The sequence below is a fragment of the Phascolarctos cinereus genome, unplaced genomic scaffold (genome assembly GCF_003287225.1).
Source record: "Phascolarctos cinereus isolate Bilbo 61053 unplaced genomic scaffold, phaCin_HiC Scaffold_4;HRSCAF=312, whole genome shotgun sequence".
NCBI lineage: Eukaryota > Metazoa > Chordata > Mammalia > Diprotodontia > Phascolarctidae > Phascolarctos > Phascolarctos cinereus.
In genome coordinates, this window is record NW_027555847.1 from 408,994,706 (window position 1) to 409,138,884 (window position 144,179).

Here is a 144,179-nt window from a genome sequence, read left to right on the forward strand (position 1 = left end):
TTTTTTAAATTTGGTGGACAACTCTCTCTAAATACTTGGGACAGAGTTGAAGCAGTACCGGTTAAGGCATCAGCTTTATAAATAGAAAAGCTCATAGTTCAGAATCCTTTATTTCATCTCTTTAAAGTCTTCTGCGTTAAACTGGCTTCCCTGGCTAAATAATAGGCTTTCGGGAAGGTCAGGGAAGCCTACTGGGATCCAGCTCCCCGCCTCCGCCTCCGCCTCCGCACACTCCCACTCTAAGTGGCCACTCTAAGCTTATCAGCCTCTCTGGGTAACAAGTTCATCGACCTACTTCCACTGCTCCCTACGTTAGTCTCAGGTTCTGCCACTTCAGCTATTCAGTTTTTGGGTTTTTTTTAAACTTTTCTTTTGTATTGCGAATTTAACAATTATCAACAAACATTTCAACAAAGACTACAAAGAGGATTGTATATACAACCGTGAACTTATTAGTTTAAAAAAGCATTATTAAATGTCAGGTTTGTGATAAAATTGCCATTCTTGTCCCTTTCGGAACTTTTTTTTCTCTTCTGTGTAATTTTAAAATGTTATCTTGATGCACTTCTTTTCTTTTTTGCATTTTTATCATTTTCCACTCAGACCCTCCTCCTCCAACTCCACTCCACCCCCACCCCGCCACGCACGCCTTCCCGTGTAACAGGTCACGCCAAACGAAAATACAGTCCACGTCTGAAAATAAACTCCTCTACACATGTGGTCCCGCTCCCCGGCTCACGCTTCACGGCCGCCTGGCCAATGCACCTTCCCCACTGCTCCGCAGGGAGGAAACTCAGCACCTCATCAATTTCATACCTCCTCCCTCCCCCCAGCTCCAGAGCGGAGGGCACCGAGCGGCCAAGGCCGGACGTGACGCCAGCCCCGTCGTTGATGGCGCTCAAGTTCCTTCCGGTCTCCACTGTACGCCTGGGCCTACTCCCCACCTCCACATCCCCCACCCCGCCCCCTTACCTTCTCACTTTCTTCTCCCTCTCTCACTTTTTCTCTCTCCACCTCTTCCCCCGCCTCTCTACCCTCACGCACGCCTCCACCTCGCTCTCCCCTCCCCGGCCTACCCCTCCCTCCTCCATCACCTCCCCCCGCCTCCGCCCGGAAGGCTCCAGTCTCGGGAGCATCCGCGGCTGCGTCACCGCCGCCCCCCCAGACAAGATGGACACCGCCGAGGAAGGTAACGCGCTGTCGCCTCCTCCCCGTCCGCCCCCGTGACCCCCGCACCCTCGCTCCCCCCTCGTCTCCCCGCCCCCAGGCTGCGACAATCCCTCCCGGTCCCTGCCGTCCCCGGCTCTGCCGCCGCAGTCCCTCGGGCTTCCTCGGAGCGGGGACGGTGGGCGAGAGGTCGGTTCCCTCGGCACCGGAGCAGGCGACCTGGGAACCCCGGGGCCGCCGGAGGCGCCTCCCTCCCCTCCGCTGGCCCGGCACGCGCGGCAGGGGGGGCCGCGGCAGCGGGGGACCTGCGCCCCTCCCCTGCTCTTCCCGCGGGGGGCGCGCGCCCCTGGCCGCAGGGGGATGCTGCGAATGGGGGGCAGGGGGACGAACATGGGGGGTGTCCAGCCCGGACGGACGGCGGCTCCTTCCACTGGCAGGAGGGAGCAGGGCTGGAGCCACTCACCGCGAGTACCCGACGGTGGGTCAGCCCGTGGCGGGACAGCTGGACCGTAGGGGTGGGTGGGGGCAGCCTCGCCGAAGGTGATTTGCTTCTCTTGCTCCACCTTCCCTGGGAAGGAGGGGTGGGGGTTGGGAGTGCGTCTGTGTGTGTGTGTTGGGGTAAAAGGTCTTTCCTGTAGTGCTTCTCCAGCCCATTTCTCCCCCTTTTCTCCAGGTGCTCCTTTGCTTGCGGGGGTGGCCACTAGAAACTGGACCCCTCCTCTCTTCCCCCTTCTCTTTTCCTCCACCCCCACCCTTCCAGCCATTAGGAGCCCCAAGCACCCCGGCGAGAGACGAGGACTTCAGTTTGCAAAATGCATCCCTCGCCTCGAAAATGAAGTGCTGGGGGATTTCGTTGCGGCCCTCAGTGTGCGCGATTTCCTTTTTTCTTCCCCCCCCCTCTGGAAATTGGCCTATTGCCTCTTAATCCCTTTCCCCTTGAAAAATGTCGCTAAATTTCATTGTTGACTTGGAAAGTTATGGAGGAAAACAAGTAACACCACCTCTGTCACCGGAGTGGAGTGAACTGGCCATGATTAAAAAAACAAATCTTTTGCCAGCTTATGTTTCAAAGTTTGTTAATTAAATCGGAAAAGAAAGATTAGAAAGCATAAAAGGTTAGTGGTAGGAGAGTTCCAGTTTCAAACGTAAATGTATTTTCAGTGTAGTTTCATTCCTGTGTTGACCAGCTGTGGAGCTTGACGTATACATGAAGGTATACATAGTGATGTGCTTAAAGTTAATAACTTAATCATGCATAGTAAATTAAGTATGTGCTTCAAAAAAATTTTTCCCCATCCCTTAGTAATTCATTATAGGCAAAATAATATAAGAAATTACAGAGGCAGTTGTGAAAGGACTTATGGTATAAGTGAGAAGAGAGCCTTGAGCCAGAGTTATGGTCTTGGATCAATGAGACCTTTATTTCACTACTTCAATTGTGTACCATGGACAAGTCACTTAACCAGTTCTGTTTTCTCATCTCTTGGGTAGGGATTTAATTCTTGCTGTACCTCACTCATTGGGTTATTGTAAAGAAAGTGCTATATAAATGTCATTAATCTCTTTCCATGTTCTGAACTACTTCAGAGAATTGCTATAGCTTCCAATTTATCTAAACATTTTTGGATTTGTGTATAATGCAATAAGTGTTCTGCAATTCAATGGCATGTGATGAATTGGACAGTTTCAGTCTATTTAAACAAAGTTGGATATATGAACAGTCATAATTGTTATAATTAGGTTAAAATGAACAATTGATGCCCTTTTTCATACCATAGACATTTCCTTTTCTTTTTTTGATTAGGCATTGGGGTTAAGTGACTTGACCAGGGTCACGCAGTTAGTATTATGTGTCTGAGGCCAGATTTGAACTGGAGTCCTCCTGAATCAGGGTCGGTGCTCTATCCACTGTGCCACCTGGCTGCCCCTAAAATGAACAATTAAAGAAGTCTGAGTTTCTAGTTTTTAATTTAGTAGATTTACTTGTATAGAATTCATTCAAGTTTTTGAAGTGTTCTTATGTTGTAGTTTGTCCTTAGTTCTCATAGAGGACTATGACATGAGGGAGGTAATACTGTGACCCTGCAAGTGAATTGGATTTAAGTGAGGGAGGACTGTGCAAAGTCATCAGCCTCACTTTTTCCTCCTGAGCCATCTGGGCCCAATGGCAAGATATAGATCAGACTACTGGAGATGAATTGAAGTGGAAGACCTTGGACTTTTTAATCTAAAGTCTTAAAGAGGTCAAAGTTCGACTGAGGCAATGCCCATTCAGTGATTAAGGCTAGGTAAGAAATGTGGCAGTGAATGGCCTCTTTCACCTAGTCAAAAAAATACCAGTCTGGGAAACCTTAAGGTTTCTGGCCAAAATTGAAACAGTTGCTATTTACATTCACTCTGAGCCAGTCAGGGCCTAAACCGAGACCAAGTGGATCTTGGCCTGGGACCTATTATTGGCCAATCATTGAGAGCCAGAGTGATTTGAGTTTAAGGCATGGCCCTTAAGAAAAAAAAATCTAGCCCATAAACCCCAAGATATCTTTCAAGGTTTCACAGATCATGCTTATACATTAAATGGTTAAGACGGAAATCATTGTTCTCTGTTAGGTAATATTGATAAATTATTTCATTTCTGAGACGTCTTTATGTTAGTAGTAGTGGGCTGCCTCCCCCTTCTCCCAGTATCCTTAGTATATTTTTGAAATTCCATATTGCAGTAGAAGAAGGTTCCTGCAGAAAATCTAGAAAAGGAGACCGCTGAAAGTTCAGAATGGCCATCTCTTTGTCAGTAATATTGGAAATTCAGGTTGTCTCTGAAGGAGGTGTGGTTTTTTTTTTTTTTGGCTAGGCAATGGGGTTAAGTGACTTGCCCAGGGTCATACTGCTTGTAAGCGTTATGTGTCTGAGGTCGGATTTGAGCTCAGGTCCTCCTGAATCCAGGGCTGGTGCTCTATCCCCTGGGCCACCTAGCTGCCCCCAAGGAGCTGTTTCTGAATTCAGCTTCTAATGTGAAAATTCAGGAAGACTGAATTTTCTCTTTTATTCTGGCATATTGGGTGAATTTGTAATGCAGTAGTCTTTTAGCCAGAACTTTCTCAGTAGTACCTGAGATTCACACAATGTTAGTACTAGATTGGACCTTAGAAATCTTGTTCAGTTCCTCATTTTATAGATGAGGACATACAAGAGGCTCAAGAAAGGTGACATTTAACTGCCTAATGCCATGTCAAGGAAATGGCAATTGTCAGGTCTGGAACCCAGATCTCTACTAATTCACAGTGGTGAGCTTTAAGCCCTGTAACATTTTGAAGTCCTTTCTGGGGCAGTAAAGAAATATTATATTATTTTCAATATGATTTTTGGGTTAAAATATTTTATTGTATTCTATTCCTTTGAAAATTTGCAGGCAGCATGGCATGGTGGAAAAGAAGTCTGAACGAGAGTCAGGAGATTAGAACTTGGCAAAGATACTTCAATGGTCTGGACCTTGTTTTTCTCATCTGGAAAATGGGGTGGTTCTAAATTATCTCTTAGGTTCAGTTAGGTACTAAGATTCTGTGATTCATGATAGTTCCTTTACCCATTCTTTGATTATACCAGCTAACAGTTTTGTTATGCCCGATTCCTGTAATGTATCACATTACATTTCTGTTTAGGCATTTAATTTTGGGATAGTACACCAAAATATATTATTTCATCAGTATAAGTGAGTATAGGTACTCATAGATGAAAATGGAATTCTGTCTGTCCTAGACTCATGAAATTAATTGTGACCCAAAAAAAATGTCATTGCCTAGCAGTGGCCAGTCTTGAGGTTATGAGTCTTGATGAACTAGACTGGTTTACTTTGATGTATTTTCCAGCTGGATAGGAAACGTCAGACCTCCCTTCCCCCCTTTTTTGTCTCAAAATCAGTAGAGTTTTATTCTCTTCCATTTTTTTTCCCATTAGCAGAAAATCAGAGAAAGCAAAAACTTGTGTGTATTTGCAATCATAAGTGCAACCTCATCCTTCAGAATAAAATATAACAACATCAAAATAGGGTGAAGAATGAATGGGATACTCATTCACCCCAGTGTACTTCCCAGGCAGGTCCCATCATTCCTTGGCCATTCCTCCCTCCTAGGACTTTATTATGACCTACAGAGGATACAACTAAAGACAGAATGACCTTCTATCAACTAGGTCCCTTGGTGTGAGGTCAGACAGAATAACCCAGTCCCAAATGTCTATTTTTTAAAAGGCTTTTAGCCCAGGGCAACTGTTTATAAAAATAACAGGATTCATATCAGGTACAACTTAAAACATTTTTGTTAGTTTTTAATAGGTAAAAGAAACTGAGTAGGCCTTAAGTTTCAGTGACATAGCATGGATAGTAAATAGTTGAATTTCATTTGATAACTCTTAAACTTCTGGTGATGCTGTTGGACACTGAATCATAAAATACCCCAATTTTTGGTGAATTGAAATTGCAGATTATGGAAAGGTCAGTGGAGAGACTCATAGTAGATGTAAATAAGCTGAAGTATATTATATACCCCAAAATAATTGTGTTCAAGAAGTACTATAAAAGATATAGAAATAATAATGATTGACATTTAATAGTGCCTTAAGGTTTGCAAAGCACTTTACATATATATTATCTCATTTGAGTCTCATATCAACCATGTGAGAGGTATCACAGATTTTAGTATCCACATTTTAGAGAGAAGGAAACTTGGATTATGATAAGTGAAATGACTTGCTCACTTTGGTACTAAGTATCAGAGGCAGAATTTGAACATAGTGATTGATTATTGACTCCTCTGCCAGTCAGCCTGTTGCCTCTCTGTGTGTGTGTGTGTGTGTGTGTGTGTGTGTGTGTGTGTGTGTATGAATAACCAAAAAAGGAATTGTATTGGTCACCAGGTGAGAATGAGGGATTGCATAATGTGGCCTTTAAAAAGATTTGAATGTCATAAAATTTAATCATTTTATTAATAATGGCAGTATTTTGATAAAAAGATGGTCATTCGGCCATCTCTCTATTGGAACAAAGATAATCATGGAGGTCTCCCAGTTTTTATGCCCTTTTGGAAGAGGAGTGTTAAAAAGGATGCCATCAACTCTGATTAACAGTGAATGATAGAATGAATATTACAATAAGGGACTGAGAGTCACGTCACCCTTGGACAGAGAGACTCTCTCTATACCTAGAGTACCCCTAGCCTTGGGCAATTTAGACAGAAGGATCTTTCTCCATCCAAACTTGATTAAATGGAATTCAGCAAGACTAGAGCCCTAGGGGTGGGGAACCTGTGACCTTCTAGGTCCCTGGATGTGGCCTTTTGAGTGAATCCAAGTTTTGCTGAACAAATCCTTTTATTAAGGGGATTTGTTCTGTGAAGTTTGGATTTAGTTGAAGGGCTGTACTTGAGGACCTAGAGGGCCACAGATTGCCTTGAGACCACAGGTTCCCCTACCCCTGGACTAGAGATTCCTTGTAAGGTTGGGTGGGGCTGGATAGAGCAGAGTTAGCTCAGCCTTCAGAGAGGTCTTGAAATGAGGATAGAGAAAAGGAGGAACTCTGAATCTTCCCAAATCATTAGTCAATAATCATTTCTTTCAATAATACAGATTACTAACTTGTAAGATCTCTAGAGGAAGGACCCCAACACTGGACAAATGGAGGGACATGGATGGCAGTTGCTTATAATAAGATGTTTGTGGGTTACAAGTCATACCATACCAAGAAGTTCCTCTATCAGTGTATTTATCAAAGCATTGGCATTCTGTATGTAAGCTCATGTAATACTAGGTTAATAGAACTTTAGAATTTGGATCTTCTTTAGAGATCATCTAATCTTCTAATTTTAGAGATGAGAAAACTGAGCCTGCAATTCACTGAGGTACTGCCAGTTTATTAGACAAACAGATCTTTTATTTAGGATACTATATGTGCTTTTCTAAATGAAGTTCTGCAGTATTTGAATATATTCCTTACTTATTCACTGCTACAGAGTAATTATGCATTGATATTAAACAGATAGCATTAGCTTTGCTTCTGATAAGATACTTTTATGTCAAAATTAAACCTGGTGATAGGTAAAAGTAAACCTTTAAACCTTTAAGCTTCTTGTTTTGGCAGTAGGTTCTTTATATATGCATATATACTCTACATCTTGAGTCCCCTGAAATCATAGTTGGTCAGTGCTTGATCAGAGTTCTTAAATCCTTCAAAGTTGTCTTCACAGTGTTTTTGCTATTGTATAAATTAGTCTTCTAATTCAGCCCAGTTAACTCTTTATCTGCTCATGTAAGTCTTCCCAGGTTTTTCTGTTCCATTCATATAATTTGTTTATCCATTCCCTGACTGATGAGTACCTCTTTAGTATCCAATTCTTTGCCACTAATTAAAAAGCTGCTGTAAATATTTTTTGTCTCTTTGATCCCTTTGGGTCGTAGGCCTAGCAGTGGTATTTCTGATTCAAATATTAGTAGACAGTTTAATAATTTAGAGGGCATAGTTTTTTGGCACTCTTTCAATACCGGCAAAACATTGTCTTGACATTTGCATTTATTAAACATATAAACATAAAACATGCTGAAGTATATGAATGTTTTTCAGGTGTGAAAATTGTATTAACAGTTCATGATTCTTCTAGAGAAATTTAGATATTTCCTGTGGTGTGTTTGAAAGGAAGGAGGAAAGGAAATGGGAATGGAAATGGGAATAATCTACACACTCATTGAGGTAGTCCTTGATGAGGGCTTGAAAAGAAAATAGGTAGGCTTTTATAAATTATATTCTATAGTAGATTACTTCTTTGGAGGAAAACAGTGGACTATACGACAATTCAAGAACCTACTGTGTTTATTACTGCTTATAAAAAAAAACCACTTGATTCAGTAGAACAAAACCTTGCCTTAAAAATTTTCTCCCATGAATATAACATTCCTTGAAAGATATAATAATAGAGATAATTTTATTTGAGTCTCCTACTATTAACATAAAATGAGACTTAAAGCAGGGATAAATATTTATTAAAAGTCTTTACCATTGTCAAAGAAGATGTCCACTGTAGAGTCTGACTATTGAAAGGATTCCTTGTATGTAGTGAAGTCCTCAAAGAAACTGAGATGATTGTACCAAGCCCCAGAATGTTGCATTCCAGAGTTGAGCATATTTGTACAGGAAAAATCAAGTGGATGAAAAATGCCTACTTTCTAGACTATGATGAGCATTTGGATGATGGACAACCTATTTCACAGTCAACAGTATACATGTATCTAAGAGAGACACTGCAAACAGACAGTGACCTGGTCCCAGGATAGGAGGAAAATAGTGGACTAGTTTGCCTTTGGGAAATTTGTGCAGTACTTTTAATGATCCCAAGCTTCTCCCTGGGAGAAAAAATATGTTTCTGGTGATACTATATAGCTGTGATGGAATACTGATATCTTAAGAACTAAAGTTGAGCATTGCCCAAAGGGACATGGTGGGCATAAGTAGGCTGCATTATATGCTTTTCATTTATATTACTGTTTAGTTATTTGAGAAGCAGCAAAAAGGCTTTCCTCAGGGAGAGCTATATGACTAGAAGAGGAGTTGGGCTGGTTCTGTAATTAGAGTGAGAGGTAAGTAGTGGACAATCCATGCTTTCTTTTTGCATCTGTGAAATGTCAAGGGTTCTAAAGGAAGATTCCTAGTGCATTATGTATGTAGGAGTTGAATGGGGTGGGGTCATTTGTGTAGGATGTGGGTAGAATAACCTAGCTAGAAGAACCTTAAACTGACCGTTTAATTTTCACCTCTGAAAGACATTTGGGTATTTAAGAGTAATATAGGATGAGAAGCCATGGATGAGTTACAGTCTGGACCTTTGGAGAGAGTACCCACGTGAATGAAATCCCAGATCCATTGAAGCATTGGAGAAGAGAATTGAATAGACTAAAATACTTATGTGAATGAATGGAAAATTCATTAGTGATTTGTTTGTGCCACATCTTTGGGGAAAAACATTATACTTTTTGAATGAATTTGCCACATAATTGAAACTCCCTAAGTGCTACAACTTTCTTTAGTTGATTCCTTTTGACTGGGTATCTTTCTAAAATTTAATTTACATTTCCCTACTTTGACTAAACTGAATTAACTGAATAATATTTTTTGACGACATAGAAATCACTCTCAGTATCACTTATTTTATTGTATTGCTTTATGACAGTAATGGTATCAGAAGTTATTGAATGGTGTGGGGCTGTTTGCTTCTGTGCCATATGCTCTAGATCACAGTCTTTTTGTCTACTTTTTAATAGTTGTCATATACTCACCTCTTACAGCTTTTCTAGTATGCCTGGCTCTAGCATTCTCTGGGAGTGGGAGTAGGAAACGTAAATATAGTAACTAGTGTCTTCCATCAGATTACCTTCATTCATGTTGTATGTAATTTATATGTACATACTTGCATTTTATAGCCCTGATTAAAATGTGGGCTTTTTGAGGCTGGATTGTGTTTTTGCCTTTCTTTCTATCCAGTATGTAGTATAATGCCTGGCACGTAGCAAGTGTAAATTCAGATGTGACTACGCTTAATAAAATTATTGGCAATTTAAGAGCAGATTTTGAGTGAGGATCTGCGATATTTTTCTGTGAGTGAACTACTTGAATCACAGAATTTGAGAGTTACAAGGGACCTTGATGATGCTCTAGTACTGTTGTGATTTGGGGTGCTGGGAACCCTGAAATGTAAGGGTACAGGGGGTCTGCCTCAAAAGAATTCAACCACTCAAGCTTTCTTTCATATTAGGTGGGCAAGATTCCTAGTAAATTTGCAATAATGTGATGCCAGTAGAAGCAGGTGAGATTCTAAATGAATCTGAGCACGTTAAGGAGGGTACATTGGTACTTGTATCAGAAAAGACAGTGAGAAGATCTGGATGACATTAAGGAGTGGTAAATAGCCTGGGGTGTTCTGGGTGCAGACTATGAAAGGAGTTAAGTGGTCTGGGCCAGCTCAATGAGCCACAGTGGAAAGGATTATTGTATATTTAGGTAGAAATGTGTGGAAAAGTTATGTGCTGGGTTGGTTCAAAGACATGGTCTTTTCCTTTTAGGGGTCCAGCTTGAATCCCGTAACCCTATCAATATTACCCATGTCCTACAGGAATCCCTACTGTAACATAACTAATAAGTATTTTTCCAGCTAATTTTTGAAGATTCTTTGAGAGGGAGAGAATACTTATTATCTCACTGCTCACCTGACTATACCACTTTGGGAGTTGGGACTTCTGTGACTGATTTTTTTCCGCCATGCCCTAGGAAACTTATTATTGAAATAACTTCATTATTTTTTAAGATCTGACAGCCTTGATACTCTAGTTCATCTTTGCCACCTGGAGGCCATCTCCCCTCCTCCTGATCTATATCTTACAGCTGGACCCAGATGGCTCTGGAGGAAAAAGTGAGGCTAGGGACTTTGCACAGTCCTCCCTCACTTAAATCTAGTTCACTTGCAAGTCATGGCATCACCTTCCTAATGTCATGGTCCTCTTTGAGAACAAACGGCTAACAACAACATCTTTGCCACCTATCTCTCTGATTTTAAGATGGAGCCATGAACTCCAAACCTCTGACAAACACAGATTCCATTCCCAGGCCAATGAATAGCCTGCAGCTGACCAGACGTTGTCACCAGCAGCCTCTGATTAGTTTGTAAATGTTCCAAACTTTCCCCTCACAGGATTCCCTAGCTTGCTTTATAGACTTTTGCTTCTTACGTAAAACAACTTATCTGGTGAAACTGTGAGATACCTAACGCCTCCCACCAACAGCCTAGTCGTTCTTTCTGCCTTAGTACCTTATATGAACCCAGTTCCCAGCCCCCATGTTGGATACCTCAGCACTTGCTTGTGTGGCACATACTTGCTGAGATTAAAAGACCTCCATATTTGTTGTATTGACTGTATGTGTGTATATTTATATATATATATATATATATATATATATATATATACATATATGTGTATAAAAATGTGTATATAATTTTTTTTTTTTGGTGAGGCAGTTGGAGTTAAGTGATTTGCCCAGAGTCACGCAGCTAATAAGTATTATGTGTCTGAGGCCAGATTTGAGTTCAGGTCCTCCTGACTCCAGGGCCAGTGTTCTTTCAACTGTGCCTCCTAGCTGCACCATGTATTGACTGTTTTCATTAAATTTCAGGTTGACACTTCTATTTAAGGAATTAAATAGCTCAGATATCTATTTTATAATAATTTATAAATAAGTTATTTTTGGTAATTATGTTGTAGCCTACTTACGCCCACCATGCATTGCTTCAGTATTCTTTGTGACACTAGCAGTATTGATGCTTGGGTGATATGGTGTTCTGTGTTTCAAGGCCATATAGCATCACCAGAAGAAAATTAATATTAAAGTGATGAATTTTGTGCAGGGTATAGTTTGAGATCACTGTAAGCACTGTACATTATTCAAATACACTTTGTTTTTCTCTCCTTTTTATTCCTGAGCTCATTGTAGTGGCTGTCCAAGACAAATATATATGTGTGTGTGTGTATATATGTATGTGTATATATGTGTATTATATATATTTCCACTTAATAGTATTTTATTTTTTCCAATTACATGTGAAGATAGTTTTCAACATTCACTTTTATAAGATTTTGAGTTCCAGATTTTTTTCTTCCTTCTTCCCCTTTCCCAAGATGGCAAGCAGTCTGATATAGGTTATGCATGTACAATCATATTAAACATGTTTTTGCATTAACATGTTGTGGAAGAAGAATAAGAACAAAAGGGAAAAACCACGAGAAAGAAAAAATAAAAGAAAATAGTATGCTTTGATCTGTATTCAGACTCCATAGTTCTTTCTCTGGATGTGGATAGCATTTTCTATCATGAGTCTTTTGGAATAAGACAAGTATATTGATTGACTAGCTCGGTATAGCAGACTGAAATATTTGTCTACTTGTTTTAAGCTTTTCTTGATAGATGTTATGAGAACATTGTTGAATAAAGTTTTTTCTGGTTATCTTAGTCATATAGACAAATCCACACATTTGCCACATCTAAAAATGTTTGCTATATTTGTTATCCTTCTTCCAGGAGGTGAGTAGCATGCTTCATCATCTACCCTCTGAAGTCATGGTTAGTCATTACATTAATCTTAGTTCTTAAGTCTTTCAAAGTTGTTTTTCTTTACATGTTGTTGTTATTGTATCAATTTTTCTCCTGGTTCTGTTCACTTCACTCTTCCATCAGTTCATATATATCTTCCCAGGTTTCTTTGAAACTGTCCTTTTCCTCGTTTCCTGTGGTACAATAATCCATTATATTCATATACTATAATTTGTTCAGCCTTTATTTCCCAATTGATGGTTACCTCTTTTGTTTTCAGTTCTTTTCTGTAATAAAAAGAATAACTACAAATATTTTTGTAAGTAGTTTTTCTCTCTTTGATCTATTTGGGTATAGGCCTGGTAGTTTTATCAGTAGGTCAAGGGGTATATACCCACAGTTTAGAAACTTTTTGTATATAGTTCCAAATTGCTTTCCAGAATGGCTGGCTCAATTCATGGTGCCACTAAAGATGCCTGTCTTTCCACAGCCTCTCCACCAATTGTAATTTTCCCTTTTTGGAGTTATCTTTGCCAGTCTGAGGAGTGTAAGGTAGAATTTCAGAGTTCTTTTAATTTTCATTTTTTTATTATTAGTGACTTGGAGTCTTACCTTGTAACCTTTTCAAGTTAAATAACTTACCATCAGTACGGTAGCTGACCTTCATGCCATTTTTATCCTCATTGGAGGCATCTGACATAGTTGAAAACATCATGCTAAGAAGTATGGGAGCAAGCACACAGTCCTGCTTCACTCCATTGGTGACTGGGAAAGTGCAAAAGCTTTGTCCATTATCCAGAACCCATGCAAACATGCCATCATGAAATGGGTGTACAATAATGATGAACAACCAGATTTCGCCATGATTTTCCATAAGCCCTCATGACCGACAGTATCAAAGTCCTTGGTTAGGTCAAGGATCTCTGTTCTGCTTTTGCCACTTTTTCTGGAATTGTCAGGCAACAAACACCATATCAACCATTCCTCAGCCCTTTGTGAAGCCACCACTGGCTCTTAGGTAGATGACCATCTTCTAGGTAAAGGATCAGCTGATTGAGGAGGACTGTGACAAGAATCTTTCCGGCAATGATTAAGAGAGTCACAATCACCCCTGTGATTGTCACAGGACAATCTATTTCCTTTTCCTTTAGAAAGATGGACAGTGGAGGTATCCTTGATCTCCTGGGGGGGGGGGGAGACAACCTCATATTGCTTATAAGGTGGAAGATTTCTGTCAGCTTTTGTATGAACAGTGGACCCCCTGACTTTTCGATCTCTGCTGGAATGGAATCAGTACCAAGAAAAAAGTGGTTCTTCACCAGCCAGCACTGCACCATCTATACAGGAAACCATCAGTTATAGCAAATGGTTAAAATTTTGAATGCTGTGGGTAAGTTCATTTACCTTGGCAGTATACTTTCCAAGGATATACACATAAATGATGAGATTGATGCATGCATTGCTGGAACTAGCTCAGCATTTGGAAAGGCCTGAAAAAAAGTGTCAGAAGAGATGCTGACTACCAAACTGAAAGTCTACAGAGATGTGCTGACCTCATTATTGTATGCCCGTGAAACCTGGACAATATACCAGTACCATGTCAGGAAACTGAACCACTTCTCTTTGAATTGTCTTAGGAACATTCTGAAGATCACCTGGCAAGGTAATGTCCTTTCTCAAGGACAAATATCTCAACTGCCAAATATTCAAACTCTGTTGTAGGTAGCACAGCTGTGATGAGCTGGCTGTGTTGTTTGAATACCAAACATGTTTGCCTAAGAGACTATTTTATGAAGAACTCACACAAAACAAGTGTTCACACAGAGGTCAGAAGTGGTACAAGGACACAACTTTGATATTGATTGTGAAACATGGGAGACACTGGCACAGGACCATCCAGCATGGCATGCCCACATCAAAGAAGATGCTGTGCTCTGTGAGCTAGGCAGAATTGCAGTAGCTCAAAAGAAATGTGAGATGCACAAATTTAGAGGCATCTTCATCCCAAACATTCACACAGATTATTTATGCCCAGCCTGTGGTAGAACCTTCTGAGCTTATTTTGGTCTGATTAGCCACAGTTGGACACACTATACATTGACACTGACATTGTGATGTCATTTGGTCCTCTTCCAAGTACAAAGGTCAACAATAATAGTGATTTGGAGTATTTTTTTTTTAAATTTGGCTGATGTTCTTTCTTCCTTTGAGAACTCTCTTTTCATATCCTTTGACTATATCTATTGGGGGCATATCTGTTATTCTGAATAATTAAGTGAGTTACTTATAGATCTTGGCTGTCAGATGTTTATCAGAGAAACTTGCTGCAAAGATTTTTTTCTCAGTTAACTGTTTCCTTTATAATTTTAATGCATTGATTTTGTTTGTCTAAAAACCTTCATTTTTTTGTAACCACAATTGTCCATTTTATCTTTTATAATCCTCTGTATTCCTAGTTTAATCCCAAACTCTTCCCCAAGCCATAATTCTGCTTTTTTTTTTTTTGTGAGTCAGTCAGGGTTAAGTGACTTGCTAAGTCACAGAGCTAGTAGGTGTTAAGTGTCAGAGGCTGGGTTTGATCTCAGGTGCTCCTGACTCAAGGCCAGAGCTGTATTCACTGTGCCACTTAGCTGCCCCCCCAAGCCAGAATTCTGAAAGGAATTTTCCCCCTTGTGTTTTTCATTTGTTTATAACATGACTTTTTATATCTAGAGTGTGTATCTGGTTAGAGCTTAATGTAACATGTAGTATGAGATCTGATCCTAATTTAATATCTGCCATTTTTTGTTGACTATTGTGAGCCCCTTATCCCAGTAAGTCTTGGGTTAATCAAATACTAAGCTAGTAGTTTTGTTTTCTTCCATATAACTTAACCATTCCACTAATGAACCTCTCCTTTTTAATCAGTACGAATTGTTTGGATGATTACTGCTTTGTAGTATAGTTTTGAGATCTGATCCTGCTAGGACCCCTTCCTTCCCACTTTTTTTTTCATTATTTCCCTTTAGAATCTTGACTCTTTTCTTCTTCTAGGTGAATTTTAATCCTTTTTTTCAAGTTCTCTAAAGTAACCATAGGGAACCGTCTTATGAGGTCCTCCTGCTACTTAGGCAGGTCAGCAACCATTCTTCACTTAAAGTGTAATAGGATCATGACATCGTAGATCTAAACCTGGAAGGAATTTTAAAGGTCATTGAGTCCAAGCCCTTTATTTTACATATGAGAAAACTGACACCAGAAAGTTTAAATGACTTACCAAGAGTCACACAGTGTCTGAGGTGAGATTCAAATCCAGGCCTTCCTGATCGCAAGTCCAGGAATATCCACTGTACTGTATTTACTTTCATTAATAGTCTTAGAGTTGTCTGGGGACATTGAGAAGTTGTTATTTGCCCAAGGTCTCACATTTAACCTAATATGTGTGAGACTTGAATCCAGGTCTTTTGGATGAGGCTGACTTTTTTTGTCACTATACCCTGCTTTCTCCTGGTCATTCAGCAAACCCGCTTAACTATTTGCCAGTCACTGTGCCAAGTAAGCCCTGGTAATATAAGTGAAGTCAAAAGTGTGCCCTGTCCTCAAAGAGCCCATGTTCTAATGGGAGAGACCTTGTAAAATATCTAGCTACATAGAAAAAAAAACATATATATATACACACACACAGAGTAGATGGAAGGTAATCATAATGGGGAAGGCACTAGTAGCTGGGGATCGTGGTAGTAGTAATGGACCAGGAAAGGATTCCTTCAGAAGGTGGGATTTGAAGTGAGGCTTCAAGGAAGCCAGGAGGAGGAGATGTGGAAAGAGAGCATTCTAAGCATGAGACACAGCACATGTAAAAGCATGAAGGTAGGAAATGGATGTCAGGTGTGAGGAGCAGCACGTAGGCCAGTAATGTTGGTGTGTAGTGTATGGAGGGGAGTAAAGTATAAGGAACCTGAAATAGTAGGAAGGGATCAGAATATAAAGAGTTTGAAGTGCCAAACCAAGGTTTCTATTTGTTCCTGAAGGTAATGAAGAGCTACTGGAGTTTATTAAATAGGGGATGACATGGTCAGATTTTCAATTTAGAAAAATCTGTTTGACAGCTGGAGGATGGATTGGAGTGGGGAGGTAGAATAATTAGAAAGCTTTTCAGGTAGTCCAGGATAGAGGCCCTGAAGTACAATAGTAACTGTTAGTGGAGAGATGTGAAGGTTGAATCATAGTAAGTAATTGTATGTAACACTTTAGGTTTTGCAAAGTACTTAACATGTGCCACATTTTATCCTGAGATTAGCTCTCAGAGCAAAGTATTCCAGTAACAGAGCTGGTCTTCCAGTAGAAGTCTAACTTTTTCTGTGAATGATGCAACCAGAAGAGAATTGCATTTATGACAAAGCCTAGGTAACTACCCCAAGGGACAAAGTTAATTTCACTGTATTGTCACTTCTTAGCTCTAGTTAAACTTTGGTTTATTTTGGTCGATAGTTATAGCAATGGAATGCTATATTTGAATTTAAAAATATTGTTATTACTTAGTGTTTAAATAGTCCTCAATTTGGTAAAACAGTTTTGCATTTATTATTTAGTTATTTGTTGAAGCAAAACTGTGAAGTAAATATTTTTGTCTTATTGATGAAATGTCAAAAAAAAAAGCACCTGGATTGTGGTGCAGTAGAAGAGGTGATAGATTTGGAGTCAGTCCATTAATTACCTGGAATTTATTAAGTACCTACTATGTGCTAAGGATTGAGGTCACAAAAAAAGGCCAAAACAGAATAAATTAAGGGTTATCTCAAAAATGAAGAAAAAGGATTGTTGTAGAAGGGGAGGTTTTATGTACACAGCAACAGCCACATTGTGTGATGACTGATTTGATAGACTTAGCTCTTCCCAGCAATGCAAGGATATAAGAGAACTCCAAAAGACTTGAGATGAAAAATGCTATCCATATCCAGAGAAAGAACTTTGGAGTCTGAATGTAGATGGAAGCATACTATTTGCTTTTCTTTGCTTTTGTTTTTTGTTTGTTTGTTTTGTTTGTTTCTTCTTTCTCATGGTGCTTCCCATTAGTTCTAATTGTTCTGTACATCATGACTAATGTGGAAATATGTTTAATGTGAATGTATAAGTAGAACCTATATCAGATTGCATGCTGTCTTGGGGAGGGGGGTAGGAGAGGGAGGGAAAGAAAACTTAAAATCTTATGGATGTTAATGTTGAAAACTTAAAAATAAATTAATTATTAAAAAAAAAGAATAACACTAAAAAAAAAAGAAAGGGGAGTTTTTAGCTGAGACTTGAAGGGAGCCAGAGAAACTAAGAGGTGGAGATGGGGGCAGATGGAGTGGGGCAGAGTATTCCATTCATGGGAGATAACTAGTGGAAACACTTAAGAGTCTAGAGATGAAGTCTCTTGTTCAAGGATTAGCAGGGAGGCCAGTGTCAATTGGATTGAAGAGTGCATGGAGGGGATTGAGGTATAAGAAGACTAGTAAGGTAGGGTGGGGCCAGGATGAAGAGCTTTGAGTGCCAAACAGAAGATTTTATATTTGATCCTGGTGGTGACAGGGAGCCACTGGAGTTTATTGAATTAGGGACCTGTGCTTTAGGAAAATCAGTTTGACAGCTGAATGGAGGATTGATTGAAGTGGGGAGAGATTTGAGGTAAGAAGACCAGCCAGCAGGTTACAACAGTCTAGGCATAAGGTAATGAGGGTCTGCACCAGAATATTGGCAGGCTAAGAGAAGAGAAGGGGCTATATATGAGCGATATTACAAAGGTGGAAACAACATAACTTGAACACTGATTGTATGTGGAAGATGAAAGTGAGAAATCAAGGATGACACCTAAGTTCTGAGCCTAGGTTACTGGGGGGATGATGGTGTCCTTGACAGTAATAAGGAAGTTGGGAAGAAAGAGGAAGGATTGGGGGGGGGGGGATATGAATTCAGCTGTGAACAAGTTGAGTTTAAGCTCTCTATTAAAATTATAAAAGAGCAACTAAGTGGAGCAGTGGATAGAGCCCTGCCCTGGGGTCAGGAGGACCTGAGTTCAAATGCGGCCTTATACATGATACTAACTGTGTGACCTGAGGCAAGTCACTTAACCCCAATTACCTTTTAAAAAAAAAAGGAAAGAAAAAAAAGATTTTTCAATTAAGAGACTGAGTTTGAATTGATAACCCCTAAAGTCCCCTTTCTCTCAAAATCTGTGATCCTATTTATCTGCTGCTTATACTCAGCTCCTGTATCCTGTTCTGTTTTTGGAGGGTGGGGAAGAAACCAGTATAGAATCCTGTATAATTTTACTTTGAATTGTTATATTTCTTTCATTTGTTAGTTTATTCACCAGATATTTATTGAAGACCCATCCCACCTAAGGCATGATGCTAATAGGTGCTCTACATATAGTTAGGCTTTCCTGAAAGTGCATTAGAAATATATTATTACTCAAAGTCTACACTTTGAGTGCAGTCCTGTTACACTTTTTACTTAGATATAATTTAGATGCTTACTAGATTGCATTAAGATTTCCTACAGAAAGGTAAATCACATTTCAGGGGAAGGAACTACTCCAGCAATTATTTTGGTATACTTATAACATTACCTTCATTCTTTTTTAAAGGTATGCTTCTTACCAAGATTTAGAAACATTTCCTCTCTCTTCTTTGTTCCCTTTCATGTGTCTTAGCCTCCATCTTGCCTTCAGCTAGTCAGTCAGCAAATACATGTGTGCCATGCTCCATGTCTCCTCCTCTTAAAATGTAAGGCTCTTTTCAGGCAGGGACTGTCTCTTTTTGTTAACTGATATATAGCTATATAGATACAGTTTTATATATATATCTTGATAAATGCTTGTTGACTTTCTCTCTATTGTGCTGGACTGGAGAGATAGAGATGAAAATAAACACGGTTTGCCCTTAAGAAACTCGCATTCAGTTAAAGGAAGTAACATGTATATGTATAATTCTGTACCAAAAAAATGCAAAGTAATTGTGGGGAGCCAGCAGTAGCTGGGGGAATCAAGAAAAACCTTCTGTAGTATTTGGGGGCAGCTAGGTGGTGCAGTGGATTTGAACCTGAGTTCAAATCTAGGCTGAGACACTTAAAAGCTGTGTGACCCTGGGTAAGTCTCCTAACCCCAGTTGCCTTAAAAAAAAAAGTAAATGGTACTTGAACTAAGATTTATAGGAAAGTAGGGATGCTAAGAGGCAAGGGAAAAGAGGGAATGAGTTTTAGGTATGAGGAGGACACAGATACAAAAATGGAATGGCATAGATAAGAAGAACAATAAGAATGCTCATTTTATTGGACTAGTATATGGACATAATATATGGAAAGGTAACTTGGAGCCAGGTTGACAAGGGCTTTAAATGCCAAAAAGGATTTTATATTTGATCCTCAAGGTAATATATCGCTGCAAGTTTATTGAACAGAAGAGTGGTATGACTAGTGGTGTGGTTACTTCAGGAGAGTGATTCTCAAAGTATGGTCCTGGGTATGATATGACTGTTTGGCAGTACAACTAGCCATATTACTTGTGGTTCAATCATTTAGTTGTGTCCAACTTTTCGTGATCCTGTGGACCATATTATACCAATACTGTCCATGGAGTTTTTTTGGCAAAGACACTGGAGTGGTTTGCCATTTCCTTCTCCAGTAGATTAAGGCAAACAGAGATTAAGTGATTTGCCCCGGGTCACACAAGCTAGTAAGTATCTAAGGTCAAATTTGAACTCAGGTCTTCCTGACTGCAGAACCAGTGCTCTATGCGCTGAACTAATTAGCTGCTTAGCCATGTTACTAAGCAAGTCTAAATTTGGATTTTATCTAGGCCAAAATTATGACGATAAGGCTCCTATGACTGGAGCTCAGGCTAATAGCAAATAGTTTTTTAATGACATCCTATCTCACCTGGTTTTTAAAAATAGGGACATTTCAATAATAACTCATTTATATACATAATTAAGGTTTAAAAAACTGTTGGCTCACAGCATCCTGTGGGTAGGTAGTGTAAATAATATCTCCATTTTGTAATTGAGGAAACTGAAGCTCAATGAGGTAACTTTCTCAAGGACACATAGCTACTAAGTGTCTGAACCAGGAGTTGAAATATTCCTGACTCCAGATCTAGTGCTCTACAACATGATGCTGATTTCCTTCTTTCTTTCCTTCCTTCCTTCCTTCCTTCCTTTTTTCCTTCTATACAACATAGTTAAAATCCAAGCAGTCTAAGCAGAATATCTAAGAATGTTGTGATAAAGTTAGGAAAATAAAGCAGTAAGACTTACTAGAACATTGAACAATACAATTCAGAAAACATTTGTTGAAATGCCTACTATGTGTAACACATTGTGCTCTGCTAGTCTCTGGGAATGCATAGAAAAAGAGGGTAATGTTTTAATGCTCAGTTTGGTGAGAGGGTGAATGCAGAATGCTCAAATAAGCAAATACAAAGTAATTAAAAAGGTAGAGAGTAATAGCTATAGTGAGGATTAAGAAAGGCTTCATGTAGGATATGGTATCTGTAAGAGGCTAAGCTCAGGTGGGAGTGCGTTCAAAGTTTATTTGCCAGTAGAGAAATATGGAAATGGGAGATGGAGTGTCAGGTTCTTGGAACAGCTTGTAATCCAGTTTGGTAGGCATGCATTGTATGAAGGGGAATAATATGAACGACATTAGGAAAAATAGGTGAGAGCCAGATTATGGAAATGTTAAATGCCATTTAACAATGCAGTAAAATTATGGAAGTGTTAAATGTCAGGCTATTTTGGAAGCAGTAGGGAGCTACCAAAGATTTTGTGATCACAGCAGTAACCTGGTCAAGATTATATTTTAGGCATATAGCTGTGTAGAGGATAAACTGGAGAGGGGATGCTTGGGGAAAAAAGCTATAAATTAGGAAACTATTATAATCCAGGAGCGAAATGATATAAGCTTGAACTAGGATGGTGAGTGTGAGAATGGAGAAAAGGAGATGGAGTCGAGATGTACAGTATAGTGAGGGTCCACAAGACTTGTCAGCTGAAATGAAGTGTGGAAAGAGGGAGACAGAAGAAACAAGAATGACTTCACCATTATCATCCTGGGTAACATGAAAAGTGGTAATACTCTCAGTAGAAATAGGGGGAATCTGGAGGATCTGAAGGACTAGAGTTAGGAGAGAGATTAGAGCTTAGATATGTTGATTTTGGAGTCAGCATTGTAAGGCTGATAATTGATTTCATAGGAGCTCTAAAAAATGGAGGGGGGGAGGGAAAGAGGAAGAGAAAGGGGCATATACACACACATACACGCAAGTTCCCTTCTAGAGAATGGAGGGACAGAGACAGGCAGATGCATACACACAGATACTCTTGGCTCCAGGCACTTTCTCTGGCTGACTTCCATGCATGGAATGCGCTCCCTAGTCATCTCTGTCCCCTGGCTTCCCTTTAGTTCCAGTTAAAATTCCATCATCTACAGGAAGTCTTTTCCAACCCATTTTAATTGTAGTTCCTTCTTATAATTATTTCCGGTTTATTCTGTATGTAGCTTGTTTGTGCATATTTGTTTGTTTGTTGTCTTCTCCCATTAGATTGTGAGCTTCTTCTGGACAGGGACTGACTGTCATTTGCTTCCTTTTGTATCCCTAGTGCTTACTTAGCACATTGCCTGGTACGTAGTAGACACTTAATAAATATTTATTAAATAACTGTGCAGACAGAGACAGAGAAACAGGCCCAGGATAGAGCTTTTATTGATTGAGGAATAATCACCTAGGCAGGAGAACCAAGGACCAATAGTTTTAGGAAAGCTTGAGGGAGGAGAGTATTCAAGAAGGTCATGGAAAAGTCAAATAGGGCGGCTAGATGGCACAATGGATAGAATTCCAGGCCTGGAGTCAGGAAGACTCATTTTAGTTAATTCAAATTTGGCCTCAGATACCTACTAGCCATGTGACCCTGGGAAAGTCATTTAACCCTTTTTGCCTCAGTTTCCACATCTGTAAAATGAGCTGGAGAAGGAAATGGCAAACTACTCCAGCACCTTTGCCAAGAAAACCCCAGATGGGGTCACAGAGAATCAGATTCCACTGAAAAACAACTGGACTTAGACCTTGGAAAGAAGTCTGGGTTAATAAACATCTTCAAGTGAAAGAAAATATTAGGCTTGTTTGTGTACAACCCCTTTCTACTCACTGCTAAATTTTTAGTGAATAGAAATATGTACTATGCTCCACACTAATATATTACCCTTAAATTTTGGATTTTAATTAGAGATACTATAATGGTAGCCACTGATTGATACTGGCTAGCCATTATGAAGTTATGGAGGTAAAGGAGACAGACAGAGAGGTCTGCATACACTAGAGATAAGGTCTGGCCAGGTGTACACTGTAGAGGATTCTAGTACTCAGGGACTTAGATCCAAGATGAGATCCTAGACCCACACAGGCATACTATAGTGCATGGCATAGGAACAGGTGCCAATTAGAAGTTTTGTCCCTCACTACTCATGTTCTAGTCACAGATCCAAGGGGGACTGAGGAGAATACCTGTACCTAGGCATGTGGTTCAGTGGTGTAGGATGGTCTTAGGTCTTAGCTTGTATAGCAAGTATGGAGAATATTAAGCCAGCATCGGTGGTATAGCTCAGACCCCAGGATCAGATCAGGGTTTCAGGATTAGTTTCTAGCCCAGTACTGTAGAAGAATTAACAGAGCAGAAATCCTAGCCTATAGTTTTGTTGCTCTAAACCAGCAGAACTTTTCAGTGGGCCAATAGGAGCTGAGTCCAGCAGTAGTCTGCTATTACTTAGTCCCAAACCCAGGTCAGGAACTTGTAAAACTCAAACCAGAGATCAGATTCTTCCTTGAATTAGATCATTTCCCGAACCGACTGCAAGCTAACAGGTTTCTAGCCTGAGCAGTCTCTGAAAGCCTAGAATAACACAACACTCAGGACCCTAAGAAAGCATCAACCAAACCAGCAAGACTTTTCCTCCAGAAAGGTGCAGAGTTCAGTCTTAACATCAAGTTCAAAATCAGGAAATAGGCTAGAAGAATGAGCAAATAAACAAAAAAGAATCTCATCATAAAAAGCTATTATGGTGACAGGGAAGCTCAAGATATAAAACCACAATAAGTCTATATTATAGCTATATAGAAAGGAGATATAGATATGGATATATCCTTTGCCTTCTACAATACTGTATTTCAAGCTCTCCACTCCTTTAGAGTGGTGGCTGCTAAATCATGTGTGATCCTTACTGTGGTTCCTTGTTACATGAATTCTTTCTGACCATTTCCAGTATTTTTTCTTTGGCGTGGAAGCTCTGGATTTTGACTAGAATGTTCCTGGGAGTTTTTAGGTGTTTTTAAGGGAGTTTTGGGGGTTCTTTCAGGCAGTGACCCATGGATTCATTCTATTTCCATTCTATCTTCTGATTCTTAGAGATCTGGGAAGTTTTCTTTTCAGATGTCTAAAAATAGGATGTCAAGGCTCTTTTGTTTTTTTAAATCACGGCTATCAGATAGTCCAGTGATTCTCATGTCAAGTCACTGGCTTCTGTCTGATCCATTTTAATTTTAATTTTTAAAGAGTTTGTTGCTTGGACAAGGTTTTGTATTTCTTGTGCCATACTGTTAATTCCTTCTCCAGTTTCTTCTTGTATAACTCTCATTTCTTTTTCAATTTAAAATAAAGTCAAAAGATTGAAAAAATAGAAGAAAATATGTCTTTTAGCAAAAACAACTGACCTGGAAAACAGATAGGGGAGAAAAATATTAGAACATTATCTTGATCATGATTTATTCGCGCAAATTTAGGTTTTACTGCTTATTTTACACCTAAAGACTAACAATGGAGGATAAAAATTAGTGTATTCATTTTAATTTGCTTAATGAAGTCAGAGCATAACTCAGTCATTATTACTAGTTAGTAAATGATATCTTTGAATTTCCCCATGGTCTTAGATTTCCCTCTGAGTTGAGTTGAGACTCAACCTCTGTCAATATTTTCATATGAACAAGTTATATAGGGTATGTCTTAATCCAATAAATTATTATGTTACAACAGAAATTATAAAATTGCTTAATAATGTACTAATTGTTTTTCCCCTTTGGATTTTAGTATTTGTTTGATTTTCATCTAATTGCACAGTGAAAGCCCCTATTCATATGATTGCACTTTCTATTTACTAGAGTTTTATACCATTTTCTCCCCGACCTCCAAAAATAGCAGCCTGGGAGTAAGAACTTAGCTGGGAAGTTGGAGCAGTACCAGGAAGCAGGAAGGAGAACTCAGAAATGAACTTGGTGATCTTTATCCTTTATCCTCCTCTCCTTTAACTCATGTTCTCTCTCCAATTTCTATTCTGGTAATTCATTTTTGAATTGTTTTACATTTTGTGAGCTATTGCAAATGTATGTTAGCGCAAAAGTACTGTTGCTGGTTAACGTTTAAGCCATATTAAAGCACAAATCCACATTTGGATGAATCTTTTTTTTTAAGGCAGTTGAGGTTAAGTGACTTGCCCAGGTCACACAGCTGGTAAGTGTCAAGTGTTTGGTCTGAAGCTGGATTTGAACTCGGGTCCTCCTGACTTAAGGGCCAGTGCTCTATCCACTGCACCACCTAGCTGCCCCCAATGAATCATTTTTCAAAGGAAATCTTTTGGTAATTTGGTTATATCCACTGCATTGGGAAGCCAGAAGTAAAGTTTTCACTTCTGCCTCTTAGGTTCCCTGGCTTCCTACAAGGCCAGTTACTATGGGATGCCTTTCCGATCCCATTTTTTCCTCTTGTCAAATTACCATGTATCATCTTATGTTACTGTGTAGCCTACCAGCATAACATAAGTTCCTTGAAGTTATGAACTGTATTTGATTTGGTCTTTTTATCCCCAGCACTTTGCACATAATTGGTACTTAATGAATAATGATTGAATCAGGCTAAAGCGATGTTGGAAGTAATCCAAGTAGCAACGGAAGTGAATTAATAATTTCTCAACAATGAAAATAGTAGTAGTAGTAGTAGTAGTAGTAGTAGTAGTAGTAGTAGTAGTAGTAGTAGTATTTCTCATGACTGCTAATGAAAATTTTCTTTGAATCTAAAAAAACCCTACCTAATTTTTAACGTTATAAATTCACCCATAAAATGGAAGTGGATAGCAGAGTGGTTTAAAAACCTAAACCCTACAATATGTTGTTTACAAGACACATACAGAGTGAAGGTAAGGGGCTGGAGCACAATCAGTTATGCCATAGCTGAAATAAAAAAAAGTGGGAATAGCAATCATGATTTCAGACAAAGCAAAAGTAAAAATAAATCTAATTAGACAAACAGGGAAACCACTTTTTGCTAAAAGGTACCATAGACAATTACATAAGACCACTACGCATTGTATATGTACCGAATAGTATAGCACCCAAAAGGTAAATGAGTTACAGGAGGCAATAGGCAATAAAATTATGCTACTGGGGGACCTCAGTTTTACCTTCTCAGAGCTAGATCTATATAACTAAAAAATAAACAAGAAAAGAAGTTAAGGAGATGAATAGAATTTTAGAAAAGTTAGACCTCTGGAGAAAATTGAATGGGAATGTGGATAATTTTGATTACATTAAATTAACAAGGTTTTGTACAAACAAAATCAAAGCAGCCAAGATTAGAAGGAAAACAGGAAATTGGGGGGAAAATTTTACAGCAAGTTTTTATGATAAAGGCTTCATTTCTCAAATGTATGGAGAATTAAGTCAAATTAGAATATGAGTCATTCCCCAATTGATAAATGGCCAAAGAATATGAACAGGCAGTTGTCAAAAGAAGAAATCAAAGCTACCTATAGTCATATGAAAAAATGCTCTAATTCACTATTGATTAGAGAAATGCAAATGAAAAAGTCTAAGGTACCACCTCACACTTATTGGCATGATTAAAAGGAGAACAACAAATGTTGAAGGGAATGTGGGAAAATTGAGACACTGTTGGTGTAGTTGTAAAGTGATCCAACTATTCTGGAGAGCAGTTTGGAACTATGCCCAGAGGGCTATAAAACTGCATATCCTTTGACCCATCAATAGCACTACTAGTTTTGAATCCTAAAGAGACTTTTTTTTTTTTGCTTTTTGGTGAGACAATTGGGGTTAAGTGACTTTCCCAGGGTCACACAGCCAGTAAGTGTCAAGTGTCTGAGGCTGGATTTGAACTCAGGTCCTTCTGACTTCAAGGTCAGAGCTCTATCCACTGTGCCACCTAGCTGCCCCTCCAAAGGGATTTTTTTTAAAGGGAAAAGACCTTTATGTATAAAAATGTTTATAACAGCTCTTTTTGTGGTGGCAAAGAATTGGAAGTTGATGCCTATCAGTTGGGAAATGGCTGAACAAGTTATGGCATATGATGATGATGGAATACTATTGTACCCTAAGAAATGATGAGCGGGATGCTTTCAGAATTACTTGGGAAGACTTACTTGAACTGATGCAAAGTGGAATGTGCAGAACCAGGAGAACGTTGTACACAGTAATAGCAATATCGTACTATGATCAACCTTGAATGACTTAGCTATTCTCAGCAATAAAGTGATCCAAGACATTTCTGAAAGACTTAGGATGAAAAATGCTATCCATCTCCAGATAAAAAACTGATGGAGTCTGAATGCAAATCGAAGCATATTTTTTTACTTTATTATTTTTTTCTGTGTTTTTTCTCACAACATGACTAATGTAGAAATGTTTTGCACAATTGTACATGTATAACTTCAAATTGTTTGCCTTCTCAATGGGGGGGTGGAGAAGGCAGGAGGAAGAGAATTTGGAACTCAAAATTTTTAAAAATTAACATTAAAAAAAGTTTTTTATTCAGTTGGAAAAAAATTTAGTTTTATCTAGCCATTTCCCAGTTGATGGGCATCTACTTTATTTCCAATTCTCTGCTATCACAAAAATGTGCTGCTATAAATATTTTGGTGTATGTAGGAATTTTCTTCTTATTAATGATTCTCTTGAGGTATAAGCCTAGTAATGGAGTCTCTGGTTCAAAGAGTATAGACATTTAGTCACTTTATGTGCATAATTCCAAATTACTTGTAACATTTCACAGTTCTGACTGTATATTAGTGTGACTATTATTCCCGCAATCCCTCCAGCATTGAGTGTTGCTATTTTTGTCATCTTTGCCATTTTACAGAGTGTGAAGTAAAACCTCAGGGTTGTTTTGATTTGCATTTCTTTCATTATTAATGATTTGGCACATTTTTTCATGTAGTGGTCAATACTTGACAATTCTTTGGTTAAAAGTTCATATCCTTTAACTACTTATGTATTGGGAATGGCTTTTAGTGATATATATTTGTTAATTGTTTATTTATCTTGGATACCAAACCCTTTTCAGAGATACTTGATATAAATATTTTCCCTTTTGACTCCTTCCCTTCTTATCTTAGGTGCATTCATTTTGTCTGTACAGAACTTTTCAATTTCATCTGATCAGAGTTATCTAGTTAATCTTTTATTTGCCTCTCTTTCTCTCTTATTTGGCTAAGAATACATCTCCAGCCCCTAGTTGTGAGATATATGATATGTTTCTCTTCTAATTTTTTTTTTGTAGTATGATCTTTAATATTAAAGTCACATATCCATTTAGAATGTATTGTGGAATGTAATGTAACCCTAATTTGTGCCAATATAATTAACCCTAATTTCTGCCACACTGTAATTTTTGCAGCTGTTTTCATTTAACAGAGAGGTTTTGGGTTGTTTTTTTTTTTGCCTAGGTCAGGCATGGGGAATTACAGGTTTTCTACTTTATTTAAAACTGGGTTATTGACTTCTATTTTTTCAGATTCTCTCCTGTCTAGTTTGTTCCATTAATCTGTCTATTTTTTAACAAATGGCAGATGCTTTTGATGATTGCTGCTTTATAATCTAGTTTGAGGTCTGGAAGTCCTTTTTCCCTTTAGTCTGTATTTCTTTCCCTTGCTATTCTGTATCTTTTGTTTTTCCAAATGAATTTTGTTATTATTTTAACAAATTCTACATCATTGGTAATTTGATTGGTATGACATTAAAATGTAAATTAACTTTGGTAGTATTGTTATTTTTATTATTTTGGCATGGTCTAGCCATGAGCATTGAATATGCTTCCAGCTATTTAGGTTGTTTTTTTATTTCTTTAAGGTGCACTTTGTAGATTAATCTTACAAGCCTTTTGTGTACTTTGATAGGTTGAGCTCCATATTTTATCTATTTTATAGTTATTTGGAATGGGATCTCCCTTTCTACTTTTGTTTCTTGGATTTTGTTCTTATTATTTAGAAATTCTGTTAATTTTGAGGTTTTATTTTGTAGTTTACAGCTTTATTGTAGCTATTGATCATCTCCATAACTGGTTTCTCAATCCATGGCAGCTCAAAACTAGCAAATTGGAATAGTAGCATGGTGAAGAATGTAAAAGACAGATATTGTTGTTCACATCAAAGGGACATAGAAATATTATTAAAAAGGAGAACTCAAAAAGGATGGTTGGGTGGCAACATACCATAAAAAATTTTTATAATGTTGCATAGTAGCACAGTAAGTGTTGTTCATAATTATGACCCAGAAAGCTTGATAACATATTTTTATGTTCTTTTTTAAGAGGGCAAAGGAAAAAGTATCATTCGGAATAGTTTGAATAAAGCAAAATTTGTTGCTTAAAATGATATTTATCAGTTATCTAGGAAATTTGCTTAAATTTTCATTGCTGATGATGCTGTATAAAACAATGTGCTATTCTTTCTAACAGAATTATAGATTGTGAAGAGGTACAGATTTTACAGTTAAGAGCCATGCGTGGTTTTGAGCTCTTGAATATCACTAAGATAATGGAATAGGGAAGCTTGGAGTAGGGAACCTTGGAAGATTTGTTAATTTGCTTTATGTCATAAGATTGTTATGTCTATGTATAATTTTTGTGGCATTAATCTTCATGTACCAGATTATTTTTAAAGAGAGAAGCAGTGTGGTATAGTAGAAAGAGATGATAGTCTTTCTTTCCCTGACCTGGTCAAACATTGAGGTCAGTTCTGGCCATCTACATTTAAAATTTTTTTCAATTAAAATCTCTCTCCACTCCTTCAAAGAAAAGAAAAAGAAAACCCTTATAGTAAATATGCATATTCGAGAAAAATAAGTTTCTACATTCTGTACACCATATTTTAAATGGAACATTAATACAGTTTGTCCAGGAAAACCAGGATGAGGTGTAGGTAGTGACTCAAAATCAAGTCATACATGGATCAGTTGAAAGAATTTAAAAGGGTGCCATGTGGAACAGGATTCAACTTATTCTAATTGACGCCAGAGCGTATAACCAAGACAAGTGTTTGGAAGTCAAAGAAAGTTAGATTTTCACTCAATATAAAGAAAAAGTTCCTAATAGTTAGATCCCAAAGTGATATAAGTGTTTTTGAAAGGTAGGCAGTTTTCCATTACTGGTGGTCTTTAAGAAAAGGCTTAGTGACAACTTGTTTAAACATTCCACTTTTAACTAAAAAAATTTTTGTGATAGGGATGATAATGATGCAAGTCAGAGGCTCATTTTATGCTTAATTCAGTTCCTTCTCATGCAAATAATAGACATTTGATCCTTGAATGCATTAAACAAACCTTTTTATGTTTTTTTTAACTGTGTGAATTGGTTGAGAAATTGTTCGTTTGTCCCAGATGAAACTAAGTTAATTTTTAAACTGAAGATAATTTCCATAATCTTTGTCTGAGCTTTCTTTTTGTGGACAATTATGGAACACAGGGACTATTTCATGTTTTGTTCTCTGCTAGGCAGTGGGGTTTAAGTGACTTGCCCAGGGTCACACAGCTAGTAAGTGTCAAATGTCTGAGGCCAAATTTGAACTCAGGTCATCCTGACTCCAGGGCCGGTGGTCCACTTAACACACCTGACAGACGCACCCACTGCACCACCTAGCTGCCCCGACTATTTCATTTTTGTCTTTGTATCCCTAGTATCTAACAAAGTGTTAATACACACTTGTTGATTGATTGTTGAAATCTTCAAGATGTAGCCTCCTTTTAAAGCCTTTCTAGATCTCTCTAGTTAGAAATGATCTCTCCTTGAAGTCTCCTATGCCAGTGTGTTGGCCTTATACTCATTTACGTTCCAAAACACGTCCTGGGTATGTGTTTCTATGTCTTAAACCTAGTGTCTTACTTTCTTTTGGAGCCTCAGCCTGTAGGCACTTGGTAATTGTTTGCTGAATTGAATTGTATGGAAGACATACCTACATAGGATCATAGAATTCTCAGAAAGGGATTGTTTAATTCTTTGAATTGTATCTTTAGTACCTAGCATATAATAGGTGCTTAATAAATGTTCATCAATTGAGTGATTTATTGACACTGGATATAAGGCTGGCAGCATCCTCAGAGATGAACTAGTCCAAATCCTTTATTTCATAGATGAGAATAATCAGGTTAGTCAATTGAACCTGATCTGCAAGGTTTCTTTTAATTCTTATTTAGTGAAATCACAAGTCACTGTAGTTTTGTATTGGAAAGCTAGTTGTATTTTTCTGCAAAAGGAATGTAGAAATTAAAAAGGAGAACTTTTGAATTAAAGAATAATAGGAGATATCTTATAAATGAAATCTTTAACATACACAGATTGAATGAAAATACAACTATAGTGTTTCAAGGGATTAAAAAGGAAAGATGCATTTAAATATTTTTTTTTAATTTCGATGTAGAAATCCTTTTAAAAGAGTAAAATAGGACTTGCCTCCCTTCTTAAATCCCCGGTTTGGATAACTGACTTTTAACCATCATTTCAAAATCTTCTTTATTAGATTTTAAGAGAAAAGAAACAATTTGACCCAAAAAAGTCTCTTATTACCAGTTAATATGCATGAAGTTTGTTTGATGTATATTTGGGAGTATAATACATTTTTACTCACTCAAAAAGTTGCTAAAGGTTAGAGACATTGTCTGTGCAGAAGTCACTATTTCAGATAAGGATAAGCTATGATTTTCTTTAATTAGTTTTCTGTGCTTTTAGAGAGGCTAGCATCAGAAAATTAATTTCTTTTGTGTATAATATGCCAAATACTATAGCTACTGCTATTCTACCAGAAAGGTCATCAAATAAACTTTCCTTGTATTTGTCCATTGACACTGTATTCTTTTGCTGTTTTTCATACCCTGTGCTGCCTTTTGTAAATTTGCCATTATTGGATAGTAGATATATAAACAGAAGGTGCCATTTCTGCCCTTACCTACATGAAATTCTTTGTTGAATCTAGTTATTTTATTCTCATGAATTAGATTTTCATTAAGGAATAAACATTTTAGTGTCAGATTTCAAAAGTTTTAATTATGTGCATGCCAGCCTATTACTATTTTAAAGCATAATGTCTTTCCTAATGTGCTATATTATAACATTTCTAGATTTCTTTTTACAAAGATGGTTAAGCCAAAGATGAATGAGTTTTTATTCTTGATTAACAGACATTTGTAGGGTGTGTCGATCAGAAGGAACACCTGAGAAACCGCTGTATCATCCGTGTGTATGTACTGGCAGTATTAAATTTATCCATCAAGAATGGTGAGTAGACTTTTTAGAAATTACATTTCAAAACTCCTTTTTAATGCTAGTATAAATTGATGTTTAATTGTATAAACCCCTTTATTTTTAATATTATTATCTGTTGGGATTTAAAAAACTTAGCTACTTAAGTATCTCAGATTTTCATAGGGAGAAAAGAATATAGAGTAAATATAATTAGTGTCATGGACTTAAAACTACTGTATTTATATTGTCTTTTAGGTAAGATTTTTCTCAGTTTATTTTAAGCCGTTAGCCAATTGGCAAAACAGATTTCTTCATGAGAAAATTTCTACCCACTGAATTAATTTAAAATATCACACACATGCACACATATCATTGAATAGGAAGAGAAAGCATTACATTCTTATAGGGGTAAGATATCTGTTATATCCAGACTTTTCCACAATATCTGAATTTAGGAGTTTATAGCACACAGACTAAGGCAAGGACATGAACAAGGTCACTTCAGTCAGGCTGGATTCAGAAAATGGGCAACATTTTGGACCTGACAAGATACAACTTGACGTTATGGGAAGTACCATAGAGGGAAGTCATATTTGCTTCCTTATTTCAAGCTTCATGAAAAGGACTATTAAGCAGGATTCAGTGATACCAGTTCATTTCATATGAAATAACAGTTACTCAGTAACTGTATACTCAGTACCCAGTAGCTAATAAGTAGTTACAGAGTATCTACTCTGTGCTATGTCTCTGTGCAAGATATAAAGATAGGATCAGTGAGAAGAATTTGATATCATAAATACCATCTAGAATTAGGGAAAACTCACAAAATTTGAGAGTTGGAAGAGACATCAGTGGCCATCTAGTCTAACCCATATGTGAAAGGAATCCCAACTGTGAGAGATCTGATAAGCAGTTATCCAGCCTCCACTTGAATATTTCCTAAGGAGGAGGGAACCCAACAATGATGCTTTCTTCCCAGTTTTGTGATTCTAACCATGACATTATTATATGATGTTTTGAGGGAAAACATGAAAATCTTGTGAAAAACATCTTAAAAGATTAGCTTTATGCCCCCAAATTGCTAACTTCCCTAATAAAATTTTATGGATATATCATCCACGTATTTATCTAAATACTTCTTGAATTTATATTTTCAGCTTTTACTATCTGTTGGAGGTAAGGAATTCTATGTGTTGACTACCTGCTGGGTAAAGTAGTATGTGTGCACCAATAAGAAATTAAAAGCTTTTTGAAGATAAACACAGTGTCTTACTTATCTCTGTACTTAACACTGTAACTTGCAAAATGAATTGGTGCAAAATAAATAACTAGTGCAAAATAAATGTTTATTTACTTTTTATATATACTAGACTCTTTCAAATTTTAGAGTGTTTTCTATATCTAGTGTGGGCATATCTTGACTGGTATTGATCATTGGTTCTGCAAAAAATTTTGTTGCCAGAACAGCAATACAGAGGAATAAGTGATTGCTGGGAACATTATTTTAAATAGAAGCTCTGCTTTTCATTTGCTTGTAGTAGTGACTTCCTTTGGGCTGGGTCAACAACAGTTTTCTGATTGGCTTCAGAAACCACTCTCTACCAGTATGCCCTGGGTCTTGGGATTTGTAATGAAAGAGGACAACCACTGTTTACAATAGTTTCTCCACAGTGAAATACCAGACTTTGATTATTTGATATTATTTTGAAATAATGTTGATTAGGAAATTATATTACATATGTCTGTCTTCTAGTATTTGATAAACTATCAGTAAAATTCAAGAATTTAAAAAATTTGACTCCTCTACCTTTCAGCCTTTGCAGACTGAAGAGTTCTAATTATTTGTTCTTTTCTCATGTAGCATGCCCTCCAGTTTCTTAGTTGCCCTGCTTTGTGTCTTCTCTAGTTGTGCGGCACCTTTTTGAGTAAGGCTTTAAGTAAGAATTGTACAGTTTTTCCAAGTACAAGTACAAATATCACAGGTTTGAACAAGAAAACAGACACATTCTTTGATGATGAATTTTACAAATCTATGAGTGTAGAAATAATATTATTAGCATTAGACACTAGGTAATGTAGAGAAACAGAGTGGTATAATGGAAATAACACTTAGGATCCCTCATCTGTTAATTGGAGAAACTGAAAATAACTAACTATTTCAAGTAAATTTTTAAGTGTCATAAAGAAATAGGAACTTTAGTTACATAAACAAAAGATAGTTGTTGGGGAAGAAAATAATAGTCTAAGATTCTGAACATTATAGTGCTGGATGAAACATTTGAGAGCATCTAATTCAATATTTATCAGTCCATTGAGGTTTTTCTGAGGCCAGATTGTTTTTGATTTTTGCCTGAAGTAGTTTTGGTACTTGTAAGTAATTATATATTACTTGCCCTTATGCACTTTGTGCTTAAGCCAACCTGGCCTCTACTTGCTGTTTTCCCTATACAACATTCCATCTTTTGCCTCTGTTCCTTTCAGGCTGACCCCCATGTCTGAAGCATTCTCCCTTCTTACCTTTTAGAATTTCCAGCTCCCTTCAAAGCTCAGCTCAAGTGCTACCTTCTACATGAGGAAGCTTTTCTTAATTCCCAATTGTAATTTCTTATTTATGAACATTCTCTGTCCCCTCCAGTAAAACATTAGCTCCTTCAAGACAGGAGCTGTCTCATTTTTATATTACCCTCCACACCTGGCATCTAGCAGGCACTTAATAAATGCTTATTGATTAATATACAACCAACTTCATAGTTTTTTGGTTTTCATTTCAATGGCTTTTTCTTCTGACTATATCACTGAAGCTACTATTAGATCTTTAACTGGAAACTCTAGCACTTGGCACATATTCAGTTGAGGAGGTGGGAGTTTGTGCTTCTTCCCTGTGACAGTCCTCTCTGCCTTGTGGTACTCCTGTAGTCCCATGCCCCTCTGTGACTACCCTGTGGAGGAAGACACTCTTCCTCTCCCTTTAACTCTTACCCCCAAGGTTCCATTTATTACTCTGGTATCATTATATAGTTATGCAAAATGTTATGTAGTCATACGAAATATCAAAATGGAGTGTTTTGAAGACAGGGAAAGCTTTTTGTGAAAAAGTGAAAATTATACTTATTATAAACCTAAACTTTGAACATGTGTTTTGTATAAAAATATACCATTTCTGCATTATAATTTATAATTTATAAATATTGTGTTCTAATTTCAGCTTAGTTCAGTGGTTGAAACACAGCAGAAAAGAATACTGTGAACTATGCAAACACAGATTTGCTTTCACACCAAGTAAGTTTATAGTATTAACAACTTTTACTACCTTTTTGTGTATTGCATCCTTGCAGCTTTCAACTTGAAACTGAAAAGTAATATTAAAACCATTATCCTTCCCCTTCCTTTCCTTTTCTTTTATCCTGTTCTTATCCTTTCATATTTCATTCTTCTTTGATTTTTAGTATAAAAAGTATTCTGAGCTCTTTTTTCTTCTTACCTAGTTTGTTTTTAAAAACATCACATATTTGATGTATTATATTACCAAATCTATTATGTCTTTATTTAGTTAAATATCTAAAATATTGAATTAAATTCAACAAACATTTAGTGCCTTCTAAGTTTAAGGAGCTATCCTAAGTGCTAAATATACAAAGGCAAAAGTACAATACTCACTTGCCCTCAAAGAGTCCAAATTATGCCTAAGTGAATATTTTGCATCTCACACGTATGCTTGCTCAGTATTTAATAAAATTTTGATACACTTTATTAAGCAGGAATAAGTTCCTTATCCATTGAAAAGAAGGTGTGGGGTCAACTAATCAGCACTCTTCCCCCCATACCATCACTTTTTAAGTAATTGTAATGAAATAGGAACAGCCATTAAATTTATGTGTGGATGTGTGGATGTTTTTTCTGGGCCATAAACTTTGCAAGGATTAAATTTTCGAGTACATTGAGTCACTAAAGTATGTGTAGTAGAAATGAATATTATTGACCTCATGTTTTTTTTTTCACTGGAAAAAATTAATTATTGGTGAAAGAAGCTTCTCATTTCTTTGATAAAGTATAGTTATATTACCATCTGTGGAAATTCATATACCTAAGTGAGGTGAACTGGATTTAGTTCTGGCTCTGCCACTTATCAGTACATGCTAGGATTCAGTTTCCTCATCTTCATAATAAGTTGTTTGGGTTATGCTATTTCTCATAGGCCTTCTATCTCTGAAATTCAGAGATCAGCATCATTAAGGTCAATTTATTATTAAGCACTTAGAACTGAAAAATTGTCACTTGCAACTTAAAAAATTAATAAGTCTTTTGGCCTTATAGCAAATTAAAAACCTTAAACTACTGAGCTTCATTTTTTATGAAACCTTGTAAAAATACATACACCCTTAATTTTTGTTAGAATGTTTTTTTCTTTGACACCTAGTTATTACAGAATCTCAAATTTGGAAGGTAGTTCTAAGGATATCTAATTTAATCTGTACCTAAATAGGATAGCCTCTCCAGGATAAATATTTGTAGTTACTTCAGGTGATCCTTATGTGGCATGATCTTGAAGCCACTCATAAACCTGGTTGCTATCCAAACTTGTAGATGATTTCCAGTTTATCACTGACCTTCCTAAAAGGTGATATTGAAGGTAACACCTCAGATGCTGTCTGACGAGGGCAAAATGCAGTGGGATTATCACCTCCCTAATTCTGGCTACTGTGTTTCTCCTAATGTAGCCTAAGATCTTGTTACGTTTTTTGACTGCCGTGTCACATTGCCTTACTGAGCTTACAGTCTAAACCCCAAATCTTTTTTAGAGAACCTGGGATTTAGCCATACTTTTCCCATCTTATACTTCTGAAGTTTATAATTTTTTTTAACTTGACTTTACATTTATCCTATTAAATTTTATCTTATTTGATTTATCCCATCAATATAAGTTTCAAGCTTGTTTTGGATTTTGATTCTGTCTTCTTAAATGTTAGCTATTCTTAGCTAACATACTTATGCTTAAGTTAGTGTTATCTGCAAATTGGAAAACTATGCCATCTATTCCTTGATTGTTGATAAAAAAAAAATGTTGAGTAGCACAGGCTCTAGCAAAAATTCACCATTAATGATGTCAAAGCAATGAGGGAAAGGGTGAGGGGGGTTTTAATGATGTCCTTGGGTCTGCAAGTGTGGCCTTGCTACCAGTAGTGTGAGAGGATATGGAGGGATGCTGAGTAAACTCAGGGTGAGCATCAGTTCTTGCGGTTTTTTTAGCCTTCTTTTGGATTCTGGATGTCTTAAGTGGAGACAGCTGAAGTTTCCTTATCTTTGGCATATAATTTGTTTTTGGAGAAGTGTGAGAGGTCATGGAAGAAAATGTCTAGTCCACTATCATGTTGCTCAGGTGACCCAGAAGTCTCTGTCACATTTACTTCTAATAAGGGTGCTGTTTTTCTGAATTTGAGTTTGAATTAACCAATTGCCCTTTTACTATATCCTTGTTTATCTTAGGTTTTGTTCTCTGTTAAGAATTTTTGTTTTATTCTTTTTGATATTTCTCGGAGAAGATAGAAGGAAATGAAAAATTTAATTGTTTTACCTCATCTTAGCTTTTTGTTACCTTCCCCATCATCCCAAATAGCATTCTTGTCCTTTCTTTGTTTTTCTTCTGTTCTTCCACAGAGTTAAAAATCAAATACCTTCTTTACCCCATTTTATTTTGCTTAGAATTTTTTATTAAATTTAACTCATTCTGAGCCTTAGCATTCCCTAGACTTTTGTAGGGCCCTGCTGTACTTTAATTACCTTGATTCCATCTTCTGTGCATATGAATTTAAAATATGAGTTGATCAGTAAGTGCTTGATAAATCCATGTTGTTTCCTGTGGGCATCTCTTCCCTTTATTCCTCATGGAATTACTTCTCATTCTTTTAGAATTTCATTCTTAAGAGGTTCTCATCTTTTATTCTCATTCTTTCTAGTTTGATTTCACATGTAGAATTTTTTTTTTTTTGGCTAGGCAGTGGGGTTAAGTGACTTGCCCAGGGTCACATAGCTAGTAAGTGTTATGTGTCTGAGGCCGGATTTGAACTCAGGTGCTCCTGAATCCAAGGCCAGTGCTCTATCCACTGCGCCACCTAGCTGCCCCCTTCACATGTAGAATTTTAAGCCGTGTGATTGTATTTTATTCTTCTTTAAAAAAGCAAAAAATTTCATTTTATTGCTATATTTTTTCACCATCATTTGTATTACAAAATGCTGCTCTTTTACCTACCCTGTAAACCATCCCTTGTAACAAATATTAAAGAAGAGAGAGAAAAAAAGCAGTTCAGCAAAGCCATGTAGCACATCAGATGGTCTGACTATATGCAACATTCCACACACATAATTCCCCACCTCTGCAAAAAGAGGAGGAAAGTACATTCCTTAGTTCTTCTCCTGGGATATGCTTGATCCTGTCCTTTTGAATCCCTTGAAACATGTTCTGCCCAAATCTGGGTTACATGTCAAATTATTTCCAATTTCTTTTCAATCACATATCCTAAGGTGAAGTCTTCTTTCTTCCCTTCCTTCAAGATTCCAATCAGTTCTGCTTTAACATCTAATCCTTTCATTCTGACGAGAATCTGGTCCAGAATTGGAAGCTCCCTTCCTTGATTTCTCCATCTTTGGAAGTATGATGTCATTAAGACGGACCCAGAAATTAGTAGTTGCTTTAGTTTTGCAAGAGAATGTTTCAGCAGATTTCTGGATAGTTGAAGTTCCTCTTACTGCTGTCTTTTATATAGCTCCATGCCATAATCTTGTGATCTGTTTCTCTCTGCAGGCAGTCTGTAGTATTTTATTCATGACAATAACAGTTCTCTTTCTGGCAGTCATATGCCAGGTAAATGAGGTGTTTGATGTTCTCATTGTTGCCCCTGGTGAGGCCAAATCTGGAGTTTTATGTCCAGGTCTAGCTATCACATTTTAGGAATGACATTGACAAACTAATGTATTTAGAGGAAGGCATGTAGCATATTGAAAGTACTCCAAACTCTACTGTAAGACTGATTGAAAGAACTTAATATAATTAACCTTGAGAAGAGAAGACATATTAAGTGTCTTCAACATGTCTGACATACTGGGTATGTGTTTAAAGGGTTGTCTGTCATCCGTACTTGACACTAAAAATCAAAAGTAGTGGCAGAGGGTAGGAGATGGAGAGAGGCTAATTTTGGCTCAATATAAGGTTAATCTTCCTAATTACTGAAGTTGTTAAAAAATATAATGAGCTATCTCTTAAGGTATGGAGTTCCTGGATGTTGGATGTTTACTAATCGATTCTGGATTGTTTTAATTATTTTATAGTGGGGATTTCTGCTTAGGTATTGGTTGGATACATTACTTATTCTTCTTTGAGATACTTTGTTTTGGAGTAAATGAATTATTATGATCTTGATTTCACTTATTACAACTGTTTGTTGAGATGTCTTATTAAGAAGAGTATGCTGTCATAGAAATTATGATATACATACGTATTTTATATACATGGCATAAATAATTAAAATATTTAGTGATATATTTTGTTTTGATACAACGTATGCTTTCTACCAGATATTCAATCCCTGTAACAAAATACATTTCCCAATAAGTTTATCAGCTCTTAAGAGAAAGGAGGACTGGATCTATTTTTTAATAATGATCATAAGGTACTAACATTGACTTTTTTATTAGAGTTTTGTGGCCTTTCAGTATTAATGTTATTTACATTGTTGTACTCATATAATGTTCTTTTAGCTCAGCTTTTAATATAAGTAGCCATTTTTTAACTACAAATTTTATGAGTTCTATTTTTTTCTTTCAGTTTATTCCCCAGATATGCCTTCAAGGCTACCAATCCAAGATATTTTTGCTGGACTAGTTACAAGTATTGGCACAGCAATACGTTACTGGTTTCACTATACACTTGTGGCCTTTGCATGGTTGGGAGTTGTACCTCTTACAGCATGTAAGTATTACTTTTTCAGTGCTGGATTTCTTAAATATTGCATAATAATAGATACCTTTGCATCTTGTTATTCCATGTGATATCTTTTAATGATTATATGATATTATAATGTTCTTAAACATAAAGAAATTTAACTTTAAAAAAAAAGAAGTTGTGTTAGGAATTCATTTTTGGCAGTTTAATCTAGGTAGACTTTTCCTAAAGAGAATTTAGGAAAGAAAAATGAACGGAATATGTAGAATAATTATTGTTTAGGAAGGAATCTAAAGACTGAACTCAGATGCTAGAAAATGGTGATCTTAAGTCCCTCAGTCATATTGTAATTATCCTCAAATGTTGGATTTTTAGGAAGCTAATGCCACACCCCCTAGGGTTTAATTTTCTTTTCCGCCTTATTTTTAAAACTGGCTTGTAAGATGAAATCTGGAATATGGGTGACCACTGAAGTGGATGGGATAGTGCCCACAAATAGCCAAGTTAAACAGGAAAACCTCCTCTTTCCCTTGCCCTTCACTCCTTTCCAAAAACAACAACAAAAATATCCTTATATTCTGTCAGTGAAATGCAGATGTTCCTTGGGAAAATTTGATTTATTATTTTTGTAGTGTGGATGACTTATGTAAGGTAGGTAGTGGGAAATTTTAGAGTGTGAGGTTAGACTTGGAAAAGAAGTTCTTTGAGCATTTTATAAGTAATTGAATTTAAGTAATTCTGATTTACTTGTAATTTAAGGGACAGACTGTATTTTAAAACGAATTTAGTGGTATTTGTATTTTGATCCAGTCTCAGGTTTTGATGTCTTCATAGAGAATGTAAGTTAGAATGTAAGTTAATATGTGCTCAGTAATTACAAATATAAGCATTGTAAATTCTTTCTAAAAGTTGCCACTTACAATACTTTTTTTTTTTCCATAGGCCGTATCTACAAGTGCTTGTTTACTGGCTCTGTGAGCTCACTATTGACACTGCCATTAGATATGCTGTCAACGTAAGTGTAAACCAATGTGATATGGAAAAAGTGTTTCATTCAAATGATTCATTTTTACTGTTCATTTGTTTTCTTTCCTATGTTCATGTTAAAATTTAAGATTTCTTCCTTACCCTATGGGAAGGCATACTCTTTATAGCCCTTTCTCTTATGTTTGAAAGCATAGCTATCATACTCTTCAAAAGGATTTCTAAATTAGATTTATAACTTTAGGAATATGTTGTTTATACAAGATACTCCATTTAAAGCTACATATTTAAAGGTTGGTTGTATAATTTAAGATTTGTTTTGAATGGGATAATTAATTTGCACAATGAGTTCATGTTGAATTCATTAATGCCTTTACAAACCAAACAATAAAGAACCCCAACAAAACAGCAGTTACCTTTGAGTTCAAGTACATCACATTTGTCTGTTTTATGACATTTAGGATATGATCTCTGATAACATTTCACCTAGTTGTCTCAGTGCTTCTTTATTCTAATGTGTAAAGCATTTTGTAACTTTCTAAAAATAGAAGAGAGATCACTTGGCTCTCTGTTAATAGACTTAGAAGCAATGTAAATTGTTAACCCTCATTAAAGACTTTCACACAGTTTTGCCTATTTCAGATTTACTTATTCTTACACTTAGCCTTTCTTAACTCTTTCTAGTATTCCTTATATTAATAAGGAAAAGATTAAAAGGATCTATCTAGAATGATGCATTGAGAGATCCTCTAAAGGCACATATTCCCATGCAATTAACTCAAAAAGGAAAAGATAGGAAAGGCATAGTATTTTACACTTTTAGTAGACTTGTAGCTTTATTCTCCTTAAACTAACCCAGAGTTTTCTAAGCCCCTTGCATCTGGAACCATGCTTTTTACAATAGCTAAAAACTGATCACTGCATTTAGAACTTTAAATCTAATTTCCACAATATGAAAAGTCAATATTTTAGCAACAATAATTTATTAAACTGAATTTGGAGTGGGAACAGAAATTTGTTTCTTAAGTATACTTGTTTGATATAAATTTAAAAAAACTGACACATTTAAAGTTTGGAAATTGTTTTACATATCTCATTTGAGCCATGTGAAATAGGAACTATTGATAATAACCTCTTTTTATAGACAAGGAAGCTGGTATGTAAGTTTTGTGACTTGCCCATGATCATGAATTAGGAAAGAAGGCTTGAACTTGGGTCTTTCAGATTGTTAAGTTCAGAATTACATCTAATGGACAAGACTACCTCTTATAAAATTTAATTTCTGTGTCTGTCTCATTATATATGAAGTGGAAATTGAAGAGGGAATGAATTTTAAAATTCATGGTAGTTAAAATGTTAACGTCCTCCTCAGGAGGAAAAACATGGAAGTTTTGTCATGAAGTCCTGAAAGGAATGTAAATAAAGGGCATATTAGAAGATAAAGCAACAAAGAAGTAGAAACAGACAAAATACTATGAATGAGTAAAATAAAAGTAGTGGAAAAGTTTGATCCTGCCCTTCTCAGACATTTGGTTTATTTCTTTGTTTCCTTTTTATTTCTATGATTGTTAAAGTCCAGAAAAGGCAAAGGTCTGGCTTACATTCAGTACCAGGGAAACTTGCCCTGGACTCACACAAGCCCTAGTATCTGATATACCTTAGGTAAACACTCCCCTATAATTATGATCCACTGTAAGTGATACTTCCCTAGGAAATAAACCATACCAGTTAGGCTTGGGACTATAAGAGTAAGCGTCTGTACCATAGACCTGTTGAAATATCTGAAAACTCAAAGAGTAGATGAAGCCATACAAATATAATGAATGCAACATGACATATTCTCCATTATTCCCTAATATTCTTCAACTATCTGGAGTCTTCAACAAATGAATCATTTTGTATAGTCTAGTTTTCTGGACAGTTGATAGTGTACTGGAAATGTAGATGAGCTCATTTTAAATTACTTTTGTTACTGTGAAAATAATTGTGTAACTTTTTTTTTAATAGGGAAAATTTATTGGCAGATTGTTTGCAGGGTTGTTTTGTGGTGACGTGCACTCTTTGTGCATTCATCAGCCTTGTGTGGTTGAGAGAACAAATAGTCCATGGTGGAGCACCACAGTGGTTGGAACAAAATCATGCTCAACCTCTCAATGCTGCTGGACAACAAAATGAAGTAAGATACTTGTTCCAACTTTAGTTGTTACGGAATTATTTCTGCTTATTCATGGTGTAAATGTCTATTTTTTTTTTCCTCACAGGTGTACTTGTAAAGTAATGATACGTGTTGTTGAAATAAGCAATGTACAAATTTGGACAGGATTGTGATAGTGTGGCTTCTTGATTTACCAGGGAGATTGGGAACAGCTAGAGAGAACAGCTAAATTAATTTCTCTTTCTGCTTGTCTATGATGATGTTTAGTAACTCTCACTTGAAAACACAAAATGTCTTATTGATGTCCTATTCCTGGAGCTATTTCTGACTTGCTTTATGCATTGAAGAAAATAATTTAATTCCTTTCCCTCACCTTGGTTTCTTCAGTAGTAAAATGCTTATCCAATCAGAACTGTGAGCAATACTATAGTTAGGTAAGTTAGAAACTTGTACTTCAACTTTTGTGTGATGACCTGTAGGAATATCCTTAATTTTTTCCCCCTTTACATTAGTGTTATCAATAGACACAGGTGCAGATATTTAAGGTCTGAAAAAGATTAGGTGGGCTTGATGAATATTTTTAAGTTTATAGATTAACAAATGCATGGTGTTTAACTTTATTTTGTAATTGTGCTAGTTGTGTAACTGTTTTGAGTATTTAGCAAAACTAGGGGAGATAACATTTTTTAGGCTATTAGGCAAAAAACAGTTATCCAAACTTGTCAAAGTGTCATTGTCACTTTGTATGTGGAAAGCTTTTGGTGTCCCAGTTATCACTTTCACTCACGTGTTTGAGTAGTGATAACACAGATACTTGAAGATCTATTAACTGTTTAGGGAGGATATTTATATTGTTAGTTCACCCAACAAGGCCAATGGAAAGTTTACTAACTGGGGGAGAAGGGGGGGGACGTCAGTGAAAGCAGGAGAGTACTTAACAAAGAGGAATTTCAAAAGAGACTAATGCAGTGTATCTAGATATATAAACTTCATTGCTATTCTAGTTTATGAAATGTTAAATATTAACTGTACAAACTAAAGTTGTTAAAATATGTAAACTTTATAGAAGTTGTATTTTAATTCAGAATAATAAATGGAAGTTCATATATTTGGTATCAGATGAAGTGATTATTTTCTTAGAAGTTGATCAAAGTATAGCAAAACTAAGAAAATTTATCCACATATCTGGAATATCTCATCATTTTAGGCTCCAGGTGTGGGAAATGGTGCTGAAAATGTTGCAGTTGATCAGCCTGCTAACCCACCAGCTGAGGATGCAGTAGTAGGGGAAAACCCTGAAATTCAGGAAGAGCAAGCTGATGAAGAAGAGGAAGACAATGAAGATGAAGAAGATGCTGTAGTTGAAGATGCAGCTGATGCTAATAATGGGGCACAAGGTAATAGCTGTCACAAGACAGCATTTCAGAATAATGGCAGCCCTAATTTAATTTGTATCTAAATTAAAGAATATTTTCTACTTTTTTTAATATTCATAAATCTTAAGCAAATTTTAACCTTAATATTCTTGTGTTTGTATGTGTTTCATAGACTATAAATATGAACCCCATCATGTATGTATATGTATCTCATAGGAAAGAATGAATAGCAACTGGACAGGATTTTATGAAACGTCATTAAAGCTTGAGCTAATTTATTAAGTTTCTTCTTCCTACTGTTTCAAGTGTGTAGGTGTGGTTTGAAAGAATTAAAGTACCTTCCAGGTACTATGCTTGTAATGGCTTTTTTTACTTCCCTCTCAATAATCATATTAGGTTTAGTATTTTTATATAAGTATCTGCAAAATACTAATTTCAAAGACAATTCCTATTAATATTTGCAGTGCAAGGTTCCTCAGGCATCTCTAAACTGTAATTATTATTTCAGATGACATGAACTGGAATGCTTTAGAATGGGATCGAGCTGCAGAAGAATTAACATGGGAGAGAGTGAGTAAGAGCCCTTTAAGTTATCAAGTACTAGGAGTTGCAGACTCTCATTCTCAGAGTATAACTAAATATACTGTATATAACTATATATAACTATAACTATATATATATATATGTATATATATATATGTAAATAACTATATATAACTAAAATTAATTGCATGAGTTAGGTTCATTCAGATATATTTACTAAAACAGTATTTAGTAAGTTACCTCTATTTAGGTAAGCTGGTGACTCAACAGACATTTTTAGAAAAAGTATTAATAGTATTATAAATATATATGTGTATATATAATAAAGCACAGTTAGTTTTATTGTAGGTGAATATTGTGGTATTAAAATTTCTTTATCAGCCATCTTCTTAGGTGATACAGTTTGTCCTAATATGCTAAAGTGTTGAAAAGTATATTTGAAGAATAAATCAGTGGCTTTTTCAGTCAGAAATAGTACATTTTGAGGGCTTTGTTTTTAAACTTTATTGCAAAATATTGCTAGTTTTAGGAGCAGTTTGATTTGAATATACTTTTTCAAAATGTAAAATGACAAATTCATGTGTAAGAAGAAAGATAATTTCAAACATGCCTATACTGATTGTGTGTTAATGAAGTATCTACTGCTAAAACTAAGCACCAAGATAGTAGGTTTATTTAAACTTTTCTTTTAGGGAAATAGAAAAATATGTAATTCTAGTCAATGTAGCATATATGCATGGAAATGTTCTAACATATGAAACCTTTGTATTTCATTGGTAGGCAAAAATGCATAAAGGTAAAGGAGGTTCTTTAGAATAGAAAATTCTACTCACTATCATTATCTGATTATTTTATTTTTTTCCTTAGATGCTCGGACTTGATGGGTCACTAGTTTTCCTAGTAAGTAAATTCACCCTGTTTAAGAAAAGAATTGTGATTTACTTATTTAATCAGTATTTTTCTTGATAATTTGAGTATAAGTTGAGCAAAACTAGTTAATATATCCCCAAAATCTGATATTATCCAGTGTTCCATACTTGTAAACTCCTTGCCTCTGAAAAGGAATGGGAAGGGAGGGGGGATTGTTAAACAGGATAATTTTATACTTTAGATTACAAGACTACTTTACTTTTGATTATTTAGTAATAAGAAAATAGTTTATTGCATTTATTGGAAGAAAATCCATTTTAAGGAAAAAATGAATATTTGTAATTCTGAGTAAAATTTTAAAATATTTATTAAGACTTTGCTATGTACAGAGCTTTGTGTTCAGTGCTGGGGAAAATATAAAGATAAGACATAGACCCTTTCCCTGTGGGATTTTCAGTCTAGTAAGAGAATATGACATGAATAATTTTAACTTAAATTGGAGTATAAATGATTAAAATAAGGATAAATAAGGGATGCAGTACAAATACCTAAGAATCCAGTGGTTTTTTACAATTCTATATTGTAATAGTCAAGAAAAAAAATGATGAAACCAAAGCAACTCTGAGTAAATAAAGGACAAAACTTTAATGCTGTTCTTTATTGTCTACTTTCTTCTTTCCATTGAACTCCAAATCTAATTTCTGTGTATCCGGGGAATATTCTTTATTATTTCTAGAATACCAGCCAGGTGTGAGGCATATCTATCAGGGCGGCTATACTCTCCTCTATCAGGGATCCCGGATCCTACTCTCAGGCTCTCCAGAGCTAAAAATACCAATATTTTTTTTCCTCTGGGGTTATAAATAGAGGAGATTCAATCTCCAGGTAATCACTGAGCTAAAGGGCATGGCCCAGAGGAGTTCACTTAGATTGTTAATGTCTTTTTGCTCAGCCAGCAAACATTTATTGTCAGCTGCGTTTAAGGTACTCTGCTAATAATTGGGGATGAAAAGGCTAGAATGAAATTGTTCTTGCTCTCAAATGCCTTATATTCCTTCATGGGAAACAGAGAGAGAGGGAGAGATACAAAACAGGTAACAAAAATAATGTGTTGAGGAAATTAGTAGTTTTGGAAAGGCCACATATTTTACTGTTTAAGGAAACTAGTGATCCTAAGAAGTAGAGGGGATAAGAGACTTCATTTCAGGTGTGCAAGATAGACAGTACAAAGGAATAGAGATGGACTATGCCCATTGTGTATGAGAAACAGTAAGAAGGCCAATTTTGCTGCATCATAGAGTGACTAAAGGGGAATAATATGTAATAAGGTTGGAAAAGTAAGTTGTACCAGGTTATGAAGAGCTTTGACTGCTAGTAGAAAAATTTATATTTGATCCTAGAGGAAAGAAGAAACCAGTGGATTTTATTCACTAGGAAAATTTGGCAAGATGTGTACTTTAGGAAAATGACTTTGGAGTGGGGAAGTGAATGAGGCATGGAAACCAATTAGAAGATTAATGCAGTAGTCCAAGTGAGAAGTGATGGATTGAACTGACAGATAAGAGAGAGGTACTGAAGGTAGAAACAGCCAAATTGGCAAGCAGTTGGATGTGTGGACTGAGAGAGAGTGAGAGGTCAACAATGATACCAAAGTTGCATACTTGGATGACAGGAAAGACTATGGTGCCCTTGACAGTGACAGGGGGATTTGGAAAATTTTGGAGGATTTTTTAAAAGAAAAAATGTGCTGTTTTTGACCTGTTGAGTTAAAAGATGCCTTTGGTGCATTCAGTTTGAAATATGCAGTAGAGTGGTGATGGGGCATTAAGCTCAGGAAAGAGACTAGGACAGAATGGGTAGATCTGGGAGTTATCCGCATAGGAATAATTATTAAGCCCATGGGAACTGATGAGTTCACCAGTTGAAAGAGTGTAGAAAGAAGTCTCAAGACAGCCTTGGGATACCGTCTTAAAGGGTATGGCTATACACAGTGGTCAAACAGTTAAGAAGATAATGAAGAGAGCCCAATGTCATGAAAACCCAGAGAGTAAAGAGTCATAAGCAGTGGCCAGTGCTATGAAGACGTCAAGAAGATGAAGACTGAGAAAAGTCTATTAGACTTGTCGATTAAAAGATCATTGATTACTTTGGGCAGAGCAGTTTGAACTGAGGTCAGAAGCCAGACTGCAAAGGGTTGAGAAGTGGGTGAGAGGAGAGGAAATGGAGGCAGGCAAGGGTAGACAACTTTTTTCTAGAAATTTGGCAGTGAAAAGGAGAAGTAGTAAGGTATAGAATGATAACTTGAAAGGATGGTAGGATCTAGTGAGGGTTATTAAAGCTGGGGGAGACATGGGCTTGTTTGTAGGCATGTTTATAGGAAGGAATTAGTTCATAAGGTGAGAATGAAGATTTGCGATAGAGAAGGGATGATTGAAGGACCAGTTTGTTGGAGAAGATGGGAAAGGTACATGGCAAAAGGTGCTTTTGGTGTCTTTTTTAATGTTATTTTCATTTGGGATTGTTTATTCAGTTGGGTAGAGCATGGTGATAATGAAGCTGTGGTTAAATCACAAACCAGTTTGCTTTACATGGAGGAAAACTGTGATGTTGCCATAGTATCACACAGGCCTAGCCAGTTGTCACAAACTGGTTACTTTGTTATGGGTGAAATTAGGTTATGTTTATTAGTTTAAAAATAAAAGCAATTTGATTGTTAGGAAAACAATCCATTTCACAATACTGATGATAGCATCATCTTTTTATATGAAAGAGAACAGAGTTTAGGTTGCTTAAAATTACATATAGTTTTCAAAATGCTTTTCCTTATTTGGTTGTTAATTTAATGAAATAAAATTATATTAGATTGTTTTAAATAATGCAAATCTATTGATGATATCAAGCATATTAAGGAAATATTTGTTGAGTCTTTCTTATGAAGGCTTTCTGCACCTGAAGTATTGTTTTTTAGTTAGAAATACTCATAGTTTATATATTTAAGATTTTAAGTTTGATAATTTATTAAAATTTTTAAATTAAGTTACCTCTATGTAACATTTTGTGTTACTTAAATTTACAGTGTGAACTGAACAGAAGTCTGGTTATATTGTTATATAATTTTGTTCTTTGACTTTGTTTTTATTTGTACGTTTCTTTTTTAAAGGAACACGTCTTTTGGGTGGTGTCTCTGAACACATTATTTATTCTTGTCTTTGGTAAGTATTCAATTCAGCAAACATTGATTAGCTGCCAGCTCTTTCAAGATACTGTAGTAGATAAATGCTGGGGGTGCAAATATGGAAAACACCGGTGTACCCACTGGCTAATATTTTTCAAATATATCTCTTTGTTAGGGAGTTGTGTTTTAGATTAGTTTTGGATCCTTTACTTTTTAAAAACTGGTAGTCTTTGACTTAGAAACACTTGGTGTAGAAATGTCTCATATAAATAGCTGTCTTATTTGAAGACTTACTGCTTTGACTGCTTGAACTTTCCTCTTATTTTTCTATCCCATTCACTGCTGGAGCTGACTCCTCCTACCACTATTGTAGCAGATTCACACTATTATCCTTGGTCACCGTGATCCTCTAGCAAGCTAATCAGACACCCACCAACCCATTCCATTCTCCTTCTGATGGAAGTAACTCTCCTCTTGCCCCAATCTCATCCTTTCAGTGTAGGAGCTCACCACTTTTCTCACCCTTCATTTCTGCTATCTATTGCTGCCTTGGGTCTAATTCTGTCCTTCCATTCCTCACCTGTAGCTGACCTAGTATTTCACCTAACTGCTAGAGTGAATCATGACTTCCTCATCCTTCCATCTCTGTTCCCAGTGCCAGAGTTTGACCTATCTTGCTACTGTTACACTTCATTCCATGTCTACTCTAGTTCTACCACCCCTGACCTGTCTCTGTAGTAGAAATCTTTTTTCTCTGGCTATTAGAGCCCTACCCAGTCTCTGCTTTTCTGTTGAGAGACTTTGCTCCAGGAGCCATGGCCAGTGTCTTGAGCTAGGTAAGCTTCTATTCCCTCTGCCCAGCACAGTTTTTGAGGGGAAGAGGAGAGGATGGAGTAGTTTGGAATAGTGTATGGCATCTTTCTCCCTCTCTATGATTTCTTAGCAGTGAAATAGAGATTTTAACATGAATTGCTAAAACATTTTCCTAGGTAAAAGTTGTTATAAATGGTAGTTAAATTCACTAGTATTATTGAATGGCACTGTGAAATAGTGAAAGGTGCCCCAGACTTGTCATTGGAAAACCTGGATTTGATTCTGTCTGTCTCTGTGTGATCTTAATAGTTATTTAATAGAAATGATGATACTATCTGAATTAGTTTATAGATTTAGTACTATACCATTCAAACTACCAGAGGAATATTTTATAGAGCTTTTAAGCATTTTCCTCATTGGCTTCTAAAAGTAAATAAATTTTCATTAGAATTGATTCATATTAGAATCTGTTGCAGTTAGTGCTTTAAGTAAGCATATTTATTATTCAGTCAGGTTTTTTTTAATGCCTGGTATGGGCTAGATTCTGTAGATATAAATATGGAAGTAGGACATCAGTGAAGTTCAACATTATGCAGTGTTACATACCCACCCTTATTCCTTCATACCTGCAAAAATGGAAGAGAGGTACATTCTTGTACTTCTTTGGAGTCCATTGTGCTTGACTGTGGGTTTTTTGTTTTGTTTTATTTTTTTACTGCTACCACAGTAGTACTTTTTCCTTACTCCAGATGATAACTTTAAAGTTCCTCAGTAGCTCCTGTCCTTCTGGGGAGAGGAATGAGTCAGCACAATTGACATTGAATATAGTGTACATAGGTAGTAAAATGCCTAGTAATATAGGCAATATTGGTCCTGTGTATATTAGAGAGGCTTGAGAACGAATACCTTTCCCACACCCTGGTTCTTGTGGTCTTATCCCATGTTATTTATGATGGCAAGGAATAGACTGTTCTAGAAAAAGGCATTATTTTGATGTTTTCATGTTTTATTTTTTTTCCCTTTTAGCATTTTGTCCTTACCACATTGGTCATTTTTCTGTTGTTGGCTTGGGATTTGAGGAATATGTAAGTATGATGGATTAAAAATATTTAAAGATATTTATTTTAATTAATTACTTTTAAGTTCTTGTCACTTTAAGACAAATCTTGAGAAGTAAAATATATCTTTTTTATGGCATGTACTTCCCAATTACTTTATCCTTCGAGAATGGTTACTCAATCAGTGTGATTGATCCTTTATTTTTTTATTACATTAGTGTTATCTTTTGTACTAAATTGCCTCTCTACTGAAGTCATAGCTGCAATAATGAAGGTAGAAAGGAGATATCCAGAATAGCAATGTAGAGTTACTAGTACTCTAAGACACTTTTTTAGCCAGTATGTTGAGGCACATCTAAGTACATTGAGACTTTATTGAAAAGCTTTCTCTAGTGGCTTTATATTCTAATCAATGAAGATAGCCAGTGGCATTTTCTAATCTGCTACCCTTATCTTTTTCTTTTCCCTTTATTATTATAGTCATGTGTATTATTTTTCCAAAAGATCCAATTTCTAGTTCCCTCCATCAACAGTTTTATCAAGAGAGTAACTCCTCATCCCTTAGCATTAAATTACCCCCAATTCAGAAATAAACAAAAGTGCCATGGAATAAGAAACTTAAAATAATTATCCTGAGATGTGGGTTGTGGGACCATCCAAGATGAGGAGACATGTCTTTAATGGGTATTTTTGATCCTGAATAATGTAATAATTATATCTAGAATATGAAATAAATAATATCCCTAGTGTCTGATGCTTTTATGAATAGGTGCCATGAAAAGGCCATCATGTATAAGAGTTTAGGATTACTCTGAAAAAGGTGAAGAGAAATGTTACTGTCTTGTATTCCCAAAGCAAAAATAGATATGTAGCATGGGAATCTATTATTTTACCCTGCTCTTAGGTAAATGAATACAATGTGCTTAGAATTGGAGGAGCAACCAAAACAAATTTTCCAAGTTTTCCTGTTTTAAGTGCTCAACCAATCAAATATAAATAAATGTCTGTGTATCTCAAGTTTTTAAATTTTTGCACTGATGTAATTTAATAGTATATTTTAATTCCTCTCAAATAGTTTTTAACTATCTGTTCTTCTTTGACATGTAGCAGACAGCAGGGGGAAAGGGTCTGGGTTGTACAATAATAGAATATCTCAATGAAAACCTAGAAGGCCTCATACTAAAATATGTGCCTTGAATGTGTAGGTTCCAGCATCTTGAATTGTTGTTCTTTTTTCTTTCTAGGTCCAAGCATCTCATTTTGAAGGCCTAATCACAACAATAGTTGGCTATGTACTTTTAGCAATATCACTGATAATTTGTCATGTATCCTTGAACAAAATGATGTAGGTACCTCTGGTAACTTACAGATTTATGTTTACATATCCCTGTTGGAGAAGCTTCAGTGGTTCTTAGGACAAAATAGAAAATCTTCTGTTAGGCTTTTAAATCCCATTCCAGTATGTCTCCAGCTTATGTTACAGTTTTACTGTACTCTTCATATATTCTGTAGTCCAACCAGATTGTCCTGTTTGCTTATGTGACAGTTCATCTCCCATCTCCATGTCTCTTTTTAGGCTGTTCCTCAGGTCTTTGGAATACACCCATAGAATCTATGGCCTCCTTGAGATTTCTGTTGAGAAAACAGTCTACAAGAAGCCTATCCATCTAGTGGCTAGTGCCCTCCCTTCAGGAATCACTTTGGATAGTATATTAATTTACTGTGTAGATTTTGATTTTCAAAACTAGAAAGCAAGCTCTTTGAAGGACTGTTTGCTTTTGTCTTTGTATCTGTGTTGCCTAGTACAGTGCCTGGTACATAATAGTCTTTGAACTGAACCGAATCTCATAATAACTTTAATTGGTTCTTCACTACTGCTCAGTAATTCTTCTTATAGATATATATCTATGAAAGGTTAGGGTTTGGCAACTGAGATTATTTTCGTATCTCTTAGTGGCTGTGTGGCATAGTTCAAAAGATGCCAGAATGGTAGTCAGGAGGACTGGATTTGTATGCCAGCTCAGCGATATGATCATCAGCATGTCTTTTAAACTTTTCAGAGACTGTCTCCTCATTGGTAAAGTTAGTGAAGGGCTTCTAAATTATTCTCTTTGAAAATATGTTGTAGATGGAAGACTTGAGAGCTATCTAAAAGTATTTAAAAGATTGTCCTATACAAGGATTAGGCCTATCCTACCTGCCCCACAGCATAGGACTAGCATCATTGACCAGCATCAGTAAGTGAAACTTGAAAAGAAACAGCTTTTGATTTGGCATAAGGAAAAAGTTTATAGCAATCACTCTTCAAAAACAAAAGAAAAAAAGAGTGAGTTACCCTGGCAGTTGGTTTCATTTTACTGGAGGTCTTCCAGCAAAGACTTGACTGATTTCTTACTGGGAATATTGTAGAGATTATTGTTCATGTACAGGTAGGTCTATATAGCCTCTTGAAGTCCCTTTCTATTCTAAAAGTCTCTGATTCTGTAACCTTTTTCCTTCTGACTTTGTTTTGCTCCTGTTATTTGAGTATTTGATAGTATGCATACGTACAGTTTGAAAATGACTCCTACATAGGTAACCAATGACTCCCTCTGTCAGATACAGTTTTACATTTTACAGTTTAGTTCTTGTCATGTCATTTTCTAACTCTTGAAGAAATTATTTATGCTATACAGGTGAAAAACTTCTGTATACTTTATAATCCTCCAGCCTCTTTTATTTCTTAATCCTTTAAAGTTTGCTTTACCTTTATTTATTTATTAAATTTTTTTTTGAACTATCTATTTATTTATTTTTTGTGAGGCAGTGGGGTGAAGTGACTTGCCCAGGGTCACATAGCTAGTGTTAAGTGTCCGAGGCCAAATTTGAACTCAAGTCTTCCTGAATCCAGGGCTGGTGCTCTATCTACTGTGCCATATAGCTATGCTGGTTTATTTTATTTTTTAAAGTTAGCAAGCATTTGTTTTCTTTCCCTCCCACTTTTCTCTACTGAAAACAAAACAAGCCTTATAAGAAATATGCATAGTTAAGTAAAACAAATTCCCATTTTGTCCGTGTTCAAAAATGTATGTCTCATTCTGCGTCTTGAGTCTATCACCTCTCTCTTAGGGGCTGGGTAACATACTTCTTCAGTTTTCTTGGATTATGGTTATCATTGTTTTGATCTAAATACTTAAAGTCTTTCAGAGTTGCTTGTCTTTATGATGTTCTTAAATAAACTATTCTTCTAGTTCTGCTCACTTCTGCATCAGCTCATAGAAGTCTTCCTCAGTTTCTCTGAAACGGTCTCTTTTGTCTTTTCTTATGACATAATAAAATTCCATTGTATTCATATTCCATAGTTTGTTCAGCCGTTTCTCAATTGATGGGCAGTCCCTTAGTTTGTACTTCTTTGTTACCACAGTAATTGCTGCTATACGTATTTTTCTACATATGGGTTCTTTTCCACTTTTTTTGATCTGTTTGGGATGTAGACTTGGTATAGTCAGAGTATGTATGGACATAGTGTCAAATTACTTTCCAAAACACCTAGACTAATTCACAGCTCCATCAGCTGTGCATTACTGTTCTTCTTGTGCTGCAGCTCCTCCAACATTTGTCATTCTCCTTTTTGTCAACTTTGTCAATCTTATGAGTGTGAAATGGAAGCTCAGAAAAGCTTTAATATGTTGTTTTCAGAAATTTGGAGCATTTCTTTTTCATATAGTTCTTGATAATTTGAATTTCTTCCTTTCTGGGCTCTCTTTTTGCGTCCTTTGACCATTTATCATTTAGAGAATGACTTCATTTCTTGATTCTGAACATTATTTCCTTATATATTTGTCAGCATATTGTTCTTCCTGCATGCACAAGTTTATATTGTAGTCACCAAATTTTACTATTGACTTGGTCCAATTCTTCATTGCCAAAAGATGTTGCTCTGTAATATCACAGTTATTTTTGGTGTAGAAATTTTGCTTATGCTTATCATAAGTACAGCAAGCTGGCATGACTACTATCCCAAGAAGTTGTTTCTTTTTGCCTTTATATAAATGATAAAACCAGTTTCACCACCTACTTTTTTTGTTTTTCCAAAGAGAACCTGTGAGCCATCTTTCTCTTTGGTTGCAGCTTCTTTATGTTTTCATATAACTGTTGTTATGACAACTCATTAAGTCGCTATTTTCTAATGTACCTCACCATGCCAGATGCTTAGGACATAGACAAAACAAAAAACAGTCCCTGCCCTCCAGGAGATTGCAAATTAATAGAAAGTTTAGAGTACCAAAAGTTAAATTATGATTATGGAGAGTCTGAAACAATATTTGACATTGATAAACAAGAGTTTGTAACTGAGCCCCTGTGACTTTTACCCTCTTAATTTTTGCTCTTTTCTCAGTTATAGGTTAATAGCAGTATAAATCTGGAGGGATTTACTTCAACTTTTTTTGCTGCTGCAGGTTTCACTGGTAGCTTTTATATGGGTCACAGCAAGTTGTAGAGGTAGATGTTAAAAGAACTTCTGGTATGTGTTGCTTTCAAGCAAGTGAATTAAAGTACTCCTGACACATAAATTTCAAGGAATGAAGACTCTACAACTTCTTCAGACTATGCTGGTATTATCAAATTTATAGTTAGATCCTTTTTAACTCAACCTCAAAATTAGCAATCCATAAATTACATATTGTCCAAGTGCTTTGTTCTGATGTTGTATTGAGTTATTTCCTTGACCACATGATATAGGGTTTGGCAGCTCTTGTGAAATTTCAACGTTCCCGTCGCTTACTAGGGGTCTGCTATATTGTTGTTAAGGTAATTTATATTTTATTTAATTTAAACTATTGAAAATATTCATCTGTTCTGTATTTATCACAGTATTGATGGAATTTGTTTTTACTTAAGGTCTCTCTATTAGTGGTAGTTGAAATTGGAGTGTTCCCTCTCATTTGTGGCTGGTGGCTAGATATATGTTCTCTGGTAAGTATTGTATTTTTTGGAATATAATCTGTGAACCTAAGTTTTCAGTCATGAAGTTTCTTGAAAGGGTACTTTTGAAGGAAAGTGTCTTTAAAATCAGTGTTTACTGTATCAAGTTGCTTGCTTTCTCAATGAGGGTAGGTGGGAAGGGAGGAAGGGAGAAAATTTAAAACCCAAAGTTTTAGAAACAAATGTTAAATTATTTTCACCTGCAACTGGGAAGTAAGCTATACAAGCAATGGGGTATAGAAATCTATCCTGCCCTACTGGAAAATAGAAGAGGAAGAAGATAAGAGAAGGGGTGGAGGTAGAAGAGAGGGCAGATTAGGGGAAAGGGTATTCAGAATGCACGCTGTCTTGGGGTTGGAGGAGGGATGAGATGGGGAGAGAATTTGGAACTCTGGGTCTTGTGGATGTGAGTGTTGAGAACTAAAAATAAATCTTTAAAAAAATCAATGTTTATCAACTAGATGATTTTTTCATGAAAATAAGTGTGACTAAGGAGTCTTGAAAAATTAGGTTTATTTCTATAATCTTTAAGCTATATAAAGATAAAATAGTAACAGGAATTTTTTCTGGTACTGTATTTTAATATACAGCATTCTTGCATCTTTTTAATAGCAGATAGAGAATAGTAACAATCTGTATTAGTCATTTTAGCACTAATTTTGTTTTCTGGTGTCAAGCAATTTTATGGATAATAGATAAAAGACAAGATGAGAAATTCATAAATTAGAATACTGTGCTAATGTTAGGTATAATCATTTGTATTGATGAAAAGATTTTTTCATTAATTACCATCTGAATGTCAGTCTGTAAAAGACAAGTCTTTTTTTTTTAAATTTAGATTTGTACCTGTGATTTCAGTGGTATTAGGAAGTTCCTGTTGAGGAAACTTCGTCTACCATTGCTGATTAGCATTTTTCAACACCGTATTCATGCATCTACTGTGTATTAAAGGCAGTACTTGAACCTAGGTCTTCCTGGCTTTGACTGTTTATGCATTACGATATGCTGTTTCTAGTCTCTTTAGACTGAACAGTTTTCTTTAAAGATCACCAAGTTCAGTCTACTCCCACAATTTTATAAATAAGGCCCAGAGACATGAGTTGCCCAAGGTCATGTATCTTATATAAATGATACAACTGAATTTCGAACCTATGATCTCTTAACTCTAAATCCATTGGTCTTTCCATTGTATCATTATACTTGTATTTTAGGTTGAAAAGCTATCAGCTTTTTCGGATACTTATAGTCTCTTTCATTACTGCTGTAGATCATTATTTTTCAGTTACTTAGTAAACACTTTTACAGTTGTTTAACTGAGTTGCATGGCCCAAGTAAATTGACCACCCAGGGGACGGCCTTTGGGTGTTGAGTATTTCTAAACTTAGCTCTGTGGATTTTTGGATAATATTCTGTCTTTAGACTTGTTCTCAGAGCTTTTATAGCTTGATAGAATATGCCAGAGCTTGCAGTCTTCAAGTAGCTGAGGTCTTCTCCATGTGACAATGAGACATTAGAGCAGGACTTCAGTAAATAAAGTAGTCATAGTAATGATTTTTATGTACTTTGAAGGAACTAGTGGTACAGTGGAAGACTTGAATTCAAATCTGATCTCGGATGCTTATGAGCTATATGACCCTGGGCAGGTCACTTAACCTCTGTTTAACTCAGTTTCCTTAGTTGTAAAATGGGAATAATAATAGCACCTACTTCCTAGGGTTGTTGTGAGAATCAAATGAGATACTGGTAGAACTACTTAGCACAGTCCCTGGCACTTATATGCTATATGAATCCTTAGACCCTTCCCTTTTTCTATAATAGAATTGGAGATATTTGAAGTAGTGATGTATTTATAATCAGAAAATAGGATCTTCAGTTGTTGCATCAATATTTTCCATCATGGAACTATAACAAAACATTCTTTAATTTACTAATGGCTTTTTTCATGTGTTATCTTTAGGTGGCAGCATATACAATGCCAAGCATGTGGATATATTATTAGCACATAACTTTTACTTTGGAAAAACACTACATTTTCTCCATATTTAATAAGCCATCTTAAATTTTGTTTTATGTGTCTCCAGAGCAGTTTCCGAGTCTGATACAAAATATAGGTGTGACACTGAGACATCATAAAATGAAATTTCTGGTCTAAAATGTGTTAAAAATATATAAACATTTTATCTTATTCATTTATTAAAAAGTGAGATGTATAAATTGGGCAAATTTTAAACTATAGAAAAAATTGTTTCCACTTTTTTATTGTATGTATATTTTCTGCTTTGGTTTAGGAAATGTTTGATGCTACTTTGAAAGACCGAGAGTTGAGCTTTCAGTCTGCTCCAGGTACCACGATGTTTCTGCACTGGCTAGTGGGAATGGTCTATGTCTTCTACTTTGCTTCTTTCATTCTCTTGCTAAGAGAGGTAAGTTCTAAGAAAAACAGTTACTACATTGTAAATTGGTGAAAAGTATCACAGCTGTGATCCCTTGTTACATTCCCCTAAAAGGATTATGGATGTTTTTGTGTATGTTAATAATGACCACTTTTTTTTTTTAATTTAAGAAATAAGATGTGTGAATTTGGCTTAACTTGACCATTAGAAGGGACCTTAGAGTTCATCTAGGAGTTGAGTTCAGTTTGACTATTAGTACTTTTTTTTTTAAATGAGGCAATTGGGGTTAAGTGACTTGCCCACAGTCACGTCACACTGCTAGTGAGTATTATGTGTCAGAGGCTGGATTTGAACTCAGGTCCTTCTGACTCCAGGACTGGCACTCTATCCACTACGCCACCTAGCTGCCTCGGCTATTAGTACTTTTAATGTGAGATCCTTATTCATTGACGACATTTTGTTGGTGCAGCTAAATCATGTCAATCTTGACATTTTTGCCCTAAATGAAACCACAAGAAAAAGGAGGTTTCAGCTAAAATGTTAAGGATGACTCACAGGTGCTCCTTGGAGAGGTAAAGAAAAAAAGGTAGTAGAATAAGCCTTTTCAAAGACAACAAGAAACACTTTATGAACTATTTGGTTTTCACATATTGCAGTACTAATGATTTAAGTACTATCATGTATTGCAGTACTAATGAAAGTAGTTGCTGCTTATGCAACAATATCAGTGGCTGAGGATGATGTGGTAGAGAAATTCTGTGAAGAACTTGATAATAGTGTCCAATACAGATCAGTCTACACTTTGACACTCATGACAGAACTAGGACTAAAACCCATAATTTGATCCGACTTAGTCCTGTACTTCTACAGGACATGGAATAACTCTACTGTTGGTAATGCTTTCTGTTGAGCCACTAGAGTAACACTGTAAAATTATATTTTTAAGATAATATGATTAAGGTGCCAAAAGATTAAAACTTATACAAAATCAAGTAACTTCTTTGTTTGGTAATGCTAACACTAGAAACGGGTCTCTCAGATGTTTATGTGCAAGTAGTATCAGCTGTCACTGTGACTTATCTACTAGATGACACCAATTAATTTGTCTTTTTTGTTTAGAGATGACCATTTTTACTTGTATTTACCAACATTAGACATTTCAAAATACCCTAATTTGAAAATTATAGCTTAATAGAGTGTGCTTTTCTTGAAGATATTTGGTCTTCGGAAATCCTTTGTCTTCCCAGAAGGACTTTCTAGGGTTTCTTTTTTTTCCTTTTTTTTGTTTAAATCCAATCTTTAGCTAAAAATGTGTTCTAGAATTTTGCCACAAATAGCAGTTAAGCTTGCTGGCATGTAGTTCTATCCTCTTCCTTGTTTTGAAAGTCAGGGTTAATATTTGCCCTCCAGCCCAATACTGGGCTCGCCAATCAATACTGCTATCATTTCAGGAAAGGGCATATCCTCAGGTTTTCCTATGGATCAATTAATTTACAATCCTTGTAAATCCCCAGACCAAAGCTCCCTTCCATGGCCAACACTGCTCTTATCATGTGTTGTCTCTTCCCCAATGTAATGTAAACTCACTCGAGGTATGGTAGGCACCAAAGGAGAAGCAGATGTTACTGCTTTGCAGAGCTTGGCCATTGCCTCTTCTTCCACTTGGTCAAGACCATGTTGCTACAGTGAAAGCGGCTGTCTTCTTTTCCTTACCAAACCACTGATGCTCCCTGCTGCTTGTGTAAACTTACATCTTTATTTCCATAACAACTCAGAACAAATCTTGATAGTGTAAAGATAGAAGAAATTTTAAGCAATGCAAGTGTTGCTTTAGTTAATTTTTGTACTGACTGGAGTTGTTTTAGCCAGATGTTGTGTTCAGTCTTTGAGGAAGACTATTCAAATAGATCAAGTAATTTGCCAGAATAGATAGTGATCAGTACTTAGAAATGCCCAAAGATATAGGATGAGCAGATACTCAACCCCAGAACTGTTCTGGAATGGTATGATGAAGAGAGAGTACAGAGAGAGATACAGACAATATCAGTGACAGCAGTAGTGGATTACATCAGGCAACTTTTAAAAAGTGACCCTGTTCATGACTTGGAAGAAATTAAATTTCTTGATTGCAGTAAAAGAACAACCATTGGATATTTTGAACAAAAGGATGCAGATAGCTATAGCAACTTTGTGTGATTTTTGTGCATTTTCTACATTTGGGTTTATTTCAAAGCCAGGAAGCTTTAGTGTAAACAATATAATCTTTAGTCACTATAGAGTCATGCTCCAGGTATGATATATCAGAGATCTCTAATAAATTTTAACAATAGTTCGTGCTTGGTTGTTGGACTCAAGATAAATGCAGTCTTTTTGTTCAGTAAATAAAATTTGAAAACAAAGAGGAGTTGACAAGAGGACTGCGCTTTCTCTTATTTTTCAGTGTGGAAAATGAGACTTTGGCTGTTTTCCAAAACTAAGTAGCACAGCAATTTATAAGTAAAAAAGGTACGATAAACTTTTTAGGTGCTGACTGTGGTGAATTTAGATATACATTTATACATATACAGGAAATATCAGCAGATGGCCACGTTATAGCTATTGATGGTTGCTTTAGGCATATACATAAGTCTTTTCAGATTTAAAGGATTTACTGATTCATAACAAGCTCTAGCAGTTTGCATTGGGTTTGCATCCTAAATAATTGCAGAGAATTCTGTCATAAGCCTGATTCTTCTGGTGTTACTTCTGGACAGCACACTGAAGCTGCTGCAAGTAGTCCACTAGAGAGCTTCTTTCAAAAGCTGGCACCCAGAGAATATAGATATACCATATAAAGAAATTGAAATGTACTTTAAAAACTTGGGGGGAAGGGGATTGCAACCCTTTTAACCACTAGCATCAGATTATGAAGTGGAAATATTAAGCTATATTTCCATAATTTTGCATGTATTTTTATTTTGAATAAACTTTAAAAAGTTTTTTTCAGTTCTTAATTTAACAATTCAAATTGTGTGGTTTGGAGGGTCATTTATTAAAGCCCTTTTTAAAGTCATGCTAAAGTTTAAAAAGAAAAACATCAGAGTTCCATTTACTTTTTGCATTTATCTTTATCCTCCAAAACATTTATAAATCTAATGGAATTGGATTTTGCCACCCTTCCTGAATTTTGCCAGAACATAGCCATCTCCTCAAGGTCAGGGACCGTCTTTTGCCTTTCCTACTACCTTACCACATAGCTTGGCACAAGGTAGACACTTATTGCATGCTTATTAACTGACTATTTATTAATCTATGCTGACCCATTAAATAAGACTCAGGATGTTTTTTGTATAGCCTGTTAGCATGAACTCATTTTTTTCCTCCTTTCCTTTGTATAGGAACAATTTTGTTGGTACTATCATTGTCACATTTCTCACAACTAAAAGGGTATATATTCTTCATTCTTGAGAGAGGAAAAAGAGGCAAAAGGGTAGTGATTGTCCCACTTTTTGTATATGCATCCCCAGCACAGTGCCTAGCACATACATAGTAAGGACTGAATAAATCCTTTTTAATTCACTCATTGACAAAGTGATAGTAAGAGCTTTTTTTTTCTTTCCTGTTTTTCTGTTTTATTTTGTCTCATGCGTATGCAACTAGGTCCTGATTATTGCATATAACTTGTTTTCCTTAAGTGGTTTCATATATTCAAATTCATATTATTTGAAGTTGTATTTATGTAAAATATTGTGATTGATTTGAATTTAGTCAGTTTAATCAGCAGCAGTATTCAAATAACGTGACTACTTTAGAAAATTAATTATTCACTTAATTGGGACCTGGCTGTATCTGGAGAATTTGGTTAGTACATTTTTACAGATTTGAATTTATTTTTTATAGGTGCTGAGGCCTGGAGTCTTGTGGTTTCTAAGGAATTTGAATGATCCAGATTTTAATCCAGTACAGGAAATGATTCACTTGCCCATTTATAGACATCTCCGGAGATTTATTTTGTCAGTGGTAATGAAACATTTTTATTTAGTCCCCAAAATAAAGTATGTTACTCTGTATATACTTTGCCTAATTCATTATACTCTTTCTGTACTGTTTTTCAGTTATATCATAAGGGAATTTTTTTTCCTTAGAACAGCAGAATGTAACTTTACTCTTACTTATTGTTCTCTGTTAGAAATAAAATTAGTACATTTGATAAAACAAAATGATGTCTTTAATATAATTGCAGAATTAGTTGTAATAATTGAAATTTACCTAGTGTTTTAAAGTATGCAAAACATTATACTTATGTCATTTGATCTGCCCATCATCCTTGTGAGGTAGGTACAACAGGTATTTTTGACCTGGGCCTGTTATTTCTTTATTATAGCAGACTGTCAGTAAGAAAACTTCCTCTTCAATTCGGAGCGACACTGAGAGCTTATTCAATTTTTCCTTGCCCTTATAACCAATTTGTCAGAGGTGGAACTTGAACCCAGATATTCCTGATTCCAAGGCCAGCTCTTTTTCCACTATCCTGTATGTGCACGCACACATGGATAAGCACACACATGCATGCAGCTAGATGCCGCAGTGGATAGAGTGCCAGGCCTGGAGTCAGGAAGACTCATCTTCCTGAGTTCAGTCTGGCCTCAGACACTTACTAGCTGTGTGACCCTGGGCAAGTCACTTAACCCCGATTGCCTAAAAAAAAGAAAGAAAACCCCAAATAGGGTTACAAAGGATTGGACAAGACTGAAAAATGACTGAACACCAACATTAATATTCACATTTTATAGATAATAAAACCGAGGTTCACTTGACCAAGGTTGATACAGTTAGTGTTACAGGTAAGACTGTTATCTTTATTATTAGTTATTCGATGTTCCTGGTGTGCAGATTTCTTCCACTGATGCAGATTGGTAACTCTTCTGTCACTTAAGAGTCTTGAAGAGCTTCCTAAAGCTCCTGAGGAGTGTTTGGTCCTTAGTTACACAGCTATTATTTGTCAGAGGCAGGACTGGAACTCAACTCTTCCTGATTCTAAGACCACAACCATATATACTACCCTTAGCTGCCTCTCCAAGATCAAGCTGATAAAGTATAATTCATCTTTCCATATAGTCTTGACCAAAGAAAAGGATATTAGACTCTTAAAACTGGCATATATTTGGAAAACTAATTGTAGCACTTTTTTTTAAAACTTAAAAGGTTTGGCCTGTCTCAAATAAACCATTTACTGTTGTTATAGTTTACTGTCATTTTACTCGTTGCAGATTGTCTTTGGTTCCATTGTCCTTCTTATGCTGTGGCTTCCTATACGTATTATTAAGAATCTGTTGCCCAATTTTCTTCCATATAATGTTATGCTATACAGGTAAGCTTTCTGTACTTGAAATTTCCTTACTTCTTCACTAATGTGGATTTTATATTCTGATTCTGTGCTTTATATCATTGATTTTTCTTAGGGGAATTGGCGGGGGAGAGGTAATTTCATGAGGTTAACTAAGTTTTGGAAAATATTAGAACTGGTAAACATTAATATACCATATTCATTGCATTTTCTAGAGAGTGACATTTCAAAGGAAATGCCGTTAGTTTAATATTAAATTATTGAGCACATGGTATATGACATTAATTTTGCATATAAAAAATGGCACATTACTTCCTAATAATGCCATTTTGCCAATGGTATTATTTTAGAACTTCTAAAAAATTGTATTCCTGAAAGAAATACATTCATGGATTTTATTTCTAAATAATCCCAATGAAAAACATTTTTCTCTCCCATGACCATAGTGTTTTATAAACATTGAGCTAGATTATGTCACTGCTTTGTTGCCTATAGGAAATTAAGCACCTTTAAAACTAAAAAACAAATTATTTTTACTACTTTTTATTACTACCTTTGTTTACCATCTTTCCAATTACGTCCTCCCTTCTCATGCCCAATGAGCCATTGCTTGTAACAAAAAATAAAAAAAGAGAAGAAAAAAACAAAAAGCTATACAGTAGAACTAAATTAACACATGACAGTAGTAATATAATTGCATTTGATCCCTCTCTTACATTTAGAATTTTCATAAATTTAGAACAGTGTGATTCCCACAAAAAAATTTATTACAAATTTATTAAGGTATAGTTCTAACTTCAAAGAGAAGAATAGATTAGCAAAAGCTTGTGTTCCTAACAGTCTTGTATATTACTGCAAAGGGTCCTTTGATAGAAATAAGAATCAGGAGTTTAGCAAAGGTTCTGTGTCATATCACAGTAGAGAGCACCTTAAATATTCATACAGGTTATAGTTTATCAGTTTATTGTTTTGGTCCTTTTTATTATTATAGTGATGCCCCAGTGAGTGAACTGTCTCTTGAGCTGCTCCTGCTACAGGTGGTATTGCCAGCTTTACTTGAACAAGGACACACTCGACAATGGCTGAAGGGTCTTGTCCGAGCATGGACTGTTACTGCTGGATACTTGCTGTGAGTATAAACAACCAACATCTTAATTATATCACTTGTACCAATTTAACCTTGTTTCCCATCGTTAGTATTCCTTACCTTATGTAGGCAAAACTGTAGTCTTGAGAATTGATGCTAATATGAATATATGTAGAGAAGTTGCCCAAGTATTTGGTTTCATTATATTAGTTAAAAATTCTTCTTGTGGTTTAGTTTTACTTCCCTTTATTTGGAAGTTACATCTTGGCATATAACCTGCATGGAGTTAGTATTCATTTTAAAATAGCTATTCTTGTGGGTAGTGCTTTTCAGTTTTGTGAGTGTTTCTTAGGCCTTGACATGACGTGTGTATTTTTGTTTTACATGCTTTAAGACAAATTTTTGTGGTAAAGATCATTTCAGAAAAGATATTGCCTCTCACATCTAGTTACCTGTTATAGCATGAAATGAAAGACAGATTGTCAGAAGTTTAATTTTTATTGACCCAGTGTGGCAGAATGGAATGAGAACTGGATTTGGAATCAGAAATTTGGGTCCAAATCCCTTCTCTTCCATTTATTACCCATATGTCCTTAGGCTGGGAAAATCATTTAGTCTTTCTTGGCCTCAGTTCATCTTTAAAATGAGGGAGTTGAATTGGATGATCTGTAAGACTCTGTCCATCTAGAAATCCTCTGATCTTCTGACTTTCACTGAAACAGATGACTAGGTGTCATGGTTAACATCTGTGGATATAGAAGAAAAATCTTTTAGAGGCTATTAGATTCTGGCTCTCTTTTGAAATTTAAAAAAAAATTTGTACCTTGCACATAATTTTAGATTGCTAATTTCTTTTTCATGATCAAGAAATCTGAATCACAGCAGGCCTAATTTATACCACCAATACAACTCAGGATAGTTATTGATTTTTGAGAGATTTAGAATAGACTAAGGAAATAGAAATCTACCAAAATTCCACTCTTTAACCTTCCCCTTAAAAAAAAAAGCTTAACTTTAAATTTAAGAAATGTCATGGAGCAGTTTGATAGAGCAGAAGGAGGATCAAATTTGGTCCCACCTCTGTTACTTATTACCCAATTGACCCTGGCTTCACGTCAAAGGCTGTACCTACAGACCTCAAGCTGGAGAGGATTAATGCACAGAGCTTCTGATAGATTCTTTGTCAGTCAGCATAATCCCAGCCAGGTGTAGAAAGGTTAGAAGATTCATTGCCAAATGATTCTTTTTCCTCATTCATAGTATAGAAGGCTTGTGATGATTAAAGAGTATCTGTCCTGATGAGATCTCAACCTAGCAACAGTGTACAGGATCTGCCTGTGTAGAAAATATACATTAGAAGCAGATCATTGAGGAATTATTAACGTTTATCCATTTGTGGTAGCATAGAAAGAGCACTAGACTATGTCAGTAGACCTCTGGTACAGTTTTGGCTCTGCCACTTGCCACCTGGGTGAACTTAGGTATTTTACATCCTTGGGGATCAAATTAGATCATCACAAGTATGGTTCTTTGATTCTATATTCTTTCCCCTTGACTTGATTTATATTTTGATTTAGTATTAAATTATTTACTCTCTTATGGGTCTTTTTGACATAGGGATCTTCATTCTTACTTACTTGGGGATCAAGAAGAGAATGAAAACAGTGCAAACCAACAAGCTAACAACAACCAGCATGCTCGTAATAACAATGCCATCCCAGTGGTGGGGGAAGGACTTCATGCAGCCCACCAAGCCATACTTCAGCAAGGAGGACCTGTGGGCTTTCAGCCTTACCGTAGGCCTTTAAAATTTCCACTCAGGGTAGGCACAGTAAATCCTTTTTCAGTATCTTGTATCTTTTAGATTTGTGTACAGGGGTGGGGAACCTGGGGCCTCGTCAAGGCCACTTGTGGCCTTCTGGGTCCTTGAGTGAGGCCTTTTGACTGAGTCCTAATTTTACAGAACAAATTCTTTTATTAAGGGAATTTGTTCTATGAAGTTTGGATTCAGTCAGACAGCTTCAAGGCTGCAGGTTCACCACCTCTGGAAGATTTCTATTAAGAAATGGTGCTCTTCTTGTAGTTGCCAGCCCTCACTGAATAGTATGGCTGTTTTCCATGCTATATGTCATGCTTGTAAAGGATGAATGAAGTATGTTTAGAAATTTTCAAAACCTCAGTATTAGATGGATTGTAGTAGAGTTAATGAAAATGTATAAATTTCAGAGTCTTCTAAATTAATTTGATTTAAAAAAATGAATCTTTAACATCTGTTAACATTTTATTTTTATATATATATATATATATATATATATTAATCATTTTCAGTTAAAAAGATATCATGGTTTTATTACTATAGAAATCAGCTGCCAAGCATCTAGCATTTTAAAAAATAAAACTGGGCTTCTATGAGAAATCATGATTGGCTGTTAAATAGAACATTACTTGTCAAGGATTATTGCCCATAAATTTGTATAATAAACTAATTAAAATTAGACTATATTGTATTTATTTAAAAGCAGAATTCTATATTTTGGGTTCATACTGTTGAGTAACATTTTTTCACAGAATAACTGATAATATGTAGTTATGTATTTATCATATATATCAATATATTTATTTGTTTCGTTTTTTGCTTTTGTTGATGAGGCAATCTGGGTTAAGTGACTTGCCCAGGGTCACACAGCTACTCAAGTGTCTAAGGTCAGATTTGAACTCAGGTCCTCATGACTCCACGGTGGAGCTTTACCCACTGAGCCATCTAGCTGCCCCTTTTTGTTTGTTTTGTTTTTTGCTTTTGTTGGTGAGGCAGAGTTAAGTGCATATATACCAATATGAAGAAAGTATTTTATTTGCATTTTATCTTTTATTTCAAAAATCAAATTCACAAGCAGTGGCCCTGTAAGTCAGGGGTCATAAGAACTTTTTTTGTGTGTCAAAGACCCCTTTGCCAGTCTGGTGTAACATATGGATTCATAGGCTGTTATTCATCATAATGTTTTTAAATAGTTGAAGAAAAAACAAAATTTTAATTAGAAATTAGTGAAAATGATATAATCTTTTCCCATGTAAGTGCACATGAACTCCTTGACATCTATCCACGGACCCCCAATTAAGTTCTCCTCCTATAAGTAGTTTATGAAAACAGTTGGTTGATTGCATTTTAGGAATGTATGTAAAGTTAGTAATTTTCCTTTTTCATAAGGAAAGCTTGTTAGATCTTTACTTATGTAAGGTTGAATACTAGAGTTTCTCATTTTAGCTAAAGTGAATGGGCTGTGAAAAAAATTGACTGTCCTTTTGCAAGTTTATTTTAATGTTCTCTTTATAGAAATACAGTTGCCTGTAATTTGTTATTGTATCTGTTTCAGATGAAAACAGGAGCCTATAGAAATTTTCTTTGGTCTGAGTTCTAGTTGATATTTCCATAGAATATTTTTTTCTTTTTATATGTGATGGAGTTAGCTTAAATATAAAACCTGAAGTTGCAAATAATCTTTTAATATTTGTTATGAAATAAATTAAGCCCTTTTAAGATGTTTATACTATATGCTTTGTATCACAGATATTTCTGTTGATTGTCTTCATGTGTATAACCTTATTGATTGCCAGTCTCATCTGCCTTACTTTACCAGGTATGTTTTTTATTCTAATCTTTAACTAAAATTATCCTTAATGCCACTGTTTTAAAAAGAAATATGTTTAAATGTGTGTTAATATAATTTTTAAATGGCATTTATATGTATTGGTTCAAATACAGGCTATACATCTAAAGTGAGATCTCTTTGAAAGGAAAAAAATACAGATATTAGGCTGTGCTTGCTGTACTGAAGTTTTATATTAGCCAGATTTGGAGAGAAATGTGTATCCTATAAATCAATTACTTGATACTTTTATTTCTGATTGAGTATGCGTTATCTGTTTAGCTTTTCCCACCTTGGGTTATTTGACCTATATGTATATTAGAAGGAATTGGAAGATTTGGTCAAGGAAAGAATTTATTATCCATTGTGAAAAAATCAGAATACTGGTTCATATCATCCATATTTTTTTATGGACATTTTAAAATTGTATTTAGTCAAACATGAAACATTATTTTTAAAAAGTCTAGTTGATTTGGATTTTACCTCATTACATAGTGATATTTATGATTTGTTACGGATCATGACTAGTGATCATTATGATCTAGGAACAGATTACATTCCAGTAATGAGTGTCTGATTATTTACAAATAATAAAATGTTTTGTTTCAGCCAGTTATAGTTTAAATTTTGCAATCTCAGTTCTAACCTAGCTGGAAGTTGAAGATCTGGACAGGAGTATGTCAGGAACAGACCTTCATTTTGGTAGTTTACTATCACCCCCTTAGGGCAATGATAAGAGGAACCATATTATAGGTAGTCCATTTTATAGAAAAATAAACTGATCCTTAAAGATGTTGAGTAACTAACCTACAGATTGGAATTTTGGATTCGAACTTCAGTGTCCTATGAACAGCAATAGCTAACATTTATATAGTACTTCTGATGTACCAGACACTGTGCTAAGCACTTTACAATTATTCTCTCACTTGATCTTCATAACAATCTTAAAAGATAGGTGCTACAAACAAAGCCAGTGCAACCAAGATAAGGAGGGTAGCAGAAAACTGGGAAAGAATTTTTGCAACCAGTGTCTCCAATAAGGGCCTCATTTCTAAAATATCTAGAGAACTAAATCAAATTTATAAGAATACAAGTCATTTCCCAATTGATAAATGGTCAAAGGAAATGAACAGGCAGTTCTCAGATGAAGAAATTAAAGCCATCTATAGTCATATGAAAAAATGCTCTAAATCACTGTTGATTAGAGAAATGCAAATCAAAACAAGTCTGAGGTACCACATCACACCTATCAGATTGTACAAAACAGGAAAGTGATAAATGTTGGAGAAGATGTGGGAAAATTGGAACACTAATGCATTGTTGGTGGAGTTGTGAAATGATCTAACCATTCTGGAGAGCAATTTGAAACTATGCCCAAAGGTCTATAATAATCTAGGGCTTGTATCCCAAAGAGATCACAAAAATGGGAAAAGGCCCACATGTACAAAAATATTTATGGCAGCTCTTTTTGTGATGGCCAAGAATTGGAAATTGAGGGGATGCCCAGGAATTGGGGAATGGCTGAACAAGTTGTGGTATATGAATGTAATGGAATACTATTGTGCTATAAGAAATGATAAGCCAGCAGACTTCAGAAAAACCTGGAAAGACTTGAATGGATTAATGCTGAGTGAAGTGAGCAGAACCAGGAGAATGTTGTACGCAGTAACAGCCACATTGCACGATGACTAACTTTGATAGACTTAGCCCTTCTCAGCCATGAAAGGATCTAAGACATCTCCAGAAGTCTCATGATGGAAAATGCTCTCCACATCCAGAGAAAGAACTATGGAGTTTGAATTTGCTCTTTCTTTTTTTTCTTCTGTTTTGTTTTGTTTCTTCTTTCTTGTGGTTCCTCCTATTGATTCTAATTCTTCTTTACAACATAACTAATGTGAAAATATGTTTAATAGGAATGGATATGTATAGTCTATATCAGATTGCATGCCTTCTTGGTGAGGGAGGCAGAAAGGGAGAGGGATAAAAATTTAAAACTCAAAAGCTTATGGAAGTGATTCTTAAAAATTAAAAATTGGGGCAGCTAGGTGGCACAGTGGATAGAGCACCAGCCCTGAAGTCAGGAGAACCTGAGTTCAAATCCAGCCTCAGACCAAACACTTGATACTTACTAGCTGTGTGACCCTGGGCAAGTCACTTAACCCCAATTGCCTTTAAAAAAAAACTAAAAATAAATTAATAATGAAAAAAAATTTAAAAAAAAAAGGTAAGTGCTGTTATTATCTCAAGGGAAGAAAACTGTAGCAAATGAAGGTTATATGATTTACCCAGGGTTCCACAGCTAGTATGTATCTGAAGCTGGATTTGAATTCATATCTTCCGCACTCCAGCCTGCCATTCTGTTCACTGCATCACCCAGCTGCCCTCCCTCTGACCACTCTTGCTTGTTTGCCTAGTCTATCACTCTTGTTCTAATGTCACCTTCCTTTCACAGTGTTGAACCTGTGATGAATCACTTCACCTGTGTTCTGGAATCTCTACTTCCTTATGTTATCACCAATCATGCCCTGCCATATCCCATACCTGGGTTACTCCTGTCATTTACCTTCACTTTCCTACTTGTATGCTGCTTAACATTGGTCAAGGATGTCACACAACCTTGCCTGCTTGGTCCATTGCAAGTTTGTTATCTAATCTTTAAAATATATATGTATATGTATGTATGTCAGGTAGCTAGGTAGTGCAATGGATAGGGCACTGAACCTAGAGTCAGGAAGGACCTGAGTTCAAATACAGCTTCAGACTGGGAGGGTTTTTTTTGCAAAGATATTGGAGTGCTTTGCCATTTCCTTCTCCAACTCATTTTACAGATGATGAAACTGAGGTAAACAGTGTTGGGTGATTTTGCCTAGGGTCACACAGCTAGTAAGTATTTGAGGGTCAGATTTGAACTCTGGTCTTTCTGCCTCCAGGCCCAGTGCCTTATCCACCATGCCACCTGGCTGCCCCAAGACCATGCTTTAAGCCTTTCCATCATGGAAGAGCATGTAAGAATTCATATTCTACTCAGATAGTTGGGGGTTTTGGGGGGTTTTTTTGTGTGTTTTTTTGTTTTTGGCAATTGGGGTTAAGTGACTTGCCCAGGGTCACACAGCTAGTGTCAAGTGTTTGGTCTGAGGCCAGATTTGAACTCAGGTCCTCCTGACTTCAGTGCTGGTGCTCTATCCACTGTGCCACCTAGCTGCCCCCTCAGATAGTTTTCAAGAAATTATTACCTATATAACAATGATTCTTGAGATAGCACTTTACTAAAACTTTATAGAAATATGTATACACATATCACACATATTCTTTGTTAAAATATAATTAGTTTTGCATCTTGATAAATGAGCCACTTCTAAGAAGTTAATTCTTAATGTTCATACTTCTTTTAGAATCTTCAAAATATTACATTTATCACAGATTTTTCCAGATTTAGCCTACTCACATAATTTTTTCAGTTACTGAAAAAAAAAAGCCTTCAATAGTACTTTGACCTAAAATTTAAAAAAAAATACATTGGCGTGCATATCAAAGAGTTTGAGAACTTGTTGCAGATTTTCTTCATATACAATATTTTGGAGCAATTTTAATCAAACAATCATAAACTCTCTTGGCCCCTCTATACCTTAGTGTCCTCATAGGTAAAATGAAGAAATTGGCTTAGATAATTTCTTAGTTCCTTTCTATTAACATTTTCTGATTCTTTTTTAGTTTTCACCTTTCACTTCAATAAGATTTTGAGTTTTAAATTTTCTCCCTCTCTCTTTCCTCCCCCCTCCCCAAGATGGTGTGAATTCTGATAGGCTCTACTTATACACTCATATTAAGCATGTTTTCACATTAGTCATGATGTAAAGAAGAATTAGAACTAATGGGAGGAACCACAAGAAAGAAGAAACAAAACAACAAAAGAAAAGGAGAACAAATAGTATGCTTCCATCTACATTCAGACTCCATAGTTCTTTCTCTGGATGTGGATAGCATTTTCCATTGTAAGTCTTTGGTTTTTTTGTTTGTTTGTTTTGTTTTGTTTTTATATAAATTTATTTATTTTTAGTTTCCAGCATTTACCTTCCACAAGATTTTCAGTTCCAAAATTTCACTCCATCTCGCCCTTCCCCCCACCCCAAGATGGCATGCATTCTGAATACCCCTTCCCCTAGTCTGCCCTCTCTTCTATTTCTCCGCCCCTACTTTTATCTCCTTCCCCTTCTATTTTCCTGTAGGGCAGGATAGACTTTTGTACCCCATTGCCTATATTTCTTATTTCCCAGTTGCACGTGAAAACATTTTTTTTAAACATGTGTTTTTAAAACTTTGGGTTCCAAATTTTCTCCTCTCCTCCCTCCCCACCCACCCTCATTGAAAAGGCAAGCAACTCAACATGTGAAGTTATGCAAAACACTTCCATAGTAGACATGTTGTGAAAAACTAACTCTTTTTCCCTTAATCCTATCCTGTCCCCCCCATTTATTGTATTCTTTCTTTGACGCTGTCCCTCCTCAGAAGTATTTACTCCTGATTACCTCCTTTTCCAGTCTGCCCTGCTCTCTTGTCCCCGTTTCCCCCTATTTTCCTGTAGGGTAAGACAGATTTTCATACCCAATTGAATGTGTGTGTTATTCCCTCCTTAAGCCAAATCCTGTGAGAATAAGATTCACTCATTCCTGTTATCTTCCCCTGTTTCCCCTCCACTGTAACAGCCTTTTCTTTTCTGTTTTTTTTTTGTGAGATCGTTTACCCCATTCTACCTCTCCCTTTCTTCTTCTCCTAGTATAATCCTCTCTCATCTCTTAATTTTATTCTCCAGATATGACCCCTTAATTTCAACTCACCTTGTGCCCTCTACCTATCTGTCTGTCTGTCTATCTATCTATACATACATATAATTTTTTCCCTCCAACTACCCTAATACTGACAAAGGTCTCATGAGTTATAAATATCATCTTTCCATGCAGGAATGTAAACAGTTCCATCTTAATAAGTCTCTTAGATTTCTCTTTCCTGTTTACCTCCTCATGTTCCACTTGAGTGTTGTATTTGGAAGTCAGATTTTCTATTCGGCTCTGGTCTTTTCATCAAGAGTGCTTGAAAGTCCCCTATTTCACTGAATGACCATTTTTGCCCCTGAAGGATTATACTCAGTTTTGCTGGGTATGTGATTCTTGGTTGTAATCCTATCTCCTTTGCCCTCAGGAATATTATATTCCATGCCCTGCGGTCCTTTAATGCAGACTCTGCTAAATCTTGTGTTATCCTGATTGTGTTCCCACAGTACTTGAACTGTTTCCTTCTGGCAGCTTGTAATATTTTCTCCTTGACCTGGGAACTCTGGAATTTGGCTACAATATTCCTAGGAGTTTTCCTTTGGGAATCTCTTTCAGGAGGAGATCGGTGGATTCTCTCAATTTCTATTTTGCCCTCTGGTTCTAAAATATCAGGGCAGTTTTCCTTGATAATTTCTTGAAAGATGATGTCTAGGCTCTTTGGTTCTAAAATATCAGGGCAGTTTTCCTTGATAATTTCTTGAAAGATGATGTCTAGGCTCTTTTTTTGATCATGGCTTTCAAATAGTCCAATAATTTTAAAATTCTCTCTCTTGGATCTGTTTTCCAGGTCAGTTTTTTTTCCAGTGAGATATTTCACATTGTCTTCTATTTTTTCATTCTTTTGAATTTGTTTTATAGTGTCTTGATTTCTCATAAAGTCATTAGCTTCCAATTGCTCTATTCTGATTTTTAAGGAAGTATTTTCTTCAGTAATCTTTTGGACTACCTTTTCCATTTGGCCAATTTTGCTTTTTAGGGCATTCTCCTCATTGGCTTTTTGGACCTCTTTTGCCATTTGGGTTAGGCTGTTTTTTAAGGTGTTATTTTCTTCAGTATTTTTTTGGGTCTCCTTTAGCAAGTTATTGATTTGTTTTTCATGATTTTCTTGTATCACTCTCATTTCTCTTCCCAGCTTTTTCTCTACTTCTGTTACTTGCTTCTCAAAATCCCTTTTGAGCTCTTCCAGGTGTTGGGACCAATTGATATTTTTCTGGAGGCTTTGGATGTAAGAGCTTTGGCTTTGTTGTCTTCTTCTGGTTATAAAGTAAGATAATACAGTCTGACTATTTTGCGCTGCTTGCTCATGATCCTGGCCAATTACTTGAGTTTTACTCTTTGTTAAGGTAAGAGTCTGCTTCCAGTGTGGAAAATGTACTGTCCCAAGCTTCGGGTGTTTGTATAGCTGTTTTCAGAGGTACTTGTAGGGACCTGTAAATTTTCAGTTCTTGCAAGGTGGTATAAGGGACAAGGTGTTTACTCCTTTCCTGGACTGTGCTCTAGTCTTTAGTGACCAGAAGCACTCCTTTCTGTCCTGGAACTGTGAGGAGGGTTTCCTGTTCACAGCCACTACCAAGCTGCACCACACCAACGCTTCTCTTTACCCCAGTACCAGCCCAGAACGGTGACCCAAATCCATGCACGGGCAAAGCGAGAGATTTCTGCCTCAGCACTGAAAGAGATCCCTGCAGTCCCCCTCTGCTCAGCCACTCGATTCCCCCTCAGTCTGTGGACCAGAAGCTCAGGACGCAGCGACCACCCAGGAGCCCATGCTCAGCGCTTTGCGCTCTGGAACTGGCTGAAAGATCCAGCTCCTCTCTCCCGCAGAAACAGACTTTTCCCACTGATCTTCTAAGTTGCCTTTGGCTTTTGTGGGTTGAGAAGTCTGGAAACCACCACAGCTGCCTGCATTTCAGTCCTCTGAAGCCTGCTCCATGTTCACTGGGGTCTGTGCGCCCATGCCACACTGCGCTCCTCTGCCAACCCTGCGTGATATACCTTTCTGATCAACCATCCAGGTTGTCTTGTGCTGGAAATTTGCTTCACTCTGTCTTTTTGTGGGTTCTGCTGCTTAAGAATTTGTTTAGAGCCATTTTTATAGGTATTTGGAGGGGTTTGGGGAAGAGCTCAAGCAAGTCACTGCTTTCACTCCGCTATCTTGGCTCCATCTCCATTGTAAGTCTTTCGGAGTTGTCTTAGATCCTTGCATTGCTGAGAAGAGCCAAGTCTGTCAAAGTCAGTCCTCGCACAACGTGGCTATTACCATGTACAGTGTTGTCCTGGTTCTGCTCACTTCACTCAGCATCAGTTCATGTAAGTCTTTCTAGGTTTTTCTGAAGTCTGCCTGCTCATCATTTCTTATAGCACAATAGTATTCCATTACATTCATATACCACAGCTGGTTCAGCTATTCCCCAATTCCTGGGCATCCCCATAATTTCCAATTCTTTGTCACAGTTTTTTAAATTACTATTAATTTATTTTGATTTATCAGCAATCACTTCCATAAGCTTTTGAGTTTTAAATTTTTCTCCCCCTCCCTCCCTGCCTCTCTCCCTAAGACGGCATGTAATCTGAAATAGGCTATACATATCCATTCTTATTAAACATATTTTCACTTTAGTGATGTTGTAAGGAAGAATTAGAGCCAATAGGAGGAACCAAAAGAAAGAGAAAACAAAACAAAATAGAAGGAAAAAAAAGCAAATCATATGCTTCAATCTGCATTCAAACTCTATAGTTCTTTCTTTGGATGTGGATATTGTTTTTGATCATGAGACCTTTGGAGATGTCTTGGATCCCACATTTTGTGGTTCTTAAGAGGAGTTTTTTAAATGAAAGAAATTGACACACTGTCCAAAGTTTATGAGAGTCATGACAAGTTACTATAGTGAAAACAGCTAATAAAATGTACCCTGTTATTAATATCAACGTAAAGATAACAATTCTCTTTACTTAGCTATATATCTCATTTATCAGCCTTTCTATTTTCAGTATTTGCTGGCCGGTGGTTAATGTCATTTTGGACGGGGACTGCCAAAATCCATGAACTATACACAGCTGCCTGTGGTCTTTATGTCTGCTGGTTAACCATCAGGGCAGTGACAGTTCTAGTTGCGTGGATGCCACAGGGACGCAGAGTGATCTTTCAGAAGGTTAAAGAGTGGTCCCTCATGGTAAGTTTTCAGAGAAAGGTATCATTTTGATAGGTGGGTATATTTCCTTAACTATTACTTTTTCCCTTCCTTTCTATTTTAGGTTTATTCACCGTCAAAGTCAGTTTGTTTCAAAAAAAAGATTCTGTTGGAGAATAGTGTCTTGATTCCCTTATGAGTGACAAAACTAATGTGTTGGCATTTAAGAGAATGAGTAATATAGTTTTCAATTTATTGCCTTAGATTAGTATTATATGAGATTATACTCCTAGTAGTGGCGTAACTTAAATTCTTTTTTTATTTTTATTTTTAAGGGTTACTTATAAGACGGAATTTTAAAATTCTGCTAATAAAAGTAAAATTCTAATAGGGCATTAGTATTTTGCCATTCATTACAAAGGACAATGCTTTTAAACAAAATAATTAGACTTTGAAGTGTTTTTATAATTATTTAAGGCCAAGAATATTTTTTTTTGTTTTAAGTACTCATAAACTAGATACCTGTTCCTTACAGATGTAATGCTAATTCAAGAAAGCTGTAGAGAAACTGGAATATTTGGTGATTCATTGTTAGAACTAGTTCTGATTTTTAAGAGCTTTATTCTTATAAATATGAAAAATCATTATTAGGCCATATGTGTGTGTGTATATAAATACATATATATATATATATATATAGTACATATTAGAGTAAGTAGTAATCAGCAACCAATATAGTTATCAGCTCACTTTATAATGAATTATGACTGGTAAGTTTTACAATTTGTAGGCTACTTCTTTTTTGCGCTTACTCATTTACTTATCTAAGATTGTCATACTTCATTTTGAGTTTGTATTCTGTCTTCAGTTATCTTTAATGTTGATTTTGAGTACAAGCGTAAGACTCATACTGCCTTTGCCTACTAGAGAGCTTGAGAAATAAATTATGTTTCACTGTACAGGGGGTGTACCAGTTTTGATTGCTAAATTGTGAGAGCTACTTATTAATGTACTCAATAAAGCCATACGTAATCATAGTTTTTATTATTGCTTTTCTAATATATTTTCTATTTGGAACAACAGAAAATATGTATATACAAAGAACCAAGTGCTACATTTTTTGTACCAGCGTTGTTATTATATATAATAAAACAAATTTCCAGTTTTCTTTATCTCTTGGCTATGGTACTTTCTGTTAATGTGACGTGCCATCATTAAAGTTTAAAGTGCTTTCATCAGAATTTCTAACACAAAAGATGGAAAAGGACTTCTTTCCCCAAATTTTATGTTGACATGTTCATGTAATCTTGATTGCCCTATTTATCCCAAAAGTTGTTAAAGGTGATGTGAGTTAATGTATTAATTCATTATTATTAATTATTATTATTATATAATGATAATTAAGTATTATTAAGTTAAAGGCTTTCCCTCAAAATCTAGCTTGTTTAAAAATTAAGAGCAGTATGTCATGTATATAGTAAGAAGATCAGAAAGGAGAGAACATCTTTATCACTTTTGTTGTTGAAGTATTTGGGATAGTGAATATCAAATATGAATAAAATTTATTTATTTGATTGGAAAAACATTTAAGGAAAAAGTTTTACAGAAAGTAGTCTTTCATTATGGTAATACTGGATGAGTATTTTTGAGTACTTATTTATATGTTTTTTTCTTTTCAAAGATACCTCATTTTGTGCTACATCTTATTTTGGGGGAAAGCTGGGCTATATTCAAACAAATGCAATATGTATTTTTTTCTTAGCTACCAACAATAGTTTTTTCTCTCCTGAGAAACGATAATAATAGAAGTCCTGGTAAACAAATGTCCAAAGCATGTTACCTCTTATGACATTTTCTTTCTAATTAGATAATGAAGACTTTGATAGTAGCAGTACTACTAGCTGGTGTTGTGCCACTTCTGCTTGGACTTTTATTTGAATTGGTAATTGTTGCACCACTGAGGGTTCCATTGGATCAGACACCTTTGTTTTACCCATGGCAGGTCAGTTCTTGTCTCTTTCAGTTGCTATTTTCCTACTAATTTGGAAACATACAGGTCTTCATTTTGATTTATTTCTTGACCTTTTTTTTTCTGTTTGTTTGTTTTTGGCTGGGCAATGGGGTTAAGTGACTTGCCCAGGGTCACACACCTAGCTGCCCCCTATTTCTTAACTTTTGAAAAATCTATCAGATATTCTTATGATCTTAGGAAGCAGAACTATAAAGATAAGTCAGCATTTTACTTACAATAGTGCCATTGAGTTTTTAAGTCATATAGTGTTGATTCCTACAGCAAGATGAGATAGATGAGGGGCAGCTAGGTGGCGAAGTGGATAGAGCACCAGCCCTGGAGTCAGGAGAACCTGAATTCAAATGTGGCCACAGACACATAACACTTAGCTGTGTGACTCCGGGAAGTCACTTAACCCAAATTGCCTAACCAGACAAACAAACAAAAAAAGATGAGATGGGTGTAGTTAATATTTGCTTTATAAACATATATTTGTTAAGACATTATAGCTACCTCATAAGTGTTTTCTGATTAAGTGAATAAGTGTAGGTTCATTAGAAATTGTAAAGGTGATTTCATGTTTCCATACCTGTTTGAAGCCATTCCTAAAATCTTGAGGTTAAAAATAGATAGAACTTCAAGTTTTCCCAAAAAGCGTAAGTCAAAAAACCCTAAAAGTGTGAATCTCTAGGTCTCTTTCTCTGCAGCTAGAGATTACCAGAGATAGTCGTAGCATAGTAGTTAGAGAGCTGGCCGTGGATTCAGGAATATCTGGGCTCAGGTATCATTTGTGACACATATTGGTTGTGTCCCTTCACCTTTCACTGTCCTCGGGCATCTCTCAGAGACTAGAAATATAAAATGAAGAGCAAGTGCCAGTCTGCATTGACAGATGAAGGTTCTTCAACTAGGAATTTCCTGTGCCGGTAAAATCACATGTCCAATCCAACAGCAATAATAATGATAACTGATATTTGTATGGTGCTTTACGTATATTATCTAACTTAATAAAAGCAGTTTGGAAGATTCCTAGTTCTGATTTTGCCATTCTTCTCTGTATGATTCTGGGCATTTCACTGGAATTGACTAGGCTTCCATTTTCTCTCTTTTTTTTTAATTAAAAATTTTTTTAAGGCATTTGGGGTTAAGTGACTTGCCCAGGGTCACACAGCTAATAAGTGTCAAGTGTTTGGTCTGAGGCCAGATTTGAACTTGGGTCCTCCTGACTTCAGTACTGGTGCTCTATCCAGTGCACAACCTAGCTGCCCCTCATTTTCTCCTTTTTAAAATGGGGAAGTTGAAATAAATAATTCCAAAATCTTTTCCAGCTCAAATAACATTTTGTGATTCTTTGTAAAGACAGCTAGAATATTGAGTGGAGACAGCTAACTGATCAGCTTTTCTTTTTCAATCAATCATTTAAATAATTATTAAGTATCAGTTATGTGCTAGGCACTAAGGATGCAAAGCCAATGAATGAAACAACCTCTTCTCTCAAGTTTACTTTCCCTCAGTACCCAAGAGGTTACCTGCCTGTGGGCCTAAACTGTGATTTCTTTAGATAGATTATGGCTTTCATGTCTCTGGGTCAGTAGATGTGGAAGGATTGTAACTGAAGTAGAATATGATGAGAACTGTGAGCTTTGCTCTTTTCTAAGAAATGACTAATTAGAAACCCAACATATTTTTACTTTGGATCTAGGAGCCAGTCCCACAACTTATAAACCAGATTAGTTTGTCCATTTTCAGGGAAAGATCAGTGCTGTAGGACATTGGTCACTACTGTAAAGTGAAGGCTCAAATTAAAGGTTTGCAGAGATCTCTCAGAGGATTTTATATAGAGGGAGTTTAGCACATTTGGCCAGAATCCTTTCTGGGCCATATGTGTTGCAGGTAAAGGCCGTTAGTACTGAATTTTCTTCTTCCTTCACCATATCCTCCAATCTTCTCTTCTCCCCTCCCCTCCCCTTTAGTACACTCAGGGAATGGAGCTAAAGCTTAAACTAGGTCAGATTTGGTGGTAATTGAGAAATTTGGCAAAGCCCCAAGTACATCCTTACTGATGTTTCTATTAAGTACTTTTCCACTGCGGTGGATTTCTTATTTTCAAGTTAAAATAAAATACATTTAACATAAGGAGGAAGAATAAAGCATGCATCTGAAGTTTGAGGTGAGGTTGTATGGAAATTATGTGATCCCATGCAGAAATTACTAGACGATGAGTTATGTCTCAGTCACAAAATTCCTTTGATTTAAATTTCTCTTTAGGAGTCCATGTGTTGATTGTTGAAAGATGTTTTTGAAATTTATTCCTGTAGTGGCATTAGGATTTAGCTTTTGGAAAAAGCAAGATTTATTTTCTAGTATAGTTTTACCAGTGTGTTAGCATAGACTAGTGCCTTAGAATTTTTTATTAATGGTCTTTTTTTCCTTGGCCTGTATTTTAAAAAGGAGATGCATACTTCTTACAGATTAACTAAAGAAATTGTCAGGCTGGTATACTGATAATAGGCTCATTTCATCACTAAAATTGAATAGTTAAATGTGTTTATACACTAGGACTGGGCCCTTGGAGTTCTCCATGCCAAAATAATTGCAGCGATAACACTGATGGGACCTCAGTGGTGGTTGAAAACAGTAATTGAACAGGTAAGAAAAATTTTCTCTTGAACAACATTGAAACTTTGTTGCCTGTAATAGTAATTCACCTAATTGACTTCATTTATTTGTCATTTGTCTTAACTGTCAGGAATAAAATAAAAATCTAGGAAAGAAGTTAAAAAAAGGTTTTGTGCTGCCAAAATATATTTTGTTACTTTATGATCTAACATTCTCAACTCTTTGTTGTAGGCTTTCATTCAGAGCCACTTACTCTTATTTTGCTTCTGATAAATTTGGCTATTAAATTAGTTTGACTTTGTTTGGGAAACCAGATAGCCAAGATTCTCAGAAAGACTATGCTTGAGACATGAACCCTGAAGTCATTCAGAAGTAACAAGTGATTACAAATGAAGAGATGGGAAATATTTGAAAGTAGATACAAAAGGCCATTTAAGCATCCTGCACCTTTTTTTGGTTAGGGCCAAAAAACTCTAACTCTTTTATCCCCTAAGGGCATCACTGCAAAGGCAACAATCTAATAATTGATTTTCACAGTAATAACCCTGAGTCATCAAAACAATTTAAAACTATCATCCTACTCTGCTTTAAGACAAGGAAGTATAAATCATTTTAAAGAAGATTTTTCATCCAAAATGATTGTGTGCTTTGAGGGATAAATCTTTTGGTACTTTAAGGAATAAACTTGTTAATTTGGAAAATTCACTAATATAAAATATCTCATTCCCTGACTACAGATAAAAAAACTATTACTGTTCTTTAGAAATAAAGATATACTTCCGCTTTCAGCAGACTTTATATTTGAATAACTAAATCTATAAAACACAAATAAGTTTTAAGTACAGGAGACCAACCTCATCTGTATAGTGTCTGTTTATTTTGCTTGGTGTGCAGATTCATACTCCTAAGTAATGACTTTGTCTTTTGCTGAAGTCTGTGGGATATATAACCGTTTTTAAAAAGATGAAGTCCTGTGGTAGTTTGTGGTTGCATGTTTGTTTAGAAGTGCTGGTTAAACATATTTAATCATCTTAAGTTTTAGTTTTATAGGAAGTAGATGGCATGTCAGGCTGAGCTATGTTCTCTACCAGATGGAAAAGAAGAATGTAAAAAAAATTTCAATAGAAACAAAATTTTCCTTTCTTTTCTGTCTTCCCGTGTTTACTGCTCTCCATTATCCAGAATCCTGTATTGCATTCCACTCATGCTTGTTTTCTTTCCCTTTGGCTATTCATGCTCCAAAATTATCTCTTCCTCTTTTTCAGCTGACTCATCTATCGAATCATCTTAGCTGATGTTTATTGATCTCACTGAAAGAAATGCACCATGATGTGGTCAGATTATTCTAGTCTATATAGACTCATATTTCCAAAGAGGAACTTGTTAAGCCAAAAGAATCTCTCAGCTGCTCACATTTGTAGGAGATATTTTTTTTCCTTGGAAATATATTCCTGTGTTTCCTATTTAGTAGAGGATACAGAACAGAACTAAAGAACCTACTCTTTCCTCCAAGACAAATCCTCCCAGGTATAGAATACATGTAGTCAACATTGTTGGATAGGTATATGTATTCATAGAATCATAAATTTAAGAGCTAGCCAATATCTTTTATTTTGTAGCTAAGGAAGCTGTGCCCTACGAGGTTAAATGACTTGCTCTGTCCTCTAAATCTTACTACTTCTCAAGATAGAAAGCATACTCCCAGAGCAATGTTCTGTCAGCCAGTGAGTAGCTTTCTTACTTCTGTTTTCTGCCACTTGCCTAACCTTTTAAGGAAAAGACAAATTTTAGTTAATTTGGTTTGGTGAAATGAATAGGCAGGTAGGACTTTGGATCAGTTGATATATTTTCTACCTTGAAAGTTTTTTTCTTATTCACTTACTCTTACTCTGCTTTTTCATTGCTTTAGGTTTATGCAAATGGCATCCGTAATATTGATCTCCATTATATCATTCGAAAACTAGCAGCACCAGTGATATCTGTACTGTTGCTTTCTCTTTGTGTACCTTACATTATAGCATCTGGTATTGTACCTTTACTAGGTGAGTAAAATTCTTCTTGTTGTTGACTGGTTATATTTCAATGCTTCAAGAAAAGTTGGTCTTTATTGTGTTTATGCTTCTAGGTATCTTATGGCATGATTTTCCAAATTTTGTATACTCATTTTTTCAACAAAAAAGTTATTTCAAATTATAATTTTGTCAGATTGACTACCTAGAGCCAGAGGAAGAAAATCTTAAAATTTGGATATTGTTTTTACATCACCTACTGCAAGTTTTGATTTTCAGGATGTTGGATCTTTAAAACTGTCAGTTTATGATTTTTATTGCTATTATAATTTAGCCTTATTGATACAGGGTTGCAGAAGGCACTTAGTCCTATAGGAAAAAGTTATAATTTGTATGTTAGTAGTTGGCCAATTTTCCCCCCAATGTCTCAGCATTGTTTTGTTAGGTTATAGTGAAATAAGACATTAAAAACATTTGTCAAAGACAATGTTCTTCACAGTATCCCTGTAAAAATACTAGTATTGAAATACCACTCTTTTTTCAAAGTAGATAGGAGCCTGTTACATGACTTTTCCCACCATATAATTGTGACAAAAATTTCTGTAGTCATACATATTCACAATTTAAAATATTGTAAGCTAAGCTTTGCTGATTTTTCTTTGTCCTCGAGAGAAATAGGAAAAACTCAAATGTTCATTTGTAGCAATGTCATTGATGTCATTTTAATAATAGAATAATTTTAAATCGTACATTGCATATTGTTCATTAGTGGAAAATATGCTAGATGCATTCAGTTCATTGAATATTTATTTTGCTAGTGGAGTTAAGAAACAGTCTTCAACTATGCTATACTTATAAATGGGGCTGGTTTTATCATCTTATTTTTACTTGATATATATTTAAGCATAAGATCATAGTTCAGCACAAACTGAAAGGGAAGAAAGCTTAAGATTTTCTCCCATTTAACAAGAAAGGACTTTCAAAAAGAAATGCTTTAAATATTTCCCGCCCTGCGCAGTCATGAGTCAATCAGACACCAAAATTAGGAGATATCACAGAGAGAGAGAGAGAAATGGTTCCAAAATGGAACGCAGAACAGAATATAAATAGTTATATCATTTTCTCAGTATAGATACTTGATTTTGTGGCTTAATTATTTTCTGTGAAGTGGTACTGAATACTTAGAATATTATGTATACCTATATGCAGAGTAAATGGCAAAAATATATTGCAAAGCCCATATAAGTGAATTTTAAAATTATTTATGTTATACTGTTCTCCCATTCATTCTAGTAATCAAAAAAGTTTAATTCTTAAAATTATAGCCAAATAATATTTTATGCTCAGTTTTTTAAATTTAAATTTGTCTTAGTCACTAAAGTATTTAGGTTTATAATGCTTATAAAACATGTAACATTAATTTTGCTTTTAGCCAAAGAAACTATGTGGTAGTTAGTATAGGGACTGGTATATTGTAAACCCTTAATAAATGCTTGTTGACTTTACTTGGTATAGTGAAAAAGAATTGGACTGAGAAATCAGGAAATGTGGATTCTAGTCGTGGTTTTGGTATTAACTGTATGATCTTAAGTAAATCGAATAACCTCCTTCTAGGTCTCAGTTTGTTCTTTTCTAAAGTGAAGGGGGTGTGGGCTAGATAAAACTTGAGATTTATTCCAGCTCTTACTATGCTCATCTTTTTGTACTCCTCAGAATGGGATTTATTCCATCCTAGGCTTACACAGTGAAATGGGTCTTGAAACCTTACTTTCTAGACTCTGTGGAATTTTGTAATTGGAAGGAAACCTCAGAGATCTAGTTTAACTGTTTTATTTCCTAGGTGAAGAAACTGGATCTAAGAAATGGTAGACTTAATTATTTGCTTAATGGGTCATACTTCTAGTTATTGGAGGATTGAAGTTAGAATCTTGAATTCATTGAGTTTTCTAATACATAGTACTGCCTCACCATTGGGGAAATTAGATTTTACTTTAAATTTTGATTTCATGGAAGCATTCACATCCCTTATTATCACATGTGCTGAGGGCTTATTTTACTTATTTTACAGGTGTTACTGTTACTGCTGAAATGCAAAATTTGGTACAGCGTCGAATTTATCCTTTTTTACTAATGGTGGTAGTTTTGATGGGTATCCTGTCCTTCCAGGTTCGACAGTTCAAGCGCCTTTATGAACATATTAAAAATGACAAGTGAGTCTTCAGGTTTACTTTTGGATAATGTTTCTTCTTAACTTTCTCATAGTTCTTAATTTGTGTTACTAAAATCAAGATTAAGTGGAAAGAGTAAAAAAGATATATAAGTAGGCTTTTGTAGCATTATATTTTTGGTTCATCTGGGCCACTGAGTTTAATTTAATTTCTGTATTAGAATACTTCCTAGTAGAGATAAAGAAAAAAAAAAGAAAGAAAGAAAAAGTACAAACACATATGTTTTTAAAATAATCATCTTTTAGGGGCAGCTATGTGGCACAGTGGATAGAGCACCGGCCCTGAAGTCAGGAGTACCTGAGTTCAAATCCGGCCTCAGACCTAACACTTGACACTTACTAGCTGTGTGACCCTGGGCAAGTCACTTAACCCTGACTGCCTAAAAAAACCCGAAAAAAACCAAAATAATCATTTTTAACTTTCTAAACCACTTTTCATGCTAATTATGTTGTTTCCCAATATCTCAAATGGTTCTTAATATAGGTCATAAAAACCATGGAAAAGCAAATATAATGCAGAAGGACTGAATAAACCCCCTTACCCTAAACCAAATAGCAGGACTGTTATTCTAAATATTCAAAATAGTGGTTGGAAACTTTCTCCTATTATAAGAACATGGGAAAGAAATTTTGAAAGATTTGTTGTGGAAAGAATGAGAAACTGGAAACATCTCAGTGTGATAAATCATGACTTTATGCTTATGCTTTCTACCAGCTAAATTTTCCTTAACTTTTAAAAGAATGTCTCTAGTAATGAAATCACATGCGTACCCAATAATCAAAGGGTACAAAGCCAAGTGAATTTTCTTTCTGGCAAATGTTCAAAATCAAGATCACTCCAACAATCCACAGTAAACTCTTCCTTTACCCATTGATGTGAGGAGTGGTCATTTTTAGTGATTGAAGTCAATTCTGGATTACTACAAATTAATGTACTGCCTGCCTTAGGTGACAGCCTTGAGTACTTCCACCCATATCTTGAAGACACGAAAAATAACCTTATCAAAATCATGGTCTGGGTTTGCATGTCAGATTGTATTGTTGAAAAAACTTTCAAGTGGTAAAAAGGAACAATTAAAAACTAATGATTATGTTGTGTTGGTAGGAAAAATACAATATAGCTAGCATTCATTACTCAGCTATTTTTGCAGAGAAGACTTTGTGTATATCCTCAAGGAACTAACAGTCTCATAGAAGCGATAAGATACCAGCACAAATAGTCATGCTAACAGTGGTAGAAATTCACGTAATAAAATACTCTGAGAAGTTTGAAGGTTAAGGTACATTGCTTATGAGAGGACTATGGATAGCTCCCTGGAGGAGGTTGCATTTTAATTATACTTTAGAGGATGGTTAGAAAAATTAAACAGGCAAAATGGGGAAGGTAGTTCTAGGCAGAGGAACCAACAACTTGAGGAAGGGCTGCAAAAATTAAATGTTTGTTCAAGGCACTGAGTAGTTCAGTTTGGCTAGACTGAAGAGCCTTCAAATGCTGACAGGAGTTTGGACTTTACTGGGTAGCTAAAGGGCCACTACTGAAAATTTGCACAAGAAATTATCTGGTAGTTGGGTCAAGGATGAATTTAAAATGATTGAAGTGGACATGACAAGCTGTATAAGAAGACTATTGAAGTAGTCTGAGCAGGTGGTAAAGAGAGCCTATACTGGGGTCATTCCATGGAGCTAGAAAGGAGGGAAAAGATTCTAGAGTTAATACAGAGGTAGAATTGACCATTCTTAATAACTAGATGTGAGATGTGAAGTAGAAAGGTCAAAATATAACATGGTTACAGACATGAGAAATGGTGAATGGTGTTTATAGAAAGAAATAGTGAAATCAGAAGGGAAAGTGGGTTTGGGGAAGAATAGTGAACTCCTGTTTGGACATGTCTGGTTTGAAGTATCTGGGATATTGAGGAACAGTTATCCTGTAGGTGGCTGGAGATAAGAACTTGGATCTTTAAGAGAGGTAAAGACTAGGGAAAGATTTAGGATTCATTTTCATAGATCTGACACTTGAAGCCGTACTAAATGAGATTGCCCAGGTTAGCTAGGAAGGGAAGAGAAGAGGACTAAGAATATTTAATGCATTGGCCCTTAAGTAGATGAACCTGGGAATGAGTTTCTAGAAATGAAGGAAAATCCAGAAGAATGTGATATTTCTAAAGCTTAGGGAAAAAAGATTATCTATTAGGTTGAGGCTAGTTTACAGGATCAAATCAACTATAAAGAATCTATGAAGGATCTCCTCCAGAGAAAGAACTAATAAATAGAAGTACAGATGGTAGAAGTGTAGCCTGTGGGTATATAGTTGTTAATGAAAGAAGTGGGGGAAGAAAGGTTGGAACAATTGACATGGGAAATAAAAATAAACAGCACTGTATAACTCTTTAGGGTTTGCAATATACGCTTCTCACAACAACGTTTAGTACAAGTATACTCCACTTTTAAATTACTTTGCATTTATTTTTCTGTTTATGCATACACAGTAGAACGTAAACTTTTTGAGGACAGGAGTTTTCATTTTTGTCTTTGGTATTCCTAGTGCCTAGCACAGTGCATGCACATGATAAGTGTTTAATAAATGATTGCTGAATTATACTCATTTCACAAATAAGGAAATTAAACCTGTAAGGTATTAAATGATTTACCAGTGGTCACACAACTGGCAAGTATGTGAGAGGTGAACTTGGTTAAATCAGTTAAGATCTCAGAGTCTCAGTTTCCTCATATATAAAATAGGTTTATTAATTATTATTTTATAATATGTAATATATGATTAATTATTGCCTTTCTCACACAGTGCTTTGAGGAAGCCACTACATGAGCCTTAAAGTGATATGTAAATCTGACTTGTTACGGCAATTAAGATCTTATGTTTATCACTTAGGTCTTCTCATCCTCTTATCCCTTCTTCCCTTACTTTCCATCTTCTCTTTTTTCCTTTCCCTTTTTTCTGTTCCTGTTCTCTATATGCACTTCTAGCCCATTTATCTCCTAAATTCCTGGTGGTTATTGCTGAAATTCAGACCAATTAGAATTGATGCTTATTTGTGTCTGTCCGCTGTTCTGTATTTTCCAAATAGCAAAATATTATGATCCTATATATAAAGTGGTTTAAGCCTAGATATGCCATTTAATTTTATTTGTTCAACTGTAATGCATTAATTTTTCCTAATACTAACTCTGCTCTTTTAAAATTTAGATATCTTGTGGGACAACGACTAGTGAACTATGAACGAAAGTCGGGTAAACAAGGCACATCAACACCATCTCCACAGTCTTCACAAGAATAAAGTAGTTGTCTTAAATACCTTGACCTTCCTTTTGCCTTTATGTGTCCTTTTTTGTGGACTCTTCTATCTCTGGATAATATTTTTCCCAGTGATCCTCACAGCAATGTTTTTACTTTAACTTTTTAAAAATTCATATTCTTAGCATTTAGATAGCAGTTGAAGCTCTGCTCCTCTATCTGCATCTTCTTCAGTTTTCATTGCTGTCTGAGATCTGTATATGTGTAAATAGAAAGTATCCTGACACCCTAAAACCTTGGATTAAACAGAATGTGCATTGTACATCTTTAAACAAAATGTATATTAATTTATTAAATCTAGTTGTCACTTTATTTTGGACCTGCTGTTCTGTTGACAAGAAAAGTGCCACAAGGCAATGGCACAAAGAGGCAAGACTTTTCAGTGAATTTGGAGCTCATTTTATGATGTTCCTAATAGTTCTTATTAAATTGATGAATTCTGACTTTCTTGGGTAGAGAGGCCTTACCAAGAACATGAAAAGAAACAGATACAAATCATCAGTGAAGTGTCTGTGGTAAGAAAACATAAACTGTGTGCTTCACTGTCAACCTTTTTGAAAGTTATTTTGTATAACACCAAAGCTGTTGTACGTTTTCTACTGCCTGATTTTTTTTTCATGTGTCTGTGTTTGTAATATTGTACAGTATCTTGCTGTAGGTAAGGAGTTTATTTTTAATTTTGATAACTTTAATAACCCTAGAGATCAACATTGAAAGTCAGGTTTTTGTGCTTGTTAAGGGCATGTCTACACTTACCAAAAAACCAAAAACACCAAATCAAGACTTTTTTTTGTTGTATCCTTTACTCATTTGCATTTGTTGGCAGCAGTGGCCAAAAGTCACACAACATCACAAATCTTATAGAATAACATCATAAACAATACAGCACTGCAACTTTACTGAAGTTAGTATGTTTTTGTGATGTTTTTGCTAATTGTAGATGTGGCTTATTTCCTTAGGCAAAATATGTTGAAGAAAATTATTTGGAAAAATCTAGCCCTGTGAGCTAGCAAATGACTGGGTGGGAATTAGGGAATATATTTCTCCTACTTTTCAGGCAATCATCTCCCCAAATCTCAAAAGCTTTATATGTGAGTGAATGCATTGATTCCCGTTAACCAACTAAATTTTATCTAGGAAGAAGCTAGCTGAGCTGGTTTTTTCAAAAGAAATACAAACTGTGTTACATTAGAACCTTGTTAAGAAATCTCGCTTTAAAATTAGTTTTCCTTATAACCAAAGCTACAAATTATAAACTTTACAGGGAGAACTGATGGGCAAATGGGCTGAATATTTTAAATGGTAGTCACTATATTGCATGAAATGATCGAGTCTGCCCTTTTTAAAGAAAGGCAGAATTAACTCTGGTGAATCACAAATGGTTATAGGAGAATGATCTTTGTAAATTGCAGAAAAAATCCATATAGTATTAAAATACATAAACTAAAATGTCCAGTTTTTTAATGCAAAAGTACAGCCAAACACAAGCCACCAAATCAAATGCAACAATTTCTGGTAGTTTCATTTATTTGCAGTCATTCTCGGCCACCCCGTAGTGAGTTATTATTTTCATTTAAATTTTTTTTAAAAACAATATGGATGGAAGAAGCTTTACGTGGGGTGTAGTATTATAGCATTTCGCACTTTGTAGTACATCTCTATGTGTATGCAGATTTCTTGTACTGCATTAAGGAATGTTCAAGCTAAAGCTCTGCTCAGTCCTTTTGTCTAATAAAATTTTGCATTTTATTCTAAATACTTGATAAAATCTGTCACGTTAAATTTGTATAGAAATTGTCTTTAGAAGTAGAAAGTTTGACAAGTGAAATTCAGTTATTTTTACCCAAATTCTTTAATGTTTTATTTAATTTAGTGTTAACAAGAATTTAAATTCCTTTATACAAAAGTTTAATAACATATGCATTTGTTTAGCACAGAAGGTCTAGACAATTTTCCAAGACATTAATAATTGATATTCTCCAGAATTATGTGTTGCTTCATATACTTGTTGGAAAATTTCTGGTAAAACATAACATGTAAAAAGGCCAAAATAATTTTCCCTCTGATTCACTCATACATATATTACAATCATTAAAGGTAAAATTTGGATTATTTTTACCATAAATTATTTTTGGTTTGAATGTTTAACATTCTGTAATTTCAAAAGGATATTTTTTAGAGACAGGATTTGTCAACAGTAGTTTGTTGGCATCAAGATTTTTCCTTAACAGTCTTGTAAATATTTAAAATCTCTATTGTTGCAGTCAGTCATATAGGTTTTTTCCCCCCTGTAGTTCAATCTCATACATTTTACACACACTGAAACCCAAGTCTTTGAGGAATATTAAAATTTGTTAGGAAAGTAAGGGTTTTTTTGTCCTATTTATTTTAGTATTTTTTTTAAACAAATCAAAAAAATTAAAATTTAGTGTTAACTTAGCATGACCTACTCATTAACTTCATCAGAGGCCATCGTTTATGTTAAGTGCGTAGTTGTTTATTGTCAGTAAATTATGAATTTCATTTTAAAATCATCAAGAGCTGTTTTCTTTTTTTAAAATCTCAATCTGAGATTATTACTTTCAAAAAGTGCTAATGTGAAGTTTGCTGATTTTAGCTAGGATCCAAAAACCTCAAAATGTTTTCTGTAGATGATTTTTCCTATTACATATATGGAGAAACAGTGGGGATTAAGTGAAAACAAATGTCATTGGACACCTTAAGTCCAGATGTAAATGTAAAATAATTTTTATTTTAAAATTTAATACATCTCTTAAATAATGTAATGATTATTGTCTTGTGTTTTTTTTTTCACTCCCCTGTTGAAATAGTAGAGGCTAATTTTCCCTCAGATGATTTGATTTTTATAATAGATACTTTTCTCTCACACCTAGAAAAGCAGCCATTTCAAAATATGACTTTTGCATTTGGGTTGAAATGAAGATTTAAAAAAAAAATTCTGCATTAACACAATGTTTGCAAAAAAACACTGATGAAATACATTTGGCAAATATTGACACGTAAAAAGTAAAGTTTTTAGTTTTGTCATCTGTGTTAAGAATGCTGCATTTTAAATTTATTTGCTAAGGTCAGTTTTATAGTATCAAACTTAGCTATGTTTAAAAGGTTTTTCATAATGAAAAGTAGAGAGTATCTGTTCTATTACTACTTCCATTTATCATGAAAACTGTAGACAAAGTATTATCAAAAAGTATGACTAATATAAATTCTTTCAAACTTCTGGTTAAATTATTTTATCCTAGTTTCTTATTTTAATCTAATATTTTCTGTTATAAGAAACTGCAAGCCCATACCTTTTATGAGTGTCCATAGGGGAATCCTTCCTTCATATTTCACTTCCTGATATTCTGTATTTTTAATATCATGTGATAATTAGACAATGTACCTTTTATTCCTGTATACTTTTTATATGTGCCTTTCACTTTTTATTTGTCACAAATGTAAACTATTTCCATTCACAGAACTACCATCAATAAAAATGTGAAGAGTGGAATGTCAAGGAGGACCTTTGATAAAAAAAAATAAATAAACATCTGCTATTGCAGAAATCAGATTTTATTTACATTTCATAGATGCAAATGATAGCAGCTATCAAAGCTAATCTCACGGAAACATTTTTTTTCAGTTTTCAGTTGTGTCTGATTTTTTGTGACCCCATTTGGGATGTTCTTGGAAAAGATACTTGAATGGTTTGCCATTTCCTTCTCCAGCTCATTTTACAGATAAGGAAACTGAAGCAAACAGGGTTAAGTGACTTGCCCGAGGTCACGCAGGTTGGAAGTGTCTGGGACAGATTTGAATTCAGGAAAATGAGTCTTACTGACTCCAAAGCTAGCTCTGTATCCACTGTGCCACCTAGCTGCCCTAGGAACAAACATAGTCTTGTAATTGTAGATTATTGTGAGGTAGTTTGTTCAAAGAGCACATACTCGTGATATCGGAAGATCTGAATTTTGAATCCTAGCTTTGCTACTTGCTGACTGGATGACTTTGGGCAAGTCACTTTGTCTTTCCAAACCTCAGTTTCCTCATCTTTAAAATAGGAATAATAATACTTGCCCTGCCAACCTTGCAGGTTTGTGTGAGGATCTAGGGATCTCATGTACATAAAGTACTGCACAAATACCAGCTGTTATTCAACATGTTTATTAAGTATATACTATGTGTATAATATGCGATATATGGGAAGACACAGAGATAACTATTACATGTTCCCTCTCTTAGGTGCTTTTAGCATTTAGAAAGAGATAGGACATGTTCTGGGTGCCACATTTTAGGAATAATATTGATAAGCTGGAAGATGTGCAGAGGATGGCAGATAGGAAGGTGAAGGGTCTCCAGTTTGTGCCATATGAGGAAGGATGAAGGAACCTGGAGAAGGCTTTAGGGAAACAAGAGCTACCTTCAAGTATTTGAAAGGCTGTTACATAGAAGATGGGTTAAATTGGTTCTGTTTGGCCCCAGGGATCAAAACTTGAAGCAATGGGTAGAAATTATAAAGAGGCAAAACATCCCACAGTTTGTTACAGAGAAATGGCATGGGCGTCAGTGGAGGTCTTTAACCTAAAGTAGGATGATCACTCACCAGGTATGTATTGGAGCAGATGTGTCAGACGCTGCGGACAACTCTCAGGAGTACGTTGAACCAGGTTAAAATGTAATTGGGAAATGTTTAACAAAATAAATAAAAGTACAATAAAACTTAATTTCTGGTTTTCTAAATCAATATGGAGCCCACAGGGATTCTTATGTACTGTCTAGTGTTCTTGGTATGGGTTTGTAATTTTATGCACACAGAAAATGGGAATTTGAACAGAAGTTTCAGTAAAGTGAAATAGTTTGGTTCGACCCATACCTGAAGGAAAATTGCCTCTAAAACATCCTGCAGTAAGCACTGCTTGAAGACCTTTAATGAGTAGAAACCCAAACTTATTCCCAAGGCAGCCCATCCCATATTTGGATAGCTCTAATTGTTGGGATATATTTCATTACATCAAGTTGAAGTTCCCTCTCCTGTGTGAAAACTGGAAGAAGCACTGAACTTGGACCTATGAAACCTAAATATAAATTTTGTTTCTGCTGCCCACTAACTTTGGGACCTGAGCCAAATCACTTGGACACTCTTGGTCCCAGTTTCCTTATGTGCAAAATAAGGAGGTTGGACTAGATTACCTGGAAAGGTCTGTTCCTGGTTCTTCGCTTTGGAGTTGACACGGTAAATCTAGTCAGTTTGAAACATGAGAGCCTTTCAAAAATACTTGATAACTATTGTTCTTTCTCCTAAGCTAAACATCCATAGTTCAACTTCTGCCTACATGGCATGGCCCCCATTTCTATCACTATCTTCATTGCTCTTCTCTGCTTTCCAACTGGTCACTGCCCTTCCTAAAATGTGGCTCTAAGGATAGAGTCATCAACTCCTCTGTTCTATGAATTGTCCCTCAGCGCAGCCTGTGAGCTGGTTTGTTTTGTTGGCTTCTATGTTGCTGTTGATTTATACTGAATTTGTAGTTCACTGAAACTCCCTAAGTCTTTTTCACAAGAACTCTTGTGCAGCCATGGCTTCCTCATCATAAACCTGGAAAGGTGATTTTTTTGGAACTCAGAGATAAAATTTGTGAAATTACACTGTCACATTCTTCCTATAGGTATACCTTAGCAAACAAGTTGAATCCTGATTCTGTAATCAAACATGTTACCTAACTGTACCAGCCTGACATCTGAAAATTTGACAGATATGCTTTGTGTTATACCTTCATTAGAAGGTTGATTTAAATTGTTTTAAAAAAAAAAAAGGGGGCAGCTAGGTGGCACAATGGATAGAGCACTCGCCCTGGAGTCAGGAGGACCTGAGTTCAAATCCAGTCTCAGACCAGACACTTGACACTTCCTACCTGTGTGACCCTGGCCAAGTCACTTAACCCCAATTGCCTTGCCAAAATAAATGAAACTGTTAAAACAGCATAGGGCAAAGGACAGATCCTTTCCATTAGAGACCTAAAAACCTCCATGTAAAGTTGATGACTCAGTAACTATTCTTTGGGATTAGTCATTTAACTAATTCCAAATCCACCAAACTACTATCATGTAACCTAAATATTGCCGTCTTTCCTCATCAGAGTATCTCCTAGAAAAAGCTGTCTAAACTTATTGCATTAATTTCTTCACCTGCTAATTTTTCAATCCTTTGCAGTCTGGCTTCTGGTATCATTAGTAAATAGAAATTGCTCTTTCCAAGGTTACTAATGTTGTTCAGTTGTTTCGGTTGTATCCAACTCTTTGTGACTCCATTTGTGGTTTTGGCGAAGATAACTGGAGTGGCTTGCCATTTCCTTCTCCAGCTCATTTTACAGATGAGGAACTGATGCAAACAGGGTGAAGTGAGTTGTCCAGGGTCACACAGCTAAGTGTTTGAGGCCAGATTTGAACGTGGGTCTTTGCCACCTAGCTGCTCTTTTACTAGTGTATTATTTGCCAAATTTATGGTCTTTTCTCAATCCTTATTCTCAAACTCTATTATTTGGTACTGTTGGCCACTCCCTCTTAAGTGCTCTATTTTCCTTGTTTTTTCAGGTCATTGGCCTCTTCTGCTTTTACCTTACTGGCCACACCTATAGCCAATCATCATAGTGACCGTATCCCTTTGCATGGATGTACCCCAGGATCCTATCCTAGCTTCTCTCTCTCTTTTTTTTTTTTTTGGTTATTTTAAGAGCTCCTGTGTATACTACTATCACTTACTTGCAGTTGACTTGTAGATCTTTTTTCTCTTCTGAACTCCAATCTCACAATACCAAATATTGCACTTCTCCAGCTATCTGTCCCGTAAGTATCTCACTGTCAACATGACTAAAACAACTCATTATTTTTTGCCCCCCAAACCTATCTCTCTTACTGACTGTTCTATTTCTGGCAAAGGCACCACAGTCCTTACAGTCACCTAACTTAACTTGTTCTCATATCAAATCAGTTGCCACATCTTACAAATTTTACCTCCATATCTTTCATATCTGTCATTACTTTCCACTTAACACAACTGCCACCTTAGTTAAGCTTTCACCTCTCCCTGTGCTACTACCTTTTAATTGGTCTCTCAGCTTCCAGTCTCCCCTTTCCAATACATCCTCCACACAGTTGCTAAATTAGTATTTCTACAGCATTGTTTTGATAATGTCACTTCCCTACTCAACTTCCAGTTGCCCCTTTTTAACTTAGTTCTTAATGGTTAGACTCTTAGTTGTTCATACCAGGCTTATTGTACATGCTTTTCCTTCATGCACTAAAACATTCCTGCCAAGTTGACCTTGTGGCTTTCTGCATGATACATTGCAGGTAGGTCCTGTAGCTATACCTTTGCACAGGCTTTCCCTTTTGCCTAGAGAACGCACTTCTCACCTCCATCTCATAGAATTCATAATTTCCTTCAGAGTTCCACTGAAATCCACACATAAGAATCTTATCCCAATCCCACTATTAGTGCCTTAACTTTTCATACACATCCCAACTTTTTTTGTACATAGTTTTATGTGTACATATTATCTGCACTATAAGTTCTTGCTTAATCTATGTGTTTCCCCAGCTCTTAACATAGTGCCACACAGTTGATGGTAGGGTCAAACTCAAATAGAAAAAGATCCCTGTAGGGTGCATATTGACTTAGCCATATCCCCACCACGAATCCTTTCCCAATAAAAAATCTATGATGTAGGTGAAAGATCTTGAAATGATTGAAGAAAAACAAAGGTTGGATCTTCGGAGCATATCAATTTATTAAGCAATGCATGGCAATTGCCCAACAAACTGGGACCAGACCTCAGCTTAGGCCTTGACCCCAAATACAAGGGGAGACAGGCTTTTATACATTAAAAACAAGCAAGACCAATTAATTAAAAGGAAACAATACATTAGGTAATCTGGTTTCTAATTGGATGAAAGATTAGAGACTTTCCAAGTTGGAAAGGGGAAAGCAAACAGGTACAATTCCTTGAAATCAAAAAAGGTGTCTTCTTATTACCTCCAAGTGTCTGAACAATGAACACAGAAACAATAACTGATTGATCAGTACAGGGCCAGTTTTCAGATAAGACACATGGGTTGCTCAAGACGTATAATTGTGAGAAAACTTGCATAAATCTTTGAGTCTGACTAGGTTTCTTGTCAGCATCACCGGGGTTCTTAGTTAATGGTCTCTTAAATAGCAGGTAGAGGTGGTCCAGTTTACTAGTGCTAGGTTCAAATGGCAATAAGGTTCTTTCCCAGTTTCTACAATTTAATGAACTTTTCTTACAAGTAGAATTTGGATTAGACCCATACTTGAAGAGAAAAGGAACTAAGCTAGCTGAGTCACAAGATGGAGTCAATATTGTTGACTTAATTGCCCCAATTAACCACTTTGCTGTCCTAATCCCCTCGGTTAGACTCTATAAAGTCTAATTTGGTTCTTTGTGTTAGGATCTCTGCTCCACCCAATTTTTTTATTTTTACTTTGCGCATCTCTATGCATGAGGCTATGAATTTTATTGCTGGTTTTGTTACTGGATTTTGGTTTTTTACTAATGATTTTCTTCCTATTTTGTACCTAGTGCTCTCTGTGGTATCTGGCTTGGTAGGCAAATGTGAGCAGTTTTCTCTTTACCTTTCTCTTTTAAGTTTAAAGCCCTCTAGATTTTCAAGACTCCAGGCAAATATACATTTTACCATTGTTAATTTCACTCCATCCAAGGTCAAAGGCCGATTTTTTTTTGTTTTAATTTGTTCCCAATCAAAAAATACAATTTATTATATATTTGCTACACTTGGTCTACAAAGAAAAAAAATCAGTCCAGGATATCAGGAAGGTTCATGGCAAGTGAACTAAGTTCAGTAGGATAGACCTTGCTATTAAAAGATGGAAAATTCTGTATCATGGAGGATTCAGACAGTGGAAATGTGTTCATAGTCAGGTGGAACAGATTTAAAGTCCTGGAAAAGGTGACTTCTCTGAAGACTTTGGATAGGTGTAACCCTAATGGTCTGAAATTCCATATTTCCATTCATGTGACCTCTAAGGTCAGTCATGAGGGTACTTGGACTTCCACCTCATCTTTCTCTTACCCTTCAATCTGGACATTTACTTCTACGTTGTAGTATAATCTGAGTTGGAGTATAGGTTAAAATAGGACCAGTAATTCCACAATAGTATAGCCAGCCACCCAACTGAATGAATTAACATCACTTTCCCCTATGCTTTCAATTACAATATTTTACAAAACAAAAACTCAAGATACATGGTCTGTTCTTTTTGCAAAGTGTCACTAAAACCATACTTTCTCTTGACATATGATCTGCTTTGGAAATCCTGGAGCATCTGCTCACAGAAAATATGTTATACAACCATTTCTACAACTAAACAATGTCCCCACCTCCTCCTTTTGAAATTTGAGAAAAAAATTGCAAGAAGCACTGAATCTTATTGAATCTCCAGGTCATCCTAATCTGGAGCTTTCCCATATTCATGTATAATACTTGTGCCCACCATCTCCTTCTTATAAGATTCCATTATTTCTGTGTTTTAAGCCAACCCATTATCCAGAACAGAGGTCCAAATCACATTGTCAGACATACTTTTTGCCAGAAGTTCACTTCTTAAATCTACCTGAAGCTCCTAATTTTGATTGGAAATAGTTCCCTGAAAACACTCCCTCCAAGGCCCCAAGATGTCATACCTTTTAAGGGATATTTTCTAGGTTCCTTCTGGTAGTATCCTTTGTGGGACACTGAAAAAACCTGGAATCCATCTCCATTCCACAACTCACTCTGAAATGATCAATCCATTTTTTTTAAATAATTTTTTTTCAGTAAAAAAACAAACCAACTCCCGCTTTCCACCCCCTAATTGTGTGCCTCGAATGTTAGATTAAAGTGTTGGTCTTTAGAAGACAATGTGGAACCATTAAAAGTTCCTTGGAAATGTAGGGATAGTCATACTTTGTACTAAGATCTACTAGTCTCCCAGTGGTGTTCGGGATATATTATAGCAGTAAGGTAATGTAATTTCTTATATGAGATAGGAGATTCTGTTAGAAAGGGTATTGCTAGTCCAATAGAGGTAAGGAAGGCCTAAACAACAGATATGAGAGGTTGTAGAGGTAGAATTGATAAGACGTGGCTCTTTCCTTGAACATGCAAGTCAAAGAAAAAAGAGAAGTAAAAAAAAAAAGTGAAGTTATTGACCTGAATCACTGAGAATTACAAGGCTAGTAACAAGGAGAAGGAGCACAATGAAGAAAGGATGACATTTAATTTTTAGACAAGTTGAGTTTTAGGTGTTAGTGGCTTGTAGCAATTGGGAATGCATTTGAAACTTGGGCATGAGGTCAGGCCTAGAGAGAAGATTTCAGTGAATGAACTAACCGAGAGAGATGTGTATGGCCAAGGGCAGAGCCTTACAGTGGTATCTTAGAAACCAAATTAACTAAAATTTTAGCTCTAGATTTTTTTTTTGGTTGTTATTTTGGTGTGTGACTATGCTTCATTAACAAGTTTTTTCTTGGTGCAAAGAGCTTCAGTTTCACATCATCATCTAAGTGCATCATTGGACCTTTTAGACACCACTATTCTTCCAATCTCCCAGGTTCATAACGTCATTTTTCTTTATTTTTCACTCTCATTAACCCCAAATATCCAATAAGTTGCCAAATCTTGTCATTTCTATCTCTAGATTAGAGGTGGGTTGTTGTTTGTTTGTTTGTTTTACCTAAGGTCAACCACACACACACACACACACACACACACTTTAGACTGCCACATTAGTTCAAATCCTGGTCATTACTTGCCTAGACTGCTGTAATGGATTCCTAATTGTTTTCCCTGACTCAAGTCTCTTCCTCACTCCAGTCTCCACAAAGCTTCCAAAATGATTTTTCAGTGCATCTGACCAAGCTACTCTTCTACTCAATAAACTATAATATTCCAGTATTACCTCTAGAACATAAACTTGTTTTGGTCTTCCAAATTCATTATACATTACTCCCCTTTCCTCACTCTATGGTCCAGTCACACACTATCCTCTATCTTATCTTAATGCCTCTGCACTGGCAGTCCTTTGGAAAACACTCTTCTCCCCCACCCTCCTTTCACAGAATACCTTCCTTCAACTACTTTCTACTTGAATCCTTTCTTGATCCCATCAACTACTAGTGCCTTACCTCTCTTGTATGTAATTTGTATTTATTCTGTATATGTTTGTTATTCTGTATAAACATATACGTATACAGGTTGTTTCCCCTAATAGAATGTTAGGTCTGAAAGTGATTACATTATTTTGTATTTGTATCACCAGTGTCCAACACATAGTAGATAGTCAATAAATGCTTATTGATCACAGGAATTTTGAAGATTAGTTTTATGGAGAAAATTCCAACTTTCCAATTTCCCATCAATATTTTTATTGTAAAATGTTCCTATTTTAAATATAAGTAAGCTAAGGCTAAATACTATTAGGTGTCAGGTATGTTCCATTCATTTGGACCAGGCAAAAAGATGAACAGAATTAACTTATCTAGGTTGAAGCAGATGGTCTCTCAGATGACCAGAGAAAGCTATTTAAAAATATCCCTAGCTTGCCCCTATTAATAAAGCCACCAGTCATTTATTCATTCAAGTAACATTTATTAGGAACCTACTAAATGTCTTGCACAGTCCCTTGTGGCTGGGAATTCAAAGACACTCCCATCCCCAAAAGTCTTTGTCCTTCAGAAAAAGTTATTCTGGGGGTTCTTTTCATCAAACGTTGCAAATTACTATTAGTCCACAAATTATTTACATAACATTGGGTCCCCAGGCTAAAAGTGGTAGTACAATAAACTAAATCAGCATTCTCTTCAAGTTCCCTGACGTAAATTGTTGCCATTGGGTTCACTTGATAACCTGCTCCTTCCAAAGCTTATCTTTTGGACCGGACCTGTGATTATGGAGCTCCCAAAGAACTGTACGGCCTTAAGAGTTGTTGGGGGGACAATGAGAAGTTAAATGACTTGTCCAGTGTCACACAGCCAGCATAGGAGTCGGAAGCAAGCCCTTAACCAAGGCTTCCCTGAGTCCGAGGCCGGCCAGCCCTCATCCCGCCAGGCTCAAGGTCACCCCTTTCCAAAGACAGAAGCGCGTAAACTTGGGGTGCAACCAGAGTTCGGGGTAACTGCAGAGTGCGATAAACCCGCCGCCCTAGTCCGCCTGCTAGTGGAAGGTGTAGACACTATCTTCATTATCTCGGCTGACCTCCCCAAGAAGCCAGTGCTCCCTGTGGCCCCCCGAAACAAGCGAAGCCCCGCCCCAGTCTTCTTCGCCCGGCCCTGCACGTCTGTGCGCGTGCGCAGTGGGATATGGGGGGGCGCGTCCCCGTTGCCTGGATACGGCGCGAAACAATCGTGACCCCAGCCCGTGACCGGGGGCCGGGTTTGTGGGGTAGGCTCGAGGATCCGCCGTTGGTCCTCATTTCTAGTGGATCAGGAGGAGCCGGTAAGAGTTACCCCAGCACCCCTGGACCCCCAGCCCAGGCCGCAGCTGCCCTCAGTCCCCGGGATGAGTCCGAGCCCCGCAGCCTGACGCCCCTGTGCCCCGGCGTCCGGACCCCCCCCCATTCCCGGGGAGGAGGAGGCTCCCCCAGATCTCGAGCCAGCCCAGTTGGGGAGCATCTGCGCGTCCCGGCCTTCCCAGAGCCAGAGAGGTGGGGGGCGGTGATTAATGTTCGGTAGTTTTCAGCTGTGTCCAACTCTTCTGACCCCATTTGGGTTTTTCTTGGAAAAGATAGTGGAGCGGTTTGCCGTTTCCTTTTTCAGCTCATTTTACAGATGAGGAAACTGAGGCAAACAGTTAAGTGACTTGTCCAAAGTCACACACTAGTAAAGTGTCAGAGGCCGGAGGCCGGATTTGAACTCAGGAAGATGAGTCTGCCTGACTCCAGGTTGGACTGTGGGGAGGCTTTAAAAAAAAAAGTACTAAGCTCTATCCTCTCCCTGCTAGTGGTTTAAAATCCTGCTTTTTGTGATCTCTGCCTTCCTTCCTCCCCTCCCCAAATGCCCAGGAACCTTTACTTTGCAGCTCCCTCCTTCCCCCCCAAAAAAAAGTCTCTCCCCGAAAAACCTCAGAATAACTAAATCACACTGGTAAATATGATCCTCCTTTTAGGCATGTAGAGCAGTGAGCCTGTTAACTATCTCCACAGAACATTTTGTTATATTTTTCTTTTCAAGATTGGATTGCTTAAACTCCCGAAGAATCATGCCTCTTCCAGATACTGTGTTTTGCGCCCAGCAGATTCATATACCCCCAGAACTTCCAGATATCTTGAAACAGTTCACCAAAGCTGCTATTAGAACTCAGCCAACCGATGTGTTACAGTGGTCTGCAGGGTAAGAGCCCGTCATCTTTAGAGACACCTGAAGCGCCTCTGCTTGCTTGGGCTGGGTTTTTGTTTGAAATCCTTAATGTTTCAACAAAGAAACTCCCAAGTCCTGTTAAGAAATGGTTACCGTGCAACATGTAACTTTTATTTTTTTTAAATGATTTTAGTGAAAAAGAGTTTTTATTCCCCCGAGGAATAGGATTTTTCTTTGGCAAGGAACTGTTCACAATTTTGAGGCAACAGAGATGGTTCACACTCTGCCTGTGATTGGTCTTCCCGAACTCGTGTTAAGAAAGAATCCTCCCTGATTGGCTGCTCCATTGTCGGGTTTATGTGTGATGGAAAGTAATTGGAGGAGAGCTCGAAAAGAGAAATTTACACACCCACCGAATGAGTGAAGACAGTCTAAGCTCAAGTAACTTTGTGACAAGTTCTTGAAGTTTTGTGGGGTAGGAGGATATTTATGTACAATAATGATATTATAATAAGCCTCCCTCCACATCAAAAGTTCACCTTAGGACATGTCTTTCTTTGCTTTACTGCACAAGCATCCAATTAGGCTGTGATTTAGTGGTCAAACATCCTGCTCAATGTTCTGTTGGTGCTGTTTTCTGATTGGTGGCTATTGTGCTCTTGTCTAAATCTCGATGAATGTGGTTGACACAACTGCTGTTCTAGTGAGACGGTGAGGTATATGAGGAAGTTGGAATATTGGGAGTGGGGGCAGTGGCTAGATTGGGAGTTGGGGCAGTTGCCATCAAACAGTTAATGCTAAATCACTAGATCAAAATATGTTTCCTGACCAGGAAGCTCATTTTTCTTCATATTCAAGAAGCACTATGGTCAGTGCTTTTTGATTCATATTGACTAAACTATGTTCTTTTTATTGTAATACCTCATTTTATTCATCTGTAATATGGGAACTGAAGAATTTCCAATTGGTACTATGTATGTATGTGGTTTAAACCTCATTTTAGTTTTGATTTATGCTTTCACTAGTGTAGGCAATTAGACAATTATACAACAATTTACAATCTTAGAGAGTTGGGGGAGGGGTGGGTGTTAAAAACATGAAAGGTCATATAAGCTGCTATGGGTTAGAGGCAGGACTTGAACCCAGGTTTTTCTAACTTCAAGGCAAAGGCCTTGTATCCATTTATGCTAGCTAGCTCTTAAACCTTCTAAAAGTTTACATAAATTATGTAGTCCAAGGATTATTACCTAGTCTACCCCCTTATCTAAAGACTTATATTTTCTTGATTCTATTGACCATGTTCAGCAGTACTTAAAGATAAATGAACCCCTTTTCAAGTTTAACTTCAATTTTAAAGGTAAAATTAAGAAACGTATCATAATGGTTCTTAACACTAACATTTTTTAAGCACAGTTTTAGTTTTGAAGTGAACTTTAAAAACTTAAAAACAGTATTACTCTGGCCAGTTTCAGGCAGAAGCTTCTAACATAAGAGCATCTTAGATGATGAAGAATCAAAACATTTTTAATTCCTTTCCATCAGCTGAGCTTGCCTATCCTATTTAAAAGTACTTCCCAGAAAAGCTAGTTTCACTTTCAATTTCAGTTCATTTTTCATTAAAATTGCAGCATTTTGCCTTTTTTAGTTTTGTCCTTTGTTCTTCCACTAAAATTAATTTTTAATGAAAGATGTGTAAAATTCCTAGCAGTACTGGGAAAAAGTTATTTTATTTTATTATTTCTTTTATAATTTGTTAATTTTTAGTTTTTAACATTCACTTCCATAAGATTTTGAGTTTTAAATTTTCTCCCCCTCCCCCCTCCTCAAGATGGCATGCAGTCTGATATAGGCTCTACTTATACATTCATATTAAACATATTTTCACATTAGTCATGATGTAAAGAAGAATTAGAACTGATGGAAGGAACCACCAGAAAGAAGAAAAAAACAAAAGAACAAAAGAAAAGGAGAACAAACAGTATGCTTCAATCTGCATTCAGACTCCAAAGTTCTTTCTCTGGATGTGGATAGCATTTTCCATCATGAGTCTTTTGGAGTTGTCTTAAATCCTCGAATTGCTGAGAAGAGCAAAGTCTATTAAAGTCAGTCATTGCACAATGTGGCTGTAACTGTGTACAGTGTTCTGGTTCTGCTCATTTTACTCAGCATCAGTTCATATAAGTCTTTCCAGGTTTTTTCTGAGGTCTGCCTGCTCAACATTTCTTATAGCACAATAGTATTCCATTACATTCATATACCACAACTTGTTCAACCATTCCCCAACTGATGGGGAATGCCATCACAAAAAGAGATGCTATAAATATGTTTGTACTCATGGGTCCTTTTCCCATTTTTATGATCTCTTTGGGATACAGACCTAGAAATGGTATTGCTGCTCAAAGGGTATGCACATTTTTATAGCTCTTTGGGCATAGTTCCAAATTGTTCTCTAAAATGGTTGGATCATTTCACAACTCTACCAACAATGCATTAGTGTTCTGATTTTCCCACGTCTCCAACATTTATCGTTTTCCTGTTTTGTCATGTCGGCCAATCTGATAGGTGTGATGTGGTACCGCAGAGTTGTTTTGATTTGCATTTCTCTAATCAATAGTGATTTAGAGCATTTTGGAAAAAGTTATTTTAAAAGCTTTGTGTGTGTGTGTGTGTGTGTGTGTGTGTGTGTGTGTGTATGATGTAATATTACATCACCTTGGAGTCTGTTGTTTTAGGTAATGTCATTGTGATGCATGGTTGACTAAAGGACACATATCTCACAACACTCCTGAAGCTTTGGTTGCTGGGCTGATGAAGTAATAGAAGATGGCTTTTGATGCATTTGCTGATACATCATAGAGAATAATATCTGAGTATAAAAAGTGTAAAACTGCTAGTGTTGCAGATGTCATTGGTGATGGATTTTGTAAGTAATATTAGGTAAAATCTATGAAACAGAAGAAAGTATAAATAAAAACATCATGGTACAAAAATAGGCCCACATCATTAAATCATCTTTGTAAATACAATTTTTCAGGCCCTAAGACATTAAAAAAATAATTTTGACCACAAATTCTTAATAAACCCTACTTATTTACCAATATTAATCTTTTTCATTCCTTCTGTTGGAGTGAGAAGGCCTAAGGTTGTGGCTTGGCCCTGCCGTTTACCTGGATAACCTTGGTTAAATCATTTTACTCTTCTATAAAAATGAAAGTGTTTTAATTCCTCCTAATGCTCCTTATATTATAAGGATTCAATGGTCACAAGAGCTAGTAGGAGAAAAAGTAGAATTATATACAATTGTGAGTCTGTTGCCTGAATTCTATGAGGTTTTTTGTCTGGGCCACATAGCAAGATAATGTTATTTCATACATGAGTACTTTTAAGTCTCCTTTCAAGATAGTGCTGAAATGAATTAGGTTCAAGAAATCAGTTACATTGTTTACATGTACCAAAGGGCAGCAAAGAAGCCATCCTGTCTGCACGTACCTAATTAGTCGTAGCCAGTGTTATGACCACCTCTGCTTAACTACTCATCCTCTTCCCCAGAGCTTGGCAACCAGTTTCCTAGTTGGCCGAGTTTGAGTTAGTTCTTTGAGTCCATTGAGAAAAGTTTAAAACTACTGAGTCCCTATTTGTTTTAGAAAGGAGGAATGAATGAGGTTGATGGGAAATGGTAGAGAGTTGTAATTATTGGGAAGTGAGGAAAGGTTTCTTCAGCATGGCAGACCCAGGTGGTTAGCATCCAGCCTTATGATTATCATTAGTTCATTAACAGAAAACCTGCTTCATTTGGGGCTACTATGAAATGAAAATGATAAAAATAGGAAACCTGCCATTAATATATTTGTATTTTTAAAAAAAACTTCAAGAAAGGGGGAAAAGGGGAGAAATTCAACAAAATGAGAAATTCAAAACAACAGTGCAACCACTGTAGAGCCCAGACTAACTAGACTTGCTGCTTTAGATCAGGGCTTCTCAAACAAAGTGTGCTGTGCTTTGTGTTCAGAACCAAGGCTTCAGTGAAATTGTATAATGCAACAGGGCAAACGCTACCAGAACACCTTGGATTCATTACGTGTTTGATTTTTAATTAATTTTTGGTCATTGCACGTTCAGAAACCCTTTATGTTGCCAAATTTTTCATGCCCCCATGTGGGATTGAGACCCACAGTGTAAGAAGTGCTGCTTTAGATGATGAATGTCAGAAGGTGGCCTGTGAGCCGTGTGAGGTCCATGAAACTCTTGAGTATAGCCTGAAGCTGTTTAAACTGTAATTGGAAAATATTTAATGAAATAAATCAAAATGCAATGAAACATGGATAATATTACATTTTTAACTGTCAGTATGTGGTCAGTAGGGATCCTTATGTACACTTTAGTGACTTCTGTTTCTATTTTAGTTTAACACCACTGCTATAGATTGATGTAGAACCTGCATGAAAAGTTTTAGTTACATTTTTAGCTAACATTGTGTTCATTCATTTCTTACCTTTTTAGAACCACTAACAAAATTATTTTAAGAAACTAACTCATTTATATTATAAATATTGATCTAAGATCCTTCTTTACTGTTAGGTATTTTTCAGCTTTGTCAAGAGGGGATCCCCTTCCTGTGAAGGAGAGAGTTGAACTGCCAGTGGCTACCCAAAAAACAGATACAGGATTGACAAGAGGACTCCTTAAAGTTTTACACAAGCAGGTACAAAAAACCTGTTTTATCCAACCAACAGCTAATTAGTCCCCCTGCCCCAACACTTTTTTTTAACCTATATAATGGTATAGCATCTTTGTACTGTAGTTCTAATACTATTTCTGTAGTTTAATTTTCTGGTTCTTGAAATCAAATCCACTTAAGTGTACTATACATGGTTGACACCATCCAGAAACATTAATGAGTTCTGTTTTCACATCCAACAAATTTTAAAAGTTTATTTGAAGAGGAAGCACATGTAATTATATATAATTACCTCCTGTGCTTCAAGTTTATATGATTCACTGTTAGGTTTCCCTGAGTGGGATTACTCATTATCACCTAAATCTTAATATTGCCATTAGTTCATGTATTGGATACTCTTTTTTTTATTCAGTGGCTTTTCTATGAATAAAGTTACAACTCATCTTCTAAATTATTTATTCCCTTAAACTTTTGAACCATGTTTCCAATGTTGACTAAAATAAATGTAGCACATTTAAAAAGAAGTTGTTCAGTACTGCAGTCTCTAAAGTTGAAATGTTCTGAGCTTTATTTTTGTCAGAGGTGTTCTTAAAAAGCTCTTCCAATTATTTTTTTCTCCTAGGAAGTGAAAATAGTTTTAATGCCTCGTAGATAAGAGTAAGGTTGTATGTAACCCATGTGGCACAGTAGCTTGCCAAGCTCTCTGGATTTTACACAGACTAAACCCAATCTTGGGGGTGGACCTCAAAAATCACATTTCTTCTGTAAATGTTTTTTTCCCCCCATCCATCTAATTAGGAAAAGTACCATCTCCTTTAGGACCACTACTTTGGGCAACTTTGGCGTATGGTCCTCAATCTGTTTTTGGAGGTCTCTAGGAAATAGATAGTCACTTCATAGACATAAAAAATATCTGACAAACAGTGAACCATGCTTTTTCACCTGAAGTCTTCATTTTAATTTAGAAAGGATCTTTCTTTAGAAATCTTATCTTAGAGTGAAACAAAGCTTCCATAATTATTATTAACTGGCCTTTGTATCTGAAACTTCAGGATATAATAATCTTAATTCTTTCCCACATCTTTTGAAGTATTTTACTTTTGAGAAATAGAGGTTTGTAATACAGGAATAGAGGCATTGTGGGAATAAGATTTCTTTGTGTGACTTTGGGAAAGCTACTTCATCTCTTGTGGCTTCCCTTCCCTCTAATGAAGGAGGATGAACTAAATCATCTTGAGTGTCCCTTCTAGTTCTACGTCTCATCTTAAAGTCATATATTATTATGAGTTTCTTTCAGTTTTTTTACACATGAAACAGAACTCAGTTTTCCTAGAGTATTTGAAATTTAGAATGCCAACAATTATTTTTGTTTAAAACTGCTTTCTAATCCTATTCTATTTGATTTTAACTTTTCATTTATGTTTCTTAAAGCTTGCTCACAAAGGCATTGTGGATTTAACAGAACTTCAGGATAAATGGAAAACTCTGTGCTTGCCAGTCGAAACACTGAAATTCATTCTCAGAATGGATCCTGTTGAAGACACAGTAGAATGGATGAAATTTTTTTCCCTTGGCTGTAGTGCATTGGGTGGGGTAGGTATCTATAAGAAAGCATGTTAATAACTTTGAATAAGACAGCTAAAAGGGAGGGAAGAGAAGAAAATAAGCATTTATATAATGCCTTTTATGTGTCAGATACTATGTTAAATGCTTTACAATTACCATCTTGTTTGTTCCTCACAATAACCCTAGGAGTAGGTGCTTTATTATCTTCATTCTACAGTTGAGGAAACCAAAGAAAACAGAGGCTAAATGACCTGCCCAGTAAGTGTCTGAGACTGGATTTGAACTCAGGTCTTGCTGACTGCAGGCGCAGCGCTGTAATCCACTGGGCTGCCTGGCTGCTTCTAAACATCTCTAAAATATCAAAAACATCTCTAACAATTAATTTATGATTTTGAATAAGTGAAACTGAAAAGCACTGTGACCATTTTGATAATTTTGTTCCTGAGCTATAATTTTCGGTTTATGGTTTTATTTCCACCACTCTAAAGCCCTACTCTGATGTGCCTCATTGTAGCATGGCAGTGATCTGGCTTGTTCAGAGTCTATGCCAGGGCCTTCAAATGTGAGTCTAGTGGTATAAGTCTATCTTCAAGACCAGCCTAGCTAAGTTTAGAGGACCTCATTAACAGATTGGCCCCAGGGCAAATACGTTTTTTTTTTTTATCATATCAGCTCTTAGCTATAATAAAGTTGTGATCTCCATTGAGGGAGGTGAGTGTCTATGAAATCACCAGTCAGTTTTAAGTATTGAAGGGTATGTATGGCACAGTCCTTTTAAATTCAGTGACATTAGTTAAATGTATTTTCTAAAAGTCACAATACTAATAGGTACAGGAAAAATGTTGGTTAAGTTTTTAAAAAAGTCTCTGTATTATTGTTATGTTGGAAAGATTTGGTTTCCAGAGCTATGTGTACCATTAATTAGGAGTAAAGTCCTTGCACATCATTTCATGTGTTGCCTAATGTGTTTTTCATGTTTTCCTCATTTGTAAAGGAAGCATGGAATAATAATACTTTAATACCTTAATCAAATAAACTACAATAAGTGATTTAAAAATGTTTTACAGTTATAATGTAAAAATATCAGTCAATTAGTCAATAAACATTGATTAAGCACTTACTGTATGCTAAGCACTAGGGATACAAAAAGAAACAAAAGACTATCTCTGCCTTCAAGGAGCTCACAACCTAACGGAGACAAAAAAGCAAAAAACGAGTCCAAACCAGCTATATGCAGGATAAATAGAAGGTAAATGAGAGGGAAAGCACTGGAATTAGGAGAGGTTGAGAAAAGTCTTCCTGTAGAAGATGGGATTTAACTGGGACTTGAAGGAAGCTAGGGAAGCCAGGAGGCAGGGATGAGGAGGGAGAGAATTTTGGGCATGGAGGCAGCCAGAGACAATTGAGAGCTGAGAGATGTGTCTTGGTGCATAAGGAAGGGGAGGCCATTGTCACTGAATCAAAGAGTATGTGGCAGGGAGTAAGGTGTAAGAAGACTGGAGGGGGACCAGGGTTAGTTATGAAAGGCTTGGAACACAAAACAGTATTTTATATTTGATTCTGAAGGCAATCAAATGAAATTTATTGGGGGAGGAGTGACATGGTGAGACCTGCGCTTTAGGAAAATCATTTTGGTGACTGAATGGAGGATAGATTGGAATGGGGAAAGGCTCAAGGCAGGCCAACCCACCAGCAAGCCACTGCAATAGTGGCATGAAGGTGATGAGGGCCTGCACCAGAGTGGTATGTCATGGAGAGATTTTGCAAAGGTGAAAATTGATGGGCCTTGGCAACAGATTGTATATATAGGGAGTGAGGGATAGTGAGGAATCCAGGATAACTCCAAGGTTGTGAGCATGGTGTTGCCCTCTATAGTAATAGGGAAGATTGGATGGGAGGTGGAGTTTGGGATAAGGTTTAGGGGAAAAGATAATGAATTCAGTTTTGGACATGTTGGACATCCAGTTTGAAAGGTCTAAAAGATAGTTGGAGATACAAGGCTGGAGGTCAGCAGAAAGATTGGGGCAGGAAAGGTGTATTTGAGAAATCATCAGCATTGGGATAATAGTTAAATCCCTGGGAGCTGATGAAATCACCAAGTGAAATAAATACAGAGTGAGAAAAAAAGAGGGCCCAGGTTAGAGACCTGTGGAACATCTATGGTTTGAGGGCATAGGTGTCCCACTTAATACATAAACAAAATAATGGTAAGTTCTACTTATAATTATATTCAAATAACTTCTATATTTCTTGGATGCCCACAAAAGATGTTGTTGGGGGGGAGGTAAGAGGGGGTTAGAAAGGAGGATTAAAAAACCATTTGCAAAGGGGAGTTTCAAGTGACAGAAGATGGAGGGAGAGATATTTGAGATGATAGTGTGGGTAGTGAAGGATGATGCTTATTAAGGGGTAGTATTAAGAAGAGATAATCTGTTCATATATAGATGAGACAACTATGAAACTCCAAAAGGGAAACATGACTATGATTAGTCAAGAGAGAAAAGCCAAAGAATGTGAATGAAAAACATTTTTGACCTTGGCACAGCTACTTCTGGCTACCAGTTTGTACTGTAAACTTTGACATGGTGTAAAACAAAATTCCCCAACTGTTGGTCCAAGAAGCTCCTGGTAACTGACATGGTAAATTCTTGGTATGTCCTTGTTACAAGTTCAGTATCACTTGTGTATATTTAGAACAAAGAGGATCAGAATATGCCGTTGAGACAGCTCACTAAATATTATATGGAAGGACATGGACAAGAAAGTGAAATCAATTCTTAGAGGAAACCACCCAGCTGCCCACCCACATACACCCGCACACCCCCCTCCACACAAACACAGTTTTATTAACCTGAAACTTTTAATTATGAAATTTAAAATTTAATTTTTAGTGATTAAAAAGGAATTTTATACTTTACATGTATATCTTCCTATTTTTGAAAATCAAAAGCTAAATTAAAAACAAAATGCTTTGTGAATCCATTTTGGAAAATATTCACCCACTGAAATGTTTAACACTAGATGGCGACATTTTATCATGGATAAAGCTACACTTTTATTAGTTGGTGATTAATATACTTTTAATGCCTACCTGGCAAACAAGTTCATTGAGTTAAGGGAGAGGAGAGAGTATTCCCTCTGCTCAAATGTGTTAAGATTAGATTATGCCATTGAGGAGGCATCTCACCAGGTATCATGTAGAAGGAGAAACTTTAAAGTCTTTGCAAACCTTGAAGCAAAGCTTTGTATATCAGTAACATTGTTATTTTAGTAACTATTGCTTTTGAATGATGGGATGTATTTTTCCTTATTAGTTGGGATATTTTTCCTTATCTCTTCCCCCAATTATATGTTTTTATTCTAATTAGATGAAATTTAATAGGGATAAATACAAAATTGAACATTCAGATGCCCCAAATTGACTTCACAAGAAAAGATAGGAGTGGTAGCTGAGTTAGACAGCAGTTTGAAAAAGCTGGGGGGAGGGCGAGGCATTCTAACAGATCCCAAGCTAAGTGAAAACCAGAACGCTAACATGTTCTCGGGCCGCATTGAGAAATGAAGCCTCACTTCCAGGAATTCAGTGGCAGTATTCTTTTCTGTACTCTGCTGTGGTTAGACCACATCTAGAGCCTTGTGTTGTGCTTTGAACACCACACTTTAGGAAGTCAATGATAAGTTGAGAACCATCCAGAGAATATCAACTATAATGGTACAAGGGCCAAGTCTGGGCCTTAATCCTAAAAGGATTAACCAGGGGAGGCACAATAGCTGTTTTCAAATACTTTAAAAGGCTGTCATCTGGAAGAAAGATTTGACTTGTTTCCTTTGACATCACAGGGCAGAGCTAGGAGCAGAGGGTGAAAGTTGCAGAGGCAGATTGGGGCTTGATATGAAGTAAAATATCCTGTCAATTAGAGCTATGCAAAGTGGAATGGGCTGGGCTTCCTGGCATGGGGCATCACAGCACTTGTTTGGGGTATGCTGTTGTAGGAATTCTCTTTCAATTTTGGGTTGGACTAGATGGCCGTGAAGTCCCTTCCAGCTCTGAAATTCTGTCATTCTGCGATATGTTGCTAGAAAATCTATTTAAATGATTTATCTTATTTATTTGCAAATTTATATGGTCCCTACCCTACTGCCCACCAGTCTGGGTAAATACCACATACTTTGGAGTCATGTAAATTCAACTTGTTTGATGACAGGACTTTAAACTCTATTCCTATTCATTGAGGTCAGTCTCTACTTTGAACTAGTAGTGACACTAGTTATGCCATCTCCCTGTTGAGGATGTTTGCCTGTTTTTTTTTTTTAATGCCCTGACCTAGGAGTGAATTTTACATTTTTAAAAATAAAATAAAACTTTCAATATGTAAAAACTATTCTTGGCTTGCTGGCAGTACAAAAATAGTCTGTGGCATGGATTGTACCCCTGGACTAGAGAATGGTGAACACTATTCCATGTGACTATACAGTCTTGCTCTTATATGGTGGCTAGACATTCAGTGAACTTTGACTGAATAGCTGATAAAGTACTTCTTTCTTACACTTGAATGTGTAAAAATACTAGTAGGCATTAACTACTACATAGATTATTATAAGAATAAGCTCACCTGCCAATCCCCTGCCCTTTGAGGGTTTTAATGGAAAGCAAACAGAGCCATGATGCACACTAACCATGGAACAAGATACAGCTGCTAACGTGGAGCCTGGGGAATGAGATCCTCCTCACATATACCAAGCTTCCATGTGAATTGGCTGTTGTCCTTCATTCTTGAAAAGGACCAAAATGACATGCATTACTCTGCTAGCGTCAAGTTACAGTGTGTCTGACTGTGGCTGATCAGACCAGTAGGAGCTCAGAATGCTCCACCACAGGTCAGGCACAAATAATGTATGTGAACATTTCTGGGGCATTCTCTAAATTCGAGCATCTCGAATTTCTTTGCTCATAGAGCACAGCACCTTGTTTGAGGAGAGCACACCATGCTGAGCAGCTTGTGCCAGTGTCTCCCACATCACACAATCAATTCCAAAGTTCTTCAGAGAGACTTTGTGTCCTTGTATCACTTTTCTGACCGCCCCGTGAGTGCTGGCCCTGTTCGAGTTCTCCATAAAATAGTCTTTTTGGCAAGCTGATGTTTTTTGCCTTTAAAAAACAGTGGCCAGTCCATAGGAGTAGAGGTTCTCTCACAGTAGAGTTTGAATGCTTTAGGCCCTAATTGTGCTGGTACATTGTTGTGTAAGCTCAAGGGTGGAGCAAAAGGTACTGCTGGAATCCATGTTCGAAGTACTCATATTGGATATATGGCAGGAAAACAATGATTTCAAAGGATACTCTTTCTTCATGAAAATGAAGTCGAGATGACAAGAAGTGGAGATGGGTTTTTTTTTTCCCAACATGGCATGTTGTTGCCTTTTTAATTTTTCACATGAGAAGTAAATTCAGTTGCTCTTCAGCTGCAGTTTCAGACAGCATTCTAAACTGCTGCTCTCCCCACCCCCAAAATCTTATGGTAGTCCCCTCTAGTAGATACATACTGCTCTGTAAGAGTCTGATCTTTTAGGATAGTTCAACTTCTATTCATTTTAATAGAGTTTAATTCTCTCAAAGACCTAGCAGGTAATTGAGGAAACATCTGTGCTCAGATTCTTAGTTCTATGAATTCTTAGAGTGTAATAGGCATAGATGCAAATGTCTTTATATCTGACACTGTATCTGAAGTTAAAGAAACTTAGCTGCTATGAAAGGGGGACACATTTTAATGCCACATTTCTATTCAGGTGTCTCAGCGAGTTCATAATTTTTCTACTGTTTTCACTGTGCTACTTTGAATGACGACCTGAAATGTTGGTACATTTACTGTTATCTATGTGGTGGTATAAGGTATAAGCTAACGTTAAGAGTCTATGCCTTCCTTAGATTTCCAGGGCTATAGTGAATTTGCTCCTATGAATGTCATTCAGTTTTTTTCAGACACTTTCAAATTGATTTGTCATACCAAGTGACCTTGACTTCAATATATGAGATTTTGAACCTTCCAGATTCTGTGTGGAAAATCATCATTTTTAATAGTTCTCACCGAAAATACCTCATTTTTGGCACAAGTTCGTGGAAACTGTTTGACACATATGCTAAAACTGTGTCATGAAAGGAGATCCCTGAGTAGGGGGCAGAGTAATCCTTAGAGATACAATAGAAATCATCTGCCCCATTCATTCCTTCCCCTTATATCCCCCATATCTATTCTCACCCAGGTCAGTTTTTTTTTTTTTAAGGATCTACTGTACCCCATGCTAACTGAGTTCTTGGCCATAAACTGACTTTTACATCAGGAATATAGACACTCATTTGCCAAATCTTTTACTAGTTTACCTAGACACTAGATGGCAGTAGAGTAGGCTTGGAAAGCCAGGTCCTTGTAAACCCTATAATGGCAGGAGATGTACAAATCCAAGTTCCATAAAGGGGGATCGTTGGCCTTCCATTTTATTATCTGTTCTGGGTCTTTCTTTCCTGCCAACAGATGAAACCTTGAAAGAAACAATGAACACTTTCAGATAATGACATTATGCTTTGACACCATTTTCCCCAATGTGCTTTTTTTTTTTGTTAGGCAATTGGGGTTAAGTGCCTTGCCCAGGGTCACACATCTAGTAAGTGTCAAGTATTTGGTCTGAGGCTGGATTTGAACTCACGTCCTCCTGACTTCGGGGCTGGTGCTCTATCCACTGCGCTGTCTAGCTGCCCCCAGTGTGCTTTATTTTCAAAATTGAAGTATTCTTTGGATTGTCAGCATGAAGAACAAGATTCCTCTTTGAAGTAGAATGATGTACTTCTCGATTTACTCCCTTTTTCTTTCCCTCTTTCCATCTTTCTTTACCGTACTACCAATAGAAAATTAAAGCAATGACGAACACACCCTTGCTAGTTTGATTGCTAGCTATGAACTCACTGAAAAGCCTGAATAGAAATGTGGCATTAAAGTGTGTCCCCTTTTCATAGCAGCAGTTTCTTTTAACTTAAGATATAGTGCAGATATAAAGAGATACACATCTATTCCTATCACACTCCAAGAATTCATGGAACTAAAAATCTGAGCACAGAGTTACCTGCTACAGCTTTGAGAGAGAATTAAACTCTAAAATGACACAAGGCTGTATCCATTGTCCAAAGATCCAGTCAAAGGACAACTTTGAAGAAGATTCATCATCTTTTTACTACACTTTGGTGAAATTTTTTGGCCTTGGCAAATCCTTTCAGACAACTACTAAGTTTATACAGGGAGAATGTATTCAGTGGAAAATAGGACACCCATAGTGACAAAATCACAGAATAGGACCTATAGTGACAAAAATCACTGATTCGTGAAATAATTGAGGTAAACATGTATATATTGAATGTGGTATGTTCCTACCTCTATTGTCAGCTCCTTGAGACCTAGGACAATATGTTGTATTTCGTTCATTCTGAACAGGAAGGAGGCAGCCTAGTCTAGCAGATAAGAGTGTTAACAGTCAGGAAGTCCTGGGTCCAAATCCTGTCTCAGATAATACTATGTGTATGACTCCATAAGTCACTTCATTTCTTTGTGACTTAACTCCCTTTATCTGTAAAATAAGGATAATAATAGCTTTGTAAGAAGGTTGTTAGAAAGATCAAATAAGATGTGAATATATGAAGTCAGGAAAAATTGAGTTCTAATCCAGCCTCAGACATTTACTACCTATGTGACTATGGGCAAACAAGCCATTTAACTTTTGTCTGCCTCAGTTTCCTCATCTGTAAACTGGTGATATTAATAGCACTCCTGTGATTATTGTGAGGATAAAATGGGATAACCTTTTTTATTAATTAATTTATTTTGATTTATCAACAATCATTTCCACAAGCTTTTGAGTTTAAAATTTTTCTCCTCCTCCCTCTCCACCTCTCTCCCCAAGATGGCATGCAATTTGATATAGGCTATGCATATACATACCTATTAAGCATTTTCACATTAGTCATGTTGTAAGGAAGAATTAGAACCCATAGAAGGAACCACAAGAAAGAGGAAACAGTGTCAGGCACTGTGCTAAGCGCTGAGGATAAAAAAAAAAAAGCAAAAGACAGCCCCTGCCCTCAAGGAGTTTACGATCTAAGGGGGGTGGGGATGACATGCATGACAAAATACATGCAAGATAGATATAATAGGCAAAGGAAAAGCACTGGAATTAAGAGGGTTTGGGAAAGGCTTCCTGTAGAAAATAGGATTTTGGTTACAATAGCCAGGAGACCAGCATCACTGGACAGAAGAATACATGTTGGGGAATAAGGTGTAAGAAGACTGGAAAAGTAGGAGGTTATGAAGGCCAAACAGAATTTTGTATTTGCTCTTGGAGGCAATGGGGAGCCACTGATGTTTGAGGCGTGCACTTTAGGAAAGTCACATTAGTGACCAAATGGAGGATAGATTGGAGTGGAGAGAGACCTGAGTCAGGCAAACCCACCAGCAAGCTATTGTAATAATTCAAGCATGAAGTGATAAGGGCCTGCATTTAGAATGGTGACAGTGTCAGAGGAGAGGTATGTGAGAAACATTGCAAAGTGAAAGCAGCAGGCCTGGGCAATGGCTTGGATACTGGGGGTGGGGGTGGGCATGGGGGGTTTGAGAGGTGGTAAGGAATCCTAGGTTGCAAGCCTGAAGGACTAGGAGGATGGTATTGCCCTCTATAGTAACAGCGAAAGTGGTATGAGGCCACAGATAGGAGGGGAAAGATAAGTTCCATTTTGGACATGTTGCTTTAAGAAGTCTACTTAACATCTAGTTCAAGATGTCTAAAAAGCAGCTGGAGGTGTGAAATTGGAAGTCAGCAAGGAGATTGGGGCAGGAAAGGTAGATTTGAGAATCATCAGCATAGAGATGGTAATTAAATCCATGGGAGTTTATAAGATCCAGTGAAGTATAGTATAAAGGGAGGAAGAGAACAGAACAGGAGAAAACCCTATAGGCCAGGAGAAAACCCTATAGGACAGGAGAAAACCCTGGAGGAGGATTCAACAAATGAGACAGAGAAAGAGCAGTCAGATAGGTAGGGGGGAGAACCAAGAGAGAGTGGTGTCCTGAAAACCTAGAGAGAAGAGAGTATCGAGGAGAGAGTGATCAGCAGTGTCAGAGGCTGCAGAGAGGTCAAGGAGAATTGAGGATTGAGAAAAGACCATTGGATTGTCAAATGAGAGAATATTAGTAACTCTGGAGAGAGATGTTTTCAGGGGAATGATAAGGTCAGAGGTTAAGGGGTTAAGAATGAAAGGAGAGAAAGAGGAGGCACCTTTTAAGACAGTCTTTTGAAGTGTAGTTACAAAGGACAGAAGAAATTATAGAATGATAGTGGGGATGGGAAGGGTCACGTGAGGTTTGGGTTTTTTAGTTTTTTTTAATGATAAGAGGAGAAGTAGGTATATTTGTAGGCAGTAGACAATGATTCAGTAGAGAGGGAGAGGTTTAAAATAAGTGCAGGAGTGGAATGATGGAGGGAGCATTCTGTTGGAGGCAGGATAGAATAAGATTGCTTGAGTAGGTAGAGGGGTTAAGCCTTGGTAAGGATTAAGACCACTTCATCAAGTGAGATGGAGTGAAGGAGAAGAAAATGACAGAAGGCAGCTGAGGGATGGAGGAGAAAGAGGGGAGAAGAGGGAGTTCGTGGTAAATGGCCTTAATTTTTTCTACAAAATGTGAGGCAAGGTTCTCAGCTAAGAGAATGGGGAGAGGAGCCATGGGATTTTTGAGAAGGGATTAAATGGTTTGGGGGAGCCTCTGTGGAGAGTGGACAGTGAGTTGTTAAGAGAAGGTTGAGATTAGGTAAAATAAATAAATAAATAAAAAAATTTGTAGTGGACCCAATCAGAACAGTTGCATGATTTTCTCCACCTTCATTCAGCAGCAGCACATGTGTAGGAGTGAAGACAATGAATGTTGGGAGTGACCCAAGGCTGAGGCTTGGCTCTGGGTATAATCAGTGACATGATGAAAGGGCCAAGGATTCAAGAGGGGAGAACCATGTAGAGTTGAACCAAGGGCTGTAGATAGGGAGAAGAGGAGAGAGTGGCTAATGCAGGAGAGATGGCTTGGGAGAGAATTGAGGGGCCAAGGGATTGGAAGTTGCAGTACATATGAAGAGTATGGTTATTCAAAGACAGAATTTTTGACTGTAGAGGGTGGTGTATTTGTGAGTGATGGCAAAATGAAGGGATGACCATCATGGCTGAGGTGGGGTGGAGGAGTAGCTCATGAGAGGTGAGAAGGTTGAAGAAATGAGTGGTTAGAGTATTTGAGGGAGAATTAATGTGTATGTTGAAGTCCCCTAGTATGAGAGCAGGAATTGGAGAGGAGAGAAAAATTGTGAGCCAAGTATCAAACTCTTTGAGGAATGAAGAGGGAGTGACCTGGGATTCTGAGTGCCTGATAGAGATGAATAACATGAACCTCAAAGGAAGCAAGGTTACTGAATGATGGAGGAAGAAAGAAAACCTGGAAGTGGTGATGGGACTGATTATTTTCCCCTGTAAAGTTGCCTTCTCCTCAAGCTTTCCCTGGTTGCCCAGGTTTGTAACCTTGAAATAATCCTTGGTTCTTTCCTGTCCCTCATATCTACTCTCATATCCAATCAGTTGTCAAATCCTTTTAATTCTACTTTCATAGCATCTCTCACCTCCATTTCATACTTCCCAGCCAGCCACTGGCTGAATTACCAATTTGGACTAGTTTTTCCTCCCTTCAATTCATTCTCTGACTCATCTTCCTAAGGGCTTTAGGTCTGACCATGGAGTCATTATTTCTATCTTTTCTACTTTTAGTTATCAGTTCTTCCTTGTTGGTTAGAATCAAATCTAGAATCAGCAGGTACTTCTTGCATCTGCCACCTTTCAAAGGAGGAAATTGTCATTAAAGCAAGCCAAAGACTTGTGAGCCTCCTATGCTTTTACTGGAGGGATAGAGAACTCTAGCAGATGCCGAGATAGTGAAGTCCCTCAAAACTACAGTATCATTCTAAGAGCTAAAATAAAACATGCATACAAATAACAATATCAAGTAAAGGTCCATATAAAAAGCAAGAAGAAAGAACACCTCTCTGGAAAACAGAAGTCTAGTGGAAGAGGTAGGACCTAATTAGGTTTTGAAAAAGAAGTTCAATGGACAAAATCTTAAAGAAAACAAAACAAAACAAACCATCCCCCCATTCTCGTGAGATATGAACATCCAACAAATCAGCAAACATATGCCAGTGGCTGGGAGTTTAAACATAAAAGTGAAACACTCCTATCTTCAGGGACTTTATATTCTTTTGAGGAATATAATAATGCACATACATAAATTAAATACAGACTGTATACACAATAAATACACAGTGATTGGAGTATGGACATTAACTACGGGGGGGAATCAGGAAAAGCTTCTTAAAGGAAGTGGCAATTAAACAATATGAAAGATTCTTAAAAGAAGGAGCTTTGAAGAGAGGGTTTCAGAAGCAATTGTGAGGAAGGGAGAGCACTCCAAGCATTAGGGGCAACTTGTGCAGAGACGTGGTAGCATCATCATGTTCAGGGAACAGGAAGGAGGCCAATTTGACTGGAATATAGAAAGTATGAGAAAGTATTGGGTAATCAACCTAGAAAGAAAAGTGGAAGCCAGATTGTGAAATTCTTTAAATACCAAATTGGAGGAATTTGTATTTTTAACCTAAAGCCACTGAAACTAGCAAAAGAGTGACATGGTCAGACTTGTGCTCTAGGAATATTAATTTGGCAGTGGTGTGGAAGACAGAATAGAGAGGGAAGAGACTGGACGTGGGTAGATTAGGAGGATATTGCAGTAGTCTAGGTGAGATGTGATGGGGGCTGACATATAGGGTGGCTATGGTGTTACTAGAGAAGTGGGATGGATGTGAATGATTTTGAGGAGGTAGAATTGACAAGACTTGACAGCTGACTGGATGTTGGGGACTGAGAGAAAGAAGAGTTGGGAATGACTTCTGTTTTGTGGACTTTGAGGAATTCAATAGAAACAAAGAAGTTAGGAGGATAGGAGAGAGAGTTATTTTAGGGGTGGGGAGGAAGGTAATTTCTGCAGTTCTTCTTCTGGACATGTGTGTTGAGTTTGAGAGGATACACAAGCGGAGACAGATGTTCAACAGGAAATTGGAGATGGAGATTTGGAGCTCTGAAGTTAAGGGATGGATTTTGACAGCCATCTGCCTTGAGATGATAGTTGAATCTATGGGAATTTGATGAAGTCTCTGATGAAGTATAGAGAGAGAAGAGGAGAAGGCTCAGGACAAAGCCCTGAGGCATATACACTCATTGGAGGCAGGATATAGATGATGAACCCTTCAAAACAGATCAAGAAGAATCAATCTAAGAGACTAGAAGAGAACCATAACCAACAATGTCACAAAAACCTTAGGAGGAAAGAATATTGAGGAAGAAGTGGTTATTTATATCAAACGTTATAGAGAGGTCAAGACTAAGAGAAGGCAATTGGATTTTTCAACAAAATGATTGATTACATCTTGCAGAGAACACTTTCCATTAAATGATGTGAACAAAAGCATTGAGATGGGAGAGGCCAGGACAAGAGGAACTAGTAGCCCGGTACAGCTAGAACTACATGAAGGAAAGGACTAAAAAATAAAGTTAGACAAGTTTGAACCAGATTGTGGAAGAATTTGATTACTAGGCTAAAAAGTTTTGTACTTTATTCATTAGATACTTGGGAGCCTCAAAGTCTTTGAGCAGGGGAGTGATGTAAATCAGATTAGTATATCAGGAAAATTGAGTGTACATTAGAGGTTGTAGTTAGGTAGAATTGTGTGCCTAAGAGCAGTCCTGCTACTTACTCCTCTTAAAATATGGGGGTCATTAATCACTTTACCCTAATGATTTCTTAAACCTTAGAACCAACCCTTTAAGCTTGAATTTTATTTAATATTTAAATACCTTACTATATGTGGAGTACTCTGGGATGTACTCACAGATACGATGACAAGACTTGGCCCTTGCCCTCATAGAGCTAGTAAGAGAAATATACATAGATATAATAAAAAACTAAATTATTTTAATTCATGAGAGTTACATAATGGGATACATCAAATGGGATAATATTTATAAAATGTAAACTATAGTGCCTGACACATAGTAGGTGTTTACTAATTACTTGTTCTTTTCTTCCCTATTCTGCAGCCCCAACCTTTTTTAAAGCAGTTAGGTAGGATTGATCCCTGAGCTTGGAGTCAGGAAGAACTGGGTTCAAATCCAACTTCAGACATTTACTAGCTATTGGATCTTGGGCCAGGTCACTTAACCTTTGTTTTCCTCAGTTTCCTCAACTGTAAAATGAGGATAATAATAACACCTACCTCCCAGGATTGTTGTGAAGATAACATGAGATACAGAGTTCTCTTTACATTGATTTGCAGTGTGCAATTTCTATTTTGCATAAAGAATTCAGAAAGGCATGAGAAGATGTAACAGAAACATGTGTAAAGAGAATTTGGGAAAAAGTGTGCCCACAGTTTGTTCCTGATTTTTGTGAATTTGACAAAGATGGAACATTTGAAGAAGTGAGTAACAGGACTGTAAAATTAGTACAAGAACTGGAGATAGAAAGGGATGAGAATGATGTCGAGGAGTTGATTGAGTGTCGTGGAGAAGAACCGTCCAATGAGTATTTGAGTGAGCTGCTAGTTACAAAGACTGAAGAAGAAAGAGAAGCTTCAGGACTCAAGGGCAAACCAGAAAGGCTCACAACAAAACAGCTGGCAGAAGCATTTCATCATTTGGATGATTTTTTTTTATGTTGAAAAGTTGGATCCAAATACTTTAAGATTTTTAAAAGTTCAAAGACTAGTTGAGGATATTATTGCTTGCTATTACCAGCTATACAAGGAAAAAAAGAGAATCACTATCCAAACATCTCTCAATAGCTTCATCAGAAAAAAAGCTGTACAGCCAAGCACCGATGAGAAAGGCCAGGTGCTGTGGGTGAGGAAAGGGCGGCGTACTGCATACCTCTGTTAGCTTTATTGTTGAGCTACTGTGCATATTTTATCATTAAGTTTACTTTTCATTTCATAATTCTGTGTATTAGAGAGGTATTTAATATGTCTGCATCTTAGTACACTTTATTACTTTTACATGAAGGGTAAATGAAGTGGATGGGTCTGCTTAAGTAAAGCAAGAACTGTCTGTATTTGTGACGTGTCTAGCACAATATCTGGCGTGTAAGACTAGCTATCATTTATATAGTGTCTCTTGTTGTTTTTGTTTTTGTTGTTATGTATAAAAGACAAAGGAAAAAGAGGTGATTTTTGATTTTCCAGGGTGGGTCAGGGAAGACTTTTTGAAAAAAAGCATTTGAAACCAGTTCTTGAAAAGATTTGTTAGAATTGCAACAGGCAAAGAGAAGGGAGGGTAGGTATTTAAGGCATAGGGAAGAGTATGAAAAATAAAGCAGAGATGGAAAAACAGAAAATTTAAGGAGAAGCTGCTTTAACCCTTTAGGTGTCCCAGCAGGTCTGACAAAAACTCCTTTATGTTTTCAAGGTCAGTTTTACTAATAATATCAACTTCATTCATTTATTTTCTTCATTCAATTTAAAATTATTTTTACAGTTTATTTGTAAAAGAAAAGCATTTCCCATTCCTTGTTTTGCATTCATATCAATTATGCATAGGTTGGAATTGAGAAACATCCTTCCATCAGAAGTTTTATTTGATCCATTGAAAGTTTTTTCAGAAAGTCTCATGTTTTTGTGGGGGATGGGGAATAGAGAGTGGGGAATCTTTCCAGCTGAAATTTTGAATTTATGTAAAGGATTTGTGTAATTTATATACACACTTTCACTACATTAGTCCAACATTTGTGAAAAAACACACAAAAGCCAGTGGCACTCTTTTTCTGGACAGGAAATTATGTAGTATGATGTAATTATTGGCCAATGATTATCTTTCGTTGTGTTAGGATTTCTGGACTATTTGTCACAGTATCAATTACAGCATACATGTGGATGGTAGAAAGTAGGAAAGTATTCTTTCTTGCTCTATAGCACAAATGCAAAAAAATACAGAATTGTATAAATAGGAGTTATATGTAAAATCAACTCATATTTTTAATGAATGTTACAAAAATAAAACTTGGGGTGGGGAGCTTCAAAAAGTGATGAAGTCTCCAAAGCTGGAATTTGTGATACTCTAAATAAGCACTTAATTTGGGGTAGGAAAGTCACAAAATATAAGAAAAGTAAAAATAAATTATGAACATAGCTAATACCTTAATTCAGCTCTCCCAAAGACCTGAAGTCTCAAAGTTTGTTGACTATGTATTTACAGAATTGGGACTACTATTTTAAACATGTTAAAGCTTCATACCAATTAGAGTCTGAAATTTTAGTGTGACAGAACTTGGCCTTTATAAGGGTGGTTTTGTTTACAAGTGGCATCCCATTAAATTTTCTCTTCTCTTTCATCTTCATGATCTTTTTTCATTTCTCACAATTTTCAACAGTCCATGAAAAGAAGTTTTTAAATCAGTTATATCCTATTTTGCCTTTTCTTTTCCCTTTTTTTCTAGTTCCTTCACAGAGAATTTCAGTAAAATGTTTTTGCCCCTTTGTTGTAATTATTGATTATGATTTGAATCTGAGTAGTAAATTTAACTTTTTTTTCTCTCTGGTGGTGTTTGTTTCCCAGACATTGCAAAGTGCAATGAAGCATGCTTGTGAAATCCTTACAGAAGATCCTGAAGGCGGACCTGCTCGCATCCCCTTTGAGACTTTCTCTTACATTTTCAGTTATCTCTCAAGCTTAGATCAAGATAGAACTGAGAGTGATACTAACTTGTTTCTTAATCATCTTGAAGAAACAGTGTAAGTATAAACTGAATTTGATACTCTTTTTATGTTAGTGAATGTGGGATTCTACTATGGAAAATACACATTTCCATTAAATTTCAACAAAGTAATCTTATAATTTACTTTGTTACACATTAATAATGAGACTGATAAAAGTTAAAGAAACAATTTTGTGACTGGTCTCTGTGCTTAGGACAGGGGTGGGAACCTACTGCCTAGAAAAATCAAACTTTTTGTTCTGTGAAGTTTGGATTCATTCGAAGGGCCTCACCTGAGGACCTAGAGGGCCACATGTGGCCTCGAGGCCACAGGTTCCCCATGCCTGGCTTAGAACATCAAACAAAATATTTTTGAAGATATCATCTCCTTGATCTGTACAGTTTACTACAGTTGCCAATATTCTGTTCAATTCATTTTAGTCATTGGAAGAAAAAAATTTCATCTCCCCATTAAATAAAATTTTCAGTAAATTTATATTGGTTCTTACATGCAGTCCTTCAAATAATTTTAACTATGATGTGATGAAAAAATATATTTAGAAAGATAACTAGAGCTTTTTGATAATGAAACAGAAAACTGCACACATCAAAGAGGTTTAGATTTCTGGGATGACAAATTAGGGCATATGGCTACTGTAGATAGCTAGAAAAGCACAGTATTATTCCACATTCTAAGTGCCTGGGGGAAAATGCCACATAAATGTGAAGTCATTTGTATGATGACAATTCCAATTCTTGCGTCAATGAGTTGATTGTGCTTTATTTATGTAGTATAATTATGTGCTTTTCGAGTGTGAGATGCTTTGACGATCATGTTTCTCAGAAACTAACCCTTTAAGATGGAATTTAGTAGGCCAAAAGAGTAAGGGAAGCTATTGTAGGCACAGAAGACAGTGTAAAAAAATGAAGAAAGAAAAATGTGTAGATTGTGAAAGCAAAAGTAAAATAGTTCAGTTAAATGCATGGAAATCATAGACATTACATTATTTCTCCAAATTAAATAGCTTCACAGAGCAGATTCCATACTACTTTTTTGTTGTTGTTGTGTGGCTAGGTACACAAATAACTTATAGCCTTAAAGAGGAGGTTATATATTACCTATTACAATACCATATACTTAACATGAGGAAGACTAGGCACATCAAGTAATGCAAACACTTTATTGAAATTTCACTCTGAAATAATTTTCATCTTATGTCTATTTTCTTTGGATTGTGGGTAAAAAAAGGTACTGTATCAATTGACACAGGTTGGTCCTTTGAATTATTCTTAAATTCCTTCTTTAACTTAGCTGGCTAAGTGCATGGACAAGTACAATTTTGAGTTGCCTAAGGTAAATTGGCAGTGGTTGGTATCATTTTTGTTTAGACATAAATTATATTCTTGGTTTAATTTGTTTTTATTTTTATTATTATTATTTTTAGCATCTTTTTCTTTTTAAATTGAATTCCCAGTTCTCTCCCTCTCTCCCACCTTTCTCTTACCTACTCAGAAGGTAACCAAAATGTTATCAATTATACATGGAAAATCATACAAAATATATTTTCAAAAAGCAAGAAAATTATATTTCAATTTGCACTCAGAGTTCATCAGTTCTCTGGATGTGGATAGCATTTTTTCATCATGAGGCCTGTGGAATTGTCTTGGATTATATATTGTATTGAGAAGAGTATTCAAACAACAACAAAAAGAAGAGTATTCAAGTCTTTCACAGCTGATCATTACAACATTGCTGTTACTGTGCACAACGATCTCTCAGTTCTTCTGAAACCAACCCCCTCATAATTTCCCATGGCACAATAGTACTCCATCATAATCGTGCCACAGCTTGTTCAGCCATTTCCCATTTTTGTAAATATAGATCCTTTTCCTTTTCCTTTGATCTTTTTGGGATACAGACCTAGTAGTGGTGTTGCTGGGTCAAAGGGTATGGACAGTTTTATAGCCCTTTGAGCATGGTTCCAAATACTTTCCCAGAATGGTTGGTTGGTGTCGTTTTTATATACAGTTAATTCCTGATTTTCTGCACCAGTGGAATTGAGTACCACAGGTCATTTCAAATGATGGTTTAAAATTATTTATATTTAGCTTTGGAGTATATTTAATTGCTTTCATCCAAATAATAGGTTTGTCTGATGTTTTACAAGTCAATAATATATTCCAAAGCAAATAATGAAATCCAGTTTGGAAGACCAGATTGGAAGTGCTGGGACATTGTCCACCTTCTCTATCATTGTCTACCTTCTCTATCTTTTCCTCTGCTTAATTCTTCCCAGCTCTGTTGTCTTCCTCCTGCCCTCAACCATTACAATTCAATTAAATTTGGCAAGCATTCATTAAATTGCCACTATGTGTAGAAAGCGCTTAGACCTTTGGTTAGACCTTACAGTCAAGTTGGAGAGAGCCAACATATGCACATAGCAGTACAATACAATAGTGTATAATAAGTGCATCTCGGAGGACAGGACAGACAGCTATGAAATGGGAGGAGAGTAAAGATAATACTGATAAGATGGGTAGGCATTTAAACCCTCCTGGCAGAGTTAGCCTTTGAGTTAGGATTTAAAAGCTAACTAAGAATCAGTCAGCTAAAAAGGTGAGGGAAAATATCCAAGGCCTAGACACCAGTATGAAAAACAAAGGAAGGTACTTAATTATCTAAAGGTTAAAAAGAAAAAAACCTGAAATTTACTTAGAAAGGAAAGGATGGTGCTAGATTGATGGAGAGTTTTAAATTCCAGGCAAAGTAGTTTGATTTTACATAATAAAAAATTGAGACCTGTTGAAGAATGATCACCCATATGTTTGAGTAAAGAAGATAATCTGGCAGCAGCTGTGAGAGAAGGTCTGGAGGAAGTAGAGAGTGGAGGGTGGGACAACTTGTTAGGAGGCTATTGCAGTAATCCAGGCATATAATAATAAGGGTGGCAGTGGAAACAGAGAGCAAGGGGTTGGATGCAAAGAGATAATGAAAAAAGTGTAGGATCAACAGAACGGGGGAACTGAGTAGACAAAAGGTGAGTGAAAGGGGAGCAATCAAAGAGCAATGCAGATCAGCAACTTGTGTGCAGCTCTGACATCTTGAAGAGCTGCTTGGAACGTGCTGGGGTCACACAGCCATGTGCCAGAGATAGAAGCTGAGCCTTACTCTCCAGGGCAGCCCGTCCACTCTACTACACTGGAACTTGGATGACTAAGTACTGCCACTCACTCACAAATAGGTTAATCAGAAAGTAAGCTTTGGAGGTGAAAGAGGATGAATTGGGATTTGGAGTTCTAGCTCTAAATCGGGGATTTCTGTAGCCTTGGGAGGCTGATAGCACAAATCAAATACTCAGAGGGTCAGAAACATTAGATGACTTGCCCCCAGGGTCACACAGCTAACAAATATCAGACTAAGATATGAGAGAGTAAAGAGCAGAGTATGGTTGCAAGTAGCAGTGAAGGCTTAGTTGAGACTATGACACCATAAATTAAACCATCATTGAAGATTAGTAGGTTGTGAATAATGAATTGTGTTAGAGAGAAGGATCTTGAAGGGTAAATTCTGAAAGTGGCAGATTATAGGGTTGAGGATGAATATCAAGGGCAAGTATGAAGCTAAATTGTGAAAGATGGACAGAGAGAACATACAGGAAATGAACAAGGGACCAGAAGTCAGGATGAAGTTGAAAAAGCAGGTTTAGTGGTAGAAATGATCAATAAAGCTTCTCAGACTAAAGCAAAACCTAAGCAGCTCGGTGGTTTTTTTTTTAGAGCTTGCTGGGTTTTTATTTTGTTACTTTGTTTGCATTTTCCCCAGGGCAAGGCAAATAATTATTTTCATTTTTAAAGGACATTCCTTTCCTCCTTCTCTAGAGCTAATAACAGGTAGCAAATAGGGAATAATAGAGATTCACAGTAACAAAATTATAATTCTAGAAAAGGATTTATGAAGCATATTATGTAATTATGTTAAAAAGAATTTGAAATAAAAATTTATCATGAATGAGCTACATCATTATGCATATGCAAATTATATGTATATATTTTAATATACATAATATATACACCACCATACCTGTATAATATGTCATGTAGCAATGAATAAATTCATTTGGTTTATATTTGTGCTTCTGTTTGTGCCAAACTCTTATTTGAATTTGTCATGTCTGACTCTTCATGACCCCATTTGGGGTTTTCTTGGCAAAGATACTGGAGTGTACTCCAGCTCATTTTACAGATAGGAACTGAGGCAAACAGGGTTAAGTGATATACTCAGGGTTCACAAAGCTTAGTAAGTATAAAGCCAGATTTGAATTCAGGAAGATGAGTATTTCTGACTCCAGGCCCAGTGCTGTAGCCACTGCGCCACCTAGCTACCCCCATTTGAATTTACTTCTGCCTTTATCATAGTCATTAGTATATGTATTCCAATTTTATAAGCCTTAAATGTTGAGAAAGTAGAACAATGGACTAGGAATCGGAAAAATTTCAGTTCTGTTCCTGGTACTACAGTTTACTACTAGCTGTGTAGCTCTGTGTAAGTCACTTAACCTCCTGGCATTTCAGGTCACCATTTACAAAATGGTACTAATATACAGGATGTCCCAAACATCTTAGTGCAGTTTTAAAGTTTAACAGCATAAAACTGAACTGAAACTTTTGGGACACCCTATGTATTAGTTTGGTCAACCTCTCAGAGCTGTTACAAAGATCAATTTATATATGTAAATACTTTAAAAAAAAACTATAAAGATAAAGCATTATTTTAAACAGGAGGTGGCAAAGTATAATAGGAGAACTGATTGATGGGACTCCCACTGGCTAGTCCCCCTATAACATACAAATGTAAGCTATTTTATAGAAATGGTATCACAGGCCAAATCACTGCTAACTATCATAATCAAGGCATAGGACATTACTTAAGGTAATAAATTCCTATCCTTTACAAGAGAAATTTAAAGAGAACTAACTAGTTGTTCATGAATTTGTTAATTGGTCTTTCCTGTTGTGGACATTTAGCCTTTTACCGTATAATATGTGTGTGTTCTTCTAGGGAGGGATATAAAAGCATGACATGGTCTGTAAGAGTTGTGATAGAGCTGAACTATAAAAGATCTCGGTGGCTGGTGAGGAAAACTGAGGACAACCAAGAAAGTTTGATCTGGTTTGTTTTCTTTAGCTGTGTTAGAGAAAAGAGGTGGATCAGGAAAATGATCGTTCTGCAGTTAGGGCTACAGGTAGATGGAATGATAGCCCATTCAATGAGCCAACAAACATTTCTTTATTAAGAGGATACTATATAACAGTAAAAAGACAATGTTGCTCAATTCTCTGTTTTCTCTGCCAATAAAAACTATCTTTTGACAGGAAAGGATAAAATGAAATGTTTTAATATGCCCAAGATGAGTAAGTAAGAGTAGTAAATAGTAGTAAGACAACACCTCACTATTCCTGATGAGTTCATGTCACCAGGCCCAGACAAACCACTTCCTACGTTACTGAAAGAACTGAAAGACGCCTAGTTCTTTCAGAGCATGGAGAACTGGAAAAGTGTATCAGAGATGAGCAAAGATCAAAATTTCCTCAAAAAAATGAGAATAGAGCCTGCAAACTGCAGTCTAGTAAACTTGCCTTTTATTCCTGGAATATTCTAGAATATGTTATTAAAGTGATGGTTAATGCTTGAAAGGGAAAATAGTGATCATCGAGTCACTGTGGCTTCATCCAGAATATTTTGTGATAGACTAACCACAGGCCTTTTTTGGGTAGTATAATAATGTGGCATATTAGGGGAATGCTAAAGGTTCCATGTATTGAGATTTTAGCAAAGTATTTCATAGAGTTTCTGTGGGTTTTGTGTATGTGTGTGTGTGTGTGTGTGTGTGTGTGAACAGAGTTGAGAGACATGAGCTGTGCCATAATACAATTATATGGATTGATCCCATGCTGATTAACATTCTTATCAGTGACATGGATAAAGACCTACATGGCATGTTTGTCAAATGTGTAGATGATGTAAACCTTGGAGAAGTAGATCATGGAGAGATCATCATGGTTGATCAAAATCACAATATCAATTCACAATGTGTAGGGTTTTAAGGTTTACAGTGTGCCTTATAGACATTATCTCGTTTAAGCTTCACAATAACCCTTTGAAAGTGGAGAATTGAGGCTCAGAGAGGTTAAATGAATTACCCAGTGTTACTCAGCTTGAAGTCTGAGGCAGAGAATTTGAACAAAGTTCATCCTTACACTAAGCCTAGAGCTCTTGTCTCCTAGACCATGATACGATAGGTCACATTGGATAACAGTCAGGATTCCAAAAGATCTTGACAGCTTAGAACATGGAATTGAATTTCTAATAAGATGAAATACATCAGTAAGCATTTATTTATTGAACATCTATTATATACCAGGCACTGATGAGGATATAAAGAGAGAAACAAATCCATCTTTGTTCTCAAGAAACTTACGTGTTTCAGATGAGAGAACATGTACATATGTAAGCATACACAAAATAAAATAGTTTGGCTAGAGGGAGGGGCTAGGAGCTGGACACAGACACGTGAACTAAGTTTTGAAGGAAACAAGGTATTCTAAGGAAGCAAAGGCGGGGAGAGAAAGCATTCCAGGTGTGAGGTGGGGGTTAAGCCTGAGCAAAGGCACAGAGATGGGAGAAGGAATAGGTTGTCTGAGGAAATCTCAATAGAATGTAAACTTCTTGAGAAGCAGAGACTGATTATTTTATCTTTGAATCTCCAGCATGTGGCACAGTGCAGGTGCTTAAAATAAATGTTTTTTGGTTGATTAAGGAACAGGAGAAAAAAAGCCAAATGGCTAATCCTGTAGTGTGTGTGAAATGGGGAGTTATGTGTATAAGACTGGAAAAGGCAGGCTGGAGCCAGGCCGGGGGCTTTAAATGCAGTGAAGTGATATGGTCAGGAGTATCCCTGGGACAGCTGAGTGGAGGAGATTGGAGAGGGGAGAGAGGAGAGAGAGGCAGAGACACTGATTAGGTTGTTATGGTGAGAGGAGATGAGGGTCTGGACTAGGGTAGTGGCTGTGTGAATGGAGTAAAGAAGATAAATGTGAGGGATGTTGTGGAGGTGGAATTGATCAAATCTGGCAACTAGCTGGGTAGATGAGAGAGAAAAGAGGGTTGAAGATGCCATTGAAATACTACCCTCAACAGAAATAGGGAAGTTCAGAAAGCTGGGTTTGGTGGAAAAAGTAATGAGTATTGTTTTGGGTATGTTGAATTTGAGATGCTTGTAGGACATCTGGTTTGAAATGTCCAAAATATAGTTGGTGATGCAGGATTAGAGATAAGGAAAAAACAAGGACCAGATAGAGAGGCTTATATGATCATAGATTTAGAGATGGAAAAAAGAAACCTTAGAGGGCTTCTGAGTCGAATCCTCTCATTTTACAGATGATGCAACTGAGGACCAGAGAGGTTAGGTGACTTGCCTTCAAGGTCAATTAATCAGTCAACAAGCATTTATTAAGCATCTATTATGTGCAAGGCACCTGGTAGAAAGCAGTGTCCTCAAAAAGCTCATAATCAATGGGGGAGACAACATGCAATCGATTACATACAAACAAGATATAGACAGGAAAGATAAATAAATTTGTGATAATCAACAGAAAGAAGGCACTAAGGTTAAGAATTAAGAAAGTTGTCTTGCAGAAGGTAGGACTTTAGCTGGGAAGGAGCCAGGAGGTAGAGATGAAGAGGAAGCAAGTTCTAGGCATTGGTGCGTGTGGGGGGTGGGGATGGGGAAGTGCCACCAGTGAAAATGCTCAGTCATTGGAATAGAGGATTATATGTGAGGAGCAGCAAGGAGGCCAATGTCACAGGATTGTATGTGGAGGAGGAGGAGGACTCAAGGTATAAGAAGACTGTAAAAGTAGGAAGGAATTAGGGTAAGAAGTGCTTTAAAATCCAAAGAGGTTTTTATATTTGATCCTAGAAGCAAGCCAGTAGACTTTATTGAATAGGAGGATGACATGGTCTCATCTGCCCTTAAGGAAGATCATCAGTTTGACAGTTGACTAGAGGAGACTGTGGTGGGGAGAGACTGAAGGCAGGGAAATCAGCTGAAGGCTATTGCAGTGAATGGATGAATGTCTGCACCAGGGAGTGGCAGGGTCAGAGGTAAGAAGCAGGGCATCTAAGAGAGATGTTAATGTAGGTGGAAACAATAGGGCTTGGCAACTGATTGGATAATAGAAGATGGCAGGTAAAAAAGGGTAATGAGACAAGGATATCTAGTATATTAAGATATCTAGTGGACATCTACTTTGAGGGGCCTAAGAGCAATGAGAGATGTGAGACTGGAGGTAGTCAGCAGAGAGATGAGGATCAGATAAGTAGATTAGAGAATCATCAGCATAGAGATGATTCTTGAATCCATGGGAGCTGATGAGATCAAATGAAACATATGTAGAGAAGAGGGCCCAGGATGAAGTTTTGAGGGACACTCATGGTTTAGCAAGCATGACCTGGATTAATAGAAATGGGAAATGGAAGACCAGGGAAGACAGAAAATATGAGACAGGAGAACCAGGAGAGAGCAGTATCATGAAAACCTAGAGAGGAGAGAGTATCAAGGAAAAGAGGGTGATTGTCAGTGTCAAAGGCTACAAGAGAGGTCAAAAAGGATGAGGATTTTTAAAAATTCGATTTGACAAGCGAAAAATCCTTGGTAACTTTGGAGAGAACAGTTTTGGTTGAATGATGAGGGAATCCAGAGTTCAGAGTATGAAAGGAGTGAGAAGAGAAGAAGTGGAAGCACCTGTTGTAGATGGCCTTTTCATGTAGTTTAGCCACAAAAAGGGGCAGGGGTGGGGGGGGGAAGAGAGAGAGAGAGAAAGCAGAGAGAGACAAAGACAGAGAGACACACACAGAGAGATAGAGACAGAGAAAGAGAGAGGATAATTGCTAATAGAAATGGACAGATCAAATGAGGATTTTTTTGAGGATGGGGGGAGGTACATAGGTGTACTTGTAGGGAAGCAGCCAGTAGTAAAAGGAGAAATTAAAGATTAGTGAGAGAGAGTGGATAGAGGAGGCAATCTCCTGGAGAAGACTGAATGGATTGAGATTCCATGTGCATATGGAAGAGTCTGTCTTAATAAGAAGGGCCACCTCTTTACGTGAGATGGGTTGAATGAAGAGACAGCAGAAAAGTAGCAGAAAGCATCTGTCTCAGTGATATGAGATGAGAGGATGAGGCAGGAAGGGGGGAGGAGCAACTGTTTTCCATTTTTTTTAGTGAAATATGAGGCAAGGCTCTCAGCTGAGAGAGTGGGAAGAAGAGGGAGTTATATGGAGGTTTGAAGAGGAGTTGAAAAGGTTTGGAAAATCCTCTGTGGTGAGTGGGTTAGTGAAGTGATTAAGAAGTTATAAAAGGATTGCCTTGTTGCAGTGAGGACCCAGTTAAGATTTTGTAACAGAAATTTGTAGAGGATGCAGTCAGCACAGTTTGAAGATTTTTCTTCAGTTTCATTTGACAACATATGAGTAGGAACAAAAATAATGAATAGTGAGAATATCAAGGCTGAGGTTTACGCAGGGTGTAATCTTTGAGTAGGATAAAGGAATGAGGTATTTGAGAGAAAAGAATATAGAGTTGAACTGGTTCACCACAGGATCAAGATGGGGAAAGGAAGAGAGTATGTAGTCAGTACAAAAGTTATGGTCTGTGTTTAGCTGGAAAATAGGAGAGGGAAGAGAGCGGAGGGGAGCAGGGAAGCTGAGCAGGAGTAAGACAACTGTTGTGAAATTGTAGGGTGTCAGGAAAGGGTACCTGGAGGGAGATAGTCACATAGCTACTGAATGTCTAGAGGCATGGTTTGAACCCAGGTCTTCCTGACTGTGAGTATCATTTTCTATCCACTGTAGGACATTGTAGAGCAAGTACTAATTTGGGAATTTCTGTATATAGAACATAATTGAACCTATGGGAACTTGGGTGGGTGGCAATTGCAAAGAGGCAAATTTAGGCTTAATAAAAGGGAAAACTCTTTCTAATAAGAATTATCAAGAAGTAGTAGAAGAATGATCAAAACTGTCCTTTCACTGGCAGTCTTTAGCCAAATGCCCAGATGATCACTTATGAGGTAGAGGGAATTCTTATTTGGGAACAGATTAGCCAAGGTATCCTCTGATGTCTCTCCTAACATGGATATCATATAATCTTTTGCAGCACAATTGTACTTCCTTTTAACTTGATGACATGCACTAAATATAGTCCAATTTTAATCATAAAATTATTAATAAACAGCTAATCATGATTTTTAAATTTTTTGTTAAGGCCATATGTCAGATAAACATCAAAAACCAGTTGATTTTGACACTGGAAGTTAGTTTACTAGTTCAATAGATTTCAACTGGCAAAAAGAAAAAATTAAAAACATCCTAGTGAAAAAAGTGGATCAAAAGATAACATTATTTAGTATGGAAGTTTTAGCCTTAACATAACCCTTTAAGACTCAGTGAAGCATCTTAATGTGAATAACAGTATAACTTTATATATTCTTGTTATTTCATCTTTACTGTAAAGCCTGAATTTGAGAAAAAAATTCAATATTTTTACCTCAAAAGAAATGTCTGGTTTTTCTGCCATGAAAACATGAACAACAACATGTTGTTGAAAAGAAGAGGGTATTGAGTAAATAACTGTAATTAAATTTATTTAGATAAAATTTTATTATTTACAGTTATATATAAAATATATATATATATATTTTAATTTCCCTGCTGTAACAAAGTACTAATGAATGTGTCTTTACTTATTTTTCTTAGAGTTGCTAGGAAAAATGGCATGATAGGAGTTTCAGATTTCTTCATAGAAGACAAGAAGAAATTTCATCCAGTTTAAGAAGCAAAAGTGGGGAAATTTTCTCAGAAAACATATGGCACTAGTTCAGAGAAGAAAGCGCTTTTAAGAATCAAATAGTGCTTTATAAAAACTTAGCACAAAATACAGCTTTGCATTAACCAACATACCATGTGCACTGTGATTTCTTTTTTAAGGAAATAATGCTGGTGGTATCACCTTTGACAAATCATTTAATCTTTCAATGCCTTAAGCAACTAGGAATCTTAAGATGCAGAGAATGTTCCTCTTTTAGGAGCTGCTTACACTGATGTAATTGTGAGTCCAGTTTTTAAAAATGGGTTAAAGTAAAAATGTGACTATAAGAAAAATCTTATATTAAGACACCTTCAAAATCCTCACCTTCCAATAAGAATTAAAGTTTTTATTATTCTACTTCATTGTGAACACATAGGGATGAGAAGATAAAAGTTGAGATTTCAAACAAGTCCAATTTGAAAGTGTATTAACATGAAAGGCAGCTAGGTGCCACACACACACACACACACACAACACACACACACACACACACACGACCAAAATTGTTACTCCAAAAAGACAGTGGGGAAGGGGGAAAAAACCCCAGAATTTCCAGGCCTTCTTTTCTTAAATGATTTGTTCTGTAAAACTTGGACTCAGTCCAAAGGCTTCACCCAAGGAACCTAGAAGGCCACATGTGGCATCCACGCTGCAGGTTTCCTACCCTTACCTGAGGCATAGGTTAATAATTTTCTAGGACAGGCATGATTTAAAATACTCTGTGCCACTGTTCCCATGAACCATTAAAATAAAATGGAAATTCCAATATTTTGGCAAGTAATAACAGGAATTGTTAACATTACAATAAAAATATAAATGTCACAAAAGATGAGCCACAAAATCAACCAGCCATGGAAATGCAATGAATGAGTAAAGTATTAAGTGCTTACTTTGTGCTAGGCACTGTGCTAAGTGCTCAGGGATACAAAGAAAGGCAAAAGACAGTCCCTGCCCTTGAGGAGCTCACAATCATTTTCACTTCTGTTACCAATTACAGGAAAGTGATTTAGAAGAAAATGGCAGATTTAGGACATTAACAGCTGATTGGGAAAATGTTGTCTGAGACTTTGAGGCTGCATCTTAAAATATATGAACAAAGTCCCTGTAGCTAGAAAAGGAGTAAACCTAATAAGCACTGGTCAAATGTATTTGCCTGTCCAGGTGTAGTGTCACAACAATGGTAAATACATAAAATAACTTAAAAAAAAAACCCTAGCAATTATGGAGAAAGGATGTAATGAATGGTATGACATAGCAAAAAGAGAACTGACCTCCGAGCCAGGAAGATCTGTACTTAAGGCTTGGCTCTGACATACACTGTGTGTGTAACCCTGGGTAAATTCCTTAACTTCTCAGTGCTTAAGTTTAGGCTGCTGTCCAAATTGTAGAAGAGTTGCCTACCTGCATTGGCAATGGAAGTTTCCTTATCCAGGAATTTCCTACATCAAGGAAATCACAAGTCCAGTATCTAAGACATAGGTCTAACCATGTCATTCCCCTTCTCAAAAACCTTCTCAATTACCAATAGGACAATACAAATATTTTGCCTAGCATTTAAGAACTTCAGGAAACTGGCTTTCATATCCATTTCCAGTCTTATATTCGTTCCTCTCATGAACTCTATATTCCAGTGAAACTGAAATTCTAGCTCTTCCCCAGATTGATGCTTAATATTGCTCCTTCATGAATTCACATAAGCCATCACCCAAGCCTTACCTGAATTCCCTTCTGATCTCTGCCTCTCAGAATCCTTGTCTTTAAGGTTCATCTCAGGTGTCATATCCTTCATGAATCGTTACCTGATTTCCCATTGTTAGTGCTTTTTACCTGTTCAGTTTCTCTTTGTATTGAGAACAAACCTCAAAACTAAAAAAGTTTTTAGAAAGAATTTTATTGTTTGACACAGGGGAGAACCAGAAAAAGGTGTGAGTCTCTGTAAGTGATACATTATATAGAGTTCAAACAAGGGCACCAGGACCTTAGCGGCCTGCACATAGGTAGTTTCCTGATAAGGCGTGTAGGTTGTTTGAGGTGTATATCTACAGGTAAGTCTAAACATGAAATAAAAATTTGGCCAAAGCAGAAGTTTAGGGCGAGACTTAGGTGGGGTCCAAGCATTCTTTGCAACAATCTTTGGCTTCCCTGGAGGGTCTCTGGGATCAGCATGACCTGTTAACACTTCTGCATATCCTAGGCTTAAAAATACCTCACCACACAAAGCTAGGTTCAAACAATATTAACAAAAAAGTGTTTTCCTAGTAGTTAATATCATACTTGTATACATTTTACTCCACAGCATAATAAAATATAAGCTTCTTGAAGTAAGAGACTTATTTCATTTGTCTTTGTATTACTGGTACCTAGCATAGTAACTTGCATATATAGTAGGCACTTAATATGGTTTGTTGAATAGAATTATAATACTAAATACAAATGGACTAAATTCCCCAATAAAATACAAAAGAATCACAGAATGAATTTTCAAATGATCCAATTTAATCCAGAAACACCTAAAAAATTCAAAATCAAAGACTGGTCCAAAATTTATCATATTCAATAGTGTATCTTTGATCCAAAAACATAGGTCACAACCCATCCATGCTTGTCTGCTCTGTGTGCAGTTCTTGTCCCTATCTTCTCATAAGTTCAACAAAGAAAGTCAAACTCTTGTGGTGATAGCCTTCCTCATCATATTCTTCTAATACCACAGAGGTACCAATGGAACTCTATCTCTGCCATATTTTGAGCTTGCCATACATATGATCAGCCCATTAAACACTTACTATGTGCCAGGCACTGTGTTAAGTGCTGGGAATACAAAAAGAAGCAAAAGATAGATCTTGCCCTCAAGAAGCTCACAATCTAATGTAAGAGACAAACATATACACATACAAGTTATATAAATAGGATAAATACAAAATGAGTGAGGGAAGGTACTAGAATTAAAAGGGATTAGGAAAGTCTTCCTGTAGAAGATGGAATTTTAGTTGGGACTTGAAGCCAGGGAAGGCTGTAAGTGGAGATCCATCCCAGGGATGGAAGACAGCCAGAGAAAATGCCTGAAACTGAGAGATGGATCCCATGTCATTGATCAAACACTGTTTTGCGGGGAGTAAGGCATAAAAAAATAGATTGGAAAAGGTAGGCAGGACCTGGGTTACAAAGGGCATTAAATGCCAGGCAGAGAATTTTATATTTGATCCTAGAGGTGATAGGGAGCCACTGGAGTTAATTGAGTAGGGGAGTGATATAGTCAGACCTGCACTTCAAGAAAATGACTTTAGTGGCTGAATGGAGGATATAATGGAGTGGGGACAGACTTGGGGCAGGCAGATCCACCAGCAGACTATTGCAACAATCTAGGTGTGAAGTGATGAGGGCTTGTACTAGGGTGGGGCAGTGTCAGAGGAGAGAAGGCATATATGAGAAATGTTACAAAAGTGAAATTGGTGGGCTTCGGCAATAGTGCATATAGTGGGGGGAGGGGGGTAGGAGAGAGGAATTGAGAATTACTCCAAGGTTGCAAGCCTGAGGGTACTGGGAGCATGGTGTTGCCATCTACAGCAATAGGGAAGGGGGGGGGAGTAAGGTTTTGAGGGAGGTGGGGGGGGAAGTGGGGGATAATGAGTTCTGTATTGTACATGTTGAGTTTAAGATGTTTGCTGGACATCTAGTTCAAAACATCTGAAAAACATTTGGAGATGTGAGATTGGAGGTCAGCAGAGAGATTGGGATAGGAAAGGCAGACTTGAGAATCATCAGCAGAGAGATGGTAATTTAATCTGTGGGAGCTGGCAAGGTCACCAAGTGAAGTCGTACAGAGAAGAAACAGGAGAGGGGCCAAGCAGAATACTGTAGGACACCTATAGTTAGGGGCTGTGATTTGGAGGAGGATCCAGCAAAGGAGACTGAAGAGTGGTCAGATAGGTAAGAGGAGAACCAAGAGAGAATGGTGTTCCCAAAGCCTGGAAAGAAGAGGCTATCAAGGAGGAGAAAGTAATCATGTCGAAGACTTCAGAGAGGTCAAGGAGAATGAGGACTGAGAAAAGGCCATTGGATTTGGCAACTAAAAGATGATCGATGACAGAAGTTGCAGGGGAATTAAGGTCTGAAACCAGACCAAGAGGTTAATAAAAAGAATGAGAGAAGAAAAAGTGGTGGCACCTATCATAGAGAGCCTTTTCAAGGAGTTTAGCCACAGAATGACAAAAGAGATATGGGAAGATAATAGCGATCATGGAAGGATCAAAGGAGGGTATTTTTCAGGATGAGGCATGTTTGTAGGCAGTAATAAATGAATGGATAGACAGGGAGAGATTGGAAATAAATGATGAGGTGCAGATGACCGAGAAGGGAAGCAGGTAGAAGATTTAGCCTTGGTAGGGAGTAAGGCCGTTTCTTCATGTGAGACAGAGGTGGAGATAGTGACCTGAAGCATGTGAGTGATAAGAGGAAGAACAAAGAAGGGGGAGCTCTTGATGAATGCCCTCCAGGTTCTTGGCTGAGAGGATTTGGGATGGAACAACGGGAGCTTTGAGGAAGGATGAATGTTTGGTAGAGCCACTGTGGAGAGTGGGATAGTACAGCTGTTAGGGCTCAGTTGAGATTGTAGAACATAAGTAATGAGCCCAGACAGAATGGTTCTATGATTTACTCTACCTTCATAGCCGACATATAAGACCAGAGGTGATGAGAGTGATCCAAAGCCGAGGATTGGCAGGGCAAAATCAGTGATATGATAAGGGAGCTAGGGATTCAAGAGAGGAGAGGACAATGTAGGGTTGAATTGGTTCACCAAAGGTCAAGATAGGGAAAAGAGAGAGTGGCTGGTGCAGAGGAGATAACCTGGGAGAGAACTGAGGGGTGAAGGGATTAGGGGTCACATTGCAGACAAAGGTAAGAGTTTTGTAAGGGAAGGGAGAGGGAGAGGTAAAAAGCCAATAGATTGTGGTTGGATAAAGGGATTTTAGAATTCTTAAATGTAGAGCATGGGACATTTGTGGATGAAGGCAAGATAAAGGGTATGACCATCTTTGTGTGTGTCTGAGGTATGAAGAACTGAGTGGTTAGGGTGTTAGAGGGGGAGTCAGCATCTATGTTGAAGTGTCCTAGTATCAGGGCAGGAGTTGGGGAAGAGAGAAAAATTGTGAGCCATGTACTAAAATCACTGAGGAAGAAAGGGGAGTGACCTGGAAGTTTACAGACAACAGTTACCAGGATTTTGATTTCACAGTAGAGATGAATAACATGAACCTCAAAGGAGGAGATGTTACTGAGTGATAAAGGTAGGGGGAAAACCTAGAAGTGGAAATGGTGAGCAAAAAGTATTCAACTCCCAGCCTTGACCAGTGAGCCAAGGTGAATGACTGAAGGTGCAGTCAGTGCTGGAAATTAGGTCTGGAAAGGAGGGTGGCCAGGGAGGCTGTGCCACCAGGGAAGAACCAGGGTTCAGTAATAGTTAGTAGATGGAAGGAATGGGAAAGAAAAGATACAGAATAAAGGGAATTCCAGAGGGCACAGGAGAAGGGCTGAGTGGTGTTCGGTTGAAACTTTGGGGTGGGAGAGTTGAAAGGTATGAGAATAAGGAATTAGAAGCCAGCGGCTGGGAAACAGTGTTTCCGTGATGACTTAGAGCGGTTCAAAATCACTGGGATGTTTAGGGTATAGGTGTGAAAGTGCATCACTGAGTGGAGGGTACCACTCTTCCTCCCAAAGGAGGCTGTGGAGACAAGTGCAGCATGACATGGGAAGCCCACCTGCACTACTACTCTTCCCTTCAAAGGTTGGAATTTGAAACTTTCCTCTTCATCTTTCCTCAAAGGATGAGTGCAGCAGGGATCAGGAGCCAATGGGAAGGTTGCTCCTCTCACATATCCCAGTTGGGACATTTGGCTAGGCAGCAGGAGGTGGGAGTGCTCTGGGGCAGATGGAAGATGCAGGCCCCCTTCCCTCAGGGGACATATGGTCAGAGAAATGTTTGGCTTTTCTACAAACCATGGCCCAATTTGTCTGTGAACCATGTAGAGCTTTTATATAGTTAGGAGAGTAGGCATGTTGGACAGTAGTTACTGATGTTCTTTTGGTTGCTTTTTTTCCATGTTAGTAATGTCCAATATTTTTTTCCATCCTTCAGATGCCTCAGAGAGTGATCCCTCGACACCCTCACAATTCTGTGATCTCCAGCACAGATCTTGTCTAGATGCGCTTCATCTAATCTGGCTGCTTTTCTTGTGTTCTTTTCAGTACCATTTCAAGCTCCATCTATAAGCTCATCTGGAAGTGTGATGTCAGAGTCCAAGTGTGGTGGTTCCATGGTTCTTGGTGGAGAAAATGTTTGTTGTAGCAGTTAGTACATTCCTTTTCTCATTGAAGTCCTTCTTTTTTTTTTTTTAAGGAACACTTCATTGTTCCTGATAACCTGGAGTGTAGAGAGATGTTCTTCAGGCCTATTCACTTTCTATTTATCAAAGCTTTTTCTCTTAAATATTTGATATTTCTACTTTTTTTTTTTTTATCCCTCCATCACTCACTTTCTGGCCCTATTCCCCTTTGATGGAAGGTACATTCCTGAAGATGGGCTGCAAGGCTGCCTCAGCTTTGTAAGTAGTTCTCTGGCCTGGGGCCCCTGCCATGAGTACCCTTTGGGAGACAGGGACAGGACTGGCCCTAGCCTGGTTTCAGTCCTCTTTTCTTCAAGCCTAGTATGCAGCTATTTGTACTGTCATCCTGCCCCTTTTCTCCCTCTGCTCTCCTCCACAAGTCAGTGCAATATATTACCTGTGTATTTATTGAAATTAGATCCCTGTCTTTCATACCACTTGAGTGATTATAAGTTAACATCTTGACAGCCCCATTAGCACCTCTTAACCAGTTAACAATATAGCAGCTACACTTTCCTTCCCCTTTGAATTATTTTATTCTATTCTCTCCTTTCCCTAATTCACCTTATCCTTGTACCCTCCTTGGTCCTTCACCTTCTTCTGCTTTTCCTTCTTCTCTTCCTCCTAAGGTCCTCTCCACAACCAACAGATTAAGGTTGGTAAAGATCTGCAAAGGTTTTTACATATTCTTTTTAGCTTCAGAGATCATAGACCTACTGCTTTTGGCCTCTAACACCACAGTCCCAGGTATGCTTCTTGACGAAGTGAAAATGGTGCTGGAGAAAACAGATGTGGAAAAAAGCATCTGGCTTAGATCAAATATATAAAGGAGGAGACCTGTGCTTTTAGTGACACAATTAACTGTGAACTATTGAGGGATTGATTCTCAAGGTTTCTGAAGGAGGGGAAGACACCAAAGATATGGAAGAAATCTCTGACAGAATAGCACTAATAACTATTTTCCATCTAAATGGTTTATACTTGTATTGAAGGCATCCTTGATGACAGTGTTAGAAGGGAACAGGCAGACTTTCACCAGTGATATACCACAGTGACCACATCTTTACTGTCACACAATTGGCCTACAGATGTAGAGAGACAAGGACCCATTTTGCTTTTTGTTTATTGACTAGAAAGCACATGAGTTGGCAGAGAAAGAAATCTCCTTAAAGGCTCTTCTCCAACAAAATGTTTCCAACCAATATACTCAAATCGTGTAAAATTCCTCCAGAGATTTAACCACAGATAACCTTTGTTAATAATGAGCAAGGCATAAAACAGGGAGGTATATGCTCCCCAAAGATATTCACACTGTATTTATATCCTGTGCTGAAGGTGATTCAGCACAGATTATAAAGGCCAAAAAGAGATTCTTCATAGATAGTAAAGTCCTCCAGATATTCTTTGCAAGTGACATTGTGCTGATTATCTTAAGCCTTGGAACATTATGGTACTTTCTAAATAAAATGCATAAGTACTCAAAAGAATTTAGTTTCACTATCCATAAAGGAAAAACCTAGTAGAAGCGTAAGGCCTATTATCCAGCTAGGATAATGCAATTTAGTGGACAAAATATAGAGTTCATACATCTACAAGTGCACAAACACATGCATATATTTGTGTTTACATATAGATACATATATACATAAAGCAACTAGGTGGCACAGTGGATAGAGTACTAGCCTGAAGTCAGGAAAACTCATCTTCCTGAGTTCAAATCTGGCCTCAGAAACTCACTAGCTGTGTGACCCTGGGAAAGTCACTTAACCCTGTTTGCCTCAGTTTCCTCATCTGTAAAATGAGTTGGAGAAGGAAATGGCAAGCCATTCCAGTAGATTTGCCAAGAAAACCCCAAATGGGGTTACAAAGAGTTGGACACAACTGGAATGACTGAACAACAATAACAACACACATACACATAGATACTGCAAATGAGGCCTAGTTGCCTAGGTTTGGCATCAAATAAGGAGAAGTGAACAAGCTGAATTGCCTTTGGGAAATTACAAAATTTTCGTAAGCCTCCCCAGATTCTTCTCTCTGAACAAAGGCTCATCTTTTTAATATCAGTATTTTTCTGGTAATGTTGTATGGCTCCAAGTCATGGAACACTATAGAAGGAAACGAGGCTGAAGATTCCACAAATGGGAATGAAGAGGACATGGTGATTAAGCAATCTGGAGTGCATTAGAAATAAAGAAACCTACGAGTGGTATAATTGATGCCATCAAAGAAAATGTGTGATGTAAAAAGGTAAGGTAGTCATTTAGCAAACCCCCTTAACATCCTTGAGATGTTGAGAATACAAGGAAGGCCCATGGCATGTTGTGAGGACCCCTCCCCATACCCTGTCCCTGTGGTAAACATACGGTAGGATATGAGTATGGATGAGAAGTGAACAGAATGAATTACAATCTGCACTGATAGATGGAATACTAAAATTGATGAGATCTCAGAACCTTGGGAAAGTTTGAGTTATAGTGAGATTCTTGTTGCTCCTGAAAGCTGATTACTTCAAATATTCAATTCAGGGAAAATAACTTAGCTCTGAACTCTTCAATGATAAAATTACTTCCACAACACCTATTTCACTAACTTCTTCCTGGGGGCTATAGATGCTGTCATTTTATCTTTAAGAGCCAAATGAAATGCTAGGGAAAAAAACAAGTTCAAGGTGTTGGTTTGGACTGACAGAAATATCTGGCTTTGAGGTGTTTCTCCCTATGGAGTCAGAGAGGGTGTGTGTGAATTTAATCTTTGAATTTTTGGAAAAGACAGGTAAACTGAGGAGAAACTTATTTCTTGTTAGGAATGCTAACTTATAATGTGAAGAAATATAAGTAGAATTTTGTGAGAGTCTAGTGAAGAAACTGTTTTCTAATCATGGCTATAGAGAGAAGCTGGAGAAGACAGAAAAAAGATGGAAAAATCTTTTTCGATGAAGCTGCTTTCACTGTTATCTTGTGAAGAGGATTTTTAAGAAGACAATGTTTGGTATCTTGAGAGAAACTGAGTAGTGGGGGACTGTTTTCTGAAGTAATTTCATCTATCATTTTAGTAAAGATTTAAGTTTGTGATATTTTTCTCAGCTAAAATATTTCATCTATATCTT

At 36.7% G+C, this 144,179-nt stretch overlaps 2 protein-coding genes and 1 pseudogene across 3 annotated transcripts; all 3 read left to right on the forward strand.

The window, feature by feature from the left end:
- The first annotated feature begins 744 nt into the window (after window positions 1-744).
- On the forward strand, window positions 745-91,062 carry MARCHF6 (membrane associated ring-CH-type finger 6). Its single transcript, XM_078153311.1, is given in 31 exon segments — window positions 745-985; window positions 988-1,035; window positions 1,038-1,068; window positions 1,070-1,152; window positions 1,155-1,189; window positions 31,749-31,845; window positions 32,970-32,988; window positions 35,018-35,091; window positions 39,632-39,775; window positions 40,691-40,763; window positions 42,740-42,908; window positions 44,095-44,284; window positions 44,772-44,833; window positions 45,674-45,706; window positions 48,837-48,888; window positions 50,691-50,749; window positions 51,967-52,047; window positions 55,445-55,513; window positions 55,604-55,678; window positions 57,976-58,110; window positions 61,960-62,079; window positions 63,330-63,430; window positions 64,398-64,535; window positions 66,111-66,315; window positions 68,059-68,128; window positions 75,958-76,139; window positions 77,965-78,099; window positions 80,668-80,757; window positions 82,637-82,770; window positions 84,812-84,946; window positions 88,169-91,062. Coding segments are annotated over 31 exon segments (3,156 nt in total). The 5' UTR covers window positions 745-759; the 3' UTR covers window positions 88,260-91,062.
- Window positions 58,117-60,923, forward strand: LOC110220392 (endoplasmic reticulum resident protein 44 pseudogene; annotated as a pseudogene).
- A 9,604-nt stretch (window positions 91,063-100,666) lies between the features above and the next one.
- On the forward strand, window positions 100,667-134,779 carry ROPN1L (rhophilin associated tail protein 1 like). 2 transcript variants are annotated; one of them, XM_021004444.2, is made up of 6 exons: window positions 100,667-100,792; window positions 101,527-101,685; window positions 106,231-106,354; window positions 107,762-107,923; window positions 123,624-123,799; window positions 134,579-134,779. In XM_021004444.2, exons 2-6 carry the CDS (start codon window positions 101,555-101,557, stop codon window positions 134,652-134,654), a joined length of 669 nt encoding a protein of 222 aa, XP_020860103.1. In that variant the 5' UTR covers window positions 100,667-100,792; window positions 101,527-101,554; the 3' UTR covers window positions 134,655-134,779. The 2 variants fall into 2 exon arrangements, with proteins under 2 accessions (XP_020860103.1, XP_020860104.1); XM_021004445.1 differs by lacking the exon at window positions 100,667-100,792 and adding an exon at window positions 100,799-101,000.
- Window positions 134,780-144,179: the final 9,400 nt, after the last annotated feature.

What these genes read in the sequence shown, in the direction of transcription:
- ROPN1L (XM_021004444.2), top strand. Translation starts at nt 101,555, where the DNA reads ATGCCTCTTCCAGATACTGTGTTTTGCGCCCAGCAGATTCATATACCC. An exon ending in GCTGTAGTGCATTGGGTGGG is followed by an intron (nt 107,924 to 123,623) that starts GTAGGTATCTAT and finishes TTTGTTTCCCAG; the next exon opens with ACATTGCAAAGTGCAATGAA. An exon ending in AATCATCTTGAAGAAACAGT is followed by an intron (nt 123,800 to 134,578) that starts GTAAGTATAAAC and finishes TATTTTTCTTAG; the next exon opens with AGTTGCTAGGAAAAATGGCA.